Genomic DNA, 142693 nt, shown 5'->3' on the forward strand with positions numbered 1-142693 from the left:
AATGAGCTATGCCCCAGAAGTCCTAAGAAAATTCACGGACGAGTAAAGCAACGCTAAAGACCCAACCTGAACAAAGCTTTGGCACATGGCTCTGACACTGGGTGACACGTGCCAGTTGCTGGTATTTACACTTTAATCAAAATACAACCGAAAAACAAGGGAAAAGTCCAAATTCTGGAGGATGGCAAAACTACTGGTTTACGGGCATCTCAGTAACAGATCCCTTTGCTTGGTATATTCCCCCTTATCTGTCAACAACTGATGCTTTGCTCTTCAGTCTGGAGCTAAGAAAAGCTACCAAAAAATACCTTCGTACAGTTTAGGGTCCATTCTGTCTCACTCACTATTTTTACCGGCCGCACTGAAGCCAGACCGCAAAGGGCAAATTTGTCAATGTGGGTGGGCTTTTTTAGTGCAAAAACCCAAGGGCTCATACAGACAGTAGCAAAGACCATCTGCATCCACGTCTGGAAGTTCAGGCTCTAATTTAAAGCTGCTTCAAATATAGAAATTCCAGCAAAGTTAATTGTAGCTGCATTATGGAGAGGTGACAGCAGCGAGTCCTTAGAAAGCTGGGGAAGGTTTAAATCTGCCTTGGCTCAGTTCCCTTTAGAGTTAGGGAAAGCCACTGGGAGCAGAGTCAGGCTAATACTGGGTATAAATCCTACTGGGAAATCCTGCAGGTGAGACACCACCACACAGCAAGGGGATTTCTTGAAAATAAGGATAAAGCTCTTTAGCAAAACCACTGTGTTCTCCACATGTTAAGACCCGTGCAACACCGCCATGCTGTATTAATTGGTCTGTGCTTTTAAAAGCTTCCTAATTCTGCTCACAGCCGAGAACTCCGCTTACCGTTATATTAAGAAACCGCTTCATAGTGTGGGTTGCTTATTACTGGGAAGCACTTAATTACAATAAAACGCGTAGTTAAAGTGACGATTTATTTACTCAAGGTTATGAATATAAATTGTTTTTTTCTTACCCAGGCATTTCGAAAAGGGAAGGTTAGAGGCTGGGATGCCGGGGGTTTCTGTAGGATGAGCGGTTTCCTACGGGCAGCTTTAGGAACCGACGTGGGAACTGCAGCCTGTGAACCGGTTTGCCGTCTCGGGGCCGCAGCACACACACATTTCTCACCTGTTGCAAGTGATGCAAGTTTTGCCGAAGACGACTGGAAACGGGTCCCTTTAACTGCCCCAGAGCTCTGTAACCTGCAACGAACCAACGCCGCGCTGAAAAATAAATCCCCGTTAGTGAATACTTGAAGAGATAAAGGAAACATTGGGTCCCCTTCCCCCAGTATTTTCCATGGTTTATAACACCTCTGTCGGCATAAATTTCCATTCACTGAAGAAATTACATTTCACGAGAGCTACAATAGGATTTTAAGATAAATGACACGCGAGCACTGCAGTTTTGTACAGGCTTAAGCGATCCAAGTATCTTTATCACGTGCGGGGTATCAAAATACATGAATTTGACTTGTTACAACAGTCACACGGGAAAGATTGAGTGTCATATGAGGCTGCAAAGCATAAAACCATCTCAGCTAAAATTTATTTTAGCGCGGGAGGGTTTTTTTTAACTGCTGAGTATAATTATTTAAAAATGGTCTGAGCTGTGCAGCTCTAATGATAACTGGAAACAGAAAAAAAAAAAAAAAAAAAAAGCTCTTGAAAACCCCGCTTGTAAGGGCACTTCTTGCAAGCACCGCCTGCTCGTAACACTTGCTACCTTCGTTCATCGCTATTTCCAAAATTCTTGGCGGCTGACGAAGTTTTTCAGTGTCATCTTGCTGCGGCTGTAACATTATCTCCAGTGACAATACTCACTCCCGGGCTTTTATGTTGCAAGCAGAGAAAACATTTTAGCTTTCCAGGAGGGGTAAACATCTCCCCGTGAAACAATGTAAGCAAGACGGATGGCGATTTAATAAAGGAATATTTAGGGTATCGTTTTATCCCTGGGCAAAAATCGCCCCTGGGGGGCCGGCTCTCTGTAGGCATCGCCGGTGCCACACGGCAGCACGGTGTCCAAGCGCAAAAGGCCACCCTACACCCCTCTCGTTGGGTGGCTTTAGGACAACATCCCCAGCGCCCCGGGCCCGTTTCCTCAAAAGCCGTGACAGCTGCCTGATGGACGCGCTCCCAGGTCTCTGCCCGTAAAGCACAAATTCAGGTACCGTGAAACGGGGCTTTTCATAGCGCAGCGATTAAAAATAGGAGCCAGGGAGCGTTTCAGCCTAAGCAGGGACGCAGCCCAAGCCCGCGCTGCCTGCTCCTGAGGGCTACTATTTTCTTGGTATGAACTAAATACCTCATTTTAGCTAATCAAGGGGATGCGGGTGGATTGAGACACTGGGTCATATTTTATCACCCCACACGGTTCTTCCACACTTCGGTCACTCAGTAGCTTTTTAAGAACTTACTCCTTGGATGAAATGAGCAGAAATATTAGCTTTATCCATTATTAGCCTTGGAATGAAATAAGCAGCCTTACAGGAAATATTGACCCATTACTTGGACTCTTGAGGGTCCAAATGCAGCCCGAGGCCAGGACATTTACTTCTCCTTTGACCACTGTCTTGCTGTCCCTTTTACACCCTGAGTGGCCTTCAAGGCCAGGCTGGATGGGGCTTTGAGCAACCTGGTCTAGTGGGAGGTGGCCCTGCCCATGGCAGGGGGGTTGGAACTCAATGATCTTTAAGGTCCCTTCCAACCCAAACCCGTTCTATGATTCTCAGTGATTTGCTCCACAAGCATCAAGTGGCAAAATCAGTCCTCGATGATTAAAGGATAAAATTCTCCAGATTAAAAACCCAACCCGGGTTTGTGAGTGCTTGTTTCTGAATAAATAGGGATCATCCCTGATCCATCCCTTTGACAGACATGTCTCCTTGTGTTCTGTTCGTGGTTTGACTAGCTGGGTGACATGACCCACCTTGCTTTCTCTGCGCCACAGACCTGCCCAGCGCTAGCTCTTCACAGGCTGCTTTTTGCTGCTTTTTTCTCCAAAAATTATTTTCTTGAGCATTTTTTAGAGCTTCACCAATTGCATTGCCTGTTGGTGCACATATTAGCTGTCACTTTGCCCCAAGAGTATTATTTTTAAAGTCGCAACCACCATGTTCCTGCCTCTTTACTTATAGCAAACATATGAATGAGGTATGATACCATGAATGATGCTATTAATCAATTTATTGCAACTCCACCTAGGAATCCCATTCACAGTTAAGACCTTATTGTGCAAGTGTTATATATATATAAAAACGTCTCCAGCTTCAAAGAGGTTACAAGCCCTCATAAAAGCCTCCTCAAGTTTCCTGTGAGCTTCTTACTGTTAAAAAAATATACATATTTCTTCTTGGAACGAAACGCTTCTCCAGCTTTGAAAAGAGTGATTCATATTTACTCTTATCTCCCTCCAGAGTAAAAAGCAAGTGGTTTTAGAAACATTTGCAGCTTTACTCCCCATCGGACAAATTAGAGGATTCAGGACCGTGCACAGGAGCTCTGCCGGCACGCAGCGTCCGTGCCACGGCCCATTATCCCGATGAATCCGTGGACCTGGCAGAGCCAAAGTCTTGGGAATGACCCAACTTCAGCATCTTCCCTTCTTCTTCCTTCCCCTTAAGATTCCTTTGCTGCTCCCTAATGCCGTATTATTTAGTTATAATTAAAATAAATTGCGGAGAGAGTTCAATTCCTGTAACCCTGGCAATAGAGAAAACCTTATTAACCCTGAAATGGCCTGAAAATTGATGCTGCTGAAGTGCCCCTTCAGCCCCGGACACTATCCCTGCAAGATCTTGGGGACAAGGGACACTTTTGGGCGCAGGGGGCTCCGGGGCAGGCGGGACACCAGCAGGGAAAACACATTCCACCAGCCTGGAAGAGGAGGAACGGTTTTCTTCTTTCTGCAGGGACCCAGGTCATTCCTGCCCCGGGGGGCGGGGGGGGAGGAGGCGAGCTGCCCTCTCCCCAGGGACAGGCAGCGGGAGGGGGCTTCCCGGCGGCCACCCCCTTTCCCCGAAAGGCCGCGGTGGCTTCCCCCGGCTCCCCTCCATTCTCATCCCCATCCCCATCCTCATCCTCATCCTCATCCTCATCCTCATCCTCCTCCTCGCCCCCCCAGGCAGTTCGGTGCGGGGCGCGGCCGTGACGGGCAGCGCCGCTCCCCACTCAGCGCCCGCGGAGCCCCCGCGCCGCTCCGCCCCCCGCCAGCCTCTTTGTATCAAACATCCGGGTTTCCCCCGCTGGCTCCGCTTCGGCTTCTCCCTTTTTTTAGAAGCCATTTTGGACTCGGTTCAGGTTTTTTTTTTTTTTTAATTATTAAAAAAAAAAAATAAATTACCCCCCCCGAAACCTCCCCTCCCCCCCCTACTTTTTTTTTTCCGCCTTTTTTAGTGTTTTTTTTTTTCTTTTCCCCCTCCCCTCCCCTGTACATGGCAACTCCCGACCCAGCCTCCGCTCCCACCGCCCCCTCGCTCCGCGCCCCGCGCAGCCCGCGATGCCGCCAGCCCCCCGCCGCCGCTCCGCGCCCGTTCCGCGCCTCCTCCGCGGGCTCTTGCCTGCCGCTCCGCAGCCGCCCTGGATGCGGGGTGGGTAACCTTGCAAAGTTTCGCTGTTGCCGGGAACGCCTGTGCCTTGCAGGGGGAGCGTGAGTGTGTGTGAGTGCGCGTGTGTATGTTGCACGCCTTGCGCACGGCTGCGCGTGTATTGCGCGGGGAGGGGAGGGGAAAAGGAGGGGGGTGGCGGGGGGGGGGGGGGGGGCTGCGCGCAGGCGGGCGTGTGCGCTCGCCCCTGCTGCTGGGGGAGCCGGAGGGGCTGGGTTGGGAGGAGGGGGAGGAGAAGGAGGAGGAGGAGGAGGAGGAGGGGGAGTCGGTGTGTGGTGCACGCCGCGCTCCCAGCACAAAAGCCCAGGGAAAGAAACTCTTGGAAAGCTCGGAGCAAACGCCGGGGCCAGGCAGGAGCAGGTCGAACCGTCCGGGGCTGTTCCTCTCCACTGGATACATTTTGCAACTGCGAAGGAATTAAATCCGATTTTCTTCCTTTTTTCCTTTCTATTATTTTTTTTTTTTTCCAGGATTTTTGTTGTCTTTTTTCTTTTTAAGAGAGAGAGAGGGCAGAGCCTCGCTTCTCCCCCCTTCTTTCACTCTCTCTCGAGCTTTTTATTTTTATTTTTGTTTCCCTTGGGGATAGAAGGGCACGCGAGGAAAAAAAAAAAAAAAAAAAAAAAGAAGTAAAGGAATATGATTGCTTCGTGGCTGACTTTCGCCTTGCTTTGTGGAACTTTCTGTGCAGGTAAGTGCATTTCTGCCTGTTTACCTCCCGCTCGGGCTTACGGTCGCTTCTCCAAACGCAGAATTGAATGGGCCGTGCAATTACTTGCAGCCACCCTCCAAAACAGCAGAGCAACCGGGGAGCCTGCAAACTGGGGGGGGGGGGGGTAACCCCACCGCTGCCATCTGCTTCATTTTCTTTATTATTATTATTTTTATTATTTTTAATTTTTTCCCGCTTTTCACCCCCTTATCCCCCCCCCCCCCCTCCCGTTTTCTCCCTGTTCGCAGGACGAGCCTTCCCGTGCTGCTTTTTGTTCCCTTCAGGCAGCCTGTGGGAATTAATGGCAATGTAAACACGGCGCGATATCGAGGAAACTTTACAAAAATGGGCATTTACTTCTGGGGCGGGTGCCTCCGGAGTGTGTGTGTGTGTGTGTGTGTGGTGTGGTGTGGTAGGGGGGGAAGCCGGGGAGGTTGCGGGGATGGTGGTGGTGGTGGTGGGGAGAAGTTGGGAGGGGACCTGGGGGTCGCTCCGAAGTGGTGCGGAGCCGCTCAGGTAGCGGCCATGTGTGCGACCCGCTCCTGCCGGGCTGCGCTTGTGTGGCCCGAGGGGGTGTGGGTGTGTGTGTGTGTGTGTGTGTGTAGGGGACCCACCCCCCCCTCCTCCGCCCTTAGGGGGGACCCCACCATCCCGATCCCCCCCACCCCTTTAGCCCCCCCCGGGACGCCGCGGTCCCGGCGGGGTTTTGCCTCTTAACACGAAACGAGCGGTTCGGGGCTGGCTGGCGCTGCAGGGAGAAAGTTGGGGGAAAAAAAGGGGTGTGCGGGGCGCAGGAAGGGGGTTTATGTGCCTGGGGGAGCATCTCCCGGGAGGAGGTTTTTATGGCGGGGGGTTGTTGTTGTTGTTGGTGGTGGTGGTGGTGTTTATTTTGTGTGTTGCTCATGCCATTTATTTTATGGAACTGGGCTGGCCCCCGAACTCGCAAGCTGCGGGGTGCGCGTTGTGCCGAGGGGCGCGGGGTGGAAGTTAACCGACACCCCGAGGGGGGGGGCAGGAGGGGGCAGCCGTGCAGCGCTCCGCGGAGCGGGGTGGGGGACGAACGGTCAGGGGGTGCCACCATCCTGTAGCCATCGGAGGGCGGGAGGGGTCAGCCCCCCTGTGCCCTCCCCCAGCACTGAAAACGCGGGCACGCTTGAAATCCCCACGCTCCCCGCTTTCCCTCCTCGTTTTATTTATTTATTTATTTTTTTTAATTAGTAGTAGCATTATTTTTCCCCATTCCCTTTTATTATTGCTGCATGTTCTCCAGGAGAAACCGGGGCGGCAGCAATTTTGCCCCCCCCCTTGCTTGGTTACCACGATTCCCCCCCACCCCAAGAAGGGGCTGAGCCTGCCGCCCCCCGCCCCGCCATCGGGCAGTAACTTGTTCCCTCACCCCCATTCCCCAGCCTGGGGGGGAGCGCGGGAGTGCCGAGGGAGGGGGCTGTTTGTGGGCGGGGGGGGGGGGGGGGCAGGATGGGGGGGGGGGCGGGCAGCGATGCTGCAGCCGTGCCCTTTCCCCGCTCCTCGATGGGCAGCGGGGAAGTTCCCGGTTTTGCCATCATTGTATTGCAAAGCGGGTGGGAGCGTGGGTGAGGGGGGGGTTCCCCGCGTGTCCCCCCCCACCTACACCCCCCCCCCCCCCCCCCCCCCCCCCCCCCTCCCGGGAAGGGGCGGCCCGGCGGGGCCGGGGCACGGGGGGGAGCGGGCGGCGGAGCCGGCCCCGGGGCGCTCCTGCAGCCGGGCTTCCTTTGTTCCGAGTGCCCATTAAATATGCACTGCCACCGCCTGCCTTTGGCATTATAAACAGTGCCATCGCTTAATTATTGTATTTATTTTATTTTTTTTTTTTTTTCCTGAAGTCACACCGAAAGCGTGAGGAGGGAGGGGGGAAGGCAATAAAAAGGGAGCGGGCAATAAAAAAAAAAAAAAATAATAAAAAAAAAAATATTCATTTGATGGGGAGGAAAGCCAGCTTGGGCTTTTTTATCTCGTCGCTGGGACACTTGTACGCAGCTTTGTTTCCATGTGTTCGGAAGGGGGTTGTGCGGGGTGTATTTACATAGCAGTGCTGAGGGAGAGCAGGTATTTTGGAAGAAGAGAGGGGGGGGCGTGTGTGTGTGTGTGTGTGTGTGTGCCATCAGTATTCGTGGGGCTCGGCGTTGCTATCATCACAACAGCTCTCTTGGCTGGAAAATTCTATTATGTGCATAAAGGAGATTTATGGTCAATGTATTTTCTTTCCATATATCTTGGAATCCTTTTATCTCGGGTGATTCAATAAAAGAGATGGCTTCCGGGTTGGGGTTTGTTGTTTTTTTTTTTTGTTGTTTGTTTGTTTGGTTTGTTTTGTTTTTGTTTTGGGTATGGGGTTGGGTTTTTGTTTGTTTTTTCTTAACCTGCTCCTATGGCTGTGTGCATATAGTGGTAGAAATCTTAAGTTGGGGGGGGGGGGGGGGGGGGAGAAGCAGTTGCTTTAAAAAAAATGAACCCTGAAAGCTTCTTAAATGTATCGTGATATGAAAAGGATAATCTGAGAGGGCATACCTACGCTGACTTCTTCTCCCTCCTGAAAATGCGATAAAGAAACCCCAGAAAATGAATATAATTCTGTTTATTTGGAAAGGTCCTCTCAGATCATTAAATCAGTGCATTCGGAATTCTGTCAATCCCTCCTTCTCTGTTAAAGCCTTTTCTGCCTTTCTTGTGTTATTTATGAGTATTTATCAACGTGATCCTCATTGTCCAGTTTTTCCTAAAGCTGTTCAGTTACAAAAAAAATAATAGGGAAAAGCAACTTTGGGTATTCAGGGTTGAATGTGTTGCTGGGATTCACAGCACTGGGCTTTGCCTGAAGTATGTCTTTTGTGTGTGTACATGTTAGGACTGTGCGAAAGTGGTGGGCTTTTCGAAAATCGCTTGACCTCCATTGTTGATGCTTCTCATCGCTACCTTGGCTGGCTGTAACAAAGCGAGCACGGGCTGCTATTCTTTTTAAAAAAAAAAAAATAATAAAAAAATAAAAAATCTGTTATGCTTAATTTTTGGAATACTGAAGATTCATTGAGGAAAACATTATGTTCATTTTTAGCCCTTTGTTTGCAAATTTTCTGCAGCCCAAATGTTCAGAAATCATGTTTTAATCTATGAGCTTTAGAAAATACAGAAGGTGTAAAAGGATTTGTCTTGCAGAATGCTTTGCTCTCGTGTTTTCCCGAGCCATTACATTAGTTTTATTTGGGTGCAAGTTTAAGTAATGCCATGCAGCAATGAACTGTGCTGCAAATGGATCTGGTCTCCTCTTTCACTGTCTTGTATTTATCCTCTTGTGCTTGAGAAAGGGAATAAAACTGGCTTCATTAGCTTGCTAATTAAACACAATGAAGTGCATGGCCCAAGGTTAATGGCAATGGCCTTTAAAAACACAAAACTCTTGAACAGGTGTTTGGGATATATATATTTTTTTAATCTGTCATCAAATCTAGATAATTATACCACCGAGATAACTATTGTCACAGCTCCGTGGAGAAGAAAATGCTATGTTAGAGAGGCGAGGGCGCAGTGTATTCTTTTTCGTGGCATTATTTATAAACACCTCGCCAGGTCCTGCTCAGCCTGTGATTTAGTTCCTCCCCCATGCTGCCCTCCCCTCTCCACCCCCCAATTCAGAGCATCTTCTGCACCTCCCCTTTGGTGTAGGGTTTGGTGGATCAGGCAGGGTTGCAAATTCAGCATCCCTGGACGGGAGTGAGAGGCTCACCCGAGCCTGGGTAGTTACCTAAAGTATTTACACGCTGAAATTTCTGCCATTTCTTGTGGCTTTGAGCAGCCCGTCCGGGCTGTGAGGCTCCTGCTCGCTTGATGAGATAGTACGAAACAGCCAATTAAAGCGGAGGTCTCTTAGTCCCCGCATTCGAGCTGTCACCAGCCTCCTGTCCACTCTGGTCTCCATCAGTTAAAACACGCTTGTCAGGTTTTTTTTTTGTGCTTTATGTGACGCAACAGTTGTAGACCTCCCCTGCTGCCACTGAATAGATGGTAGAGAAGAAAGAAACAGGCCGGCCCCACTTTTTTCCTTCCTTTTTTTTTTTTTTTGGGTTGTTTTTGTTCTCTTCTCTCCCTCCCACCATTTTCTCCCCTTCCCCACCACGCATGCACTCCTTGCTTTGCAGATCAACCTGGAGGGGTTTCCTGGCTTCCCAGCTCTGGGAAGCAGGTTCAGATGGAAGAGGAGCAGCTTTTGGAGCCATTAGGACCAGCCCAGGAATCTCACTGCTGTGATTTGCGTCGAGTTTGGCCACGGGGTGGGTTCCTCTGCAGGCGTAAAAGGAACGAAGGGATGTTTATCTTCATTTCTCGGGAGCGAAGGGGGTAGATGGAAGAGATGGTTGGAGGCTGGTCACCCAGTAAATGTGTACTTGTGTGCTCTCTCCATATGGTGCCTGTTCCTAGAAAGCCAGGGTACCTTTAAAACAAAATAAGGAGAAGTCAAACTTACTCTGGTCTTGGGCCTTGTAGTGGAAGGTGTCTTGGCTGTCATGTTTCAGGGCCTACTTCTAGAAGTATTCCTAAAATTTAACGTTAATAGTAGTTGACCAGGTGGAGCTGCGCTAGAAGAGCCAGAATTAAATGGGATTTTAGTAGCACTGCATCTTTCAGGCCCTGTAAAATATAACACCTTTCCACCAAACACTCCCAGGACAGTTATTTTGAGCTTAACCTAGTAGCTATAGCCTAAATGTTGCAGAAGCGACGGATAACCCCCCGGCTTCTGGCTGTGCGTGGCCAAGGCAAGGTCACTTGCTGGTTGCCCCTTCTCCAGGGAGCAATGCACTCAGCACTGGGGACACGGCTTCTCCTGATGGCCCATCCCTCGATTGGAAATCCACATATCTGACCCCATCAACTGGTGCTGGAGAAGCGTTGCTGCAATTTGGAGTGGGTGGAAGCAATGGAGAGAACCTTGGGTTGAAGAACCCAAGTGAAAGCCTTGGTGGGGTCTTGCTCTCATGGGCAGCTTTGATGACTGAAGAACTGCTTAGGTGCTGAGAAAAGTCTTGCGAAGGCAACTCTTAGGAAGTCAGGGTTGGTCAGTACCTGCTTCATAGATGGGTTTCTCTTGCTGTTGGGCTGAAGGAGCGGGGTCAGAAAGGTGTCAGGGTTTTCCAGGTTCCTTGGTGGGTGGCGGTCAGCGTGGTGCCATGCCCTGGCACTACGGCAGTGCCCCAGCTCTCGCGCTCTGGCCAGAACAAAACATTGTGGGAAGCTGGGAAATGGGAACTGCCGAGCGTAATCTCTGCTTTAAAGAGGTGTTGTCTTTCCCTTTTATCCCTCCTTGGCCTTTGATTTTAAAATTAGCAGGGGGGTGTGATTTTCTTGCCTGGCCAATAGCGCTGCCTGGATCTGAATTATTCAGTGTAGCACTTGGCATTCTGCGCCCTGTTCCCACTTAAGCTCTTTTTCGCCTGTTCCTTCATGTGGAGATTTTCACATCAGTGAAATTGGATGTGTTTAAGAGAGGTGTTTGTGGCCGCAGCATTCACTAGTATAAGCTCTCCTCTCCCCTGCCTTTCCCCTCCATTAACCATTGAGGATCAACTAATGTCTAATCCCTTCTCTTCATTATTACTTCATTCTGAAATAATTTTGTATCTCTTTAGTCCTTTGTTCCTTTAAGGTATATTAAAAAAATATACATGATTCTACCCCTCCTTAAATCTTCCTTGTAAGTTTTCTTGGAGCCGCTGAAGTCAAAGGGGCAGAGAAGTAAATTAAAGATGAAATGCTGCCTGTGTTCTGCAGACCCAGCACATTTTATGCTTAAATTTGAATATAACCATTGGTCTTTTTCACCAATTCCATGTTCTTTTCTCTCTGTCATCTTCCTCCTTTACTACGGTATAGCTTCAATTCAACCCAAAAGTTAAGAGCAGCAATTGTCAGTGTATGCCGTACAATAATAATATGCTTCCCTCCAGCACACAAGTGCCTCTTATTTTGCCAGTATTCAAGTCTTGTTGCTCTGATTCTGTTATTGCATGTGGCATCGGTCCATCGTGCTACTTAAGAAAAAAATATGTTACTGATGTCTAGGTGCCTTGGAAAAATATGGCTCCTCTTCTGCAAAGTGCTGTTTGTGTAGAGAGAAGGTCCCTGCCCCAAAAACGATGAGAGGAGCGGGCCAAGCACGGGAAAATTCTACTGTCTGCAAGTGCTCCCTCCTGCATCGTGAAGCAGCTCACCTAAGGTCACACCAAATATCTTGTACCTATACTAAAAAAATAAGCTGCGTGAGGAAGTCTTTCTGTATCGGGTAAAATCATGTTTTAACCTGGTAGTGTGCTCTGGTCACCTTCTGTGGCTTTTTTTTTTTTTTTTTTTTTTTCCTTCTCTTTTGGTGACTTTGTTGGAGGTTGTTGGTGTGTTTTTGCCTGTAGAGAAGATCCTTCCCTTTTGGGTTGGGCTGCCTGCAAGCAGGGGCTGGCTCATGCATACAGGTTCGTAAATTTAAATAGAAAAGAAACACAGCGGAAGGAGGGAGCCTGTTTGTGCTTGGCTGGAGGAAGATGCCAATTACTCATTTCTCATTAATAATTCTGCAGTTTCCAGCTCGGTGTGGCATTTCGTGGCAGGTTCGGTTTCGGGTCTTCGGGGAGCTCTGGGGGCAGGAGGATGCTCGGAGGATGCGGGGCTGAGTGCCGGCAGGACAGCCTTGCAGGCACTGGGAAGGAGGCCGCCCATTTTTGGGAGGGGAAACCCCATTTTTTGGCTCAGTGATGGGTTTTGGAAGCAGGGGAGTGTTAAGGAACAGACACGAGCATGTTAAAATGTTCGCACAGGAGCGGTTAGAAGTAAAACTTGTATCCATGGTTGTTTGCATCCTATTCCTATAGTGCATAATTTATGGGACGTAACAAAAATTTATGAGGTATCCCCCTCTACTCCACTCTGGTGAGACCCCATCTGCAGTACTGTGTCCAGCTCTGGAGCCCCCAAGGTAAGAAGGACATGGACCTGTTGGAGCGGGTCCAGAGGAGGGCCACAAAGATGCTCAGAGGGCTGGAGCACCTCTGCTGTGAGGACAGGCTGAGAGAGTTGGGGGTTGTTCAGCCTGGAGAAGAGAAGGCTCTAGGGAGACCTTATAGCAGCTTCCAGTATCTGAAGGGGGCCTACAGGAAAGCTGGAAAGGGACTTTTTACAAGGGCATGTGGTCATAGGATGAGGGGTAATGGCTTCAATCTGGAAGAGGATAGATTTAGATTAGATATTAGGAAGAAAGTTTTCACTATGAGGGTGGTGAGACAGTGGAAGAGGTTGCCCGGAGAAGTTCTGGTTTTAGCACATCCCTGGAGGTGTTCAAGGCCAGGCTGGATGGGGCTTTGAGCAACCTGGTCTAGTGGGAGGTGTCCCTGCCCATGGCAGGGGGTTTGGAACTAGATGATCTTTAAGGTGCTTTCCAACCTAAAACCGTTCTATGATTCCTACCTCTTCTGTGGTGGGAGTGACTCCTCTGAGATCTTGGGAGTCAGTGGCAGGGCAAGAGTGTTGCTCCCCATACTCTTGGATCCGAGGCTGGTGCTCTGTCCACCCTATTATCCTTTTTTGTCCACCTGGAATTAAATTTGTTGAGAGAAGTGGAGTGTTCTGTTAATTTTCTGAAACCAGAGATATCGTTTTGTTTTCTTTCTCCTGTCTCGGTCTCACACTAATAGATCCATATATGAGTTCCTCTGCTTTATTTAAAAAGAATAAAGCCCGTTCATGAAAAGATGCAGTGCTTTGCTGTCTGAGCTACATTAATTTTCCATCTAAGTGGATACTCGTGCAAATTAAGACATGGATTTTGAACTCGACTCTTCATGTCTAATATCTACCCTTGTGTGACGATGGAAGAAGAAAAAGGGGCTCACGGGAGCAGAGGGAGTGCGTTAATCCTCCTCCAGTAAAGCTGGAAATGGAATGTATTGCTGTTGCTTTTATAGAGAAAGAAACAAAAACTAGGAGAGATGAGCATTTCTCTGGCACTTTCCAGACCAGTACAAAGTCCCAGGCCTGTGCTAAATGATCCCCAAACCACAGCGGCGAAGGTGGTAATTTTAAAAAGCCCACGGTAGCTGAGTCTGCCCTGTAGTGAGTGCCCTGGGTGCTGTGACTGTCTCTACCTTTTTCTTCTTTCAAGCTTTTCCCATTATAGAACTTGTTTTCTGACTGGTAGCAGAAGTTTAAATTTTCTGTGTGGTGCCTGTAGTGCTAATGTAATGCTGCTTCCTAATTTATTGCTCCAAGGTGTGAGATTATAAGCCTTTGAGTGGATGAGAGGGATAAAGTTAGCTCCATTTGTGCCTGATCTATCAAATGGTCTATCTAGGCAGCTAACCCTTCTTTCCTCCAACATTCTCTATTTAAAACGCTTTGTGTAATGTGTGTAACTCTTAAAATTTGGCTTTTAGGAATATTTTGCTTATACATAATTTACCTCTGCAGGCAGTTTTGAATTTCTGGGGAGGGAGGAAGGCAGCCGTGGATCTGAAGTGAAGAAATACTCAGTCAAGCTCCGTCTCCTTTTATTGTGACTTTTTAAAAGCATTTCATAAAATGTGAGGGTATCTTAGGCTTTTTTAAGCCCTTTTAGTGCTATTCCCGTGTTTTGCTGGCTTCTGCGGGCTGGTGGCTGTTGCTGCAGATTGGCTGAGCTGGCTGCAGACCCCTCTCTCCAGTGGCACCATTTGCCATCGATACTTGATTTTTTTGGAAAATGAGGGCATTTAAGCTTTGTACAGTTGAGGTCCAGGCTTTTCTCTGAGGCAATAAGCTGAGGTTTTACACTATTAAAGTTGTAAGGAGAGTATGATACCCGTCTTGGAAGAGCCTGGGAGCTTTGTAGGCGCTCAAAAGCGAGGAGGCATTTGCTTCGTTTGAGATGGGTGCCCTGCCGCCTGGATTTGTAGAAGTCCCTGGGCTCAGCAGAAGGAAACTACGGTTGACTTGACATGTGGGAGCTCAGCAAAGTGCAGCTTTGCGGTTGTTTTGGTGGTAGCCTTGGCCTGGCAAGTTCACTCTTGGGACAACTGAGATATGGCAGTGCGACCTGTGGGCGCGCGCGGCTGGCTTGTTTCTCCAGGTCTTTGTTATTCTTTCCCCAGTATGACAACAGAAACACAGCGAGGCTTTTGTATTCCTGCTTTAGTTCCCGAGAGTAATTAATGGGTTAAGAATGCTAATTCCCTTCTATATGTGTGCAGGCTGAGAAATTCAGTTGTCCTTGGGCTTTCGTGGTGGGAGTATCCAGTTACGGCTGGGCGGCTATTGGGTGGCTCTGGGGTGCACGACAGTTTGAACTCGGAATCCCGTGCTTTCACACGCACCCGCAACTTAATCAGGCGCTTTTACTTTTATAGGAAAGTCTCTGCTAAAGCACATTCGAACGCCTGGGGCAAGACTTTTTTTTTTTTTTTTTTTTTTTTCTTCAAATTCCCGTTCCAGTTGCGCTGGAGAACACCTGCTTGGCTCCTAAAAAGCGAGTTTGGGGTGGTGACAGTGGGCACCAGGGTACCTGGAGCAGTTCTGTGCCATCAAATTCCTGCCTAAGTAAGGTGCCCGGGACACACGTGAAATAAAGCTTAGCACAACCCGAAGGAGAAGAGGAGAATGCTGCATTTGATGCCTCGCCGGGCTGTCAGCTCTGCGGGGATGCCGGCAGGCATAGGGTGGTGGTGGTAGTGCCCGGTGCCTGGGATGGTACCGCAGCCCCAGCATCTCTGCCTGAAATGCTGCAGGTGGGGATACTCCCTTTGCTTCCTTTGGAATATTCCAAAGACACATACTTTTTTTTTTTTTTTAAACAAACAAACAAAAAAACCCCAAACAAACGTAATGGAGACGAACATTTGTATCTGCTCGCTGTTGTTTTACTGCCTCGCTGTTACAACAGACCACAGTCCCTTCCTCGGGCTCCTGGAGCATCTTTTTAAAGTGAAAGCGTGAAGCAGGGGCCTGCAGAAAGGGCAGGCTCGGCACGCTTAGTTATAGCAAGAAATTACCGTGTAGATTTTAATCACCTTTTAGTGTCTTGGAAGCAACACGGTGGCCCTTCGTTCGCGATTTCCAGGCTTCTTTGCGCAGGCGATAAGGAAAAACAGAGCCTGATGGAGCATTTCTGATGAGCACGCTCGCTGTTGCTGGGCAGTTCCCCTCCTGGGTGGTGGCATCCTGAATTTTGAAGGTGACGGATGCAAAAAAAATAAAAAATAAAAAAATAAAATAAAAAAACAAAAACCCCACAACCACCCAACCCACTGAACGTAGTGTCCCTGCAAGTGTGTGTCCCCGCGGCTGTTGCCTGGCTGAAGCTCTGGCACGGTGCCTGTTTGCATCGGCAAGGAGTTTGGCCCGATGCATCCGTTCCTGAGGGGGTATTTTAACATTTATATTGTACCTGAGATAACTGGGGAAGTCTTTTGCAGATAATTTTTATGGCTATAGATAATTTTCTGCAGATAGCTGCTGCTATTGTCTAATGGGACGGAGTTAGTGCTGCTAAAAGCAAACATGAGAAACCTTTTTTTTTTTTTTTTTTATTGGTAATAGAATTTCCTTTCCCATGCAATCCTGTGCAGACTGGCTATTTATTATGTAAATAACAGCTAGAAGAAGCCCTTCCAAGGTAACTGTAAGCCCCAAAGGTAAATGAGATGGCTCCTACCCTGTTAGATAAGTGAGATGCAAGTGTATCTGGCTGTGTAACTGTGTCTATAGGCTCCTTCACAATGAATTGCTGATGAAAGAAGAAACCCCGAGCCAGGGACGCGCCGTTCTCGCAGCCTGCGCTCGAGAGTTGCCCCGCTCCTGTCCCCGAAGCTTTTTTGTGCATGGAAATGGGATTTCGAAACAGCTAACGTGCAAAACTTTTTTTTTTTTTTTTTTCTTTTTGAAGCGCGGAGCGACGAGATAAAGTCGGCTAAAAATAGGTCTGAATATGAAAGCCGGGCGAAAACTCGGAGCGGGGGGAGCCGAGGGTCGCTTTACAGGCATTGTTGATAGAGTTTCAGGGTCCCGAGAAGGGAAGATGAATGTCTTTCTGTTAGAGTAACAGCTGCTCTCTGTCCATCGGGATCTAGTGTTTGCCCATCCAACTCATAATAATTAAACAAAAGAGTTATTTCATAGCAGCCTCGGTGGAGGATTTGTGTTGGAATTTTATCTTTCTCCATTTAGACTTTCCTTCGTCTATATTAAAGAAAAATACAAAGTTAACCTCTCACCTGGACCGGGTCTGGCCTCGTGTCAGATCCAGCTAATTACTGCTGGGAGGAAGCTGGCTGTTCCCTGGGCATTCAGAGTTATATTAAAAAAAAAAAAAAAAACAAACCAAACCTCCACGTTTCCCTAATGCACTTGTCCTTAAAGAGCTCTCTCTTTAGGGTTTTTGTTTCCCGCACCTCTGAGCGGTTGGTGACTCTGCAGGGTTGTTAGTAGCTCCCTAGTATGGCCATGCCACTCGACGGGCAGATTTCTTTTCTTTTTTTCCCCTTAGTTTTTAGGGAATTTTTTTTTTTTTGCCTCCCCCGTTTTGAGAGCTAGCAGCTAGAGTGAACAAGCAAACAGCCCCAAAGGAAACCCAGATGCAAAGTGTAGCGGCATTTTGGGAATGGATCTACATCGTGGGACTTTATTCCGATGAAGTTAACTTTGCAGACCGCCCCCCCCTCGCCCCCGTGCAGGTCAGTCTTGGAGGAGGCACAGAGCAAAGCAAAGCTTAGTCACTTGGTCCCTTCTCCTGTGTTCAGCCACAGCTTTTAAGGCAATTTGGGGGTTACATCTGTACTCCAGAATAAAGCGGTCCCTGGCCAGCATGGCACGGCATGGCACGACTGGTGCCGTGTGCTTCCATTCTCCTCCCACCCGGGCAGGATGGGCACGTTGGAGACCTGTCCCTGTCCTGTCCCATCCCCTGGGCGTGGGCTGGCAGAGGCACCAGCCAGAGCTGTGTCACTTGTTCCTCCTCTTTGCAAATCTCTCCTGTCATTTTCTGTATCTGCTTCTGTCCCTGCAGAGGGTTTCCAGAAGATTGCACCTAGAAATAGCTGGTTTGTAACTTTTTTTTCCCATCGCAATGGTACAGCTTTTCTTAAAATACACTGAAGCTACCGTTCCTTGAAGATCACAGGCTTGAATTTATCTGGTGCTGAAGCACCACGAGAAGCTACCTGCAGCCCAGGGCTCCCATCGCAGGATCCTGTCCCAGGTCTTAATGGGATACATGCCTCCGGGTAGCTGCCTTTTGAACCCTGTCTGTTAATTTAATACCATTTACCCTTCTCTGAAGGAGAATAGGCCCAGTTGGATGGTAAGGTTAAAACCTGAGCTGCGCTATGTTTATATTAATAATTTCCACTGGTGAAATATGGATCTGAGACTTTCCTCATTCATTTAAACTTCATAGTTAATAGGCAATAGTGGAAATGTACCATGTACATGATTATTGCAGTGACCTGATTTCACATGCATTTCTGATCTAACTTCTGTTTCAAAAAAAAAAAAAAAAAAAAAGAATTATATATAAAATTGATTTTGGGAGCCCTGGGAAAGAGAAGGAAACCATTTATTTCAACCCCCAAATTCCTTTGAGCTGTAGAAACATTGTCAAAGTAATTGTAGCCTTTTCAATTTTTCTGTGTAGATTTCTTTCTGTGTAGTCTCAGAAAAACTGTGCTCTGTTGATGGATGTCACTGTTTTTTTACTTGTGACAAATATCTCCCAAGGTATTGTTTGAATGATTTAAAATTGGTTCATGTGTAAAATTCGAGCTTTTCATGAATACTTTATCCTGGATACGTGTATGCCAACTTCTTCTGATTTAAGGTGTTATAACTTTAGTGGTTTGCTGCAGGATATCGTCTTAATCATTTTTGCTGTAATTTAATCATCTTAATTAAAACTGCATTGAATTGAGCAAAGTAATTTGGGTCTGGAGAGCAGTGGGTTTTGTATTTGTATTTTTTTTTTTTTTTTTTTTTTGGTTTTGTTAGAAGATGGTAATGGTCTTGGCAAGATTCTGCTAAAAATTAGCACAGTGTACAAAAACGCATGTTGCCAAGTTAGTACAGTATTTCTCCAGCTAATTGTGGCCTTGAAGGGTATAATATAAAAGGTCATCTTTGTTAGTGAACCGCAGGCTTCTCCTGTGAGACAGAAATCCATGTCCTTATCAAGGATAAAATCTTGGCTCCTTGGTTACACAATTGAGCTTTGCTATAATTTGGACATCATTAGGCTCTTTATTAAAGCAGCGGAACACTCTAATCAATCTTGGTGCTTTGCTTTCTTAAATGCACTTCTGTATGTGAATTTGTGTTACGGCTTCCTTTTCTTTTCCTGCTCCACGAACCCCATGAAGGGGAAGATCTGAAGATGAGGTAGAATGAAAAGTTTCTGGTTTCCCCTTTTCAGCATGTTCTTTGGCCAGAAGGTTCCCATTTGTGACAGTGGTTTTGAGAGCTGGGACGTTCGACCTCCTCTTCTTGTGTTGAGAAGAACCAGGAGGAGGAGACCATTCTGGGAAGAGCAGCCATTTGTTTTGGTTTGTGCTGTTAAACTTTAAAAAAAAAAAAAAGGCACAAAACTTCATGAAACCAAAATTTGATTTTAAAAGTGGTTGGTGTTACTCTTTTTTTTCCCCCTTTTTTTTTTTTTAAACCCAAACAAAAGGGTTTAACTTTTTGAGGGGTAACCAACCCAAAGCAGCTCTATTTCTGTGACATAGGGTCATAGGGCAGAATTTTAGGGAGGAAGAAAGGGGTTTTTTGTGCTTTTGCCCCTTTTTTGTGTTCTGGTTCTTGTTTTCATTAGGGTGTTGGCACTCCCGGGGCTATACTTTTGCGGCTCTGACTTGTGCATTGTAAAACATAGCTGGTGCTTACCATCTCTTTGATTGCTGTTTCTTTAACCGGCAGATATTTTGGGTAGGTAGGAAAATGGATCTTTCCCACTTACTTGACAGTTACATCAGATTTTGCACAGCTCTAACAGTTAAGACTTGTGCTTTGGCAGAGCTTCATTTGCAAGGTTTTGGAGACTCTGTATCTTGGTTCCTTCCATCACCTATATTTGGTTGCATGATGTGCTGGAAGTGCCCGTGTCCTTGAGACACTCACCAGCATTGGAACCGCTTGCAGAGGCAGGAACAGCGGTGTTGGATCATCTCTCTAAAGGATTGTCTTCTGCAATATATGTGCCAACTTCACTTTCATTCATCTTGAAGATGATAATCCGAGAGTACCACTCCAGCGGGAAATGGAAGTGCTGTTATTTGCATGCACAAATGAGGACCGAAGCAGAGAGACCTGCTCTATGGGAGCGATGCTCGGATCCGTGGTGATGTTTGGGCAAGTTGAAGTCTGTCGTCCCTGATCCCCAAAGACAGGGGTTTGTACGGGGACCTCTAGATCATCACACTGTTCCCATCTCCTGTTAGTCCAGGTGAAGTGCTTGGAGGCAGGTACCTACAGGTATTATTTTAATAATTTTACCATATAGATGGCTTCACCTCAAGCACAGATGCTGTGACAAATGCCTAGTTTTGCAGTTTATTGGTGTACGTGCTGTGACTTTTCTCAGAGTAACACGTTACGCCCTTAAAAATAATTAAAAACTGGATAAGAGGCTGTGTTGTGCTTGCAGATGAAGAAAGCTCTGTCCGGAGACTTTTGGCATCCGGCAACTTCTTTTCAGGAATCCTGCTTTTCCTTGAATCCGCTCCCGACCTCACGCTGGTACCAGCGTTAGTGGCTCCTTGCTGCGTGGATGCACGCCAAAGTGCTTGGTGGCATTTGAAATGGGTTGTGCACCACCTCCTTTACAACCCCCCAGGTGGTACTTGCCCGGTTTCTGTCTAACAGATACATGGGCTCTTCAGGAGCTCTCCCCAGGTTTCGCTGGTTCGTGCAAAAATTTGCTTTTTGAGCAATTACAAGAACTGAACGTTTCTGCTCTGAAGGGGTGAGCTTTCTTGGGCTGCAAGTTTTTAATGAAAGCTTTAGGTTATGAATGTGTCATCATCTCATTACTGTTCCTTACCGCTTGGCGTCCTGTTGGTCTAAGCTAGTTTAACTGTCTCCAGCCTAAATTGAGTGCTGCTTTCAGTATTTATAAACTCTACAACCATTAAAACAAACCAAGCCTCTAGTTGCAGGAATGGCAGCAGGGTTGAAGACAAGGAGTTGTCTCTGAGGAATATAGTCTGTTATAAGTCGGGTATAAATCAACCTCTGACTTGTGGGTGTTGGGAGGAAAATTTCCTTGGGGACTTGTGATCCAGAATCGGCCTCCTATAAATCTGCTTGGGTCTTCTCCTGAAGCACGTGGCGGTATTGGAGAGCTGATTATGGATGTAGAGCGTGGACCTGGGGGGTGTGTGAAATACTACTGCTCCTTCCCTTCCATCACCACGCTGGACAGATGGGTCTGAGGAGCAGATTATTTTCAGTATGTTAGAGGTGATGAGTTCATTGTCCTGTTCTCTCCCTCCTTCCCAGTAAAACCTGCAGACTTTGGCTTGAGATACTGGGAACTGAAAGCAAACAACAGCAAGTATAACTGGGTTGGTTTTATTTGCTTTCTGGGGTTTCAGGTGCGAGAACGCATATTGGTTGCATTTTTGTGTGTTTTCTATTTCTTTTCCTGTTCTTTGAGGGCTGGAATTTTTTTTTTTTTTTTTTTAAATAGATGGTGATGTTTTACATTTTGTAAGTGTCCCTGAGGGATGAATTTGTAGCAGACAAAAATCCAGCTCTTCACTGGGTGTAGCGAGAAATCTTGGAAGGGAGAACTGGGCAGGAGCAGATGCCTCCATATCTGCAGGGACAGGTTGGCTCTTGCCAGCTGGACATGACGGTGTGTGAAGTTTCTCATTGTATGTTTTCTTCAAAGAAAGTTGGTTAGGTTATTTTTTGGTCTTTTTGTGGTGTCTCCCAGTTGCTAGCAGCTCTCTTGGTGCTGCAGATTAAGGTACTGGTTGAAGGATGGGTTATGTGAGCAACTGTGGTCCTTTGAGAGCTTTCCACGAACAGCAGAATACGGTTGATGTTCCTGAGCTCTTTGTAGTTGATGAAATTTTCCCCAGAAATGTCAGCCACTCTTACGGCAGCTCTAAAATGTCATCCCTACCCTGTGCTAGAAGAACACCAACGATTAGGGCAGCTTTATTCTCTTCAGTTGCCTGGTGGGTTCATCGGCTTCCAGATTACAGAGGCTGCAGGATCAGGCACCTCCTACAAGACATAGCACTTGTCCGTACCTCGTGTTGGTCACCTTCTCTTCATCCCTGCATCCATCCTGGTTTGCGTACTGCTCAGATGTGGTGTTTACAGGAGCTTTCTCCTAATGGGAAACATGGCCAGTAGCAAGTGATATATGGGCTTGGTTTGTGGTTTTTTTATTAACCTTTTTGTTTTATGCAACTTGCCTACTTTTCTTCTTGCCTTTTTTTTTTTTTTTTTTTGTCTGGTTGTGCTCTCTCCACCTTTCTCTCTCTTTAGAAGAAATTGTCTGTTCCGACTTCAGTAAATGTTTTCTCACTTGTCAAGAACAAAAGCAGCTGAGCTCGGTGGGTTTTGGTGGGGGGGTGGGGGCAACGTGTCAGGGTTTTCTTTTTTTTTGTTACGGGCACTGCTGCCGAGCTTGTCAGCAGCGGCGGGGCCAGGAGAGCCAGGCTTCTTTATAGATTACATATCTTTACAGATTTTTATCTCCGGTTTGCAGGGAAGGGTAGCCTGAAGTCAGTCTTGACAGTTCAGTAGAGGAGAAGGCTTTAACCACCGCTCAGGCAGTGCCTTTGCCAACTGGCTTGTCCTCCCTGCTGGGAGAAGAGAAGGGCGGTGGGTGCTGTGGACACAGACCCTCTTGCAGCATCTCCGTCCCTGGAGAGGTCATCCTGAGGTGCTGCTCGTATCGATCCTTCTGCGTTTGCAATGAACTCTACTCCTTTCACCTCCCCGCATGCTTGTTGCTCCCCACAGCTGGAGGAGCCTAGCTGGAAATGGAGAAACCTGTCTCTGCCTTTCCCCATCCAGGGGGAAGTCCCTTCCGACTCGCTCTTTGGAGTCCCAGTGACAAATGATTTGTCAGGAGTCCTTAAAACTGTGCCTGATAAAGGCTTTTTTATTTATCTTTCTCCCAAGTGGCTGTTTGGGGGTGGATGCTTGTAATTCTTTATGCATATTTCTTCTCTGCTCCTTACGTTCAAAGGGCCCTGGAAGGGGCCCGTTCAGAGAAGGGCAACGAAGCTGGTGAGGGGTCTGAGGAACAAGTCTGATGAGGAGCAGCTGAGGGAGCTGGGGTTGTTCAGCCTGGAGAAAGGGAGGCTGAGGGGAGACCTTGTCGCTCTCTACGACTACCTGAAAGGAGGGTGTAGAGAGGTGGAGGTCGATCTCTTCTCTCACATAACAGGCGACAGGACAAGAGGAAATGGCCTCAATTTGCACCAGGGGAGGCTTAGATTGGATAGTAAGAGAAATGTCTTCACTGAAAGGGTTGTCAAACATTGGAACAGGCTGCCCAGGGAAGTGGTGGACTTGCCACCCCTGGAGGTATTTGAAAGACAGGTAGACATGCTGCTTAGAGATGTGGTTTAGTGGTGCACTTGGCAGTGCTAGGTTAATGGTTGGACTTGATGATCTTAAAGGTTTCTCCCAACCGAAACAATTCTATGGAAAGGAGCCGAATCAAAGCCTCTGGGCTGGAGCATCTCCCGAAACGAGGTGAGCTCCTGTTCCAGGCATGACCACGCTTGTCCCGGTTCTTTGCACAGTCTGGGCAGTGCCCGTTGTGATCCGATGCATTCTGGCTGCAATTTAAAGATGTTACAGAGTCCTCTTGTGTGTATGATCATTGACCCCCATCCCTCTTCCTCGATGGTGTCTGGGAAGCCATTTCCTACAGCAGGTCTGTTGGCTGGTGGAGGATGTGCTGTCAGGAGTTAAATCCAAACCGGCAGCAGGTAACTGGACTGAATTAAACGGGTAATGCCCTACTAAACCCCTTCTCCCTCCCCTCAAGGTCTTTGGAAATGCTATTTATCTGGACTGTAAATTAAATTATTGTTGTTGATGTCACTTCAAAGAAGGTGCAAGAATGAGTCAATGGGAGCTCCTGAGAGAGGTGTCCCAAGAAAGGCTCCTCTTAGTAAAATGTTAAGGCATCTTTTTTCCTCTGTTCTATTCTAACTTTGGAAAATTGGGGAAATGATAATTCTGTCTTTTCCACTTCAAATTTCATGATACATTTAAAAAGAAAAAAAAAAAAGCCCTATAAATATCTGAAGTATTGTCTTTTCTTGCAAGAGTCATCGTAAAAATATTTATTGAGGACTCACTGGCTGAAAGTGTTGTGGTCAGCATCATGAAAGTAATGGTTTTGTTTGTTTGTTTGTTTGTTTGTTTTTCTTTTAACGATACTTAAAAGAAAGCCCTCATAGCCTGGAAATACTTGTTTCCCTGGCGCTTTGGTATTTCTTTACCAGGTATGAACCTGAAAAGGAGCAATTCCTTTCCATTGTCAAAGCTGAGCTAGTGGTGGAAAATAAATGTTTAAAATAATGCTACAGTTTAGTAGTATACAAAGGTTCTTTAAAAAAAGGCAAGGTGTAAAAGGTATACTATTTTTTTTTCCCTGTGGGTTGTTTTTTTGTTGTGTTTGGTGTGTGTGTGTTGGTTTGTTTTTGTTTGTGGATTTTTTTGTTTGTTTTGTTTAATTATCCTGGTTTTGGAGCTCTGGAGGGCCCAGTTCCCAGGGAAGAGAAGGAAGGGGAACATGGACCATTAAGAGGATTTTGGAGGGGAAGGAGTGGGGTGATGGGAAGGTTTGCAGGGAGAGAGCCAAGGTGACCTGGCAGTGCTGCCTTCCGCCATTTCCTCGACTATTCCTTTTCCTGCCTCCGCATCTCGGCATCACGCGACTTAATGCTTTTGATATCTGCATCTCCTACGCATCTGTTTGGCCCTTTGCTAACCTTCTTCTGTTGAAAGCAGGTTGGCTTTCGTCCCTCAGGGCTGGCTGAGTGACACCGGGGTTGTGGGGTGGTGCAAGAAGGTGGTGGGACCTGCCGGGTGCCAGCATACCTGGGGGGTCCTGGCTTTTACAGGTGTGATTGGGATGTGAATTAGTGATGATAAAGTAATGGGGAGGTGTTCTGAGCTTTCTCAGCACTGATGCCCCAGTTGAATTTCTCATGGAGAAATGAACATTTATTGTCAGACGTGTAGTTGGAAACATAAACTGGCTGCGGGGCACCTGTGGGTCTGAGAGCACCACTTGGAAATCACTGGTGTCAGGAAAATACAGAGGAAAAAATAGCTTGGAACGTATTTAAGAGTCTCAGGCTGGTATCTTATTATGAGCTGTAGCTAGTGAAATTTTTCTTACTGTTTCCATCTCCCTAAAGACATAGGGCTCACCCCTGTCATGAGCTGTGGTGGCATTTAGACAGGGCTGGAAGCTGGGGCTGATGCTGACGGTAACCGAGACCAGATTTTTTTGCAAGAGATGGACTTTCTGGAAGCGACTGATGAACTAGTTCCTTGCATTTGTCGGTGAAAGTACAAACTTTGGAAATCCTGCCCCCAAGCCATCCAAGAAAAGACAAAAACCAGTTGGGGAGAGTTTCTGTAACGGGGATATCGCTCCAAAACCCAGCAGTGGTTTCTTGTTTCTTGCCTGCCAGAGCACACTGCAATCTCTCCTCCTCCAGCGGTCATGGTGGCTGACACAAACCCTGTTTTTCAAGTAAGAAATCATCTTTTCCGCAAAACACAAAGGTCGACGTGTATGTGCAAACCTTCCATCTGTGAAGGGAATAACGTAACCTCTGTCCTTTCGGGCTTCACCTCAGTTGATCTGTACCACATGTCCTTCAAGGTAAGCTGGGTAAGTGGCTAGCAGTCAAGGCAGGGAAAGAGAAATCCCATTTGAGGCTGACCTGATGCCATCTGACATTTTGCTTATTTGAAAAGAGGGAGGTTTGGTGTGGAAATGGCGGAGCTAGTTCTGAGTTGCTGCAGCCCCTTATGACGTATTCATCTCGAAGGTGAATTAAAGCTTTATAAAACAAGATTTCTACTCGGCGGTAAAGACTTTTCTTCCACTGACCACCTAAGTCTGCTTGGATCCTTGATGTGCTTGCGTGCCTCACTTGAAGCATGTTGAGAAGCTGTTGTATACCTAGTTAAACATGTACATTAATTCTGTGAAGTTAAAGCCTCCTTAATTATCCCCCTACTTAGGTTTTATGGATGACGTGCTGCACGTTCCCTACTTGTAAGTGGAGCCAATATATTCTTGCTCTCTCTTTAGCCCTCCTTCTTGGAGAAGTTGAAAGTTTGCAGCATGCTTTGCAGATGGAGTTACCACTGCAGCCTCTCTGCTCTCCGGCAGATGCAATCCCTTCCCTTAGGAAGCATTCAGCTAGAGGTTACTATAAATAAAGCACCTCTCAGTACTGTAATATTTTTGTTTTAAATGGTGTCTACAATTTATAAACTTGGGTAGGAAATACGGGCTGCTGCTCCACTTGTTTTTTTGTGAAGCGGCATTAGCTTTGAGGCATCTTGATGCTTTTTGTTGAGCTTGTGCCAGGGTGAGGGTTTCTAGAGCCTGCCATCCAGCTTTCTATGACCATAGGGTTTGGAGTGTGCCATCAGCATACAGCAGATACGAGTGGTCCCACCTTGGCATGGGAGCCCTTATGTGCCCTACCCTTATTCCAGCTTGTGGGACTCAGACCTGTAGAATAGGTGGAGCTGCTGCAGAGAAGTTTAAGGCAGTGCCAAGTCTCTCATTGGGAACAGAAGTTACCGAAAGTTTCTGTTTTTCTCACTTTTAAGAATGTATGATGTCTCCAGGAGGAAAGGCAACATCTTTTCTGTTTGCTCACTCTCTCCCAGCATCCAGCAGCTGGCTGATGAGGTGGCTGCTCACCCTTCCCATCCATGTCCTGCTTGGTGCACCAGCATGCCAGGCTGGGGCTGCATTTGTCATCGTGCTGTCCTCTGGGTGCAACCAAAGAGTGGGAAGAGCCAGAAGAAAGATCTGACAGTCCCTGTCCCACAAGGACATAAGGAGAGGAGCGTTGCAGCCGTGAGCAAGCCGGGCGCTCTGCTGTTACGCTTTCTGCCCACGTCCCCTTCTACAGTTGCATCTTGTCCAACATTCCTGATTTTCCTTGGCCCAGCACTCGACTCCGTGATACCCCGCTGGGTGCTCTTTAAAATGTACTGTAATCCAGACATTGGCTCCGTGTGGTCTATGGGCCACAGGCCAGGCTGTGGGATGGGAGTCGCTCTCCGAGGCGAGGTCCAGCCCGTCCGCCATGGGAGCAGGTGGGCCACAGCCATGGCCTTGGGGACGTCCACACGGCCATCCCGCCCCAGATGGATGTCAGCATGGGCCAAGGGCTGATGAGGACGTGCAGTTGGTGGGATGGGGGGTGCAGCAGAATGGTGGAAGGACATCTGGGGATCCTTAGCGGAGCCATCCCAGGAGAGCAAGGGTCAGTAGCTTAGACACAGTTGGAGGGTGCACATGGTGGTTCTCCCAGACCCCACATTTCCAGGCAGTAGCATGTATTTCAGAGTGTTTTTTGGGATTTTCCTTCTTAGAAGGAATTGCATTGGGTGAAAATCCCTGCACGGAAAAGCTGCTGTTGTCCCGGTGGGATCCCATTTGAGAGTGCGCTCTAATTCAAAATCACAGCTGAAACAAGAGTTGCATCTATTTTTTTTTTGTTTTGTTTTGTTTTGTTTGCATTCCTAAAAATCATCCAGACTTTTTCTCCTCTTTAAAAGCAGCAGTGCTGCAAACCTCTCCAGCTGCCGTTACGAAATGAGTGAGTTATTCTAGCTAAATTGAGTAGATTGGACTGGAAACACTTCTGGAAATACTGTGCAGGTTGTGGACCAGCTGTTGGCAAAACCAGCCAGGGTTTCATACACACTGGGCCCCCAAAAAAGTGGTATTTTGCTGTGGTGATTTCCCCCCCTCCCCCCCCTTTATTCTGCTACAAGCACAATCCTGCACTTTTTAATTAAAATTTGAGCTCTCTCAGCACTGAGAGAGGGCTGTAAGTCAGTGGCATGAAAGGGCAGTCATTTCCTTCATGGTAGCTGGTTTTCTCTGCCTCCATCGAGTGGTTGGTGACCTGAGACAACAGCACGTGTGAGGGGATGGGGTGGAGGGAGCTTTTTTTTTTTTTTTTCTTTCCCCTCTGCTAGCAGAGATTTCCCTGCCTTTCCAACCCCCCTTCATGAGCTGACTCTTCCTCTGCTGTGCTTACCGGGTGGCCCAGCAGCAGAAGGAGCAAAGGAAAAGTTTGCAATAATTGAGATACCTCAGCAGAGCATCCAGTGGGGAGCAGGAGGGGTCCGTTGGGGACAGGTAGACCCGCACTGATCTTAATCCAGGCTGGCACTTGTGAACATCTCTGTTTCCTCTAGTGGTCTCTCCACGTCTGCCTCAGTCAAATGCTCTCGGGCCCAATCCAAGTTTCTCAGAAATTTTCTGTCTTCCCCAGAGTATATCCTAACTCTTTTAATTTAGCGCTGTGGTCGTGCATGAAGGCTCGTGAGCCTCCTTCCCTGCCCGAGCAGCTGGGGCAGGCGCAGGGGGCTGGATGGGGACCGAGCAGCCCAAGTGGCTTTTGAGTTATTTTTTGTTTGGATGCATAGTCAAAAACTCTCCCAGCAGCATCTCCCCTCTTTCACGGGAATATTATCATCAAGCGAGATGGAAAGAGCAGAATTCTTCAGCCTGCTGCTACTCTTCTTGTTTGTGAAGTATGAGTCTTTTTTGATTCCCTTCTTAAATGTTGCCCCTTTCCAGTTTGGGCCACCTCTTAATCCATCAGGTTTTCAGTCAGGGGCACACAGATAGGAGTTTTCTTCTTATTTTCTTGTGGGACTTGCTCACTGTCCACTGTTACCATTAGTTTCTGAATAAGTCTGGCTTTAATGCCTCTCTGTTGGGGATATTCGAACATAAGAGGGACTCATTCCTCAACTGTCCAAAGGAAAAAACCCTAAACGCTTAAAAGTGGTGTATTCAAGAGTCTGCAACTTTCCCCAACCGGTTGACCAAGAGGTTGACAGGACTGGTGAGATGCTGCTGGTTATGTCCCATCTGCCACTGAGAGGAAATTTTGACTCCCTTAGAACAACTTGAATTAGTCGTTGAAGATTTAGATGTCCCTGCTGTGCACTGAATGTAGCATTTAAAAACAAAAGAGGTGGATGCTAGCCCCTCTGTCACTCTTTCTACAGAAAATCTTGGAAGTGTTGCAGGAGGAACCGCTTCCTCCAGTTCCTTGCAGTCTGCCTTGACAAAAGACTTGCTTCCTTTTTGATGCATTTGAGCAAAAGCATGATATTTGGAGCGCTGGCAATTCATTTCTTGTTGCAGAGTAGTGGCTGTACCGTGTAAAGTCCAGCAGATAACTTTGCAGCGCCAAACTAAGGTTTAGAAGTGTTGCTTGTGGTCCAACAACACGTGGCTTCAAACAATGGCTTTAAATTAGGCCATGCTCTGATTTTGGGGAAGACAAGGCAATGGGGAGCTATGACTCTGGCTGAGTAGGCGTGATGTAGGGGGGAGATAAGCTACTGCAGCGTCCCTCCTCTCCTCCTGTACCTTTTACTGGAGATGAGACAGAAGTAGTGTTCATGGTGGCATGGTTAGGTGACCTCGCTTAACTGTGGGTGAGAACTTCCCTGCTTTGCCTTTGTGGCAATTTTAGGGTGGTCTAATCGTCAATGCAATTGTTACCCTATGGTAAAAAAACAATTTTGGGGGGAATTTTACTCTTCAGCTGCTTTGTCTTAACTTGCATTGTAGCTTGAATGAGAAAACCCATTTCATCCTGCTCTACGTGGGGTCAGAGACCCTGCATACTTTGTCTGAAACCCAAAAGCACTCAGTGAACTCCATAGATAGCTTTACTAGGTGTACTTGAGCTTGTGGTACGCTGATACACTGCTTCAGAATGCCACGTGAGCTATTTGGCTGGGACTTTTGGTTGTGGACTCCACGTGCTTTGAAAAAGCACTGTTCTCTAGGCAGGAAAAAGGAGGATCTGAGGGGGCTCAAGTTGCCACGAGCAGCCTCGGAAATCCTCTGCTGGACTGTGCTGAGTGAGACCCTCGTTCCTGGCATCGGTGGGGAGGGATATCACCCCTTGGAAGCGTTTCAGTAGCGTGAAATGCCGTCCCTCCCAGCCTGCCCACCCCGCAAGGCTGGGTTCTTCCCCTGCCCCCTCTCACCGGTGTAATTTTTATATGTGCAAAAACTTTGCCTTGAATTGTTCAAACTTGCGTTATCAGCACAAATTACTTTCCCGTCTCTCTTAAGTGTAAAAAAACCCATTTTGAATGGCCGATCTGCTTTCCGAGGAGTTATTTAAGCGCAGTAGGTCATCAATGTATTGCACATATTACGGCCATGCCTTGGCATTTGTTTTGCGTTTGTAATCCAACACCCAGCTGCTTCAGCCTCCAACTCCAGGCAGCTATTTAGTGGCTCAGTTAGTGTGGAGGAATGCATTGTGGTGCTGTTTACTTCGTTATGTGCAAGGCTTATATGGAGTACAGTCAGTGAGGTTCAATTAAAAAAAAAAAAAAAAGAAAAGAAAAGAAACCCCAAAAGCTGAAAACCCAGGCTAGGAAATGAAAGCTTAAGATAGTTGTTCACCGAAGTCAGGGTAGAGGGACCCAATAGAGAAAATTTGGGTTATGTTCTGCAGTCATTGCAAGCATTCTTGATGATGAGAGCAGAGATTACTTACAGTGTGATGGGGAACTGGACCAAGAAAAAAAAAAAAAAGCATCCATCTACTCCTCTGCTGCAGCTGTTCTGTTGCTTCTCCATCTCTGGCTCAGTAAAAAGCACTTGAAAAACCCCACCCAGAGCAGTAAATGGGGCTTTCCTCTGGGTACGCTCAGTTTTTGCTGGTCCTGATCTAGGTTCAAGTTTCGGTTTTAGACTTAGCGGATGGTTCCACCCAGCGTTTCCACATCCCTGAACTCTCTAGTTTTACTGAGGTGCTATGGGGCGAGGTGCCCCGTGTCTTAATTTATACCTAGTGTGGTAGTGAAAGTGCGTGAAGTCAAGGCGAATTGAATTCATTACGTTTAGCTGGGTAATTAGGATGCTGCTAGCTGGTTACGTAAAGCGTGGTAGTAAGCAAAGCTCTTGATCAGCTGATGAGGATTTTGCACGTATTCCTGCTGAGGCTCTCTAAGTCTCCTGGGGGGTGAGGAGCCTCTTAAGAGGATATAAGGTACTGAAATCTTGCAGCTCTGGGAGAAGGGGGAGAGGGCAGAGCTCTTCCCGCTCCTTAGCAGGTGGAGACTGTCATGACGGTGTCTTCTCAGTCGCCTAATAGCTTCTCATGACAGACAAGTATGTTGTCTCCAAAATGAGGAGTGATTAATGGAGGGCTATTCCCGTCCCCGTGCTGCAACAGCTGGGGTTGAAGGAGGGAGCTGAGGATAGGGAAAAATTCAGGGAGCTCAGCCCTTGTCCCAGACCGTCACTGTAATGGATGAGGTTGGTGGGGTCAGGGTGAGGGTGGTTAACTGGACTCCCGGTTTGGGCTGACCGCAGCAGGGAACACGGACTCGGTGTTGCCAAAAAGAAGTGAAAAATATGCTTTTCTGAACTGGAAGTGCAGTCTCTTGGAAGAGTCACTGCACTGCGGTGGTACCTGCAAATGCTCCAGCAAACAGGACATGAATCTCAGTCACAGGGCTTTGCTGGTCCAAAGTGTTAGTACCCGGCCAGGTCACTTCATGGGTTTGCTGGAAGAAGAGTGTGATAACATTCTCCTCCCGCTTTATAAAGCATGGGCCTGTTGACCTCTGATTTCTTTAAAAAAAATAATGTATGGCCTGAAAAGAATAAAGGTGGGATTAGGATATAAATCTCAAGGCAGCTTGGCTCTGTGACCCGGGCACGCTGCACAGCAGGGTTTTTTATTTAAATATTGGGCTAGAGAGCAGTCATTCGGTTTTTTAGGCTTAGGGTGTTTTTTTTTTCTTTTTTGTTTTACCCACTTGTCATTGGGCTTTCTAAAGATGATATCATCCTTTTTAGCTTCTCACTCTTCTTATGTGGAAGAAACATGTGACGTTCCCTGTCATGATACAAGAATACATCCAGGTAGGCAGTCTGGAGTGCTGGATGGACACAGCTATCCAGCACAGCAGTTTTAAAATGTATTTGGTATTATTTGGGCAAAAAGCCCCTTGCCATATGTAGCTGCATCTGACTTGGCATTTATTTTTTGGGTTTAGAGATCTGCCTTAAAGCTCGTGTTATCACCGACATGTTTTTTGGGGGATGCCGTTATATCCAGCAAGCAAACTCTGCTGGGCTGTAGGAAGGTTTTAACGAGTAAAGGTTGGAGCACTGACCTTTTCCGCCTGTATTGTTTCGGGTGTGATCCTGCCGTAGAGCCTGGTGTCTGACTGCCCTGCGTTTGTGGCTGGAGTCAGGGCTTTATCAGCCTAACTCAGCATTGCTTATCAAATCCTGGGACAGGAGTTCGGTTTCAGTGCCAAATGGAGAAACTCCTTTTTTTTTCTTTTTTCTTTCTTTTTTTTTTATTTTTTTTTTCCCTTTTCCCCCAGAGGAATGTAACTTGAGGGCAACGAGGGAGACTGTGGTCCTCTCCCGCTCCCCTTCCCAAGGTGTTGAAGTGATGGAGGCTGGGGAGTGAGGTGGGACTCCTCCCCATGGGTCTCCTAAAAACGGGTCCAGAGGCAGCATCCTTTAGAAACAGATCTCTACGCTATGGTCCTGTGTTGAAAAGAAAGGGGGAGGAAAAATAATCTAAGCCTATTTGTAACAAAGCAAATAAGAGCTAGTATTTTATTGAGAAGGGACTGAGACATCCCTTAATTCCAATAAGCTCTTTGTCCTTTACAGCCGCAGTAAAGAAGGATCTTCCTGCCTCAAAGCTGATGCTTCCAGAAGGGTTTCCTCTGTGTGCAGCAGCAGTCCTTAAATTCAGAGAGGTGTTGGATCCTGTAAATGTCTTCAGCTGCGAAATGGTTATTATCCAGCTATTTTTGTAGCAGAGGGCATGTAAAAGTGGCTGTGTGGATTTCATTTGCCTGTTTTCCCTGTCAGCGTAGGTTAGGTATCTTGTCATACTCCGCGGTGGCTTTCATTAAAGTGGTTTCCAAGCAATAGCACTTCATTGGGTTTGTTTTCTTTCTTTCTTTCTTTTTTTCTTTCTTTCTTTCTCTCCCTACTTTTCTGTTGGCATGTTTCAGGTTTGAGAAGTGTCGAAGGAAGCCAGGCAGGTTTTCGGTGCTTTCTCACTTACCCTGCAAATCCTCCTCTACAACCTGGGACCAACTCCTACCTGTGCCCCATTTCTTCAGGCTCCCAAACCTTTGCGGTATCAGGCTTAAAAAAAAAAAAACAACCCTTAACCGATGCTTTCTTCTATGTTATGGGATAGTCTAAAAATAGCGTGCTGCCCTTTTTAACAGAAGCATGTATTATTAAAGAAAGACTGAATAGGCGATAGAACGGGAATAAAATCCCCCTTCTTCTCGCTGCAGATGAGCTTTAAAAACCTCTAAGCCAAAATATTTGATCCTTTGGAAAATGGGAGCTCCTGCTCGGGAACTGCGGTGTAAACTTTGAATTTCTCAGCAAGTGGTGAGGTGGTTGTTTGCCTTTGCAAATTTAGTTCCCAGGTGATGGGTGGGTTGTTTTTTGTCCTTTTTTTTTTTTTTAGCTCCAAGAGGAGCAGCAGCAAGGATGGAGCTGGAACCAGCATTTTCCAAACAACTCTATGCCCTTGCGTCTCTGCCAGGCGCTCGTAGGTGGTTTATATATAGTGATAATGGGGCTGATTGTATTTATCTTGCCTGGGACGTGGCGGTATAAAATCCTCCTAAATTGGGCTGGTAGCATCTGACACTGCACAGTCATTCACGCGGGTGCTGCGGTGTGTAAAACGATCCCGTGCTGCTGTGGTAGCATCTTATATTCGCTGCTGGCGCAAATGAAGCGAACAAGATGCCCTGTGTCTTTTCTTGTCTGAATGACCGGTTGGGACAAATTATTGAAGGGTGTTTTATAAGCAGCAGGCTCTTCTCTTTGGCTCAGTTTTCTGTGTGTTGCTGGTTGAATAACAGTGTGTATAATAAGCAATTAATGTCTATACATTTAGTTTTAAAGGACACTGTAAATAACAGGTTTTACTTCCCTCCCTCCCCCAACTGTTGCATTGAATTTCATTCCCTTTAATTATACTAACAAATGTGGAAAAAATTATAAATATTTATAGTGGACTGGGTGGCTTCATTCCATGAGTGTGTGAATGTCCCAAGGTTGATTATAAGCTTCCATTCAATCACAAATCAAAAGTATCTATTATACAACTTCAAGAATGGAACTCCAAACTTCTGCCAAAGGCAGAATGAGACAACATCAGATGTCGGGAATGTTGTCAGTACGAAGCACGGTGGGGCTGCCCAATACGTTTTTGTTATCCCTATTTCTGAGCAGCTAAAAAGTGAATTATATGGCTGTAATTCTGATGTGACAGTGCATTTTAGATGCTGCCAGTAACTAATTTTTGGAAAACAAATGTCAAGCATTGTGCTTTGACGTTGACTTCATTCCATGGTTTTTTTTTTTTTTTTTTGAGTTTTAATTTGTTAAAGCATGTTTAGCCAGGCACATGAAATGGTGGGTACACAAGTATTTTTCATACATTTTATTACATTTAGTGTAAAACCTCTACTTCCAATATTGCATTTATATCCCACATTTCTGTCTGACGGTTGAGTTTCTTCCCACGTCTTTTCCATGTGTGCTGCTCACAGGAGAAGCCATTCTCCTGGCAGACCAGGGTGTTACTGGGAATGCTGTATATCCATTCATCTTGAAGAGTATTAACAGCATAACCCTTCGTATGTCCTCAAAAATTTTTTTTTACCTATTTTCTGCTTTTTTTCCTCACTTGAGAAGTGCTGTGCCATAACAGAGATGGGTCTTCTCTTGCTGCAATAACAATATATAGTTTCAAGTGGAGCTGTGGAAAGGTTGAGTATGGATCGATTGGTGAGAAATAAGAGCTAAAAGTCTGATATTGTTTAAAACTGGTTAGTTTGCATCAGCACATGCCTGCTTTCGCTTTATGACTGCATGGCTGAGAAGAAAGGAAAAAAAAATACATCTCAGCTTTCACCACTGAACATTTGATTGTCGCTTTAGTGTTAGTGCTGTGAGCAGCTCTTGGTGGATGAATTCCTCAGTCCCTGTGCTTCATCTCTGCTAAACTGCTGGGACTGCTTCTGTGGGCTCTGGTTGTGTATCTACACCAAGCTGCTCCAAAAAGGACATATCTGAGCTTTTTACAAATGAGAGGAAAAAAAAATGTATAAAAAAATATATATGTATATATAAAAATAATATATATACAAAAAGCATTGCAGCTATAGCCACTGAGTAATGGTCGGTTTGATTAAAATTTTCTTTAAAAGAAAATAGAGAGAAGACTTTCAAGCCTTCTTTCAGTTCTTTATTAGCTATTCCTTTTTGTATCATTCAACTGCTGTAAGCCAGCCAGTTAGACTTTTAATGGTATGGATTGTATTTCATAAAGAGTCCAGCATAATAGAGTCCTAACTGGAGCCCATAATAGAGCAGTGATCATTATTGGCAATAAAAACTGGCAAATTTGCTGAAAGTGTCTTATGATTTTATAACTTCAGATGTCTATCTTACGTTATGCTTAAATAAACGGGTCTCAAATTAGGAATTTAAGGCTTGAATTAGATTAATATTCCCACAAGTTTCATGATTTTTGTTTTGACTTTGAAGAGCTGAAATAAAATCACTTTGGTTTATTGCTCATCCCCCTCCCTTTTTATTATGGAAGGGGGCTGAAGTGACAGTATTTTAAATGTGGTCAGATGAAATGTTGGTCATGTAACTTTTTAATAGGTGCTTTCAACTGCAAATAGGAGGTTTGAGTTGAGCCTTGAATAGAAGACACATCAGACATAGATTCCTGTCCTTTTTGTTGTTTTTTAATTTTTAGTTTTTAAAGTAAGCTGCAGTGATGGGCAAATGTTATGTACTCTCCCATGTCTAGATTTCTGGCATTTGTTCCTTTGGCCTCTCCTCTCCAGCCACCAACCCTCCAGCCATCCCCACTGCATGACCCTCTGTGAACATCATAAAATCACCTAGGTTGGAAGGGATCTTTAAGATCATCGAGTCCAACCATCAACCTAACATTGCCAAAACCACCACTAAACTATGTCCCTCAGCACTACATCTACCTGTCTTTTAAATACCTCCAGGAATGGTGATTCTGCCACTGCCCTGGGCAGCCTGCTCCCCTGGCTTTCCCCCTTTCAATGTTCCCTCCATCCCCAGTATCACATGATTTTTTTTTTTTTTAAGCTCCTTTTCCTCATCTTTAAAGATTCTTCGCGGCTCCATCTCTGGTCGCTTAGGTGATGTGGTGCTTTGCCGTGTCACTTGGACGATGCCAGCCTTAATCATCCATTTGTCTGGCTCTCCTGCGGGTGTCCTCGGCTGCTCTTTCACGTGCTCCTTTCCTTAAACGGGTCCATAAAGATGCTTCTTTTTCCTCCAAATTGTTCTTTAATACTCTAGGGATTCTACAGAGAGTTGGTATTCATGCATGCTAGGAGAAAGGCCCTTTTGATTTCTTCAGATAGATAATTCAGGGAGTCCTGGATATACAGCTCCATAGGAGGCTGAGGGTTTTAACTTTCCAAACCCCATGAATTTTAGATGGTGCCTGTGTAAAATCACATTATCTGTGTGTCTTGTTGTGGATTTCTGCTTTTATCTCTGTTGCTCTCCCTTGTCATTGTTTCAGATGACGGGGTGGCAGCACAGAGAGGGAGGAAGGGCAGGAACCTTTCCTTCTGTGCTTGAATGGTTCCTACCACAGTGAGAGCTTGGTCCTGTTTCATACCTTTCAGTACTACTTTAACGTAGACCTTTTCATTGAGTGACATGCATAATTACCCAACAGCACTATCCATTGCCACCGTTCGGGGGCTAGCTTGTCCTCTCTGTGTGGACAGGCAGCTTTCACATATCTCTTATATAGACCACAGTGACCTTGAGATACTCAACAATAACCCGTTTTATTTTCTTCTGGCCCCTTCCTAAAGTTGGAGTAAATGACTTATGTTGTGTGGTTGCCGGTAAGGCTCCTGCTAGTCCAGCTCCATAAGTCAAATGAAATTGGTTGTGAAATGCTTCCCCTGTATTTTAAGCTCAAGTCGTGCCATGCTGGGTCTCGATGGCCATGCGGTGGGAAAGAGGACTTGGGCTCACCACACTGGCAAGACTCGGTGTGCTTGGCTGAGGTCATTTGCTGTGTAGCTTTTGTCGTGTGTAATAAAAGTCATATTTACGGATCGGTAGCACACACTGTCCTGCTCCTGAACAGGGCTGATTTGTACTTCACAGCCCAGGAGGCACCCAAGTGTGCGCCGAGGGTGAGAGTGGTCAGAGCTAACTGGGAGCCAAGCGCAAGAAGGAGGGGGAGAAAGCAAGGTCCTAATTTTTCTAAAGGAAAGCATGGCTGAACACCTGCTGTTCCCCAACAGAATAATATGAATTTGCATCAAAAAGGGGTCCCAATCAGTTGTGCTGGCTGCTTTTGAGGAGAGCAGTTGTGTCTGGAGGCATTCTGTTGGGGGGAGATGTCTTCCAGTGAAAGCATTTTCCACACAACGGCCATGGGGCCCACCCCGTGGCTGGCATTTAGAGAGGGGTAGAAATGCTATTTAAATTTCAAATGGACTCAAGTTTTCACAGTTGCCATGTCAATAGATCAAGTTCCTTGAAATACATTTTAAGCGGAGTTTACACAGAGCCGCAGGAGCCCGCATTGACTCCGAGGCCTGCCTTTATTGTGCCTCCAGCAGCGGTAAGTCAATATGGCATATTGAAAGCAGCTCCGCTCCGCCGCTGAGTGAAAGTTAGCAAATTCCCCCGTCTCCTTCCAGCTCTTTTCTTGGGTTTAACTAACTGAAATGGTCTCTTTTTTTTTTTTTTTTTTTTTTTTTTTTTCCTCCTTCTTTGTTCTTCTTTTTGACTTGTTTTAGGAAGGCGGTAATTAGATCAGGCTATCAAACTCATCACACCTGCCAAAACGCCTGTGCAGGCAAGGCTGAGAAACCAATGTGATACAAGGGAAGGTAACAGGAAAACAAGTGGGACCAGGGCGGTGCTGATAAGGGCCGACAGTTGCTTAGTCCAGAACAATAGAAAATAAAACTCGGAAAACAAGACTGGCCAGAAGAGTGGTCGTATTTCATTGCGGGAACTGATAAAGGTTGCAAACTGTAACTCCAGCGGTTCCAGAAACAACATCCTCTGGGAGTTACCCGATCTGACCCTCCCTCCAACTGCTACCCTTGACTAATTGTGGTTCTTACTCGTTTATCTTCGTTCCTTACCCAAAATACTTTCAAACCTCATACATGTGGGCAGAGACTGCTGGAGATGGGGTTGTCTCCAAATAGAGGTGGGATGGCATCTCCCAGTGTGGCTGGAGGTGGCTGCTCCTGGGGAAGGCTCTGGACCTTGTCATTAATTTCCCCAGCTGATCCATTAGGGCACGAATGTATCTGACATAAGTGTCATGGGTTAAAAACACTTTAGTTTTGGGGGTTTTCCCCCTTTTTTTCCTGGGGGAATGGTACGTGGAGCAACGTGTTGTGCTTCTGCGTGCTGTTGTTCGTGGCTGATGCCGGAATCAAATGTTGTCTCTGGTCTTCTGGCATGTGTCTGCATTTGGTGTGTGGGTGCATGCAGCGAGTCTGCAGCGCTGGAAACTGTCGTCTTTGATTTCTACAAGATATGTTTAAAATGCTTCTGGAGATGATGTGTACGCTTCCTTCTCCATCAGCTGCTCATGCATGAAATATAGTCATATCTTCTTGGTGTGACTACCATAAAGGCTATCCCTGTTAAAGATGGTCATTAACTATTTCGTGCTGGGCTTTCCCAATGGATACATGAATCCGAACGTCCCCATCCATGGTGAGTGGATACCAGCAGGTACTTTATTTTGAGTTTGACCTGCTTTGGTATTTGAAGATGTGGCACGTGGCTCTCTATCTGCTGTCCTCCTCTTTGCGCTGGTGTAGCGTGTGAGGAAGCTGGAGCAGTACGCAAGCTGGAGTCTAGACTTTGAATTTGAAATGCTCTGGTATGAGTTATTTTGTTTCTGTTTGGATTGCGCCTACGACTTTTATACCCTAGTGCTACCCTGCCAGGATAAATCACTCTTGAGGTGACCACGCATTTCCTGAGACATACTGTTAATTTAAGCAAGCAAACGAATGACCTGGCAAATCGCTGTGTGATGTTGGGCACCGATGATGGAGCCTTTGATTCTGCAACTCAGGGAATGTTCCACTTGTTTTCCAGGGTTCTGGTAAAGCTCTGTGATCGTGGTACCCAAAAAAGGATGGCTAGATTTATATTATACCAGAAATAGAAGGTGGCATTGGAGAAACATACGCCTCGATTCCTAAATGGGGAAAAAGAAAATATTTAGGAAGGAAAGACAGTTCTGTGACTAATTATTTTTAATTGTTTTCTTTATAAAAAAAGATCAAGATTGTTAGAGTGCTACTTCCCCTCCAAAACATCTACAAGTGATCAGGCTACCAAACAGACTAATTAGATGTCAAATAGACTTCAGTTCTTAAATTGGTTTAGTTACACAATGCAAAACATCACATTGGGAAGCAGATGGCGTGTCATTTTTAATATGTCTTGTAACTTGCCTGAAACCACTTCAAAGTTTCCTTAAAGAAAATGTTGCTACTACTGACCAAAAGGGATGCCACTGAATAACTCAGCGTAACAGCAAGCTGTTGGGCCAGTGCCTTGAAGTATTGCTGGTGTCTTCAGGGGCTTAGAAATAGAGGCATCTTTTTAAACGGGTTCATGTTCAGTGCATAAAGAGCTGACGCTCTCTTAGGAAACTGGGACCATTTAAGGTTGGGCAAATTGGGCACCTAAAAGAAAGATAGTCGAGGCTATAATATAATTAGTTCTGAAAAATCTCTGTGCGCAGACTATATATTAATTCAATTGGCAAGCCTTTTGGGCTACGTCTTCCCTAGAAATGCCTGTGTTGCACCGGAATCTAAAAGACACATTGAATAGGAATATGGAGAACTAGAATCTCCACAGCAGTCAGGGGAACTCTTAGCCTTGTTTGCATAAACATGAAAACGGCTCAGTATTTTGTAATTCAAGTCATTACGGCATTAATAAAAACAGCATTAAGTGTTGCCAGGCTGTTCCGTTGCAACCTTAATTACTGAAAGAGTAGGAAAGGAGTGTTTGGGTGAAAAACAGGTTTAGGATTGTGATGGAGATTAAGTGGAGGGAGAGCTCAGCTCGAGTGATCAAAACTAGGAAATAACCTCAGTTATGTTTCAGATCTCTACCCAAATATGCTTCAGTGGCTTTGGAGGGTGTATTTGTTGTACAGGTGGAAAAGACCACGAGATGCTGACAACAACAATGAAAACAAAGTTGGTAGTAGGTGAAGAGACGAGATTTTTTTGATAGGCTCTGTTAGATATAAAAAGTCAGTTTAAGTATCCTCAGATGATTTAATGCTTGAAAAAACAGATCTTCCCATTATAGGCTTCATTAAGTATTATTAGAACAATATTGGTTTGGGTTGGGGTGAAAATCAGAAAATACATCAGTATAGGGAAAATAAGGTGGAAGGTTTAATTTCTCTCTAATATTCTTTGTTCATACACAGCATTCATTTTGTTACTTAAAATTCATATTTCTAAAGGAAAATGATAAATGTGAAGGATTAGTTCCAAATTACTGTTTTAACCTGTTGTGCAAACTTTCTAAATATCTTCTTTTTTTATCACTAAATAATATGAAATAGTGGAGTCTCCTCCCTCCCTTCCATCCTTCCCTTCCCTTCCCGAGCTCATAAGCGTCAGGAGGAGCAGGGTAAGCTTTGCCACGGGGCATCCTCTTGTCAAAGATGCTTAATTGCCTCCGAGTCTACTAATCTAATATATGAACAAATACCGAAGCAATTAATTGTGTTGATTTAAAAGCCATTTCCCCTCTTTTCTTTCTGCTTCCCCCTCACCAAATCTCTTTCCATATTCATCCTGTTGGCAACAGGCCATGGGTTGTGAATTTGGGTGATGTATTGACCTTTTTGGGTCAGAAAGCTGTGACTTGCAGGGTGAACGTTATTTTAGGAGGGAAGGAGGAGACAGAGGAGTTGGTTTGGATGGGGTGGTGGTGGTGGAATGCTTTCTGCTGGGATGAGGTACGATCCAAAACTTGCCGTTGGGTGTGGGACCTTTGGTCATCCCCATGCGGAGAGAGGAACACCAGGTTGGATGACACCTTCCCTGGGCAGGGAAGAGGGGAGCTGGCCCTTTTGAGTTGTTTTCGCACCCTTTAGTCCCCCTGCTGGTAACAGAGTTTATAATTAACCTCATTAATACGGTATACAGGGCCTCAATCAATCCCTGGGCGATTGCTCGCAAGGATATCTTGCTAAAGGACTATACGATAAGCGCGTTTGGCACCAGAACGTGCTGAAGATCTTTGGCCGTGGCGCTAATTGCTTGTGTCATCCTTCTTCCCGCTGCCAGCTACACACGGTTCTGGAGATTTTCCTCAATGGCGAAGAGTTTTCTTGGAAAGAGAACAACCTTGCCTGTATTTTTGATCCTTTTATATGTCAGCGGTTGTTTTTTGGTGCTGCTCAGGGGGAATTGAGGAGGCGGAGGCAGTTTGGAGGGGGACTCCCCGTGAACCTGTTGGAGAGCTGGGTGGTTTTGAAAGGTCCTTCTCACCTTTGGGTGCTTTAGAAAAATCTGGTTTTAAAGGGAAAAAAAAAAAAACAACCCCAAACTGAAGGTGTGAAACAAAATAAGCAAGAAGCAGGATCTCTTGCCCTTATTTTTTTCCTTGCTTCCCCAAAATGGGAGTGCATGGTAGCACAGAGCCGCATCGAGGTCATGAAGTTTGCAGAACAGCAGCCAGGTGAAGGAGAAAGGAAAAGTGAACACGCACACAAACTAAAATGGGATTACTTTGGGGTTTTGGGAGAAAGTGGTTGTCTGGAGTGTTTCTGTGGGAGGCTGCTTTCTGTTGAGCGCAAATTGGGTCATCTCTTTTTATTTGGCTCTTGGCATGACTTTGTTTTTTGGTACCTGGTGGGTTTCATCCTACATGGCTTTGCGGACCCTTCCACGTTTTTACTAAGGATTTACAGATCTCGAGCACCTTTTAATAATATTGGCAATAGAGTTGCTTTTATGTGCTGCTTTCCTTGACTCTTCAGAAGTAGTCCTGGGATTCTTAAGGGTCTTTGCATCAGTAGCTTAAAACTCCTAATCCTTGGAATTACAGCATTGCTTCAGCTGAAGGACTGGGACCTGTTCAACTCTTTTCTTTTCTTTTTTTTTTTTTTTTTTTTACCTGAAAGGCAGAGCAAGACTGGAAACTTTATTTTGTTGCAAAGGAGTTATGGAACTTTCAGCACGACCACACTTTTTATCTCGCAGTGGGAACTAAGATGCCAGAGCATTTAAGAGAAATCTGGGGGGGGGGGGGGGACACGACACAGTTGGATTCTGGGGTGCCTCTGCTGATGGGCAGTTGTGGGTGTTTGCTCACCTTCTCTGTGGGGCTGAATTACTGGCTTCATGTGATCCTGGCGTGGGAAAAGGTGTTGGAGTGAGGAGCAGCTCTATTGCCCATCTCACACATTGAATCCTGCCTTGCTCGTTATTTTAATATTACAAATATTTTATTTATCCCTTTGTTTGCATGGGGGCTGGACTCTAGCAGTACCCCCTTGACTGTACACTCAAATGAACAAGAATGACCCAACAAATCTGACTTTCATTACCAAAGCTATTTTCAGTAACTGTAGTTTTTGTTTGTGATACATCTATAAAAAAACCCCAACCCTTTTAGCAGCTTCCACTGGTGCAGGGCTGCAGGAGGATGGGAAGGCCCTGTAACCATTTCCCCCATTTTATTTTCCATAAAGTGCAAGCATTTTAAACAGAAAACCTGACAAGTCATTTCCTATCATGCATTGTAATTATCTATTATAATATGGAATAAAGGATTAATTAGTTTTCAAGCTGCAGATATGATTTAATTAGTTTTCAAGCTGTATCTGAAGCACCTGTCTCAGCAAAATGAAAGCGCTTTCATTTAGGGAGAAAAAATAGGGAGAGAACTATTCCCCAAAATCTAAGACATTTTGAGTGTCCTCTGTAGGATGCTTGTGCTGACCCCAGGAAGGTCAAGGCAGAGACAAAAAGACCCAAAACCACTGTTGTTTGGTGGTTTTTGTTTTTTGTTTGTTTTTTTTTTTTTTTTAAAAAAAAAACCTCAGCTCCACTCACTTTGCTGGGGGAGGGCAAAGCGGTGGCTCTGGTCATCGATTTGGGGACAGTTCAGTGCTGAGTGGTCAATTTAGGTGAAATGATGTTTTTGCTGTATGTGAGTGGCAGCTGAACTCTCTGTCACGGGCGGCATCATCTTTCCATTGGGATTAAATGTGGTTTGGGAGGAAAAGGGGTGTAAACCAAGAGGATCAAGGGTGGGTTTTACCATGGCATCACTGCTAGCACCTGGGATGGTGTGGGAAGATGAACCTCCCTGGCTGCGGCGTTGCCTGGGGGCCAGCTCTGCCCCTGAGTGAAACTGCAGCCTCACTATTATATTTTCCAATAATAATAATAATAATGATGATGATAATAATAATAATGCTCTGCAAGAAACTAATCTGCTTCTTCCTCTCCCCCAAAATCATATTTCAGGGTCACTCCCTGAGAAGAGTTTTCCAAAGAAATGAGAGCTTTACTTTTTGGAGGTGGGAAAAACGGATGATTCCTGAACTGTCCCCCCTTCCCTCCCCCCCCCCCCTTTTTTTTTTTTTCCCCCTTGGTATCTAAAGATTTTCTTGGCACGTATTTTTTTTTTTTTTTCCCTTCCATCTCCCTTTCTCCCCACCACTTTTATTTTGAATTCCGGCTCCCAAAGCAGCACTACCTACCCAGGCAGGCGCAGGGTGCAGCGTGCTTTCTTCCTGTAGTAGTAGTAAAGGTCACGCTTCCCTGCGGTGGCTTTTTTGGCTGGGTTATTTTTAACTCCGAACAACCCATCCCCGCTTCTCCTCTCCTCTTGCAACCGCGGTCTCGCGCGACGGGGTCTGCGGGAGCAGAGCAACAAACTGCTTGCGCTTGAGTTTATTTTGTCGTTGTTATTATTTTGTTGGGTCTTTTTTTATTATTATTATTATTTATTTTTTTATTATTATTGTGGTTTTTTTTTTTTTTTTTTGGAACCGCTGGGGCTCTGCGGTTGGGTTGCGCCTGGTTGCTCGCCAGCGGCTATAAATAGCGTTGTGTACAAGCAAAGAAGTGCCTGAATGAGGTTGAGCGGCAGGAAAGGAAAAGCCCCTTTTGGCTTCCAGCTGGCTGCCGGCCAAGCAGCGCATTGCTTCAGCAGATGAGTGTTTTGAGGTAGCGTGGGAAGGAGAGAGCAGTGAGTAAGATGGTCTTTCTCCGGTTAGAGGTGTGTGTGGATGTCTGCCTGTGTGTCTTTTGTTGGGTTTTTTTTTTTTTAGATTTTATGAATGGCTGCCTGCGGGCAGGGCGGGGATGCTGCGGCTGCCGGTGGTTTCCTACCGAGGTTTGATCCCTCAGAGGTGTTAATGAGCGAGCCTTGGGATGGACGTAGCGGTGAGGATGCTCTGGAGGATCCCTGGTGAGGTGGGGCTGGGTTGGGAATCGGGTAGGTTTTGGTTGTGATTTTGCTGATGCGTTGAATGTCGGTTAAGTTTCTTCTCTCTTTTTTTTTTCTGGCCTGGAATCGTGCCATCACATTCAAACTGGGGTGTTGCACGAGTTTAGGGATGTCCCATTTCCAGAGCTTCTCATGGCAGGTTGTGATCCTGGTGGGTTTTGGACTTCCAGGCTCAGAAAGCGGGAATGGTCCTTCTGCAATGGGAGGGATGGGACCCTTGTGCATTGCTCCCTTTGTCCTCATCATAACCCCAAACCCCCTTCCTTGCACCCATAACCCCAAACCCCCTTCCTTCCACCCAGGCTCTTCTTTCCTGTAGGGTGGTGATGGTTTCTTGCATTACCCTAGCGTTGGGTGGACCCCGGTGCAATTGGGGCTGTGCAAATTGGCTAGAAGGAAACACTCAAAATCGACCCTTGATATATATATTTTTTTCCCTTCAATGTGTGGATAACTTAATTTTAATCAAGGACTTTGCCTGGGAAGTCTTTTGTCTATACATATATTAAAAAAAATAAAAGTGCCTTTAAGTGCTATCTATAGAAGCATGGATTAAATGGCGTTGTTACTATTGAATTAAATGAGTTTTTATCAGAACACTTAGAGACACTTTTTCAATAAAACCTGAATTGGACTGGAGAAAACCTGACTTTTCTCTGTCCAGTTATTTCAGCTCCACTGAAAGGCTTTCTAGGAAGAGCCGCGGCTCAGCCTTGAGCGCCTGCCAGGGCTGTGGGAAGGAACAGGGAGGATGAGGGGAGAGTTTGCTGTCTTTGGCTTTCAGTTTTAAAAAGAAAAACGATAAAAAAAACACTGCACCAAATTTCCTTTTTGAGTATAGATTAAATTTGCTAAATTTTAGTCTGAAACTTGAGTATTTCAACGAGTTTATGACATACTGAAAACAGGGGCAAGAAGTAGAAATACTTAGGGAATTTATTCACTCTTCCCTCTGCCTGTTATAATTTGTTTGCAAACTCAGTGAGAAACATGTATGCTAAAAAATATATTCTTTAAGAAGTATAATTAGTGATTTACTTAAGTGGATAAGATTTCTTAAAACTCCAAAACTGAGGAATTAGCACTACAAAAAAAGTAAGCAGGACAGTAGGGATCGGCTGATATGCTGATGAGGGCAGCATTAGTTTTTAATAGCGAGGGTAATGAGTTAATGATTGCTTATATGCCAGAACAATATATTCAATGTTTATGATTGTCTATGCTGTGTGGTGGTGCTATGAGTTAGCAGTTACTGTAACCATCGCTGCCCAGAATAACCTCAGACCTGCACAGTCAGCTTCAGAAAAGCTATATGCTCTGGGCTTTGTTCTCTTAAACGTTTGGAAGACTTTCCCTTTTATTGAAGCATCCTGCTAATCGTGTTGCTCATCCTGCAATACAGATAATGCAGCATTAATTTAATAAATAAATAAATCTCCCTCTTTTTTGTTTCATAGTTACTCAAATGTTATAGCTACATTATATTGCTGGATATTTTTTTTTTTTTCCTTCTGTAATTGAATAGCCTCAAAATGCAGAAATGGCACTCTATTTATTTGAGCTGTTTAGAGGAAAATTAATTGGGCTATTCTGATGATTGGTCTTTCGTGTCAAGGTCTTATTTTTCACTATCTGATTTATGTAGCTAGAGTAAAAGGACCAGAAAAATGATATGCCTCATTTGAATTGCTGATATTTCTTTTATAGAGTTTTTAGGTTGGGGTTTTGTGATTTCTGCTTTTGGAGCAGGAGACGGAACTCGTGCAGGAGAACCCGAAATTTCTTTTGCACTGTCAGAATATCGGGGCTGCTTTGATCTCCCATGGCGAAATGTAAGATGCTGCAGAACGAAGGGTTGCTCGAGAGACCGAGGGGGGCTTTTTCCCCCCTTAAATTCTTCAAGCGGCTGGATCAGAGTGGGACCCTCTGGAGGACGTGGGACGGGGTGGGGGACACAGCCTGGAAATGCCATTAGGGGAATTTAAGCGCCGAAGGTCGGCAGGGCCCGCCCTTAAACCCAAGTGAAGGTTGTGACCCCCAAGTCCTGGTGGGGCACTGTCCCCTTGGAGTCTGTGGGATCGTTCTCAGATGAAAACGAGCCGTGGAGGGCTGGCTTTTCCTTTTTTAAACTAAACAATTTGTTCTGCATGGTGGTGTTTGCTAAGCCAGGTCAGAGATTGGATGCCAGGCTGAGCTGGGAGGTTGCAAGCGATAGTTTGGGAAGTCTGTAAAGTGGACATGGGAGCACCACCTTCCATACCAGATTTGAAGCCTTCTCCTGAGCTGTGCTTTCTCCTTGGTGCTGGCCCTGTGCGTGGATGTAGGAGGTTTCTAGAGGTGCAAACCCAAATTTAGGGGAGGGTGTTTGGTAGCTGGCAATTAGTGGCTGCCCGGCCATGCATGTGTCCCTGATGACTTGTAACACCAAGAAGACAAGGTGGCTTGGAGCCCTGGAAGGAGACACAGGGCTGATGTCTCTGCCTAAGGTGTGGGCGATTCCTCAAACCCAGACCTTGCCTGGCTGCGCCCGGGTTATCTTCTCATCCCCCTTTTATTTTGACTTAGCAGAGGAGTTAAAGCATGAAGTCTCATACTTTGTTTTGCCCGTAGTGAGCAGCTCTGGTTTGATATAATCCATTTAAAATGTTGAAAGTGTCCTTCCCCCCCCCCCCCCCCGCCTTGAAGCAGATAATTATCAGCAACTCGTGATTCTGTCCCTTTCCTTGTGCGAAGGTCTGTAAGGACTTGAGCTGGGGAGCAAAGGGACTGTCCACCCCTCCAGCTGCTCCCCGCTATCGCCACGATGCTGAGCTGCATCATCACTGGAGGAGCCTTTTCTGGCAGCAAGACCTTGCTATCCAGGGAAACGCCGTTATCTGTGCGATAAAATGCTGTTTGTTGTTTTTGGCAAATAGCCTTCTCCTCTTACAGTCACAGCTCCTGGAGGAGTTAAATCGTCCTGCACGGGATGGATGCTTTGAGGAGACTGAGCCCAACGAGGTGCTTGGTCCCTGTGAACTCCCTCTCCTTAGTGGCCCTTGCCCATTTGTCGCAGGGAAGGTTGTTGATAGGGAATTGTTGTCCTCTAATAAATGAGAGATAGCGGATAAGGACGCGTTAATGGTGGAAGGTGCTGCATGAGAAACGAACACCAAAAGCGCTTTGGGGGCCCGTTGGCAGTGTTTCCCTTCCCATGCCAACTTTGGTGTGCTCCTGGGCTGCACAGTTTATGGACAGCACGAGGGCTGTTAGGAAGTTGCTGCTAGCTCTGAGGCTAAAATCTGCTTTGGCTAATTATTCTCCATTTTACACTGATTTTTTTTTTTTAAACTGTATTAAGTGTATTTTCTAGTTAAAATATCTCCTGGCATGATCTAGTGTTTTGTTCTCTAAGCACCTAATGCTCATAGTTAGTGAAGGGAGCCAGAAGACCTTCTGCTTGGGGTGATGCCACGTACCCAAGTTTCACTGCTCCAGAAGGGATTCACAGCTCCCGGTACAGCTGAGAAGGTCATGCATCAATGGAGAGAGACCGATCGAAACCATGCTGCTTGTTTGAACTGTGGGCAAAACAAAGTACAAGACTTCATGCTTTAACTCCTCTGCTAAGTCAGAAAAAAAGGGGGGTGAGAACATAAATGGTGTTTCCATTAAAAAGACTATAGCCATATTGGTATTACAGCCATTATATCCATAGTTGAGGGCCCCTCTGCTTCGCCCTGTTGATAAGAGGAAGGGTGAAGGAGTCATCAGAGCTCTGGGCACATGGGAAGAACATGGGTTAGAATCGTAGAACAGTTTGTGTTGGAAGGGACCTTTAAAGGTCTTCTGGTTCAACCCCCCTGCAATGAGCAGGGACATCTTCAACTAGGTCAGGTTGTTCAGAGCCCCATCCAACCTGACCTTCAGTGTTTTCAAGGATGGAGCATCTACCACCTCTTTGGGCAGCCTGTGCCACTCCAACCGTTAAAAGTTTAGTTTCTTCCTTCTATCTGGTCTAGATCTACCCTCTTTTAGTTGAAAACCATTTCCCCTTGTCCTATCGTAACAGGCCCAGCTCTCTTGCAGGCTTTTCCCTGTGGTCCTTAGTAAGTCTCTTTGTCTTGCAGTGTCCCAGCCCCGAGTGTGAACACCGAAAATGCTGGGAGGCTAGAAATAACATATCAGGGTTTGTAGGGTACTCAGACTATCAAGTGGAGGTTATGTGTACACCCAGCATGTGAATGCTAAAATTGTCTCCTGGTTATGTGTACAAGAAATTGCCATTGTGATAAACCCACGTGTGTATAAGGTACTCATTGTCCTAGATGATATCAGTTGGGTTGAAGGACTACCAGGTCATGACAAGTGCGTTCAGTATGTGAAGAACAAGATGCGTCATCTCCAGCCAGCAAATCTCTTCTTTGTTGCTACTGTTATGTATTTCTTGTGTTTACTTATACATATGTGCACTAAAATTATGGAGAGGGTTTTGCCAGATCCATTTCAGGAGCAAAACACCGTGAGTGATCTGGATGCTTCTAGTCACTGGAGAGAGTGGGTTGCAAGCATTGCTAGATTTTCCTTCTCTATTTGAAACTTTGGAGTATGAGATTGTACAGAGTTGTGTTTTTGAGGCATGCAAAGAAGTATATTTGAGTGTACAGTGTAATTAGCAGTGTAATTAGCCTTCTAATTAACGAAAGCCTTGATTTTGACATCCAAAATAGCGTCCTGGTGGTTGAGAATACGTATTGGTGTGATGGGGTTGCATGGTGTCCCTAGTGACCGTGCGGAGAACTGCTGGTCCAGGGCACTCCAGGAGAGCTGCTGTAGGGATCCCAATGAAATATGTAGGGCAGGGCTGTGTGCTATTAGGAGAATGATGTAGGCACACTGCCATGAAGACAGAGGTTAAATCACTGTGGCCTAATGCAGATTGGCACTAAACCTTGCCAAATTAAATGTTCAACCTTTCCTCTGTCAGAGGTTGCATTAACCAATGGTGTAATTAAGAAAAAAAACAGTAATTTTACTCCGAGGGAGAGTTGAGAGGGGTCTTGTACCTTGAGTTGCGAGAGTGAATAATGCAGATGTCTCTTGAATTCAAGTGTTCATACTAACAAGTTTTTACCAAAAATGAGTCAGTAGGGAGAATTAATTCTAGTGCCAAGCAGAAGTTCCTGCTGCAAAATACCTAGGCCTAAAGAAGTGGAGAAGATGGAGTACGGTTAAAAGAAAAGGTAAAAACGCTCTTTTTGTTGGTGAGGTGTCGATGATTATTGGCTGTTCAGTGGTTGCTTTAGCTATATCAAATGGGCATAGGGTCAGACTATACTTTCTTGTTACTTGTTTTTATAAACTGTAACAGAAGTTAAGCAGTTGAGCCATTTAAACTATATTTTGGTTTCGCTTTTTTCTTTGGCCCCGCATCATTCATTCATACCAGTGAAATCTGCTGGTCTGGAGAGGGCACAAGCTCCACAGGAGCAATCGTGCTGGTGTGGTGGTCCAGACCTTCACTGGATTTTACGTTCCTCCTGAGGATCCTGTTTTTATTTTTTTGAAAGCTCCTTTCTGCTGTAGCAGTACTGTGTCATCTCAGCAAACTGTGAAAAGCTGGGTACCTTGGTTGCAGTGACTTGGCAGTTCTGGAAGGAAACGGTTTGGTTTTTGCGTTGGGAATGATGCACTTCAAGACTTTGGGACAACAGGATGACCTGTTGGGTACCTGATTGTTCCTCTGCCTGGTGAGAAAACAGAGCCATTCCATTGCAACTGAAACTTTCCATGGTGGAAATAGCACAAGTGCATGCATGGGGATACGGAGGAGGAAAACACCCATTTTCTTGGGCTGGAGGAGCAGTGTGAGGACAAGAGAACCTTTTTTTTTCTTTGGCTAGAGGAGCAGTGTAGACTCAGTGTAAGTGGTATTCTGCTAGTGGGGTTACAATCACCCGCTCTGCAAGAAATCACAGAGTGGTAGGAATTGGAAGGGACCTTTGGAGGACATCTAGTCCAACCCCCTGCCAAAGCAGGGTCACCCAGAGCAGGTTGGACAGGAATGCATCCCGGTGGGTTTTGAATATCTCCAGAGAAGGAGACTCCACGACCTCCCGGGGCAGCCTGTTCCACGGCTCTGCCACTCTCAAAGTAAAGAAGTTTTTCCTCCTGTTGAGATGGAATTTCCCGTGTTCCAGTTCGTGTGCTTTGCCCCTTGTCCTGTCCCGGGGCACCACTGGAAAGAGTCTGATCCCATCCTCTGGAAACCCACCCTTTAGATATTGATAAGCGTTGATGAGGTCCCCTCTCAGTCTTCTCTTCTCCAGGCTAAAGAGACCCAGGTCTCTCAGCCTTTCCTCATACGAGAGGTGCTCCGTTCCCTTGATCATCTTCATACCCCTTCACTGGACTCTTTCCAGTAGTTCCCTGTCCTTCTTGAACTGGGGACCCCAGAACTGGACACAGTAGTCCAGCTGTGGCCTCACCAGGGCAGAGTACAGGGGGAGAGGGACCGAGAGGTGATCGTCCCCCTGTACTCGGCACTGGTGAGACCCCACCTCGAGTACTGTGTCCAGTTTTGGGCCCCCTACCACAAGAGGGACATTGAGGTGCTGGAGCGGGTCCAGAGAAGGGCAACGAAGCTGGTGAGGGGTCTGGAGCACAAGTCTTACGAGGAGAGGCTGAGGGAGCTGGGGTTGTTCAGTCTGGGGAAGAGGAGACTGAGGGGAGACCTTATTGTTCTGTACAAGTACCTGAAAGGAGGCTGTAGAGAGACGGGGGTCGGTCTCTTCTCCCAAGTTACAGATGATAGGACAAGGGGTAATGGCTTCAAGTTGCGCCAGGGGAAGTTCAGGTTGGATATTAGGAAACATTTCTTTACTGAAAGGGTTATCAGGCATTGGAATGGGCTGCTCAGGGAGGTGGTGGAGTCACCATCCCTGGAGGTATTTAAGAAACGTGTAGACATGGTTCTTCAGGGCATGCTCTAGTGTCCAAGATTACTGGTTTGCAGTGGGGTGCTGTGTGGGTGGGTGATGGTTTTTGGTTTGGTTGTTGTTGTTGTGTGTTCAGGTGGTGGGTGGTGGTTTTGTTTGTGGTGGTTTTTTTTGTTTGTTTTTTTTTTTTTTTTTTTTTTTTTTTTTTACTGTTGGTTGGACTCGATGATCTCTGAGGTCCCTTCCAACCACTACGATTCTGATTCTGAGACTGACCTCCCTCGACCTGCTGGCCACGCTCTTTTTAATGCACCCCAGGAGACCATTGGCCTTCTTGGCCACAAGGGCACATTGCTGGCTTCGTGGTAAACTTGTTCAAGTTGACCAAATCTTTAAGTGGAGTGAGGCTTCCAGGAGCCACGCAGTTACTGATCATCAAGCCCAGGCTCCGTGAAGCTGTGCTGATCCTCTCATGTTTCCAAGATGACCTGAGTGCTGTTCTTCAGGTATCAGGAAAAATCCCCGGTTTAATGGCATGGCCCTGATGGCTGCAGCATCAACCCCAGCTCTGCCAGGAGCAGCCCCTGTGGGTGTTGTTTGACTTGACGGATTGAAGGTGCTCATTCAATTAATGCTGCATCATGGTTCGCTTTTCAGTAACGCGGGAGGTGTCAGCAGTTTTGTTTACGAGCCTCTGTGCTCTCCCGGTTTAAGTCATTCCTGACAAAAGGAAGTTGAAACGCTTGCATTGATTCCTGGCTCCGCACTGCAAAATATCTGCACGTGGCAAAGACGCGGAGATTTTTCAAAGCAGCCTAAAGGATTTAAAGTGCTTTTAACATCTCAGGCACTGAGCTCCCAGGCCTTGGACCACTGCTTTTAAGCATCCGTAAGTCACAAACAGATTTAAAAGATAAAATGCTGGAGGCTATTAGTTCTCTCAGTGCATACTTTAGTTATTATTTCTTTTGAGTAAAGCACGCTTACTAAATTTACCCCTTATAATGTTTAGAGATTGATATTCACAGATTTGGCCTTTCTAAAATGCATGTTGGATTTTCTAGAGAACGTTATGGCTTAGAAGCAAGACTGGAGACTTTCTGGAGACTTTTTTTAATCAGTCTCCTCCCTGTCACTGAATAAACTACCCAAAAATGTAGTCCTTAACAATTTAATATGTGATACATGTAAGAAACTAAGATGCTTTCTAGTTTTCAAGTAAAATCTTGAAAATAGTGTGTCAGGGTGTGGTTTTGGTTTGTGTTTTTTAGGTTTTGGTGTGTTTTTTTGTTTGGTTGGTTTTTTTTAGCAAACCCAGGTTTTTAACAAAAGTAATTAATTTTTTCCGCTTTTTTATGGACTTAAAATGTTCCATACTTGAATGCTTCCTTTGGCATTTTTTTTTGAAAAAGCTAATTCCGTGTTTGCTAAAAAATTTAGAATCTCATATATTAACAAGTCCCAGTATTTGGGGAAAAATGTGGAAGGAAAAAAAAAAAGGAAGAATTTCAGTTTGAAGCTTTTTACATGTCAGATATATTGTAGTTAATTGGCTTTTGTATCATGTTCATCTGCAGTGGATCTACCAAAATAGCCTAGATGATTGCTCTGCTCCATCTGGTTATTATCTTGCTTCTTGTAATATCCTTGTGCCATGCTGTTGTGGCCGGCCGTGGCTGAGAAAAAGCTTGCTGGAGATGCCTGAAGATCTGCTCTGTTATACATTACCAACTTGTCAGGGAGTCATTTGACAAATTGAAAATTAGCCAAATGCTTTTCCAAGCCAAAAGTAGCCTGAGATGATGTCTATGCATCATACCAAAGAGCTCTTTTTAGTTCCTTAAGGTGACTGACTCCAAATACTCCTCAGATTATTAATAGTGCCCTAATAAACCTGGAGAGCGATCCTATAAATTTCTGCATGTTCGGGGGTCAGGCAGTGAAGTCAATATTAATTAATAGTCAAATGCAGTGTTTTATTTCATGTAATCAGCCTCCTGACAGTCTGAGCAGTCTTGGAGGTTAGTTACGCTCGAAGAGTGGGAGCGATGCCAGAGCATCCCGTGTTCCGTTGTTATAAAATAGCAAATAATCTCGAGCTGTTGCATGTAATAGCTGCAGATTTAATACATCGCCTGAAACCACAGAATCATAGAATGGTTTGAGTTGGAAGGGACCTTAAAGATCATCTTGTTCCAGCCGCCCTGCCAAATGCTCCGTGCCCTTTCATAAGAGGCGGTAGGAGTGATGTTCTGGTGGACTCGCAGCGATTCCTCCTTGCCCTCCCCACCAGCTCTCAGTGCGGAAGCACTGCAAAGCAACGAAGCAAAACAATGGGAAAAGTTGGCTTTATCATGAGGGCAGGAGAGGGATACCAAAGACCCAGGTGTTTGGGTGACCCAGGGTGGCTGGTAGCTTCAGTGGCTTCACGGTGGCAGCTCCAAGGCAGAAGGTTGCAGGGAGAAAGGAAGGACACATGAAGAAGCCCCACACTTGTAGCACAGATGGAAAAGGAGAGGTGCTCCAGGGAGAGGGAAGAGGATGCCCATGATTTCAGCTCTAGTATAAACTAAATCACTTCAGAATTGTTTAATGTGTACTACTGGGGAATATTTGAAGGATTAAAATTCTTTTTTGAGGGAGGGTCATGTTTGTGTACTGTCAGGTTGCTGTGCTCAAAAGCAAATCTGTTTATTTGAAGGAGTGATTTATAGGTTATTCTGCCTTTCAATAACTGACCTGCAGCTCCTGGAAATTCCTCATAAACTCTTCTCCTTTGCCTGGCCAGCAGTTGGCATCTCACCTGGATCCGACTGTGGTTTAGAGACACCCTTGGTGGACAAGGGTGGGCAATACCTAAAACTCATCACAGGTCATTTGATAATAGAAAGCCCATCTTGTCCAGAAGTTCTGCCTTCACTCATTTTTACGCTAGTTTGAAACTGTAACGTGCCCCAAACACCACCCTTCACCCCCCGAAAAGGGCTGAGGTGGAAGAAAGAAAAAAAAAAAAAAGACTATTTTCCAGGCAGATACACAGATTCCTCTTTGCTGAGGATATTTGACAGCGCAAAGATGGATGCTTCAGCCAGCTATTTGTATTTTCTCTGCAATCCATTCTTAGAGTGAATTAGGATACCTTTTGGCTACCATCTCTTCTCCAAGTGGCAGGCTTCTCATAAGTTATTTATGTGGGATATGACACCTTATTAATTATATTCCTATATAACCTTACGGGGCTGATGCAAAAGCATTCTCCAGTGTGAGGAGGATTCACGTGTGATGGAGCTGGGCTGGATCCACGGCGCTCATCTCTGAACCTGTGCCATACTTCATTCTTAGGGAAGAAAAGTAAAAAATTTTGCAGAGATTTGTGGCCAGTTGACCCAGGCAATACTTCATTTTTGTGGAAGAAAGAAAAAAAAAAAAAAAAAAGATTTGTGGCCAGTGAAAGGTTTACTGTTGAATTTTTAAAATATCATGTATATACATGTGCACGCATAAATACAATGTGTGAATATAAAATAAACATATATAAGCCAGTGCTACTGGTGGTACATTAGTGTTTTACTTCGATTTAAATACATTTCCGCTGCCATCCCGTTGGAGCAGGATTTGCAGTCTCCAGATTGCAGTGTCCTCGGTGAAGTCCCTCAGCAAAGGGCAGCAGGTGGTGGTCCTGCAGGGTAGAGCCGAGAACGTTCATGTTTCCAAAGCAAAACTTCTCTCTCTTTTCATTTTTTTCCACTGTTGAAGCTGATCAATTCACTCAAAGAACATGAAATTTTGATGGAAGTCTTCCTGTGGCCCAGTTTTGGCTCCTGTTCAGTGGAGCACATCTTGTGATTCTAGTTTAGACCCATCGTATATTTATAGATATTGTCCTAACGTCATGGTTGAGGCTGTCGCTGAAAGGTATGGACTAAAGCATGTTGTCTGAATGCTCTCTGAATCGAGGCTTTTAATAACAGTAGCCAGATGTTAGGAAGTCTGTTTTTGAGGGGACATATGTAGACGGTGGGTAGGAGTGGCAGCTCTTTCTATCAAGCTCTGCTTTTCTAACACTTAAGGACACAGTTGTTCATCATCCACATTTCTATATCCAGCTGCAGATGAAAATAAATGTTCCTGGGTTTAACTGTTTTTCAACAAAATTATTTAAATTCTTTCTCAAAACTTGGGCTTTCCTCCCGTGAACTTTCCAAGTACTTTCTAAAGGAGATGTTAGTCTGCCCACTCTGCTCCTGCTCAGCCTTTTGATGTTGGTGTCACCTCCGTGGATGAAGTTTTCAAAGCTGTCGTGTGTTTCTGCACCCATCCCAAGGAGAGGCTGCTGGATCGAGGAAGTTGTGCTTCTGCTATCTTCTTGGCCAGGTGTTTTCTCCCATCTGGACTGTTCGGGGTTTTGGGGTGCTGCAGATGGAGCTGCAGGAGGGATAGTCCCCATGGGTCAACCATCCGGTGATTGCTTTAGCAAACCTCCGGCTGATGGGGCATCCCAGTGCTGGCGCAACCCTGCATATTTGCACAGTCGCTGCCTTTTTCCACTTTTTTTTTTTTTTGTTTTAAATAGTGTTTTGACTTCATCTCTGGCTGTAATGGATTTTGTGCAGTTGAGGAGATAAACTGAGGTGCTCCACTCAGAGGTACCTCGTTGATGGCCTCTCCTCTGCCGCAGGAGTGCTTTCTCTTCCTGGATCATGGGTGGTTTTTAGCTGTAGCGGCCAAGTTTCGAGTGCGTATTGTCAAGCATGTTTGTAAGGCTTTTCGGTTGGTAAAGCGCGTGTGCACGCAGCATCGAATCACCCAGCCTTACAACGGGTTTTCATTTAATGCCAGCTGCCTCAAAACAATTAGGCTGGATCCCCTCTTTCTACATTGGTGCAAAAGCAAAATAAATAACCGGAGATTGATTAATTTGGAAGACAGGCTTTTTGGGGGAGTTTTTTTTCCTTTTAATCCATGGGACCAAAAAATTGGTCTTGGCTTCAGTGGGGATGAAGTTGCGTTCCTGCGGTGTGGATTTAGATTTAGCTGCAATCTGGTATGTCTTCTCCTAATGAGAAAGCTGGCTGCCACCTCTCCCCCGTAGCGTTTCTTGCTCTGTTTCTTGTCTTTTTTTTTGTTTAAGTGTGTGCCTTCCACAAAGCCCAGCAGCTCGAGCATCTTCTAGTCTCAATTTAAGCACGTGCTTATGTGCTGCCTTGGGTAGGGGAGGATTTAAGTCCTGAACTGCCACTTTGCCTGAGAATCTGTCTAAAAAATCAACACAAACCTCCAGCTTTTTTCAGCTATGCCTGTGATGTGAGTAAATAAACAGCTCAGTGTTTTCCTAAAGGACCAAATATATTCCATAACTATACCCGATAACTCTCATTGTGCAGATAGTGGTATTTTGGGTGAGACCATCCATCCAGTTGGTATTTTTTTTTTTACTGATATCACTGTGCTTAAAATTGAACTTTTGTTGCTGTAGCTACGTCAGCCAGGGATGGGACAGCTTCAGTGCAGGGGAAGTGCCACATCAGATGTTTAAATAGCTGCTTTTTTGCACGAATTCTTCTGTCATGGGATAGGTCTGAATGGATGGAGGCTGATTAATGCCCCCCATTGAGTTTGGGCGTTTGTACCTGAACTCCAAGTGTCGTTTTTACAATGAGGGTAGCAAAAAAGCAGTGGCAGGAGCTGGTTTAACTGGTGAAGTGTTGGTGTTGTGTGGGAGTAAGAGGCATGGTGTTGTGTGGGACCACGGGGCATGGTGGCCAGGAGACCAGGGTGCCCACCTTGGCTGTGTTTTGTTCTCCAGGATGGGAAAGATGTTGTAGACTGCAGCCATGAAAAAAAAAAATCATACTTAAGCACCTCAGTATCTTGGCAGGTCTGAGCCTTAGAGCTGATTTTCCAAAGGGTGTTGAATCTCTTGTGTGATTATTGGGTTTAGATGATACCTGCCCAGGTAACTCCACGTTTGCAAGTTGGTGGTGGAGTTTGATCCTCTGTCTTCGTGCTTGTTTTCTTACCAAGTGCTAAGAGGCTTTGGGTGGGATGCTGAGACACCCTTTCTCCAGATGGCTCCCTCCTGTTTAGATTGGATGTTAGGGTTGTCAAGCATTGGAACAGGCTGCCCAGGGAAGTGGTGGAATCGCCATCCCTGGAGGTATTTAAAAGATGGGTAGATGTGATGCTGAGGGACATGGTTTAGTGGTGTTTTTGGAAGTGTTAGGTTGATGGTTGACTCTGATCTTAAAGGACCCTTCCAACCTAGAGGATTCTGTGATTCTATTTGCAGGGCAACTTGAGTGCACGTGCAGAGACAGGATTTAATGCGAGTGCATCCTCCATCAAAATCTGTATTAAATGGAAATAGCGCTTGTTGGACTCCCCTAATCTCTGGTTTGTGTGGCTGAGCAATGGAGGGAGTCTTGGCCTACTTTGAAGCGAGAGGAAGGGAATGTGTAAGGGGAAGCAGGAGCTGGAGTTGCTAGGGAAACACGAGCGGGGATGCTTGCATGGCTCTCACCTGATCCCTGCCGCAGCAGCACCGCAGCACAGGTTTCCTTTCATACAAGTGTCATGTAGCCTCCTGGGTGAACGCACAGTCACAAAAATCTGCTTAAATTGACCCATTTGGGAGCATTTCTCCCCCAAGGCTCGAGGGGAAGCAGCAGCGCCCAGCAGGACCCCAAGGAGATGGGGGACAGGCGGTCAGCCCCTGGGCTGCTCTGGGGACACGCTGCCCATCGGCATCATGGCCAGTCCCCAAGGGTTGTGCTGGGGAATGAGGCAAATAGGGATTTTCTCCTTCTGGGATCACTTTTGGGGAATCGCCAGCTCTCCCTACCTGGGAAGAAATGCAGCAGATTTCATGGTTTCTCCGCTCATGCCCATATCGTGGAACGTGGGGACACTGCTGGACTCATCTGGGTTGTCCTGTTTTCATGGCCCTTACAATTGTCATTCCCATTTGTCCCTCTGGACTACGAGTCCCAGAGTACTTTGCTATTTGAATAATTTGTGCCAGACTGTATGCCTAGTGCTTAGCACACTCCGTACCAGGAAAGATGGCTTTCATCGAATTTATGATTATGCAGGTATTTTCTTTCATGCAAATGTTTTATTTATTCCAATGGTTATTGATAGCTGCACTTACCAATTCTGTTGAGGCAAAACAACCTTCTATTACAACTGCTTTTTTTTTTTTTTTTTTAATTTGGTGCATGTGATAAAAATCAATCCTGGCAAAAATTTGAATATCTGGATTCCTCTTGGCTTCCCCGCCTTGTAAGATTTAATAATATCTTGTAAGTGTTTTCATCAGCTGCTCCCGTGTTCTTTAATTGAGCGCAGATGAATCTTGAATGAATGGGTTTTGTATGACTGGTTGTTTTTTTTCCTGTTTAAGCAGCGATCTGTTCAGTTTAAGCGGTGGGCACTTTTGGGGGACGGATGCAGGACTGTTTGTAGTGTGATTATTTTCTTAAGTTTAGAATTAAACAGTTGAGGAGGAAAGCAATTGAAACTTTCCTGTGCCGGCTGGTTCCTTGGGAAGCAGCCTGTACCAAGCAGGAATTGGAAGCAGCTGGCTTTGCTTTATAATTAATCAAGGGAGCGATTATCTTGTGATAATCTTGCCCCCTTCATCTCCTGTTGCATAAGTAAACACAACTTCAGCTTGTATAAATTGAATTTTGGCCTTCCACCTTTTGCTACCAGAGGTGAAAATTCAGGCGTGCCGTGATGAGCTGCCCCTCCGGCTCCTCGTCCCTCTCACCCCCGGGGCTGAGCCGGGCTGGCTCTGCCAGCAGCAGCGATGGAGCCCGGTGCCAGCTCACGCTGGTGGGCTGTCCCCAGCTCGGGTAAGTGGGGACCACGTTTCACAGCCAAACAGTCACATGAGGAAAAGATATACATGGGTGCTGTGGGGCTCTGGCTGCGCTCTGGTAACTGTTTTTGGTTTTTTGTTTTTTTTTTTATTATTATTTTTTAAAATGAAACATTTTTGGCCAGGGGCTGCTGCTTTGAGCTTTGAACAGAAGAAAGGGACTGATTAAAAAATGAAAGGCAGCTGCTTGAGGGGTGACCGTGGGGCTGGTGCTGCAGTGCCACGGAGTCAGCATCTCGAGTTCAGTAGGGTGGCGCTGGGTGAGACGAGCTCGGATTAGCTGAACTCCTGTCCTTAAGAACCTTGGTTACATCCAAGGTAACTCGCGATGGACTTGAGAGGCGGTTGGCACGCACACGGCCGGCTTTGGGGCAAAGCCTCAAATCCCTTTTGGCCATCTCGCCCAAGAGCTACCGGGGGGTCAGCAGTGCCACTTCTGCAGATCCCTGCACCCCAGGTTAGGACCTTGGCTTCCCAGGCCGCTTTCGGATCAGATTTAAAAGGAAGGAGAAGGCACATCTGAATAGCAGACTCTGCATTCATCTCTGATTTTATTCCTTACCATTCCCCTGCAGTATCTTCCTGCCGGGAAGGTGAAACCATGAGCTGGAAGCTTGGTTGCTTGTCAGTGGCGCCGGCGTGGCCGGTTTGCTCGCCCAGAGGCGGGGGATGCTCAGTGCCAGCTCCTGGTCAAAATACATTTGGTTTCTAAATTAAGACGGGGATTCTGCAGAAACACTTGGCATAGGTGAGTTGGAAAAAGGTTTTAAGGGTAAGCAGGTTATTTATACTCTGCCTTGCGTGTCCAGCCTCTGTTTGTGCTGCTAAGTCGTTTATGTTTATTTTATAGAGGAAGACCTCTGCCATAAATACTCCTCTAACCATCAGTCAGCAGCAAGCACAGGGTGGCCGTAGGGTGCAGTGTCCAGCTTGGATGGAGTCTGGCTGGGGAGGAGGACTTAAATAGGATAAAACATCTCCCCAAGGACCCTATCCTGTGTCATATGGCAACTAGGAGGGAGCTGGTGGTGTGAAGACGAGTGGTCCTGGGTTAGAGGTTGGGGCATCCATGTGCACATGTGTACGGGTGTCCCCAGCCTCCCTCCTCTATCTCTGGGCAGCTCAATTTTAAACACTGGAAAGATTTTCAGGCTCACAGGCTCTTGCATATGATAATTTTTTAGCAGGGATTGGTGTGTTTATATGAGCCCTGCAATGATCCCACATGTAAAGTCCCTGGAAAGTACTGTTTAATACACATTTTTCTCCTCTGGAAATAAGTATGAACTGACCATTGGGCACTCAGACTAGTAAAAGGGGTTTGGAGGTGCCTCTTTGTTCAGGAATGGAGGAAAAGGGTTTGACAGGACCTGAAACGTGGGGTATTAAAAAAAAAATATCACTGTCTTCCCATAAAATGTCTGCAGGGACATTTATCTTCACATTTGTCTCACGGACTCTAGAAGGAAAGAGTTAAATGTCTACTCACATGTGTTCATCGCCACAGCCTTGAGGAGGTTTCTCCTCTTCAAGAAATAAATGTAGCACGTGTTCAGCTAAAAATATTGCAGGAGGAATCCTGCCTTGGCCACAGCCCCGATACAGCAGAGCAGCTGTGAGTCGCGGGGATTTTGTTTGTTTTTAAACTTTATCTGTCTTCAAAGTGATGCTGTGGCAGTTGTGGGGCATTAGAGGAGCTGAAGTCCCCATTGACCTTCTTTTCCACCTGAGAGTGGATGTGGACGAGGACTTCTTGGTAGCTATTTGCAACGTGAGTTGGAGGAGGGTGTTGGTTTTGTTTGCAGTTACCTGTAATAGCTGTCGAACTGGGGGTTACTGGGATGAATTGTGCTTAGATGGCTGCAGGATGGAGCGTCTTTGGGGTCGCTCATCAGCTTGACCATCTGCTGCTGCACAGAGGTGGAGGGCAAGGAGAGGTGTCTCAGCCTAACTTTTGGCAGGAGTCAGTCTGTGGCACCGAACCTTCCTCATCGAGCAAGGCACCCGGTTTGCTGTGTTAACGGGTAAAATGGATATTGACCCCGCAAATCGACTGTCTTCCTCTAACCGCGCGTGCCTTTGATCAGTTCACTGCTTTTAAAAAATCAAACCTCTCCCGTGCGTCTCAGTGGGGTGGGATTTCTTGTGTTTGGCTTAACCTTCTACTTTAGGGCCTTTTACCCCTGCAGGTAATTTCAGTTTAGCGTTTCCCATCTTAAACCCAGCGTGTGGGGTTCTTGCTGCCTGGAGAGATTGGTGGTGTGGGATGGGGCTTCCTCGCTGTCAGTACTGACACCGCAGGTGGGTGCTGCTGCTCATCATCACGAAGGTGCTGGGAAGCTGCACTCCAGGGCTGGCATGCCCTGTGTTAGCTGCTCCCACTCCCGGACAGATCACTTTAAATTGTGCCTTACTTTGCATTGTAAAAGTAACCCTTCCCTTCTTTTTTTTTTTCTTTTTTCTTTTTTCCTTCTTTTTTTTTTTTGCATTGCTGGCCAGTCATTCGCCCACCACCCCAAATCCCAATTGAGGCCCGATGCTGAGGGGCAGATGAGGCAGCGAATGTATTCAGCCCGATGATTTCCACATGAGCAGGGCTCTGTGCCGGTGAAAGACGTGAACTCATTGCAGAAACCTCCCAAGAACAAAGCTTTGGAGAAAGGATCAACCTTATTAGCACATTTAAGAAGAAAGGGGGTTTGTCACTGTATCAGTTTATGCTTCAGCACATTAGCGTTGTAAATCTCTTTGTGGAAGGACTGATTAAAAAACTATATTTACTCTGCCCCCCTAAAAACCCAGAAAGAAAAAATTAAATCTCCAGCACGCTAGTTTGCTGTAAATCTTTTAAACAAAGTTTATGGGGTTTGAAGCCTCCTGCAAGTTAAAATGATTTTTTTCAAGCAATCTTTTGGTTTCCCAAGTATTCTTCTGGCCTTTTCACTTGAAAAGGAAAGGCAAACTTTCATGAATTGAGCAGGGGCACTCTTTGAATGAAGTGAGGGTCAGTGCTTCTCCAGGCTTTTCTTCCCATTGTTTGAAGAATACACTGAGGATGGTAGGAGCAGATGTGCTGTTTCTATCCAGGCTTATTCTGCCCCCAGTATGGATATGAGCTGCCTTTGCATTAATTCCTATAATGGTTAATGCAATTTAGTCTATAGTACCTGATGTATTGGGGCTGTTGGTAAGCATAGGATGAGGCTTTTCTGATAAAGAGTCGGTGCTTTACGTTGACACCATCCCGTTGAAAAACAACAAGGTGGAAAATAGCAGTAGAAGGAAAAATCGGCAGAAACCTTTGGGTTCTGTGATTGATGTTGCAGGATGTATACCCTGCACTTGTGGCCCCCTCGTAGAAATGTATCTGCCATACAGATCGCTGCCGCAGCTGGGATTGGCAAACTTAGCCAGCTGTGTTAGCGATGGAGGGTGAACTGATGCAGCGCCCAGCCATCGATTGCTGAGTATGAAATGTTGTTTGTAATAGGACCTGCTGCTGGGATTTAATTCCAGAAAAAAAAAATAATAAAAAAAAAATAGTGGAAGGTGAAGGAGATTGCATTTAAAATAAATGTATGTGAGTGATTTATCTGTATTTCATAATACCCAGAAAGATTAGCCGTGCTTTGAGCACTAGACTACTAATGGCTTTTGTTTGGCCAGTGGCTCTCAATGCAACCATGCTGTAAATGAAATGGAGAATGGACGCTCGTGGTCATGAATGTTTTAATGTTAATTAAAAAAAAAAAAAAAGTATGTTTTTTTATTAGGGTAGAGGTTAAGCAGCCTGGCTTTGGAGCAGAGATGCTGCATTAATTAAAGGCAGCCAGAAATCTGGCAGGTTTTTTGCTTCTGGGGGGAAATCCTGCAAACAGGGGCTCGCTTCTGACTATTCTAATTGATGTGGCATCCTTGGTTGGGCTCTGTCCCGTCATGGGAATCCTGTTATGTCACTGCATGTTACTAGCTGGGTTCCCGCTGTTACGGTATCATTTAAGGTAGGTTTTGTCTCATGGGCACACATCATTGCAGCTACTGCCTCAAGGACAGTATCTTTTCATGAGGACCGTATCTCTTTCACCTTCTGAATCTCTCATCCTCTTGAAACAGAGCGATTGTTCAGTGGAGAATGTAAAGTACGTCCTCATCCCTACCCACGGCTAATGATGGAGGCGGTTTGTTTTGGTTGGAGGAAAAATAAAATAAAATACATATAATTACTCCTCTAGTCATCTCCCTGTCTGCCCCATTCTCTTACCTTGCTCAATGCACACATGTGGGATGCGGTTTGCCCAGGGGAGAGGGCAGAGCTGGGCTCAGGTCTGTGCAGCACGAGGCAGATGTGGGAAATCCCGTTTGCATGAGCGATGGCTCCAAAGAAGCATCTCATGGTTCGCTTATCCCCTTCTACTGGGCAAGGAACAATCTTTACCCTATGAAATGCCTATGTGGAAAATCTGTGACGTGTCCCTCTTCCCCAGAGGGGGATGTACTGGGAAGAAATTCCCATCTGCTCCAGCTGAGCTGCCTTTGCCACAGCCCCCTCCTAATTCAGGCTCATGTTAAGGAAATTACTGGTTTGCACCTGATTCATTATCAAAAAATACCCACTTGTGATGAGGCTGGATTAACCGTGACATTTTACAAGGCCAGCTGGGAAAAATGCTTCATGATTAACTGAAGATAGTTTCCACCCGAGCCATGGGTGGAAACTCTCCATTACTCTCCAAAATGTCTCATTTTTGGAGGGCAGGATGCGCATTTCTCACTTTCTTTCTGACAAGTAAATTTTAAAAACAGGGCTAAACTGCAACAAGTCAAACTTACTCCATCCCCTGGTCAAACAGAGTAGGAGAGATGCTATCTTCAGCAGGATTTATGATGCGTTTGTGTGCTTGGAAGATGCTGTGTGATACCCAGCCATAGGTTGCCCATTCAGGGAAGCGGTCAGATGTCAAAAGAAGTCACCCAGCTGAAGCTTAGTGCAATGGGCTTGTGATCTTATAGACATTAAGGTTGTTGAAGAGGACTGTGATGCACTAATTTAACCTTTTATGTAGCACGGGCAGAGGGACTTTATCTTCCGATACCCACGGCCTGTCTTTTTTCTCCTGGGTACTCTTCAGGCTTAAAATCCGTTCCAAGATAAGAGTCTACTTAATAAGCCTCTAAGATTGCTTAGCACTCAGTAGACCTGGAAACAGCACGGTCGTCTGAGGAGCAAAATGGTACTGGGTATATCAGTTCCAAATCCTGTGGGAATACCCATCATGCGGCAGAGGCTGTTGCTACCGACGGAGAACTCTGCCGAAGGAATGGGACCAAGAAATCTGACTGTAACGAAACCTGATATCCATGCTGGTGTTTGAGTTGAAAACCATCCACTTGAGCTCTCCTGCTAGTCCAGCATGAGAAGTCTGTGTGCTTCCAGGAGGAACTGTGGAGAAGTTGTGCCCTTCATCTGTAGTGGAAGATGGAAATAAGAATTAGGAGATAGAAATCTTCTATCTTAGGATAACGAGATAAGAGAATACAGCATCGGGATAAAATACCTGGAAGCCGCATTTGGCTGATGCAGATGACTCCTCTGGAAAAAAAAAGGACAATCCTTAATCTCCTATTGAGGATCCCCTGAGTTTGGGATTCCTGTTGTGCCCCAGAAAATATCTTGTGGATTCATTGGGCTTCCCTGTGCATTGAAATGCATGAGAAGAGTCGCTTGCTTTCCAGCGCTGCTGCGGCATGCTCAGTTCTCGCCATCCCTTAGGCAAACAGTTTGCAAGGAGGGATTTCCCAAAAGCACTTGCTGTTGACTCAGCCCTACTTCCAGAAGCCAAGGGAAATATCTGCTGAGGCACTTGGAAGCCCCTCGTGGAGTTGCTCAGGTCTGTGGGGACTTCCACATGTGCTTTGATCTTGCTGCCTGCTGCTCTTTGAAACAGATACTGTGGAGAGCAGAGAGTGTTCCTGAAGACTTTTAAACTTCTGTTCTGCAGCAGCTGTTGGTACATCTTGCCTTTACGGTGACGATCCTCCATCCAAGACAACTTTGACGCTGTCTTTGGTGTACACTGAGAAGACACGGAGGGCAGTCCTGGAGCTGTGAGTGGGGTTTTCAGTATGGACAAACTCAGGGCAGCGGCTTTCTGGTTTGCAAACTCTCCTACTTGATGAGCAAGAGGACATTCTGCAGAAGGGGAAGAGACAGGAATTTGGGGGAAGCTGGATGCAGCCAGCAAGTCTTGGTACCAAAACACTAGGTGCGGTGGGGAAGATGTCCTTGTCTGAGTGCTGTGCTCTTCCAGTCCTCTGCGGGGAAGGTGCGTTGCTCTGTCCTTCACCAGTGAAATCGCATCCACGTGAGGCTTTTCTCCAGTGGCACTAACCTGCCTGGCGCTGCTGCCAACAGCTCCTTGGATGGTGTGTTGGGAAGAGCTCTTTGGACTGCTGTTGTAATGCTCTCACTCAACATACCCTGTGTTTGCCTACCCGGTTTAAAGTGTTACTAGTTCCCAAAGACAGAAACTGTTTGCAGGAACTCATTATCTTCCCTGCACTACAGCTTTTAAGAAGTGGTTGCTAAAGATGTGGTCAGATACGCTACTGAAATTAATACACCATATGAATTTAATGTGAAATAGCTGCTCCTAAATGGCTGCATGCATATTGATATTCCTAATCTGGAGCAGAGATTACTTTTTAATCTGTTGTATTTGATTGCAATATATCCACGAGGCTAAATTGAAACAAAACAATATTATTCCAGGATAAACACGCTCGCCTGTGGGTACTGGGGAGGAACGGGAGCCCGAGCAGCTGTGCTGGAACAGCTCGGTGTGTGCACAAGCCACAAACCGATTGCAGGCAGCAATCGTCTGCTGCGATTTTAAGAGGGAACCCATGATGTGGAAAATCCTTTGCAGCTGATATGTCAGTCATACCTGAAGAGCAGCCAGGAGGGAGGGATAACAGCACGTTTGCTTCCCGGTCGAGGGCACGCAGCTTGCAAAAAAAACCTCAAAGCTGGAAATGAGGTGCTGGGAAAGAGTGGGGGAATTGCAGTGCGGTGTATGAGCAGGTATAATGTTGGAGAATAAAAAGGAAAAAAAAAAAAAAAGAGCTGGTGCTTCTCATCTTGACCAGTGTTTAAAAAGCAGTTAAGATTGATCAAAATTCCCTGCAAACCACTGTTTTCTGGGGTGTTTGCACGAGGCTGGCTCTGCAGGAGATGTCTCTGCGAGTGCTGGTCGCACCAAGGGTCATGCAAGGGGATGGGGGAACATGCCTGAGGTGGGCTCTTCCACCCCTCCATCACCCTCTCCTTTCTCCATGCTCTCCTGCGTGCGTAGCTCTGGATGTCCAAAATCAGAAACGCTCCTCTCACCCCTTTGGCCAGATTTCAGGGCAGGGAGAGAAGTTCCTGGCTTGCAGGGGTTGAGATGTGTTCAGGATGCCTGTAGAGGTTTCCATGCCGGGCTGTCTCCTCATCCTCCCCCTGGCTGTGCCGGTGGTCCCAAGTGGGTTTGGTGGCTCCCAGTCCCGGTGTCCCCACACCCAGCACAATTGTTGCTGGGCAGGGCGGAGGGATGGCAGGTGCTGGGGGCACCCAGGCTGTACGGCCACAGGGGCTCCCCCGGCCACTGTGCTCCCCCAGATCTGCCAGTTGGAAGCAGTTCAGGATGCCACATTTTCCTTGATAGAGTTAAACAATGCTTTTTTTTTTTCCTTTTTTTCTCTTTTCTTTTTTTTTAATTTCCTTTTTATAGAAGATTGTGATGCTTTTCTGCTTCAGCTATATATACATCCTGGCTGCTAATGCCAGTCCCTATTTTAGCACAGCCCAGCTCCTTTGAGGTTGCCTTCACCTGGTTTATTTTGTGATAAAACGAGCCTGTCTTCACCCTGGCTTTACCTTCAGGTCTGTGAGTTATCAGAGTTAAGAACTATGGGTTTTTTCCCCTCTTAGTCGTGGTGCTAAACAGCATCAATCCAAGGACCGGCTGCCCGGTGTCATGGGTGCCTGTGGGAATTCAGTGAAACATCTCTTGGCTTTTTGGGCTTTTATATAAATTGGTTTTTCCCAATTTACTTCCCTGTAAACTTCTTACTTGCACTCTCTTACTTACTTACTTCCCTGTTTTGTTGCTTAAAAACCCACAATCCTGTTGCTTCAGAAGGGTGAAGAGGATGGGTACGGGGCTGCAGCTGAGATTGCGGATGGTGGTAGTGGAATGCTGTGGGGTCCTGGTCTGTCGAGTGTGGTCACATACCCCTATGGCATCTTCTTGCTGTAGGGAACCACTTGATTTCACCTTAGAAAAACCTGCCGTGTGGTTTGTGCTGGGATGGGGGTGGTGGCACATCGGGTATATTCCTTGTATTTGATACTGTGCTGTTCCACCTCTGATAGAAATTGGATGCTTTTCATCCAGCCCCAGCATCAGCTGTGCTAAAATGGTTGGTGATTAATGTGATTTTTCCCCTAAATTCAGGGAAATCTCGGCAGAAGGTTGGAGCAGAGCGGGAATTGGCAGCAAACGCCTTCTGTCCCTCATGGGGAAAGATCCTCCTCCTTCCCTTTTAAAAAATTAACAACAATGAAATAATTCCTTTATAATCATAACTGGTCAGAAATAACTTGCCCATCTCAGGAGTCTCCTTCTGCGTTTGCTGAAAATCTTTTTTCAGGATGTAGGGCTTACTTTTTTCTAGTTCAAGAAAATTGCATCCTTGCTGGGAACGATGCTGTAATAGCGTGTTGATGGGAAAGCAATCCAGGCACTTCACTCTTCTCTCGTATTAAACGTTCCAGCAGGTTTTTACCTGCTGGAATCGAGAGGATTTGAAATGAAAGCAGAGACGTTCAAACGAAGGTAGCGCGCTGAGACTGATGGTGATGGGAAACGGTTGTAAAACATTAGGGATGGTAGCCTGAAATCTCCAGCAGGCAGAAGGCAACAGAAAAGTAAAGATAAAAAGTTCCTCTGGGGTGTTTTCTTAAAAAAAAATAAAATAAAAAAGATAATCTCGTGGAAGCAGTTTGGTGCTAATGCACACCCAAAAGATTTGGCAATTCAAAGAAAGAAAATGCTTTAAAAAAAAGAAATTAAAATTCCTTATATTGTTTGACAGGCAAGAGACTGCTGCTTTAGAAGACGCGCCATTGGCATGTGTGGTATGTTCTGAAATTGCTTGGGAGAGAATATTGAACTGAGGGGGGGGTAATGGAGGGAGAGACTAATTATATATAATCTTAAAATGAATTAGGTGATATAAATGTAATGAAAGCAAATCCTGTTCCTGGAGAGACTTTTCAGTTTGCATTTTGATATCCTAGGGCAATGGCATGTTGCTCTCTGACAGACAACCATTTGATTTGGAAATATGTGAATAATTGGGAAGTGGAACCTCTTTGAATTTGTTACTTTCCCCTCTAGCGTTTGAAGGACTAATTATAGGAAGAGCTGCAGAATGCCCTTTGCGGGCACGCATGCAGCCAATTTTCTACTGTGCCGGTTGCATGAGTCACTGCACTGCATCCTGTGCTCTTTGATATGTGTCCTTGCTTAAAAAAAAAAAAAAAAGTTATATATTTATTTTATAGATGGAGAGATAAGCGTGTTATACTCTGTGTGGCTGAGCCCTTGCTAAAGATACCTATGGCAAAAAAATGCGCAGCCGCTCTACGGCGGAGGCTGGGGATGGGCTGGGACGTGCGGGCGGTTGGGTAGGAATAAACACACAGGCAGGCGATGGGAAAAGTGAGCGGCTGAAAGCTTAAGCATCTTGGCAAGGCTTGTGCTGCCCGCTCAATTGAGAGGCATCGCCCTATTTTAAGATGATTTTAAAATGGGCCTGAGGATCCTCCTGTCTGCAGTTCTCTGAGTACCAGCACTGGCAGGAGGGACCATCTCGTGGCCCAGTGTGACCGCTGCCAATCCCCTGGATGGCACGGGCAAAATTGATGTGACCAACCCAAGCTCTCCAAGGAAGAGAGGGGGTTAATCAGCTGCATGGCTTCTCCGAGGCATTTGGTCTCATTTATCATCTCTGATTGTGCCCAGCCCCAGAATGGTGGGTTTGAAGGGGGGGGATATAGGGCCAGCATCGGGGTGGGAAACACCGAGAGTGTGAATAAAAATACTTCTCAGTCTGGAAAAAACAGTAGTTTGTTACTTGGAATAGCTCACAAATCCTAAATAGTAATACTGTATAAACGTATGAATATCTTAGCAATGTATCAAGTCCTTCTCTCCCACTGAAGGGACTAGATGATCTCCAGAGGTCCCTTCCAACCCCATATCATTCTGTGATTCATGATGGGAGCAAAACCACTGCTGGGCTTGGCTGTGCCGGGGGAGGAGAGAGGGGCAGTTACGGTGGGGAGATGGATGTAAAGCCACGGGCCTGCGTGCGAGGTCTGCTGTTCCCAAGCTGTGCTTAGCAGACCCGTTATAATGTCTTACGTTAAGCTTTTGTTGTTTAGCTAACACGGAAAGTTGGGTATCTTCTGACGTTGATGAGTCGAATATTCCTAGTGGCTTGTTCCAGACCTGACGTATAACCTTGGGCTTGGAGCTGTGCCTCCTCCTCCGGCTCTCCCCACCTGTGATAACTGGGATAATGACATTCGCTGCTGTTTGTAGAGCGAGCCCTGGCATGGAGAGCTGCAAAGTGAACCGGGATGCTTTGCTGGGAAGTGGGAGGCTCCGCTCGTGGTTTCCGCCAAGAGCCGATGCGTGAGGTTGCTCGAGACTCGGCGCATCCTTTGTCTCAACTTCTTTAGGCAGTATCCTCTTTGGGAAGAGAGTAGCGCAGTGGGGACCAGATGTATGTTAAGCCCTTGGGGCCATATTGAAATGCAAATGGAAATGAAATAGCATATTACTTCCAAGAGCAGTAGTGGTGATATAAAGATGAAAACGCCACGTTAGTAGACTGTGCATCAAAAGGGGATAGCTGGGTGTCAGCCCTGACAATGCCTTATCCTGTTGGGAAACCTGCATGCAATGCAATGTTGTATTTGGGGTTTTGAGGTCATTGTTACACAGATTATTTAAGCCTGGATGCATTTTTAGCTGGACTTTGTCTAAAAAATAAACATAGCCAGGGCTGTTTTCCAGTCATCAGCTAAACAGCCAGATCGAGGGCTTGAGTCAGCGATCCTTGCAAAACGTTACTGGCTCTCTTCAAAAAAATTTCCTAACACTTTTTGCTTTTCAAAATGTAATCGTGCATAAAGTGATGCGTGTTATTTTTACTTCACGAGCGATTCTGATGCCTGGACCTTGTGCGTGTGTGTGCCTTGGCTCTGCTTCTCACTTGTGTGTATGGTGCTCTGCTTCCTGCATGCACCCATGTGTGCCTGAGAGGGCAACGTAAGATGGGACTAGTCCTCTTCCAAGAACAAGAGAGCTTAATTATCTCCCAAAAAAACAGTGGCACAAAGACAAGAGATGAAATAGCTAATCCCCATTAGTTACCCCATGCTAGAAACGTACCTTTTATGGCAAGGAAGACAATATGCTAATTCATTGCTATGCAGAGATCAAAGGTGGCTGTGAGACAACAGCTTGGACTGAGCACTATGGTGACTTCTCCTCTCTGCTTAGATTTTTTTTCAAAGCTGTGTAGTGGCAAGTTGAGGCATTTTAAACATTTTTTTGTCCTCTCAAGATTTGGGCACATTTTCAAGATAGCTTAGGCTGCCTACCCTGCATGAAAATCTTTAGTCCCTTTGAAACTCTTGGCCCACATCTTCCAGAATACAGCTGGACAGGCACGGCTGCTTCCTCTGCTTCAGTGTAAAGGTCACTTATGATGTGTTGTTAATGAATAATTACTACTGCACGCTTCCTTCTTTAAATGGCAGGGGCATCCTTGCTACATAAAACATTAAAAACTTGTTAAGATGGGAAATACCAATGAATAGATGAAAAGCTCGTGCAGAATCTCTGCCCCTTGGGAACTGGTTGCAAGCGTTGATCCGAAGGGGAGCGGGTATGGGTTCTGGCAGGGAGGAGCTTGTGGAGGCGTTGTGTCCTTCTCCAAGCAGCTGTTGGCTCCAAATGGCACTTCTGGGCTCAGGGCAGTTGTTCGAAGGGATTGGGTTCCTTGAATCCCAACATGAAAAGAAATGCAGACTGCCTGGATAGGTCAAAAGAAAATCAAGAGCAAAGTCACAGTCAATAACATACTGTGTTTGGTTTACCAGTAGCTGCTTGGGTCTTGCAATATTTGAAGTATTTTTAAATGATGGTTTTTAGTTTGAAGACATTTCGTATAGGAAGTGGACAATGGCCAGACTGGGCCAGAAGAAAAGCCCACCCAGCCTGGTGGCCTGACCCCATCTATTGCCAAAAGATGCCTGGGGAAGAATGGCAGAACAAGCAAGCCCACATGGTTCTTCTTAAAACTTTATGGGGCATCTTCTGAGAAGGGGTTCCCCACATCATCTGCCCTTTTTATGAGAAACCGCCTTCTCCAGGTTTGTTTTGAACCTGAATCCCACCAGCTGTGATTTTTTTACTCTTCTTTAGTGGTTGTTCATCACTTGTTTCACTCTTCATCAGTTGTCTTACCCTTGCAAAGTAGGGGCCATCGTAAAGATGGAGCAGATTGATCAGCAATATTACTCTTCGGTCTTAATTCAGCATAAAGAAGAGTACATCTCTTAGTGCTCACCAGAGGTCCCAGGACAGCTAGAATGATAGGTTGTGTTTTACTGCGGTTATTGTATTAAAGAAAGTGAATCCCGTACCAGAGTATTTCTATTGAAAAGCTTGAACTGTGATGCAATACCCGGGGGAAATGTGTACATGTAGTGGTGGGCTAAACCCTCCTATAGTCTTATATTTGCTCCGATCTTAAAAATAAAGATATAACACATGGAGAGTTTCCCGGCCTTGTTTCTGCCTAGCCTGGGCCAGGTGTGTTCACCTGCTTGTCGGTGTGAAGGCAGATGGAACGGTCCTGAGGTCTCCAAAAAGTTATCAAAAGCTTTGTTTGCTCTTCTCGAATAGCTGCAACACCTTACCAAAGTTCAGGGAAATTGGCTGAAGAGCACTGAGACCCGTGTGTTCAAACCTAGTGGGTAGCTTAGTGGTTTTATTGCTCAACCCGCTGCTGTCACAGTGAAACTTTTCGTGTTGCCTTGGAATTTTTTATTATTTTATTTAGAGAAAAATGGAATTTATTGGTGGTATGTCTTCCAGTTTTGTTCCTGCTGATTAACAGGAGTGTATGGTAATGTTTCCTATGGTACTTTTTTATTAGAGAGGTGGAAGTACTTTGCACGCCTGTGTCCCTGAGTATATCTGAGCAGGGGGAGGCAGTGAGAAGATGTGTTCAGGGTTGCAGTTTGCTCATCTCTGTGTAGCTGCCAGACCTCTGTGTGTATGTTCCTGCAGGCACCTCTCTCATCTTACAACTCATGAGCATGGAGGTAAACAAGTGATTACTGCATCTTGCTGATGAAGCTCTTGAGGAGAAAGGAAAGGGTTTGACTGCAGCCTAAAATGATCATGTTGCAGGTTATGGAAGGAGTATTTGAAAGATTTTTTGCAAGGTGGTTTAAACAGGTATGAATTAATCCTTGGTTGCCTTCTTACTGAAATCTGGAGGAAAGAGAAAGAAATTTAAAGTATCTTCAGGTTTTGAAATGGTTTGCTCTGTCAAAGTCAAGGTCTGACCTATTCTCTGACACCAGGAAAGGTCTCTCCACTGAGTGTTCAGGTTAGTAGAGGGAGGATTTATATAAAATGATTGCTTAGAAAATGAGGTAGATCTTACATAGTGCTTCAGACATGGATGCCTGTTGATAGTCCTTTCTACCTACAGGGAAACCAAGGCATGGCAACTCAGGGGGTGACTTGGGGCAGTTAGTGGCCTTGTGGTGGAATCGGGATGGTGACTTTGGCAGCAGAGCAGTACTGTGTGCTCTGGGTCACAGCTGGTAACACTCAACATGATGAGAATCGCCTGGGATCAAACGTCCTCTTGTCACCACAACAGTTGAACAGTTGTGTAACTGAGGCTGGCAACCATATACTGTTGTTTCTCTTTCAGATACCCAACTGTCTCCATTGTAGAATCACAGAATGGTTTGGGATTGGAAGGGACCTTCAAAGATCATCTAGTCAACCCCCCTGCTGTGGGCAGGGACATCTTTCACTAGATCAGGTTGCTCAAATCCTCATCCAACCTGACCTTGAACATTTGCGATGATGTGGCATCCACAATTTCTCAGGGCAACCTCTTCCAGTGTCTCACCACCCTCATCGTAAAAAATCTCTTCCTGATGTCCAATCTAAACCTACCCTCTTTTCATTTAAAACTGTGGTTCCTTGTCCTGTCACTACAGGCCTTGGTAAAAAGCCTCTCTCCGTCTTTCTTGTAAGTCTCCCTTATACGTTGAAAGGGTACAATAAGGTCTTCCCATAGTCTTCTCTTCTCTTGGGTACTCACTGCATTTCCAGTGATAAATCCCCCTAAATACTTGTAGTATCCCTGAAAGTGCCCAGACAAGGGCACCTCCATCTCCTTATTCTTGTACATCAGCGTCTGAATATGTAGGAGCAGCATGAGAGAGGGGGCTTGTGGAGATTCCCACCTATCTGAGATTAGGAAATGGCCTAGGAGTACAGTATTGAATCTTAGAATATTATTTTATGTTGTTTTACGTAGCATTGGAGCCTGGTCACCACGGGAACAGGTGTCTAAATAGAAAGTTGAACTGGAAGGGAATGTACCCAGTTTCTAGGGTGGAGCTGTTGAGCTCATGTCATCCAGAAAGCTCGGACACGGATGGAAGGTAAGTGCTTCTCCTTCCATGCCATGTGCACACTGTGGTCCAAAGTGTTACAGTTTTCCTTATGGCTTGAGAAAACTACAAAACATTGGGAAGGAGAAGACCTGTCCAAGAGCATGCAATTATTTTATTGCCTTCTGCCTGTCAAACAGGTAGAGTTTCAACTTTCTAGGACAATCTGCTCAGAGACATTTTTATTTCGAAGTGGAATCCGGACACTGGAGAGTGCACGTAATCAAGATGAAAGCTAATAGATGACTTTATTCTCCCCCCTCCCCCCCCTCCCCCCCCCCCCCTTTACATAATATCTCTACAGCATCTCCTTTATAACTTGTCTTTAGCGAATCACTGCAGTTATCCAGCCTTTTCTTCTGTGCCTTTCATTATTGTAACAGAAACAATCACTGGAAATTGCATGATGGTATTGGATTGTGCTACATTCCTTCCTCAGGTCATTTGACGGGAGCTTTTTTCAATAGACCCAAAGGAGAAAGGTACATTTCTGTAAACATGAGACAAGTCCTAGATGTGCTGTAGCCACTTGGGAGAAAACTCTATTGTAAAAGAGGCTTTTAAAATTGCTCATGTGGGATTTGCTATTAAGAGCGTAAAGACGGGAGAAATGGACTTCTGATTCGGCTGACAACTTGCTTCTCATCCTCCGAAGAATTTTAGGAATGTCTTTACTTCCTTTTGGAGGGCTTAAGGCTAGTGTGTGATTGCAAGGGCTAGAGACTTGCTTTTCTTCCTGCCTCCCTTCTCTTTGCTGGGTTCAGCTGCCTTAGTGTGCTTTGAGTGAAGCTTGTTAACTCTTGAAATACCAGTGCAGGCTGGGAAAGAAGCTTCTAAAAGTCAGTGGTTCCTTTTGCAATGCTTGAATGATCGGAAGATCTAGGATGTAATGTAAAAGATCTCACTTGCTTCGAGGAGTTATCAAGTATTTTCATACGTACTGCTGTGGGCTGAACTGAGGAAGCTTTGATTGGGATGTGGTAGCACATGCTTGTCTTTCATCAGTGTAATACTGGCTATAAATTGTGCCAGTGCTTGTTTGTGCCCTGTGCTTCTATCATATTCTTACCCTTTGAGCTAAAATGCCCCAGGGTGTGAGAGCATCAGTGATTGCTCACGTGCTGGAGAATGCAGGTCGGACTGGCGGCTAAAATTTGCATGTTTTATTCTCTAGAGCATGGAGAAATATGGGAGTTTTGTCATACTGTTTTTTGTATAATATGCAAATGGTCTTTGCCCAAAAAAGGCTTAATTACCCATCAGTGCAGTGAACCCTGGAGCATTCTGTAGGGAGCCATGGGCTTTGCTGCGACTCAGGGCTCTACGTAAAGACCTGGGTAAGCATCCCCTACATGGTCCTGCAGTGTTTCTTCTTGCTGAAGCCCTTGGTAGGAAGCAGAAGTTTGGTTTCCTTAGGTGAATAAAGTAGAAACCCCAGTTGGGAATAGCCAATAAACGTCTGTCATCATACTGGAGCTGTGGTTTGAACTCATATCTCTGGTAAGATTTTCTCTCTGCCTCTGCCTCCCCTTCTGCTGCCTGGCAAGGAGAAGCTCAGTGCCTGTAAAGCTACGGAGTAGCAGCAAGGTAATCTTAGAAACCTGATTTCTAGACAGAGAGAATCATCTTCTGCTGACAGAGTTATCAAATTAATTCTTCCCTGAGTTTCCCACTTGCTCATGTAATCTGCTGATTAAGTGAGTCATCTCTATAGTGTATTTGAATTTTGGTCAACGATGGAGTTTAAAACAGTGATTTTGAACCCTGTCCCACAGTTTAAGTGATTTTGCTTTTTTTATTTCCTTTCTTTCTTCCACCCTGCTGAGAAAACTGCCCAACTCTGAGCTTTGATTATTCAAGTAGAAGAGGGTGACAAGAAGACAAACAAACATCATTTAGTTCTTGGGGGCACGCTTTCCTGATGCTTGACCTTTTGGACTTCCAACATCTTCTTGTCCATTTACATGCATTAGAGTTTTTCCAATTACCAGTGAATTAAATTTGGAATTGTGGTATTTGGAAATGTCAAGCAGAATCAATAGAAAAGCACTTGGGGCCCAATCTTAGTAGACTCAGCACATTTTAAAGCATATTTGAAATGTCCCTGCTGATAAATCTCAGAGGACCATGTGTAGATTATGAATTAAGGTGCTGCCGTTTGGGTACCGAAGCTCTCTGTGTCTTGCCAGGTGGGCTGTGGTGTGTTAGGCACACATCGGTCTCTCCCTGGAGAAGACCTTAGAAATTGGGAGCTCTGAAAAGCATTTCTGCTAGTGGCAGCGGCATGGGAGGATGAGGGTGGTGGGATGGAGCAGGCACACGTGAAAGAGCTGGGAAAGATATTGCCATGTGGTAATTGCTGTTCCTTAAATCTCTGCTCTCCACAAGGAGATGCTCCCGTATCCTCATCCCTTTGCCTAGAAGGAAGTTTCTTTTGTAGGATCGCTTTGAAAGCTTTTCAAAACTTCACTCTGTGTGTGAAAAATGTTTATGAACATACGTGATTTCACTTCCTCCTCCCATGCTCTTTGGAGACCTCATGCTGGCTGCTGAGGAGAACAGGAGAGAACAAATGATTATGTTTGAAATGTCATTTCAGAATTTGCTGCATATTTTACTTAGTGATTTGTGATATCTGGTCAAAATCTGCCCTCTATTCGATTTTTAGGAGTGTAATTGGAAATATCTTAATCTTGTCATTAAACTCTAATATTTTCCATCACTGAGGCTGCAAAGTTTGGGGGCTGAGACAACTTTCTCGGTAGCTTATTTGCACAGTGCTTTAGCCCACGAGGGTCCATTTTTCATGCCAGAGAGTAGTCATTGCCGTTACAAGCCAAATAAATGGTCTGCTTAATGCTTTTATAAATGCATACCTCAAATTTAAGAAAAAAAATAATCCAAATAAGTATATGCTTATTTGAAAACTCATGGTCTTGAGGGGAAAACACAACAATCCTGTATGGAGCAAGGCATTTTCTTGGTGTAGTGGTGCAAAGGCAGCCAGGAGGTGTCTCCTAATGAGCAGAGGGGATGGAGAAGCAGTTGACATTCTCCTGCTACGCTTGTGGCCGAGGTCCTGCACGAGGTGGCAGCCTTGGGGATGGTCACAGACAGAGGAGAGCCAGCAGCTCAGCATCTCGGGAGGTTTGGCCAGGCGGTCTGCAGCTTCCTGCGTACTCCCCCCTTTTGGATGTGTAACTTTCTGTTCATCAAGGCTGACTTGATTTTGTTTTTATCCTCTTGGGTGTAGTGGAGGAGTGTGTATCTGTATGTTTTAAAAAAAAAAAAAAAAAAAAAGAAGAATAAATTGGGCCTTTTTTGTGTGTTATTACTAATCCGGTTTGAGCTCTGCTGTCCAAATTGCCTCGTTTGTGACCCAAAGTGCATTTAAACATGAACTGCAGAAGCACCACCGCATTAAATGCTTTTGATTGATCTCCCTGATGGTTTTATTAAAGAACTAAAACCTTTTTTTGGAGAGACAGATACAGTTAGCGATGCGAAGGGAGAAATCTAATTACATTTTGGCTTTGTCCTTAACTGAAATGCTACAAAATAGGATTTTTCTAATGGATAACTAAAATGATCTCTTCTTTAAATAAAATATAGAAGTGACCAGCTGAGTTCAAGTCAAAAATGCACTGCTTCCAAAAATTGATTAAATTGCTGGCAGCGTTGCTGTCCTGCCGCACACCAGTCCAGCTGGTGACCTGGCCAAACCTCCTTGGATCGCTCTGCCTGGCCAGAGGAATGATTTACTAAACCTTTTCCTGAGTGGTCCTCCCCTTTGGGCCAAGAGATTAATCTCATCAGCTCTGTGTGTGTGTGCGTGTGTGTGTGTGTGTGTACACTCAGTATCTCACTAAATCGAATAACACTGTCATCTCAGTCAGTTCCGTCTTCCCTAAGCAGGGATCTGCCTGGTTTTGTGGACTTGTAAGGAGCTGGGATGCTGCATGTCCTTCTCTGGATCCTTCTTCTGTCTGCCCTATTCCACTTAAAATACCAGGGAAATTATTCAAAAGAATTAAATCTTTATTGCGTCCTTTCCCCAAGCTGGTAGTAATGACTCTTAAAACACGCTCCCTATATTTTACAAAACAGATTTTACTAGCGGTTTGGGGGGAAATTCTAATAAAGATCTAATTCTTTTGAATAATTTCCTTGTTATCTTTTACTGACTTAAGCCCAAGTTAAAAAAGAGATATATGGGGGGGGGGGGTTGCTACACAGATGTCCGTGGAAGCTGTGAAGCATGAGTCATGGTGTGAATATAGAAGCCCTGAGTTGTCATCCCTGGTGAGCAGGGAGGATGTATTTCTTAATATTAAAGTTCCTTTTTTAATTTTAAAAGAAAATGACTTAAAGCCTCCTGTCCTTTGGAGACTGGTTGTCAATGGCATCATTGCAGGTTACCATGGCAATATATGCTGAGATAATAGATTAACAGCCATTGATTGACTAGAAAACTTAGAGCTCTTTTATCGTGGGATATGCCAAATGTATTGACAGAAAACAGAATTCCAAGTAATATCCTCCCTTGGCGTTACACCATTGCTGTTCTCAGTGCTGCACGGGCTTGGTTTTACCTGATCTGGCTTAAGAACCAAAACATTTTGTGATAGTTGATGCTTTACTATTTGTTGGGTTTTTTTTGTTGTGTTTTTTTTTTTTTTTTTTTTAATTAGCCAGGGCACTGCTCATCCCTGCACACGGCCAGCTGGAAGGGGCAAGCCCTGGGTATCTGATGGCTCCGTGCCTGGGTGTATGCTGGCCACTGGGGGTCCCCAAAGGCGGGGTGAAGTTTTGGGTCATCACTGTCATGTGGGGCTCTGCTGTTTCAAGGCTTTTGTGAAAGAACGGGGGAGACAAGCCAGGAGTCTTTAAATCCTCATATACAGTTACGTACTCAACCACAGATGTCATCGCTAGTTTGATGTTTTGCCTAAAAACGTATTTAGACTCTATTATTTAAGTACAGCAGGAATGAAATCACCCTGCTTGGGGAATAAGTGCTGGAGTAATGCTTACTAATTGCAGATTCATTATCGGCTCTGTAGAGATGCAACTGGGTGGTCTCTCCAGAGCAACATTTTCCAAACTTTCACAGTTGCAGGCCTTCCCTCTGGCTTGGTTTTGGGATCTGAAATGCTAGCAACTATTTAATTTCCTTTGATTTGCCAGTTCTGCACATAACTTCTGGGCAGGTGTCTGGGAGAGGGGGAGCTAGGGAGCAGCAGCCCTTTTTCCCCGATTTCCCTCCTCCCCAGTGCTTCCCAGTGTGCTCTATGCACGCTTTGGGTCCTGGTCCCCCCATTGAAGGATGTGCCAAAATGCAGCCCTGGGTTCGGAGAGGTCTGGTTTAGCATCCCTGCAGGCGCTGAGCAGTGGGAAGGGGCGGGTGTGAGCCGGCGCTGAAGATGCTGGGCTGCAAGGTGAGCGCCCAGCAGCCTCCTGTTTCCCAGCTCTGCTCAACCATGCCGTGGTTTGAGGGATAGCTCTTGAAAACAAACCCAAACCTCAAACAAAGGGCCCGACTTTCATAATCACACATGCAAGAATGCATCCGCAGTTGCTTAATTGCTACATGCAATTACCCTCCAAATTAGAGGGCAATTACCCCAATTCAGTGTACAATCTCTGTCATTTTATATTATAAAATTACATGTACAAATAGCTATATAGGGACATAACTAAGTGTTTGCAAATAACTTCAGTTGCATACACAGTTTCATGTATAAAGCCCGGTGGTTTTGACAGTTAGGCAAACAGACTGTCTGGTAAATCACTCAGTGTTTATGCAGACTATTTTGACACATCCCATCTTTTCGTATAGACTTTCATTTTAGGTTTTAAAAAGGGGACAGGCAGAGATAAAGAGCTGAGATTTATAGCAGCCTTCAGCCTTGGGGAAGATATTCCCTATGTATCTAATTATGAGTTAGGAGCCCAGCAACTGCTAACACCTAGACCCGGAGTTGCTACACGGGATCTTGGCTATAATTTAGCAGCTGGTGGATAATGACACAGCCTCAGTGATCTGTCGGCAGCTCCAAATTAGGAGAGCAGAGTTTAGCTTCAGATCAGCAGCAAGGCCCCATGCCTCAGCAGGCTGAAGTCCTTCAGTTCACAAGGACCCTTTTTAATGAGCTCCCTCTGTGCCTTGCAACTCCCAAGTAAAGGAGAGAGGTCTTCCTGTGTTGCACGGTGTTTCCACTGCTCTTCCCATCATTATGTGCCCCAGATAGGTGCTGGGGGTCTTGCTCAGCAAAAACCTGGTGATGCTTCAGTCTTTTGGAGCAGAAAATTGACCCAAGGGAGTTGGCGTAATGATGGTTTCTCAGGGCTGAGGTCAAAAAGTTGACTTCCACCCCAAACATGGGTGGTGGTGGGTAGATTCCCTCTGCCTTCATGATGTGTTGGGAGGTATTTGGGCTCGGTGGTGTTTTGCGTAAAGGTATTTGCGTGCAGCTTTTGTTCGAGGAAGGTGTTGGGAGAAGCCACTCTGCGTCACCTCCAAAGTGCTGGGTGGATGCAGTGGGGTGCCAGAAACCCATCTGCTCCTTTAAAGCCTGTTTCTGCCTTAGACTTCGATTTCAAACAGCACTTCAGGCTTTATTCCTTCAATGACTACTTGTGGATCGTGGTATGAAATTGTTGATGGGTTTTGCCTGGCTGCTGACATAAGGCTCTTTTCCATGGAGAGAACTGGGGCTGCGCTGCTGGAGATGCCACGCTCCTGCCTGCCCTGTGTGCTCCTGCTTTGCTTGCTCAGCGTTTTCTGCAAAGCACCGCCTGTGCAGCGAGGCGGGTCCGCCTGCGGTACTTTCTGCAGTCATGGTTGAAACATCTCCCCTGCAAAATGCATCCATGTGGCAGGGGCCAGCAGGTCCCACCAGCGTTTGTACCTCTTGCCTGTACCTAATGGGAGTCCCTGCCGGGTAGGAAACAGCCTTTTTTCCCGACTTTTGCTTTGTGGCTGGTGGAGTTGGGTTAGGTGGGAGGAGAACAGGGGCACCATGAATTAAACCAAGTTCTGACAGTGATCTTCAAACACTTGCTTAGCAAATGGTTTGTATCTTGTTCCACCCAAGTCCAGTTCCCTGGTATGTTTATTTTCTACCCCACATGAGCAGGGTGTCCTCTCCAGGCAATACCAGCAAATGAAGGAGGTCAGGAGCTTTCCTACCACGTACCAATGCTGTCATGAGGGAGACAGCAAGAACATCATGGGGAGGGAAGAGCAGGACCGGGGGGACAGCCCCTTTAGTCCATCTCGGGCTGTGGTTAGTCACTAGACCCAAAGGCTTTTGTTTCAGGAAAGCCTTTTTGTGGCCAAAATTAATCCTGTCCGTCTCTCAGCTGCTCAGGTTTGGTTCAACACCTCCCTTGAGCCAGGTTGCACTGCTGGGTATCGAGGGAAGCCCACTCAAGTCCAGCCCAACCCTTCTCGCGCTTCAGCATCAGCTGTGGCCAGTGGAAGAAGACAGGTGCTTCCTGCCCCCATTATGGGGCAATACCCTCTGATTTTTGTTGCAACTTAAAATGAGAAGCAAGACATGGTTGATCTATGCCTCCTTCACCTGTGTTGCTCTGCAGAAGTGTCCAGCTTGGTCTTTCTTGCAGACCTCCAGTGGCCTTGGGGGAATGGGGACTTCCGTACCCATTGCCCAAGGGGGGGAAGAGGAGGCAGGAGAACCCATACGACTTTCTGGAGATGCAGGAGCAGAGCTCAGATTTCTTCCTCTTAGTCACCAGCACCCCAGCATTCTCCCTCAAAGGGACAAAACCCTGTTTTGATTCCCCCTCCCTCCATTCAGTTGAGGGTTTGGACGCAGGGAGCGCAGATAAGTCAGTGAGCTACAACCTTTGGGCTCCGCGTGATCCATTACAGAGCAAGGTGTGAGTGTTTCTTCATGAGCGAAAGCAGCAGGTAAATTAATACCCAGTCCTGGAGCCATGCCCCTTCCTGCTGAGACCATCTTGGGCACAAACAAAAGGGTTTCTTGGAGTCCCGAGCACCCAGCTGGATGAGGAACCTTACCAAATGGCTTTTAAAAAAGGTTTGAAAGCAGGTAGCAAACAGGCAGGTTTTTAAAGTGTCTCCTTAATGCAAGCATCCTTAGGAGGAATTTTAAGGAAAACATAAATATATTTAGTCATCCAAAACTTTCTACATGCTTTTATTCAACTCAACTAAACTTTGACAGCGGGGGAAAAAACACTGTGAAAGGCCTTTTTCCTGGCGCGGTTGCTGTTTGCAGAGTTGGGTTTGTGTGTTTGCAAGCAGATCTTAGTCTTCAGCTGAAACTTGTTCCAGAAAAGACAACTGTCTTGGGGGAAGGGAGCCTGGGCGCAGCACAGGATTTAGCAGCCTCGGTTTGCTGATCCCACAGCCGATAAATCTCCTGCTTCACATCTTTTTAACATTCTTTTTTTTTCAAAGCACAGTGGAAACGTCATATCTCACCGCAGCTCCGTGCGTTGCATTGGCCTTCATTGCAGGTGGAGAAAACAGAGGCCACCCGGTATTGCTCGAGGTTAACGGAGGGAGGTGGCTGAGCCAAGATTAGATTTTGGGGCTGCTTCCCAGGAAAATGGTTCATCAAACCTTTCTGTTTTCTGGGAGATGGGGTTAGGGAGGGAGAGGAAATTCCCATCTAGAGCAAAAGCATGATTTTGTTTGGGATGATGGAAATAATATCACAAAATGGATTTCAAGGACTGAACCAGAAGGTGATAGTGAGTATTAGCTATCAGATATCAGCTGGAAGCCATGTGAAGTATTACAGTGAAGCTAAGATATTTACTCGTTCCTTTATAAATAAAAAGATATCGCCCTTCCTGCACACAAGACAATGCTCCTTCGCTTTGCTGCTGCTGCTTTAACCAGTATTTAGCAAAAATGCTTAATCTGCCCTAACAAAGCATGGTGTAAGTATCAAGAGAACAAATATCAAGGCTTTAACGAGAAGTGTCAATATTGACACTGTTCTGTGTTGAGGGATATTGGTAGGTTGTTTTTATTATAGTAAGCAACTTGTCAGAAGAAAACTCAGATGGAGCTTTGCAAGTGCCGATAAAACCTGCAGGTGCTATTGAAATTGAGCGCTTGTTGGTGTGTGCTTTGAATATAATTTCCAGTTTCAGAAGTCAGCTTTATGACTTTCTCATAGCCCTCTTCCCTTTCAGTCTCTCCCACGATGCAGATTAAACATTCTTCCCCAAAAAGCTATTGAAGGATTGAACACCACTTCAGCTTGCAAAGAGATCCTCCTAGTCTGATGAGTTTATTCCGTACCATAAAAATTAACCCATCACTGAGTCCAGGTGTCAGTATCAGGAGCAGGTTGGACACATCACCCCTAGCTTGTGCAGAAACCATGGTTTCTCCTGCTACCTTCTTGCAGTTCCACTTCTGCTCCATCCCAGGTCATCTACACTCCTTACATGACTGTTGTGGTTTGAAAATTAAAATTATGGAAAATGAAATTGGTTCTGTTTTACCTCAAACCAGGACGATGACGCCTGTTGGCAGCAGAAGGCTGATTCCCTAGAGCAGATCAGGCTACATTTAATAGCTTGAATGCAATCTTTAGCTCAAGCACCATCTCTAAAGTGCTCTCCACACGGTGCAAACTTGGAGGTGAATCCTGCCACCAGGTAGCAGCTTGGAGGCTTGGCAACTTGAGCAGTTGCAGGCTGTGGAAGGGCAGGTCAGGCTCCCCCCAGTATCCTGCTTATGTGGAACAAGTTGTTTAATCTTGGCGTGTTGGATCTTCAGTTGGAAGTAATACCCCCTTCTCTGGCTGGATGTTGTGAGGGTACTTACATCAGTAGTGGATGGGTGTTCAGGTGTGGAAACGATGAGGCTACAGAAGGTATCCGGGGCCTGGAGCTGGTGTCTGTGCCCCAGCTGGGTGTTTTTACTGCCGGCTGTAAGCCACTCACTTCTCAGTGTCTTATGAAGGCTGAATTGCATCACCTTGTAGAGACCTTTCAGAAGTGGCTGGGTTGCCATGTTGAGTGGGAATCACAGGCTGGGTTGCATTTAGGTCATCCAGACGTGGCCCTGACTGCCTTAATCTCAACATTAAAGGTTGCATGGCCTTTGGAGAAGATAGAGTCATGAAAGCACTGCAAAATTTTTCAGCCAGAAACTTAGTTCTGCACTTTGCAAAGATCTGGCTATTCCGGGAGCTCAGCACTTTCATTTCACCATCCTGTGGGACCCATTTATTTTTTCTACCCAGTTGTCAACACATTTTATTGGGATACCTACGTTTTCCATGATTGCAATCCATCAAAATAATGTCCAGCTCTGGCCTTGCCTTAGGTTGGGTAATCCCAAAGAGAGATGGCTGCGGGGCATCTCAGGATTTACAAAATCACAAGTTCTGTGGTACCTTTATCTGGGTGTCTGCTTATATGTTGCGTATAAACTAATCCCCAAAGTGCCATGAAGCAGAATATTTCCAAATGAAGAGAGGATTTCTAAGGCTTGGGACAAAACAGGTCACCTGCAGGTATCAGCATTCCTTTACTGGACTCTGTTTTTAATGGATGTGTCTGTAACCGTGTTCCAGCTCTGTGCCATGGTGGCCATGGGGGAATTGTTTTAGTGGGAGCAGTAAGAACTCCTCTGTCCTTTGGTACAAGGCTCTAATGGGGGAAAGACTCAGAGGGGTTAGGTTTGGGGTGGCCAAACGCGTTTGGGGTGGCCAGAGCTGTTTGGGATGGCCAGAGTCGCTTTCTGCTGAAGGTCTTGCTTGGGTGGAGAGGCAGCATGAGCTGTCAACTGCAGCTAAAAGCATGGCATTTATTGTATGAAGCCTTATCCAAATAAGCCCGGAGTGGGATCTAAGTGAGGAATAGGCACTGGTCTCGCCCTCCTGTGCAGGATGAATATTATCTATTCTCAGTCACATCCTACCAACGTAAGAAACCACTTCTTTTTAGGTGGTGTTTCCTGAAACAGTGGTGGAGAGGGAGGGTCACTCATGTTGTGTGACATCCCAGCAAGTGACAAGTAGCACCCTGAGAGGTTGTCTTTCCTAAACAGGGTTTCTGTGGTTAGAAGGTAGAACTTGATATGGGTTGTACATCCCCCTCTTTGGGTTCTGTGGTTGAAGCACTGGCTGGAAGAGACCTGGCAGGGGTCTCAGCTGGGCTCTTGCCCTCCCTATGAGCTCCTGTTATGAGCTTAGGCAAACCTGACCTCCCTGTTCCCCACCTCACACCAGCAAAGGAGAATAACCCTCCATACCACGCTGAAGCTCACAGCGATGAGCTCCTTAGCTCCCAGGGAGACAAATGTATGCATCACCTAAAGCGCGGTCACGTGGAGATGTGTTTGCTGGTATCTCTTTCTGATTTTTCTTAAACGTACTTGGGTTTGTATTTTGCTTCAGGACCAGGCCATGGGGAGGCTGAGACAAGGGAATGCATTTACTACAACGCCAACTGGGAGCTGGAGAAGACCAACCAGAGCGGCGTGGAGCGCTGCGAGGGGGAGAAGGACAAGCGGCTCCACTGCTATGCCTCCTGGAGAAACAACTCGGGCTCCATTGAGCTGGTGAAGAAAGGCTGCTGGTTAGATGACTTCAACTGTTACGACAGGTAATAGCCTAACTGTTTTTTTCTGAATACAGGTTTAATTGTTCCTCTAAGTGCAAAGGCTCATGATTTTTACATCGAGGAAAAGAAAGCAAGTCCAAGTCGATTGGCCCATTCATCCCCTGTAATTACTTCTGTTGCTAATGCAGCTCTCAGAATTGTCACTTCTCTGTCTTGACTTTCTAAATAGAAGCTGCAAAAGGCATTTTTAGGTTTTTTTTTTTTTGTTGTGGTTTTTTTTTTTCCTTAGCAAAGCTTTGATAATTCTGGCATGCATTGAAAAACGTGTCCTGTACCATCAAATGAAGAGCAATATGTTCTTCCAAGAGCATTTGGCGATACAAAGGAAAACTTGGAATCATTTGAAGCTCTCTAGAAAAGCACAGATATCTGGGGGTGTTTAGAGGTTGAGATACTCTGGCGTTTGTGATGTTGCAAAAAGTTTTCATTGTTGTTTGGTTAAGAGATGGGCCAGGAGAAAGAGTGAGGCAGCAAAAGCAATACATGTGTTTGTGTGTCACTGCCTGTAACGAGCTGAAAAGGAGCGAGGTTACGTAGTATGAAGGCTCCAGCCTCATTTAATATCTAGGAAAATAAACTAGTCTTTTCTCATTTCCCTTGATGCAATTCTATAGAAAGGAAAAGAATTACAGCTGAAGAAAATGGGTTTCACAGTTTAAAGGACAATGTTCAGTAGCTCGAGACTCAATGCTTCTGTTAAAACAAAACCACAACGACTGACCAACTCACCCAAACTCAGTCCTTTCAATAAAGATTAACAGAACATAAGCTTCGAGGATTTTCCTTGATATAACACCAGTGTAGGTTGATCTCACCTTTGTGCAACTCCCAACTGCGCATCTGTGTAGCTCCTCATTCCAAAAGTTTTAGGACATCGGGTCTGAAGCTGTTGTGGGCTTAAGCTGGGACTAGATTTGTCCCATGGCTGGAGAGTTTTCTCCCTTCGGCGCTGTACGCTGTCCCTGCTTTTGTGCCTGTTGTCTTAGCGTATTCCGACTGCGAGTCTTTCCTCATCTTCCTTCTATTATTAGCACCGGGGTTACTTTCCCACCACACCTATTCCCTCGGCAGTTGCGTAGCCAAGCTCTATATATAGTTAAATTTTTATTCTCTCCCGATAAATCAATCCTCCTTGGCCCATTAGTCATCTTAATGCCGATCCTTCTGAGAACAGGAGGTCACTCTAGTTTCCTACTTCCAAGCAGAAGTGTTTACTGTAAACAGATTTCTCCTTTCAGTGCCTGCTCTTGTATACAGTGACACTTGTATTGTCACTGAGTGTCTCTGTGCAGGGATGTAGTGGTTCTTAAACTTTGTCATAATGTGTTGCTCTGTTACAACAGTAAAAAGTTTCCAGGGCTCCTCACAAGCCTTTTTGCAGCCCTGGGGTTGAGCATCCATTATCCTGCAGCCTGATTCTTCAAAGCTGCAGTTCCAGGGCAAAGCTAAAAGATCTTCTGAGAATTAACAAACAGCACAAGCGTTGAAAGCAACATTTGAAATAAAGGTTAGCTTTAATTAAATAAAGGATGTTTAAATGGAATCTTTTTTTTTTTTTTCCTCCTTCCCTTGAGTGCCCTCAGCAGTCTTTCATGCAGGTAGTGCTGCACCCTGAGATGGCAAAAATGCCTAAAAAGATGATTTTTTGATCGATGGTGCTGTGCTGATGTCCTTTCTGTCTCTGTCTTCAGCACCTTCGGATTCTGAGCTCCTGGGTGCAGCCTCCGGAGATGCACCTGTACCTGTACCTGCAAGTGTCCCCTGTGAGCAGGGTATGGTCCTACTCTGCCAGGCTGCAGCTCTGCTCGGAGCAGGGGCAGATGCTCCCTGCCAAGCACCACCTCCTTGTCACTGGAAGGTGGAAAATCCAGGAGTGCAAGGGTTGGGATGCTGAGGGTGATGGCTCCTTACTCTGTTCTTTATCTTAAGGAAACAAGAACGCGGCATATGTACATTTAAGGCCATAGGAAAAAGGTAGTGTTTAAAAATTGGCTTGTGTGCTCTTCCTTTATTTACACAGCACCACCAGAGAGGTCGTGGTCACGTTCCCTGGAAAAGCACGTGAACCGCTACGGAACGTGCCCTCACTGCTGTAGAAAAATGTGTCATTCTCTCCCACTGTCTCATTTGTAATATTTGCTAAGTATAACATGTCATATGTACCTGGATGGCTGCCCTGAGAGCACACCAACTCAAAGACAGGGGATAATGAATTGCAGATGTGGAGCAGGCTGTTTTTGCTCATTAGCTTGATTTCTTAACCAACAGATTTAGCAAAGGATGTGTTTTCTATTGAAGACTCCAATACTGATGCCGTTAAATCCAAACGGCTTGTTATCTGATTTCACGGAAAAGCATCTGGAAACATTGCTTAACTTGTTGAAACATCTCTGTTCATTTGAATAAGTCAAATAGCTGCTTTTTTTTCTTTGAAGTTTGAAAAAATAAAAGCCTGAAAAACAAACCAAGTGCTTCCCAGCTTGAGACCTTGCAGGAGACATTTCGGCTATAGCTGCTGTTTTTTTTCCCCAAAAGGAATAAAGCACCGAAAACTGCCCTGCGTTATGATTGAAGAGAGCCCTTTCCGTTCTTCTCGTGGCAGTATGTCAGTGATACCAGGGAACGGGAGGCTTGGCATGGGTTCATAAATGAGTAATAATGTCAAACACATATGATTGTTTTGCTACTTCCTCCGAGTGGTTGAAGGAAGGAAGTTATGCATATAATTTCGCTGGGCTTCAGGAAATAGTTTGATACAGTTCTCTGCGGAGAGCAGCTCTGCAACCCTAATAGCTAAAAGCAGAGGGTATCGTAGCAAAAGGTGGCAGGGAAGGGAAGCAGGCATTTAAGAAAGAGAAAGAAATGACTGGCGGAGCACTGCAAAAATCACTGCGCGTCTCTTTTGGCATTGATCTGCGGGAGAGGGAGGATGTGTGGAAGTGGGGTCGGTCTGATCCGTGGAAGTCCCCTAACGCCTGGCACAGTGTGGAAGGAAACCTCGGTGCTGAGAAGGCTGTAGCGCTACCTGGATAACAGGCAGATACGAAAAATGGGAGCTGCAGCCTGATTTTCACAAAGGCTTTTGTGCAGGAATAAGTTTTTTAAAGGAGAAGGAGATGGCATGTGAAAATTAAACTTTTAAAAACAACCAAAACCTGCAGCCTCCCTCCTGCCTGCAGCAGGGCTGTTGTCGCTGCTAGTGTCTGCTGCCCTTCTAGTGCGTATAGTGATGCTCAAGGCTGGGAGAGCGGTCTTAGCTCAGCCCTCATCATACGTGCTTTATGGCACAGTCTTTAATTGCATGATCAAATACTCCTCTCCCCTGACAGCATACATACGGGCTGCAGGAAAGACACTGTTTGGGGAATAAGGCATCTCTCCATCCATTTTTTTTTTCTACGTTTCAGTTAGCGGCAGCAGCTATTATTTATTACTCACTGGTACATATGGAAACATTTGTTTCCTTTACGGTCTTTTCAAGGGTCTTTGCTGTCCACTGGGGTATTGGAGTGCCAAGTTGTTTTCTGTAAGTGGAGACTGCTGATCTATGCAGCGCAGCAGCAAGAGAAGGGACATGGAGAAGATGATTCGGGGCAGGTCGGCTCCCAAAGGCAAGAGGCAGGAGTTGGCTGATGTTGTTTTTTCTCTTCCTTTCGTCACCGTGTCTGTCCCTCCCTGACACAGGCAGGAGTGCGTAGCCACAGAAGAAAACCCTCAAGTGTTTTTCTGCTGCTGCGAGGGCAACTATTGCAATGAGAAGTTTACCCATTTGCCTGAAGTCACCGGCCCAGAAGGTGAGTGACTGGTTGGATGGGAAGTTGGGGTCTCTTTCTCCAGACCCAGTTTGTGATGACTTTGAGTTGTTGCATGTTGAGCAAGAAAATACATCAGGCAGGATGCAAAGTACCATTTTGGTTACAAAGTCCAGAAATCTTCTGCTGGGATTCTTGAGTTTTTAATGTTGTTTCATTCTGTGGGTAAATTGTGTTGTACCAACACCTTGTATACCATCCTTAAGGATTAGATTTTCTTTATGGTGGATGTTCACGGTGGGCTCTTAGAAAACAAAATTCCACACAAGGGGGAGAAGACAATGTGATTTATATAACATAGATCAACTCAAACGCTTAAAAAGGTATTTGACACCTTCTTCATTAATTTTTCATAGGTTATAGGTCTCCAAATATCTTGGGCATCAAGGATTTTTACACTTGATTGGTCTTTTCTTGGTCTGGGGATTGAAAGGGAGTGGGTATGCGTGTAAGCTTTCAGGGTTTGTGGATATACTTCAAGGAAGAAAAGTAATAGCAGGTCCTTCTTCAGAGGCTAATAGAAAAATGATGATTCTTTTAGCTGTAAGCTTGCTAACGCATGATTCAATAAAAATTATTAAAGCAGGTGGATCTTCTCCTTAGGATGGTTTATTTTGCCATCAACTACCTGCATTTACTGAGATGTTCCAGTAGACCATTATCAGATTTTCCTGGGCTTTCCTGTTAGGTTTTTAATTGTTTACATGGGTTTTATTATCTCCTGTTATTAATGTACCCGTAGCAACCTAGTAGCAAATATTCTTTCTCTCACAGTTTTTTGTTTAATTTGGCAAGTCTTGCTATTTTTTCCCTCCCTGTCTCCAACATAGCAACATGGCTCCATTTAGTATTCCCATTGTTTGTGTCTCAACTGCACTGATGTAATTTGGAACAAGAACTACTGTGGGAATAGTGCATTTGATTGTGGCTCCGGCAGCATTTTACTAAAAACTGACATCTTGTCAATCACTGTAAAAGGCAAAGCAACGCTGCAAGGGATTTCATGCTCACTTAATACATTCAGAAGGGTTAAGAGGAGGAAATTTTCTGCTTTTACATATCCCAGCAAGAAATACCCATCTTAAATAAAGGTCAGATGGAGGCTCAGCTTGCAAAGTGTGGTTTGGACCATTGTAACTCCCATTAATATTAGCCATATGGAAAAGGGTAAACTGCAGAGCCTGATGAATACTGTTGGATGTGATGGGACATGCCACTAAGCATTGTTAGCTTCGGAGCAGAAGGAAGGATGGGATTTGGTTGCATCTGACCGTTCAGCTGACAGTACTGTTGCATGCCTGAAGGGTCCTTTCCCTCGTTTACCCTGCTCTTTTCTCACAGTCATATATGAGCCGCCTCCACCAACACCCTCCCTGCTCAACATCCTGGTGTACTCGCTGCTCCCCATCGCTGTCCTCTCCATGGCCATACTCTTGGCCTTCTGGATGTACCGTCACCGAAAGCCTCCCTACGGGCACGTTGACATTAACGAGGTGAGTTAGAAACTGTGAGCTTTTCCAAGTTGCTCTCCTGTATTTGGGGCTTACAAAATGATCATAGAATCATAGAATGGTTTAGGTTGGAAGGGACCTTAAAGATCACCTAGTTCCAACTCCCCTGCCATGGGCAGGGACACCTCCCACTAGACCAGGTTGCTCAAAGCCCCATCCAGCCTGGCCTTGAACACCTCCAGGGAAGGGGCATCCACAGCTTCTCTGGGCAACCTGGGCCAGTGTCTCACCACCCTCAGAGTGAAAAATTTCTTCCCGATCTAAAGATATTCCCGATATTCTTCCCGATCTAAATCTACCCTTTTTGAGTTTGAAGCCATTACCCCTCGTCTTATCGCTACATGCCCGTGTAAAAAATCCCTCTCCAGCTTTTTTGTAGTCACTCTTCAGATACTGTAAGGTCTCCCCAGGGCCTTCTCTTCTCCATATGTTCACATCCACTTCTGCTTCACTCTTTTCAGGTGGCCTGACTTCTCTTTTCTGTCTTTTTGAAGTTGGCCTCCGTGGCAGCTTTAGCATCCCCTGTGAGGCTGGTGGGTTTAGATGGGATTATCACCATGTCTGAGATCCCTAAGGGATGGAGTTGCACAGCCCTGCTTGGTGGCTACCCTTCCTCCCAAACACTCAAACCCCCTGCCTGATTTCAGCCAGCTTTGCAAAGGAGCAGAGATTGCAGAGATGATAAAGTTCCTACCTATGGGGTGCAGGGAGATGCTTTCCCTCTTGAAGTGCAGTTTTTACAGGCCATCAGAGAATGCATGCAGGAGGTCACCCTCATGGCCCAAAGCTATCGGGAACTGGTCCTTGCTGGCTTTGCTGTGCCCTGAGCCTTCTGGTTTCATCTGAAGGGCTGAGCAGCCACCTCTCCCTCCCTCCTCTGCCCATTACAGCCCATACTGTGAGCCTTTCCCATCTGAAAGCAGCTAGGACAGACCTCCAGCCCCAGTGCGTCCTGCGGGGTTGCGTTGTTCTCCTGGACAAATGCAGAGTTTAAACAGATACAATCTTTATGATGCTGACAGACCTGTTTACTGCCCATTGCTAGGGTTATGTGAAACACGCCTAATGAAGTGCAAAGCAGTGGGAGGTTTTAGGTGTAGTTGGCTGTTGGGTCACAAAGATCAAAAAGTTCCTACTTTTGACAGGAGGTGGCCTTGAGGTCATCGGTGTTTTACAGCCCAAAATAGCTCTTGCTTTGAAAACCTAAGAGAATACAGGTTTTGCAGAGGATGGCAGGCAGTGGTTTGACACACAAAGTGACACTTGGAGGCATAGATTGTTCTATATGTTCTATACAAATACCCTGCAAAGCAAGATGGGGAATTTTGGGCTGCTCTTGCTGCAAACGGTAAATCTAAATGATTTGTATTAATTAAAATGTCACTTCTTTACACCTCTTTTCCCTCACACAGTTTCTCCATCCATCCCCTCCCTCTGTTTTACAGTCCAGCTTCAGCTTGTGACTGTGTTTTTTCTCTTGTGCAGGACCCCGGCCCGCCACCCCCGTCTCCTCTGGTTGGCCTAAAGCCTCTGCAGCTCTTGGAGATCAAGGCGAGGGGACGCTTTGGCTGCGTGTGGAAGGCTCAGCTGATGAATGACTACGTAGCAGTGAAAATCTTCCCTATTCAGGTGAGAAGGGCATTGCATTAAGTTCTCACTCGTCGGGCTTCCTCACCGGTGCTGAGATGCTCTAAGTGCCTATGGAGGTGTTTTTAAGACCATAAAAAGATGTATTTGGACTCTTCATCTGGGGGAAAAGTTCAAGGAACCCTCCCTTCCTACACTTTTCTCTGTGTTGTCTCATTACCAATTGCTTCCTGCAGTAGTTTTTGTTGCAAGAAGGGCAAAAACAAGTCCATTCTGAAATCTACGGGGTATTTTAACTGCACTGCAAATGTCCATGTTGTTAAAGTCCAGCAAGGCAGCGTGCAGCTGTGATGCCCAAAGTGCACACAAAGGACCAAAGCCCTGGCTTTGTGCGTCCTGCCTGGGTAGACCGTAAATCCAGACCCAAAGCGAGCGAAGAGTTTGCAGCTTACAAAGGCTCAGCCCCGGCGCTGTGAAAGCTAATTGCAGTGCAGCGTTTCTGTCAGCTCACATCTTCTGCTCTAGGAAACCTTTGAACGCTGCTGAGTTGACTCTCTAGGAATTGCAGATGGAAAGAGTAAAGCAATCAGAAGTCAAATGAAAGAAGAATGACTGAAACATCTTCGTGCTCCTCTGCTATCTCCTTCTTCGTTAATTTTTTGCCCCGTATTTGTTGTCATAGCGTTGCTAAAGGAGATGTGCACATCTTCTGTCCAAGCCAGCTGTGACCTCCTAGTAAATATTCAATAGAGCCTAGATTAGGTTTTGCAATCGTAACAATTACAGCTACAATGCAGATCTGGCTGCTGTATGCACAGGCTTTATTCTTGGAAGCATCCTTAGGAAATCTTCACAAATCTTATTTCTCAGTGAGGCTGGGTTTGGATTCCTCCCCCCTCCCCATACAAGTGCTTTAGGAATAGCTGGGGATAATTTTGGAGAAGAGAGACTGGGAACAGTAACTTCCAGTCTTTCTCTAGCATCTGCCCTTTAGGAAAAATTTTGAAGGGATACATCACATCCAAACGCCGGAGGATGATATTAAGAGGAACGTGAGCAGCTCTGACTGAGCTGAAGGAGCTGTTTTCTTTAAAGGGAAGTGTGATCTTTGATGGTGCATTTCTCCCCGCTTTAGGATAAGCAATCTTGGCAGAGCGAGAGGGAGATTTTCAATACTCCTGGCATGAAGCATGAAAACCTTTTGCAATTTATCGCAGCAGAGAAAAGAGGGACAAACCTAGAGACAGAGCTCTGGCTGATCACAGCTTTCCACGACAAGGTAATGTATCATTGCACATACAGTTTGGGAAGACAGAGAGGCAATGGTTGTGAAGTAGCAGGATTCGGTGTCTAGTATTCCCCTAGAAGCTCCCCTGTAATCTCTTCAGGCTCTCCCTGGTGAGCCATGGCTCAGTGGTAGAAGAACTGCTCTTGCTCCCCTTGTTCAAAGGCTCTTCCTTTAGCTTTCAAGGCTTTCCTACACAAACAAAAGATTAATAAAAGTGGGACCTGAGGAGAGGGAGAGACACAAAAGGCCAGAGCTCACGTATGTGGTGGTCACCATCTCTTACCATGTGTAGATGACCGTGTGGGAGCTGGGGGTCCAAGACCCAGCTCGCCCCCTGCAGATGGGCTCCGTGTTTACTTTTGAAGCTCGGGGCATATCTCCCATTTCATGGATTGCTTTAGTTATCAAACATGACTAACACTTAAAACAAAACAAACACGCACAAATCCGGGGTTGAGCCAGCAGTGTTATCCCTCTGTTTAATCCAAGGTCTACTCAGTCAATCATTGCCACGACCAGCTGATACGAAGCATCACCTTCTTGCACGGAAGGTTTTCCCCTTCCTTAGGTTAGATGAATTGCTCTGTTTTGAGATGATTTTGTCCCTTCCTTATCTCCCTCTCCTTCCTTGGCAGATTACTAGACTCCTTTTGGACATCCAGATACTTTCTGTGCTTTCAAAGGCTGAGGGCTCATGAACACTTCTGGGTTTTATTTCTTCTTTTTTGCTTTCACCAGTGATTTCCCCCCCCCCCCCGCCCTGTTAAATCAAGGTTCAGATTTCTCAAGCACTCATTAAAACCTTTTTCTAAACTGATGAGTTGGCACATCTGTCACATAGCAGGGTCTGCGATTAAGAACATACGATGTCCTGTTCCACAGGGCTCTCTGACGGATTACCTGAAGGGCAATATTATCAGCTGGAACGAGCTCTGCCATGTTGCAGAAACAATGGCCCGTGGCTTGTCCTACCTTCATGAAGATGTCCCTTGGTGCAAAGGTGAAGGACACAAACCCGCTATAGCACACAGGTACGGCCTCTTTCAAGTGCTGTGTTTAAATATTCGCGACCTGTTTGAAATGATGCTGTCGAATGGAGGAGGAGATTGCGCTTTTAGGAAGCAAATGCCTTTTAACCCAACAAATCCCATGCTAAGACAAGAATTTTTTTCACTCCTATATGAAATGGCAAAGGGCAAGTAAGCGTCTTCTCCGTGAAACAGTCGGTGTGGTTGGTAGTGGTTTATGGCAAATGTCTGAAGGGCAGGTGCTTCCTTCTTCCATCAGCTTTTCTTTTGACATGTAGTAGGAAGGGAAATCTGGTTGCTGCAGATCTGCTCTTTGAAAGGACTGAGCTTGATAAATCACATGATAATCTGTGTATTTCTATGGCTGTACCAAGATTTGAACCCTATTTTTCCCCAAAGTTTTTTAGACCGATAACTCCACTCCATGTCTTCCCACAGAGCTTTTGTTCATTAGGTAAGAAATGGAGAAATTGTGAAAATGCAGAAAATGGCTGCTATTTATTCTTCACAGTGGTTTTAAAGTGCCCGTTATCATGTCAGGATGAGGGATACCAGAGGAGACTCCAGGGTGCCTCTGAGACCTCGTCGCATTTACTTCAACCCACCTGGGTGGCAGCACTGTGGGGACAGCGGGAATCTAGAAAGAAGTGGGTTAAACCATCCTTATTAACACCAATACTTGTCGTAGCCCTTTTCCGCAGTCCCACATTGCTTGCTCTGGACTAAAGCATCGCTACCGAGCAGTTTGCTAGTGGAAAGGCAGGAGGGGGGAGTTTTCCAGAAAGGATTTACGTGGGCTACATGCCGTAATCCGTGGTCGTGCTCCCCCACCACATTTCATCTAGGAGGGGCTTAAACCCCAAGTCCAGCTGCAGCAATTTGTACCCGATCTAGTGGGGCGGTCTTCGTGTACGGCAAGATAATCCCTGGTTTTGCAAGGTTTGTCCCTGCCCCCAAAACATCTCCCCCTCCCCAAACCCAAAGGTTTTTGAGAGCTGGAGGCTGTTGAAAGGGCCTGCAGCTGCCTTTGTGCTGCTCCTGGAGCTGACCCCCGTGTCCCTGACATTTGTCCCTGTGGAATAAAGGCAGTAGTTTAGACATGAAAATTCCTGAGGGTGGGGAACAGAGAACAGCTATAGAAAGGCTTTAAAGCAACAGATCGTGCTCATTAGTGTCCCCATCCATTTAGCAAACGATAAAAGATGGAGAATGCACCATTTGTGTGAATTTAGCGCCTAGGTACCTATGGAACAGGGATTTCAGAGGGATTTCAGGACACAGAGGATTTCCCTTGGATTAGCCCCCCACTCCTTTTAGTTTTATTTTTGCTTTAAAAGAAAACACCAAATACATTTTAAATGGCGGGGGAGGAGGGGGCTATTTTTTGAATGGGTTCACACAACGCATATGAAGGTGGGAACCCCCAAGTCAGTGCTGACCAGGGGTTCAGCTAACTCCTTACTGGTCCCGGCACTACAAGGAGGATTAAGGTTATGGCATCGCTTGTTGGTGCGAAAGTGCCCCCGCGTGGAAGCTGAAAATAAAATCTCCGGTGTCTGAATCGAGTTAACGCACCCGTGGTTCATAGTCCGCTCACTCTCTTATTCCCTAGTTTGAAGCATAACACGGAAAAAGATATTTTCTTCTTTTCAGGCCACATTTCTTTATCAGTGACCGTTTTAGAATGGTCTAATGCATGTGGTGTTAGTCGGAATTCTACCTGGCATGGCTTGGATTGAGTCTTTCCCCCTGTCCTGGCTATATTTGCCTTGCAGCTCACATTTGCCAGTTCAAGGAGGTTTGTGGAAGGAAAGCATGGGAAAATGGGGAAATACATGGAAACGGGGAGGAAAAAAGGAAGGGCAAAGGGAAATCCCTACGTCACATATCAAGATGTTGTAGTTAACTGTTGCATGCCCAAAGGGCAGTGTGGGTGAACAACAGCAGCAAACACACATACAATAATACTAGTTTATATCTCGCTTCACTTTGGAAACATGTCGTTCAGGCAGACTGTGTAATAATTTCTGTGTGGTCCTCATTGAGCCACTGTTTTGCAAAAATCTCGTGCACAATCTGTACCATCCTGGAGGGCATAATCCCTTAATGCTGACCGAGCAAAGGAGTTTATCTCTGTCATTAGATGATGGCTGTTTTCTAAGCCTGTGGGGGAACTGCTATAGCACGGAAGCAGTCAGTCTCTAAGATGACAAGTATTAGGAAAATGATGTTTTTCTGTGTAACGGAAGGGTAGAAATGTTTTGCAGGCTCTCCAAAACTGTGCTGTGTCCCTAGAACCCCCATGGGTCCCCTTGAGGTGATGGAGGCTGGATTTTGCTGAGGTTCCCTGGCTCTGTGATGCTCTCCAACTTCACACCCACTTCCACTTCCCCATCTTAATCCTTAAGCCAGAAATGCCCATCACGCTGTGTTTAGCTTAGAAAGGAAAAATCCTTTCTTCTGTTTTTTTTGGTTTGGTTTTTTTTTTAAGCTCCCAATCAGGGGCTGGGTGGTGCAGGAGGATTTTTGCTTGTGGTGCTTTGAGCTGGTGCTCTGGCATCCGAGGCTGCAGCGAGCAGTCCTTCTCTATGGTCCAGCAGTTTCTCTCTTCCCAAAGAATTTTGACAGGCCTCTCTAGTGCGGAACAATTGTATCTGCCCTCATTAATTATTTTGTGCAGGCCTGCAATGTCCTGCAATCAGCAGGGTCACCGAGTGAATTGATGATAGGGAAATTATAATGCTGAGCATACAGGACAATTGCCATCTGCTGTCTAAGGTCTGTAATTTAATTACATTGCCAAACATTCCTTTTCAGATGAAAATGCAGGAAGCCCAGGGAACAGGGCTCCACTAGTTAGGCATCTCGACCCTCCTCCGCCCTGCTTTCCAGCCCCTGCAGATTTACCTGAACTGCCCTCAAACGATCCCGCTGCAGCACAGGACTGACCCATATGTCCCCTTAAAGCCACCTTCAAGCACTGACCCACCGTCTCTACTGCAGATGCTCCCTCCCGCCCATCAGCTGCCCGGTCCCATCCCAACAGCTCGTCTGAGTGTGGGCTCACCCCCTCCCCTGTTTGCCTGCCATCCCTCTGAATTCTCCAGGGAAGATTGGTCCAGCAATTAAAACATAAGTGTGATAGAAGACTATGGCAAAAGTCTGTTGAAGTGCGTAGTCAGGGTGAACAGAGTCCCACCCACCAGCATCTGCTAATTTCCAGGAAAATATAATTTTGTAGGTACGACCAAACATCCTTACCAGGATAAAGAGTAAATTCACCCCCGTAACCTGTCCTGTGTTTGTTGTTGGGAGCGAGAAATATAAGAAGGGCCCAGAAGTGGGGTTCTGTAGCTGGTGCTCAGAACAAGACACGGTGCCTTACAGTGCCTGCTCTAATTAAAACACCCCCTTCATATCACTCCTTGCTTTTATTTTGAGGTTAATTCACTGTACAGAGGTTAATTTGCTGTACAGCCGGGCAGCACAGGGCTGCTTGATTGTGTTTGAGGGACACGAGGAGCAGCCGGATTTGCCAGCGCTGGCCGTGCTGGGCAGCCGGGGAAGGAAAAAAAGGGAGCTGATTTACTGGGGGCTTCTGAGCCTATAGACTTACAACGTGTTGCAATTTGATTTAGCCGCGTGCCGTAATAAACCCTTCCCAAACTTCTCGTCCGTAGGGACTTCAAGAGTAAAAATGTCTTGCTGAAGAACGACTTGACGGCAGTGCTAGCCGATTTCGGACTAGCTGTACGGTTTGAACCTGGAAAACCTCCAGGGGACACTCATGGACAGGTAATCATTATCTTTAACAATAACGTTTTAAAAAGCTGGGCTTGCCATAGCTCCTCGGGAGTGGGGAGGGTAGTTCGTATAGATGCATTTAATTCTCTGCAAGATATATGTTTTCCATAAAAGCTTGTGCGCGGACATAAATTCCAGGAGCCGCTTTGATCTGGGTGAGCAGGGAGAGTGCTCGGACCCTCCCGACGGGCTCCCCTGTCCCCAGGGACAGGTGACTTCTTCCTTCAAACACGGGATTTGCTGACTCTTTATTGTCTGAATATTAAATATTAATATTCCTAAAATTATTCATTTATTTTTAAGAATTCAGCCAGGCTGGCTGCTTGAGTGACCTTTAGCAACAGCAGATCTCGTGAGCTGGCTGAGCGCTGCGTAAACAATTTACTACGTTTTTATGGGTTCTTAATTTTCTGCCTCTGCGTTGCGGTGAGCGGCCCCTCGTTCTGCTCTCGTGCCGGGACACGTGCCATCCCCATTATGTGTCTCCGGGTTTTTTTGAGCCAATGCAGGCTCCCTTTTTACCTTTATACCAGAAGGAGTGAAGACTTTTCTGGGTTAGCTCTCTCCAGCTTTCCTCATTTTTGCCCTCTTTTTTCAGACTTTTCCAGTGTTTTCCATGCCTTTTCACATCCTGGCTTCCCCCTGTCCCCACTGTCTCAGGTAACAGCAAGTGCAGATGAGAATTTCCTAAAGGAAAATATTAAAGGCGTTTCAATTCCCATGTTAAAAAGGTGCTTTTTCCTATGTTCTCCTCTCCGCTCTCCTACACTATGGGCTGTAATTCTGCCACATATATTGCCACAACTATAGGAGGAGCTCAGTACAGCTCTGCCTGGACTAAACACAACAAGATCAGCTCTATAATGGGGACTGAATCCCCTCAAAGCGAGCAGGGATCTTTTCCAAACCAGATCATGGCAAGCCAGGGCCGGGGTAGACTTTGCAGAGTTCATGCTTTACTACTCCTGTGGATGCAGGAGAGTTGTTTTATCCAGGGCTGTCAAACCAATGTTTTTTCCTACCATTTCAGCATATATCAAATTTATTCTTCTCCTTTTTTTTAAAAATTTTTTTTTTTTTTTGGTGAAAGGTGATTGAACTTCCAGTGACTATGATAACCGAGTCTGACTTGACCTCAGGGTGTTTTGCGTGTCTCCAAAGAGCTTGCTCTTACGCAGCATGGATGCAAGATACAGTGGGATGCAGGGAAAGCGGGATTTCGTCCATCCTCACTGTGCCGCGCTGCGTTTAAATTAGGCCCGTAGCGTGCGCTGACTGGATATCACACACGTAGCCATGCGCTTTGGCTTTTTCCTTCAGGTAGCCTATCTAGACTGGAGTGATCTTAATGAGAATCGGTGTCCAAAAAACCAGTCCCTTTTTTCCTTGTTTTCTGAGTGAGGTGTAACTGTAGCAGAAGTAGCCTTAAGGCTAATGAAACCAGCTGTCACTCATCTCCAACCGGCGGAGGCCCAACTGGAATGTAACTTGAGTTGTTTCTTTCTCTGTAGGTGGGAACAAGGAGATATATGGCTCCCGAAGTGTTAGAGGGAGCAATCAACTTCCAACGAGACGCCTTCCTGAGAATAGACATGTATGCAATGGGACTGGTGTTGTGGGAGCTAGTCTCCAGATGTAGAGCAGTTGATGGTAAGAATAAAGATCGTCTCTTCCCTGGGGAGGGCTCTGTTTCAGCATGGTTTAGTGGTCCAGAACCACTTTGTTTAAAAAAGGTTTTGTTTAAAAAAAATAAATAATCAATGGCATATTTTTATTAAGCAGCTAACCTGTTTTTCACTTGCTTGTTTTTTGACATAAGCCGTTATTCTCTGTAGATAATAATCTTTATAAAAGTGTTCAAGTCTCAAAGTGCTTTAAATTCTGCCATTGCAAATTGGCTGAGAACACAGAGGGTGCAGGAGTAGGTGATTCCTCCATCAGTGGTGAGTGTCCTTTAGTTCTGAGCCTGCTCCGTGCTGCTCTCTGTGGCACTTTGTGTTCCTGGCTGTGACCAAGGCAGGCTTTGAGCTCCAGAGAGAGCCGCGGTCAGCTCAGGCTTGACTGTCCCACCTCACTTCTGCAGGGCAGTGTGGTAGCCTGAATGGAAAGCCTAGAATCATAGAATGGTTTGGGTCGGAAGGAACCTTTAAAGGTCATCCAGTCCAACCTCCCCTGCAATGAGCAGGGATATCTTCAACGAGATCAGGTTGCTCAGGGCCCCTTCCAGCCTGACCTTGAATGTTTCCAGGGATGGGACATCTACCATCTCTCCGGGCAATGTGTCCACCATTTCCCCTCCCTCATTGTAAAAAATTTCTTCCTTAAATCTAGTCTAAATCTACCCTCTTTTAGTTTAAAGCCATTGCCTCTTGTCCTGTCACAACAGGCCCTGCTAAAAGAATTGAAGCACCTTGGTGAAACAGCAGGAACGCAGTGCTGGAAGAATCTTCTTGGGTTGGCAAGCCCATTTCCCTACTATCATAAGTTGTTAGGTATTAATCTTTGACGTTTGCTGATCAAGCCCTCTCTCAGCAGTGGGCTGACTTTGTTGTTCCATCTACAACTTTTGAGGATCTCACTTTCTCTTGGGTGATCCAAAAGAATGAACTTTCATGGTGTCTTCTTTCTTAGAGTTTTAATCCTAAAATGATGCTGCAAAGTGGGGCAGCACATCTGCTTTTTGGTGACATCCTTGCCATTTGCAGGACCTTGCCTCTGGTCGGGGAAGCAATCATGTCCTTGTAGTAGCTCTGAGGCTGCTTGCTTGAACTTCTTTCTTCTTGTGTAGGTAGGGGTGCTCTGGACTGAATATCAAGTTTATAAATTAATACTGCCTCACCTGGACTTCAAATTTTAGTGTTACAGTAGGACCGAGGAGCTTGATTATAAGTAGGATGTCTGTGTCGGTGTGTGGTGATAGAAGGTCTGTTCTTCAAAAATATACTATCTAACCAGATAAAATGTTGGAGGAGCAGGGAGGTAGGAGCACAGTGGGGTGAAACAGCGCCCAGGGAAGGGCACTGGAAGAGGAAAGGAAGGGGTACCCAAATTTCTCATGTAGGAATAACCTTTCTCTGTGAGGGCCCCTGAATTTCCACTTGGATTTTTGCCTGTCATGTTTGTGATCTCTTTCCAACTCTTCTCAGGCAGCAGCTGGCCAAGATAATCCAGGTGCCATACACAGCACCATAAAATCTGAAGGAAGGCTTCCTTTGGGGAAGGGGAGTTAAGCTGAACCTCATCTGCACTTCTAGCTTGGAAGTGATGTTGTGTAAACAGCAGATTTGGCTTGGGAATCACCAGTGAAGCTCTTCATAGCCCTGATCCCTCTTGGAGGAAGATGAAAGGAAGGTCATGAGCTTTACTGTGCCATCTGTTGGAACAAGTGTTTCAGTTTGGTTTAGTGACTGGCATTGTGTCAACAAGAATAATGATAAGCTGTTTTAGTGATAGCATTTTTTTTAAGAGTACCTAAACATCATGGTTTTGGTGTCACAGTTCATGACCAGCTAAAGTGGCCAGCTCTTTTATTTTAGTCTGGAAAGGGCCTATTGAAACGTATCCACTCTTGAAAGAGGTCACCCTTTGCAACTGAGAATCCATAAGTGATGCCGTGGAGCACCCTGAGAAAGCCCATCAGTTAAGCTGGGCTGCCGTTTGTCAGAGAGCATCTACGCATTGCCAAAGGCCAAATGACGTTTCAATAAGCAGAAGTTATTGCTGCCATCCAGGGTCTGCACCGATACTCATAACAGTCATCTCATTCCAATGGCCCAGGGCAGTTCACAGCCGTCACTGGTATAACTAAAGCATTCAGAAATCATTTTGCACTTAGGAACTGGTACTTGGGACAAGTGCATCTGACTCCAGTGTGTCAGGGCTGACTCAAATCTATGAACAAGCCACGTCACAAAGCGAGAAATTACAAGTGTTGTATAGGCTTGACCTTGCTAGTTGGTGCCTAAAATGAAATTATGCTCATGCTGTAACCTTTCTGTAGGCTATTGCGTGTTGAATTGCTATGCTAAAATGTGAGGAGGATGGGCTGATTTGCTCTTTCTGTTAAAATAAATCACGGACTACCTGTCAAGCCTCCTCAAGGAAAGCGGTGAGATTGGGAGGCCTGGCTGAGGGTCCAGATTCGTAACTCGACGAGGTGGAAACGTGTGGCCAGGCAGGCAGCAGGGACAGCAAAGTCCATTGTGTGAAGGAGTGTAAATCACATTTGTCTGCAGTGGCGTGTGAACTTCAGGCTTTGCTGCGGTGGGTTGAGGTTGCTCTGGAGCCGCAGCTCACTCATGCGTGGGGAGGACGTGGCTCTGCAGAGGACATTTCTGTACTAACCCGGCTCTCCATGTGCATCCTAGGTCCAGTGGATGAATACATGCTGCCTTTCGAAGAAGAAATAGGTCAGCACCCATCCCTTGAGGACCTGCAAGAAGTGGTGGTTCACAAGAAGATGCGCCCTGTGTTCAAGGATCACTGGTTGAAACACCCCGTATGTCCCTCCCGGTTAACGGTGGAAAATGTTTTCCTATGTGATGGGAACGAGGGATGCGGTTACGCATCGCTCATTAGCTTCAAAGGGAAGCTAACCAGTCCAACCCAGCGCATGGACCCGCTCCCCAGTGCTAGAGAGACCCTGGGGAACGAGGGTTTGCTCAACATGCTCCCCTTTCCATTTTTCCCTTGTATATTAGAGAGAAAAACAGTTGGTTAAAGTCAGCCGGTGCCAAATGTGGAGCGTGTGGTGGTTTAGTAGGACTCATTTAATATGATGAAAGAATGGAAAATGAAGTCCCTTTCATTAAGAAAAAGCAAATGATCCACACCATCAGAGACGCGTTCCTCACAAGCTAGATAGCATGCAAGACTTGAGCAGTTTCTTGAGGAAAAATTAATTAGATGTGAAGGCAAGCAGACAATGAAGTAAAATGCAGCGTGGGTTTCCCAGAGGTAGATCATTTCAGGCTCGTGTATTTAATAAAAGAGGTGATTTTTTTTCAGGCTGGGAAACTGAGCAGATGATGAAATCTCACAGGGCTTCAGTAAGAAGCTAAATACTTCCATTTTGACCAAACTGCCATGGTTTTGGCTAAACTCAGGTGTACTAACTGGTTGCCTAGAAGTCAAGGAGAGCTGTGGGCTGTAGATAAAGATGAGTGTTCCGGTTCAAATGAGGGTTCAAATGAGAGCTATGCTCTTTCAGCAGTGTTGAGTTCGGTTATTTTGGGGGTATCTAGAGAAATGATTTCAAATAAAGCAGCAGCCTTGTAGTAACTGATGTGGTGCTGCCAGCTCTCATGGTTGTATCATGGGAATCGTAATACTTGATATCTTGTCTTTTAAAGCTTGAACTGCTGAATCTTGTGATGTACTTTGATATTAAAAAAGTAATTTTGAGGCGATGAAAAAAGCTGAATGAAACCAAACCCTACAGCCTTAGAAAGCAGAAGCTTAAAAAACCTGAAAACAAAAGTAATTTTTAAATTAATTAATTTTAAAGTAAAAAAGTAATTTTTAAAGCCAATCTCATGATAATTTGGATGCCGTGGAGAAAATATTCTTAGTTTTTCTTTACAGCACTAAGCTGTGCTAAATGTACCTCTGCAAGGATGGTCCCTGGAGCAGATGTTGTTGCTGAAGGTGCTTTCTCCCCCTTGTTGTCCGCAGGGCTTGGCGCAGCTCTGCGTGACCATCGAAGAGTGCTGGGACCACGATGCGGAGGCTCGGCTCTCGGCGGGCTGTGTCGAGGAGCGCATTGCGCAGATCCGCAAATCCGTAAATGGCACTACCTCGGACTGCCTCGTCTCCATCGTGACGTCCGTCACCAACGTGGACTTGCCGCCCAAAGAGTCTAGTATCTAAGTCCTGGTTCACTTTTGTCTTTCCAGACTCAGTGGATTTAGAAAAAAAGAAAAAAAAAAAAAACCACACAAAAAAAACAAAAACACAAAAATCCAACAAACACATGAATGCAGCTGCTATTTTATCTTGACTTTTTATTATTATTGTTATTATTATTATTATTATTTTTTTGGATTGGATCAATTTTACCAGCACATTGCTCTACTGTATTAAAAAAAAATGGACATTTCAGCAAGCATTCAGGTGCCGACTAATGAATGCAGAAAAGGTGCAGGTACCTCAGAACCTCAACAAACTCACTTCAGTTGTTTTTGGTTTATTCAGTTTTCTGGGTTTCTCTTTATTGGTCTGTCTTCTGAGCGGAGCATCTGTGACATAAAGGAAAACCACCTACCATCTTAGAAAACGCAATGCTGCAAACTGTGGAGGAAACTTAAGACTGTTATATAAAGAATTCACCTTCCTCGATAAGGATTTTTTCCCCATTTGGTTTTGGTTTTGGGTTCAGTTTCTTTTGTTTTTATTTTTTTTTTGGAAGTGAGCTTCAAAAAAAAAAAACAGCAGATGTGTCTTTTACGGATCTAACGGGTGTCATTGTAACATGGAAAAAAAAAAAGTAACTGGGCGGAGAATGTTAATTCTTGATGGTAGAATCGAAGGGGGGAGCGTAGAATAGGGGTGGGGAGAGTGACGTTGGACTTGGCAGCATTTGGGGAAACATCATTTGCTATGGAGCTACTTCTCAGGTAACCATTAGAGGAGGGGAAGGACATTTCTGGGCAGAGTATTAACGGCTGCAGAGTATGGAGAAAGCCGAGTCAAAGAGCCAGCGGTTGGAAGCAAGGCGCTAGTTCTTTTTCCTCCAGTATCTCGGGCTTGGGGGGGTAGAAGAACAAAGCAGAAGTGGAATTACTTTTTATTTTTCGACTCCAGATAGTAACAGGAAGGAGGCTCTTAAGCAGTGAAATTGGAAGAAGTGAGAAAGTGCATTCTCAAAGCATTTTGGTAAAATACTGGAAGATGGGAAAATTTTTGCATCTCACTTTAAGTGCAAGTCAGTTCAGGAAATTTGGCCTTAGGGTTGATTATCTGTCAGCCCGAGCTACCGGTGCAGATGGTGGAAAGAGCAAAAGTGTGAAAACTGGCTCTATAATTTATTTTTTTTTTTGGTCCTTATTAATTTGGGGTTGGGAGGGGGGTGGAAATACCTGAACCGGTAGCAGATGGCTCCTGTAGCATCCCAGACGCTGATAAATTGCCCAGTTGCAGGATGCAGGGGCGGCTGAGCAGCAGCAGCGATTATCGCAGCATCTCTCCGACTGGTTTCTTTGAGGCTGCTTTCTCCTTACTCTGTAACGAAACTCTTTTGTCTTAAAGTGGTGCATATTCTAAAATACCGTTACTCTTATTACGCCATAAACTCGCTCTAGTCAGTGAATGTTCCTAATGCTGCTGATTCAACAGTGAAATATTTTTTTAATTTGCAAAACATGCAATGTTTAAAAAAAAAAAACTAAAAAAAAAAAAATCAAACCACAAAACACACACACACACACACGTTACGTGGCTTCCGAGGTTTAAACTGAAAAAAAAAAATTAAAAACTTCATGACCACAGACCACCTCAAACCAGAAATACCTCAGAATTTTCTACTTGTATGAGTTTTATTATATATTTTGTTAGTTGTGTTGTCTTGTAGTAAGTATATTTTAATGTAAGTTGGCTTTTATGACAAGGGAGTTTTAAAAAAAGAAAAAAAAGAAAAAAAGTTCCAAAATCTTTTAGGAAGTGCTACCATTTTTTTGTTTGTTTTATAAAGCACCATTGTAAATAACTGTATACAGTTGTAGAATAACTGCCTATATAAGGTACCTGGGCATTATTCACTCTTATTTGTGAAGGCTGTTTCCATTCTGTGTTATTTTTTTTTGGTCTGTTTTAGTGAAAGGACAGTACATCTTTTTTTTTCTTTTTTTCTTTTTTCTTTTTTTTTTTTTTAATTATTATTTTTATTTTTTTGACTTTGAATAGTACATGAATTCTGTGTCTTGCTAGACTGACAAAGTTATGTCCATTGGATGGCCAGAACTTCTAAATTTTATTTTGTGTTAAGCCAAAATGCAGTCCTGAACTAATCACCCTGTAATGAAAATGTAAAAAGTCTGTATTATATAAACGAATTGGACTTCTTGCCACTGCCAAATTGTCAGCGTGCACCCTTGCACAGATACAATTTATTAAGCAGGCAAAATCGCTAATTGGAGAAAATATAAAGAAAATTGAAATATATTTCTTGAAAAACATAGCTTTAAAACCTAGAGGTCACACATGAGGACACAGTCCTTTATCTTGAAGAGACATTAAGATAATTGCCTTAATTTGTCTATCTGAATAAAGTCTTAACCTATTCTTTCAAGTTACTGAATGTATATTGCATATTAGTATGTACACACATGTACCTGTATTTCCCTCTGTAGGTTTGGAAGTTTCTGTTTCTTAATGTGCTTCTGTTGAGAACACCTTGACAAAACCAGACAGAATGATACCATTTTGACCCAGCTGATGTCCCCGGTGGCGGTTGACATCTTTGGGCCTGATGCTGCCACCTACCTACGCTTAGCGTTAATTAAGCGTGTGGGTAGTTCTTCTGGTGTCATGACATTAGGCGCCCACTTTTATGTTAAGCGTAATTGTAAAGGTTTGCAGGATCAGCATTTTTTTTCATGTTTAATACATTTCTGCACTGAGATTTATATAAAAATGTGACGTATGTTTTAGAAGTGAAGTGATGTAAGGGTTGGGGTGGAGCGTAGAGCAGTAGAGCAGTTCAGATTGAGTGAATACTTGTCTGGAGGTGGGCTCGCCCCCATTTCCCCGGGAATGGGGGCCAGTTTGTATTGCTGCAGAAAGAAAAAAGCTGTACTGTCTTTTAACTGTTAATATCTGTTTGCTGTTCTGGATTTTTTTCCTTCAGCATTATGTATTATGGCTAAAACAGGCTTATTACAGCAGTTGCTTTTTTCTCCTGATTTCTTTAAAAAGCTTTAAAGTATTTATTGAAAGTGCCATATGATTTTAATAGCCTATTAGACAGTCTCTGAAATCTTCTCTTTTGAGAAGGCATAAACAAAAATTCTCACGTGTAGCTTATCTCACGGCGGGGAACTGCGCGGCCGTACGAACTTTGACCAAATGCTGATTGTAAAGTATTACATCTTCCCTGGTGTAATGGTTCCTTATAGATCATCTTGTCAACAGGATTCAGAAACTGATTTTACAAAGAATTTCCAAATTGCGTGTGTGCTCAGTTACAAATTTTAAATGTATGTAGGGGTGTGTGTGTCTTGCTATGGCAGCAGAGAAGGAAATCCTGAACTTTTGCATATTTACAAATTTGTACCAGTTTAGCTAAAGCTGTTGTTGTAAACTGGTATTTATTTATTTTATTCATGAAGACAAGCTCTGATTAACGTATTGGTCTTTCAGCACTTGAGCTGTGAAGCAAGTAGTTTCCCTCACCGTTAATGTAGCGTTTGAACTCTCATTGACAGCGTGGTTTTGGTTCTGCTCGGTGCTGCGGGGGCTTTTCCCAAGTCAGCGGTGGGGCACATCCATAGGTGTAGCTGTGATGAGCAAGTGCGGCTCTTTTCTTCTCAACACTCCCTTGAAAGCGATGGGTACGACGCCTCTTCTGCTGCTTCCCAAGCACTAAAATTCCACTTCCCATTCAGACTCAGAGGAAGTCGCTCTCCAGAACCTTTGCTGCAGAATTTTATTGTTGACCTTCCTCTCTCGTATGGCAGTTTTTAGGTAAATATGAACCTTGAATATCCTGGGTGAAAATTCTCCTTGACTTTAGGAACCAGGATTCCGCATCTCTCTGGTGTAACTCCCTTTATGAATTTATTGGACTGGCTGGGCTGGTTTCCTAGGTGGAGGAAGTGTGAGTTCGTATTTTGAAACTGGAAATACCACGGGAACTGAAATTGCTTGGTTTTTTTGAGGCGATAGAGCTGTGACTTATTAATGAAATTGCATTAGTACAGCAAGGCTGGAAATTGTATGTGGCTCATGTTGAAATATAGGTGTGTGTTATCAGAGATGGCTATAAACCAGTCTAACCATCAGTTAAGTAGTACCAGGCTTCTCCATTGTGATTGAGGATTTTAGCTAGTCCTGATCACCAAGTTTTCTCTTTTTAAGACAAAAGAAAACCACGTTTTATTCTGCCTCGTTGTTCAGCTGAAATTCTCTTACAGAATATACTATGCCAGATGAAGTTACACCTATGGGAATGACGAGATCTTTGTCTATGTTTGTTTCAAAGAGAAGGTCCGCGTGTGCCCCCCAGTAGCTCCACTGCGTTTTCCTTGGCTCTCCTGTCTCAGTGCTGGTTTCCACTGGGAAGTTGTTGGTTTCAGTAGAAGCAGCAGAAGCCTCGGGGTCAGCGCGACGTTGCTGGGGAGTATCGACAGGTTGGCTGGGTCAGGCTTCGCCATTAGGTATCCTGATCCCCCTTCATATCCCAGCACAGAAACCGGAGAACACGGGTTTTATTCCTCTTGTGCTCCTTTCAAGGCAGACTGTCAGAACGTGCCCGGTTTTGCAGGGGAAGGATCTGGTATCGCTTAGTCCGGAAGAAACTCTTGTTGCCGAGGGAGGTGCTGGTTGATAACGTTGTGACAGTGCTGTTGCTGCAGTCCTCTTTGAACCACACTCGGCTTGAGAAGTTGCTAAGCAGGAAGCGTCCCGCAAACTATTATCACTTTTACATACAGAATATTGTTTGGTAACATTGTAAATAAAATAGACTATATAATAGATGAAAATAAGGACATTTTGACTTTTTTACTTTTGGAAAAATATATATATATTTTAGTTACATATACAAACAAAAATTCTACATTGTGTGAGAATTCTTTTATACCACAAATTATTTTTGTAATGTCTAATATGTTTCTGCAGGGAAAAGGGAGAAAGGTCTGTGTACGCACAGCAAATAAATAAATAAATATATATATAATGTTTAAATTAAGTGTGCACTACATCAAAGTCTAGAGGATAGGACAAGTTTAGCCTGAAACCAGTTTGAGGAGCAAGTTTGGATGTACTTGGACATGCTTTGAGGACGGCACTGAGTATATGTTTAGGTTGTCTTGCGTGTCACATCCCTTCTGCTAAAGATGCTTATTGCTTTTCTATGACCATCTTCAGTTTAACCAGGGAGAGGTTTTTTTTCAAGTATTCATGCGAGTATCCGTTTGTGAGCAGTGTGTCTTTTGGCATATGCCGCGATGCTGCAGTGAGTTGTGAAGTCAGGGTGTTAAGAATTTACTTGAGACCAAATAGCCGGGCTGATCTCGCTCGCTGCCGTATCCGTTTATAGCAGCTGCGCCTGCTGCATTGACAACATGATCTGTAAGGAGCTGTTGCCAGTAAAGTCCTGATAAAACCAATTCCTAGAAGTTCCTTCTCTCCGAAGTAACACAACTAATCGGGCTTCGCCAGAACACGCAGATACGTGGCTCTGTGTTCCCAGCGTCAGATTTTACAGTCTGGGTCGGAGGCACTAGAGAAAAGGAGCACTGTCATGTCCAAAGTCCTGCTTAGAAAAAGAGCATTCCAAAATTGTCTTAACTAATCCAAGGGATTCTAGAAGTTTTAAAGAAAAAGCATGAAAATACATTCTTTTCACTGAAGCTAATTTTTCCCATTGGACCGAAAACTCACTCTGGTCTTTTTTGGTTTCCTTAACCTTGGCAACACGGTGTCAGTGGGGCAAGAGTTAACTGAAAAAAGCTTTAAACCAAACAATACATGGTGCTACCTTGATGCTGGTTTGACAGTGCGCCTTTTGAAATTAACACTTAAATGACTCCGAGCAAGCTCCTGCCACTGCTGAATCCTACTTCTGTGTTCTTGGTGAAGTCCTGGCCCCATGGAAGCCAGGGGGGAAGACTTGCCATCCAATTCCGTGGGACCACGAGTGTGTGCGCCTGTTCCTTCACGGAGCATTTCCTAAACGCACCTGGCCCCCCACGTGCATGGGACTTCTTTTTTAAAACTCTAGTTTTAGGGTGACGCTCGGTTCCCTGACTGAAGTAGTAACCTATGGAGTGAGCAGTAATCCTTTTTGTCGGGACACTTCCACAGAAAGAGATCATACTTGTGTTCTATCCATCCAGCTGTTCTGAAATGTAATGCTATTCTGTTGTGCCTTTATTTTTCCATGTAAAAGCAACTGCTGTAAGGTGTTTTCTTTTTTTTCCTTTTACTGTTGGTTTTTTTTTTTTTTCCTGTCTGAAAAAAAACCACTTTTCATTGCCCAGCTGTTATTTCTGGATGCAGTCTGTGATCCAGGTATTTCAAGAACCAATTACCTCAAACCTCATGTTAAACAGTGTTGCTATCTGGATTCTCCTTGATACTACAATATTGTAACATACACAAACAGGAACCTTGCTATACATGGGTGTTTATATATATGTATCATATACATATATACGCGTATATATATGATATATATATGTAAATGGAAAGTGATCCCCAAGGACTGAAGGAAAAAAGCAAAACCTTTTTGTTTTCCAACATTGAAACCAAAAGGGCTTCTCGGAAGCTCTATAATGGCATTGTGCTGGCTAGATATTGAGAAAGTGTTTTCTGAAAAGTGCTTCCTTTGTTCGCCTTTTATTTCAGTATTTTAATGGGGCAGATGATGTGATTAAAACACTCTTTCTGCATTTTTTTTAGCCAATTTTGAAGCAGAGGCCTCTTAATCTTTCCAGTTGTTATAAAACAAAAAAAGAACACCTCAGTGTACAACATTCCAGTAAGGTTAGTATTGCAAAACTAAAGCATATTCTGGGAAGACTTCATAGCTTCTGTTTTTGTGAAAAGGAAGGCATTGGCCATACTGTAGTCAACTGTTTTGAGGAACTGAAGTTTAACCAGTAACCATCCTAGTCAATTAAAATCCTAAATCGATAGTCACTGGCATCTCTGCATTGCCACCCCTGTTAAAAACAAAACACCTAGAAAAAAACGTAAAAAACACCCAAACCAAAAATCCAACCATGAGAGAGGAGAAGGAGGTTGGAGCATTTCATAGCTCCTCAAGGTCGACTTGGCACTGGAGTAAAACACGTGTTGGTGAGACCTAGAACTTATTTAGCCATTTCCTTTTTCCAGCTACCTTCTCCCAAGAACCTTCTCATAAAAGCAGACCTTCAACCACAGTGACTTCTCCTTAATGGTACTTTGCTGAAGAGAATTCTGTTCGGGATAGATTTTCTGGGGAAAAACAAAAAGTCAGACCATTCTTTTCATTAACATTTTACTGTACGTGTTCCCCTCCCAAATGCCTGTTTTTAAAAAATGTATCCATGTAGCTGATGCAACATTACAGTCTGTATTTTACTTGGACAAAATAGTAGGTTTCCAATCCAAATAGTAATGAATTTACTATTACTAGTAATCCATTTAATTAATTACTAGTAATTAATTTACTATGACTAAAGGAAGAAAAGGAGATGTTTCTCTTTCCCCATTTTTTCCTCGACTGTCTAATGTTTCTATGGCTATTGATGGTTTATGATTATCTTTGGTAAATCATTTACAAAAGTACTAAAATCTCCCAGAAGGAGGCATTTTGCAATGCTGACAGCCTTCCAATGGAATAACTATGATGCAAAAGTTGATCTGTTGGTGGATGAGAATTGAAGGAGGTGGTTACTGCAAACTAAGTAACATTCTTGACCTCAATTCTATGCCATAAGTCCGCACAATGCCATTGTCAATCTGCTCAAACTATCTGCTTATGAATTCTGCATGATCCTCATGATAGAGTTGAAAGCCTAATCTTTCACCTGTTAATATTTTCACATTCGTCCTTAAGTTTGACAAATTTTATAATGTAAAGTTGACCTAAGTACAGTTTGATGTCAATTCTTGTGGAAAGAGCTTTCTGCATGTAACATTAGACACATACAGTTAAACAACACAGCATAGTACAAAACTCACAAGAAAATGTTTTGGCACCAGCAGAAAGAAATCTCACCCTAACCATTTGTCATTTTAAACCATCTTATTGTAAGTTTTACCAGCTACTTCTAAATTTGTGCTTTATTTAAAGAAATAAAATAAAAATCCTAAGACTTGTCTAGCGTAGTGAAATATGTGTATATCAGTTTTAGGATAAATAGCTAAGTCTTATTACGCTGTGTTACTTAACTTGTATATATAGAGTATACATAAGAGTTTGCAGTAACCTGTTTCTCCAGGATTTCCAGTTTGAATGGGTTTAAACTCAAACTATGAGATTAAGTAAATGATTTAGAAGATTGCAGAATAAACTGAGTGTAAATTACAGGAAGCTCTATCAGATGGTGAAATAATTTTTAAGGAGTCTTTTGGTCCTTGGCTCAAATTCAATAAGTACTGTTTGTATACCAAGATATGTGAAATGTAAATGTTGTAGGTTATATTTCACTCTTGTAGCTATAAAAATGTAGAACAGAGATAGCTTGTACTACTGAGTTAACAAAAGTTATACTAAAGTATCCTGTTAAAGAAAAAAGTATACAGAGAGTTAAGCTCGTTGCTGTAACCCCTTTTGGATTGAAGTGTGCTGATTTTTTATATATGTATATTATATATATATTCTGCAAAAGTATATATATATAAAATGTATATATAAAATGGCCTAATGCAGACATCCATTGTATTGCAGTTATGAAATGAAGACATTTTGGCAAGAACATTGTATCATAGTTCATGAATTTGCAGTGGATCTTTGTTCCTTTTTACTGTGGTATTTTAGAAATGAGTCTCAAGTTTGAAATTAGATCTGCCAAGTTGGAGTTTTGCTGCTTCAGCTTTGCACTGGGTGTCCGAATAAACCAGTATGAATGTAGTATTTGCCCTGTGTGAAGCAGCTACACCCCAACAGATAGGAGGAAAAAAACTAGAAAGAACTATTTCAAGTTTATCTTTTTGTATATGAAAATAAACAGTAAATTACAAATAACTGCTTCTCTTGTTGGTGCGACGTTAAAAATCATTGGTATTTTATTGTCTTTGGCATCTAGCTGGAGTATTTCCTTTTTTATAGAAGAATGTTTTGCTGTTTTAATGGTATCTCTGCTGTCCAAAAGCCCTAACAACGTCCCTGCAGAGGCATCGCTGAAGCCTGTACTTCTACATATCATTTGCTGACTAACTCCTCTAAAGGCAAGAGGGAATTAGCTGGAATTGCTGCATCCTTTTAAGGGTGTTGCGAAGTTAACTTTGTTGTTAGCAAACACAGAGCGTGCACAAGTGCTGTGGGGCCTGTTCCCAGTCAGGGAAACAGCTTCAGCGTGAGGTACCGGCCGTCAGGGCGAGCATCTGGGCATATTTAGTTTGGAGAAGAGGAGGCTGAGGGGAGACCTCATTGCCCTCTACAACTATCTGAAAGGAAACTGTAGAGAGGCGGGGGTTGGCCTCTTCTCCCAAGGGAATAACGACAGGACCAGAGGAAATGCTATGAAGCTGCGGCAAGGGAGGTTTAGATTAGATATTAGGAAGAATTACTTTACTGAAAGAGTGGTCAAGCACTGGAGCAGCCTGCCCAGGGAGGTGGTGGAGTCACCATCCCTGGAGGTATTTAAGAAACGTGTAGACGTGGCTCTTCAGGGCATGCTCTAGTGCCTGGGATTGTTGGTTTGTGGTGGGGTGTTGTGTGTGGGGTTGTGGGTGTGGGGTTTAGTTGGTGGGTGCTTTTTTTTTCTTTTTTTGGGGGGGGGGGGGGGTTGTTGTTTGTTTGGTTTTGTGTGTTGTGTTTTTTTGTTTGTTGTGTTTTTTTTGGGGTTTTTTTTTTTTTTTTTAATGTGGTTGGACTCGATGATCTCAAAGGTCCCTTCCAACCACTAAGATTCTGTGAGGGACTGAGACGCAGCTTCCATACACCATGGGTTTGGGGTATTTCCCACCCCTCCCCCTGCTTCAGCTGAATACCAAACAAGAATCAGTGAGGTTAGGGAGGCTTGACCTGGAAAAAGATTAAAAAAAAAAAAAAAAATAGTAAAAAGCTTGAGCTCCTTGAACTCGTAGCAGCACGCTGGGCTCTGTAATCCCCACAACACGAGGGAAGAAGATGCCCTCAGCCAGCAACTGAAGCATGGCCGGGCCTCTCTGGGCAAGCTGCCCGCAGTGAAGTGATGGTGTGGCGACGAAGCCTTCATGCTTCGGTGTTTTCCATTGCTAAACTGGTCCCTTTTTTTTCAGCAAAAATACCTCTTGCTTGGTGCTGGGTTGGAAATGCTTACAGTGGACTCACATGAGGCCCATATGAACATGAACAGGCACCTGTGAAGTAAAAATAGTAATAACCAGGCTGGTGGTTTTCCTTATAAAGAGCCTGATGTCAAATGACCAAATGGGGTCTGAACCCAGAGCCATCCATCACCCACAGCCTCGCCGGCCGGGGGGCTACTCTAGCCACCCCTTTCCGGGCGGTCCCTGTAGTCCCTATGAGGCCAAGCCCCACGCCTTGGCTCTCCCCTTTTCAGAGCGCTCGGGTAAATCCCGCTCCGATCGTTCCTGGCGTGTCGGTTCCCCGGGGAAACGACAGCCGGGGCCGCCGCCCCGCTGAGGCGATGCCGCCATGGCAGCCCGGCGCCGCCGCGGTGGAGCGGGCGGGCCGGTAGGGGGCGCTGCGGTGCAGCGCGGCGCCGCTCCCCCCGCGGCGCCGCTCCCCCCGCTTCCTCCGCACGCCGCCATGGCGGCCTTTCGCCGCCACCGCCGCTTTCTGGGCGGCTTCGTCTGCGGGGCCGCGGCGGGCGCCGCCGCTTCGTGCTGGGCTGCGTGGTGGGTCCTCCGCAGCCAGAGACAGCCGGAGCCGGTCCCCGGGCGAGCCCTGCCGGAGGGTAAGAGGAGCGGAGCAGAGGGGAGGCCGGGCGCGGCGGCCCCCTTGTCTCCCCGGGGCGGGAGCGGCGGCTCCTCAGCGCGGCCCCGATCCCTACAGACACCCCCGCCTCTAAACCCGCTCCCTCTCCTCAGAGCAGGCTTCTCCCCGGTCCCTCCATCCCTCGGTGCTCGGAGCGGGGCGGGGAGTTCCCCGCGTTCCTGCGCCGGGCGGAGGGGGGAGGAGGTTGGTTGGGGATGCTGGGCTGTAACTTACTTCGTTAAAAACGCAGCTTCCCCTTGCTGCACCTGCTCACACCAAAATGGTAGTGACAGGCGAGGAAAGTGGTTTTCTGTGGCTACCACGATGGCTGCAAACCTCCCGTGTAGCGATGGGGAACGTTTACTTTGACCACACAGTTCAGGTCAGGACAGGAGGCCAGACAAGGCCACCAAGGAGTGGGGGCTGTTGGCTTGGGGGTATGAGGGCTTTGGGGGTGCAAGGTGTGGGGACAGGGCTGTGGGGGGGCTCCAGGGCCTGGTGGGAATGATCGGTTTTCACTGCAGCCTGAAGGCTTTAGAAGTTACTGGAGCATCAGAAAGCACAGGAAGAATGGCTGTAAAAGCCTGAGTTGCTGTCAAACAGATGGCTGGAGGACGAGGAAGTCAGTAAGACGGATGTAAATATTCCTCTGTGAGAGAAAAAATGTTACTTGAGAAAAAAAAAATCTCAAAAGTGAAACTTTCATTCATTTAACAGAGCGTAAGCGTTCCCAGTGAGGGCAGGACTGGTGCTTGTGCACAACCCGTACAACCCGCAGTTCGTGAGGAGGAGTGAGATTTCCAGTTCTGAAGGATGAAATGTGTGTGGTGATCTGTGCCTGTAACTCCTTGTTGCCTGAGTTGCCCCTAAATATGTAATAGCTTTTTTTTCTAAGGCCAGCCCGGAGTGATTCCTATGTAGATGTGTGAAGGCATTGGAGTGGATGAGTTAGTCCTAGAGCTGAGGTCCTCATGTGAGGACTCGAAGAGCACAACTTGGTAGAAGGAAGTTTCACTGGATAGCTCTCTAAATATTTTTTAGGTCATAATTGTGGCAGTAACCTCGAGTAGTTCCCTATACAGTATGTCTACATCCACTGAGATGCTTTTTTTACTGCCATATTTCTGATCACGTTTCACCTTTGGATGGCTTTCTGTTTATTTTTCTCCTTAGAACCAGTAGAAGAGTCTCTGCTGGAAAAATATGGATTCCCTGAAGCTGGAACAGAGACCAGACTTTACACAAATCATGCACTGTCTTATGACCAGGCAAAACGGGTGCCTAGATGGGTGATTGAACATATTTCAAAACAGAAGACACTGGGTATGTTGGTATTTATTTTCTTACATTTATGGCACCGGAGTGGGCTTTGCAGCTCACAGAAGGTGGGCCTAGGAGCAGGCAGGGTGAAAAATCCTAGAGTGATCTCTAGATACGGATATTTCCACCCATTCACAATGTGACTGGAGGCAGCTGGCCTCTGGGTGGGTGTCAGCTTCATGACAGCATTAAGGCTGATGTTGCCAGTGATTTAAAAGAAATCTGTCACTGCCAGTTGGCTGGCTTGTTCAGTATTCTTTCTCTTGTTGGGACCAGTCTGATACTGAACGTGCAACATCCTGAAGCCTGTAAGATAGAGTTGGCCCAAGGGCAGAGTATGAAAGGGAAGAATGAAGAAGAACTAGAACTACCCTCTGTGAGAAATTTCAGTTATGAATTGTTGAAACAGTCTGTTAGCACCAGATACTTATATATCTGTGTCGGTGTAAACACTGTAAGCCATGTTGGAGGAGGGAAGCTTAATTTACCTCTTTAAAACATGACTGTAGAGAAGATGAAAAACTGAAAATGAAACTTCTCTTACCTGATTCAGACCTGCAAAGTTCAGTGTTATTGCTCAGGCACTTAAAATTGCTCTTGCTTCCTTAGCTTGTGTAGTTAGTTCTGTGGGCCAATTTATGTCAGTTCAGTTACTGCCGCATATGTCTGAATGCTTGTGGATTCAGGTTCTTTAGCGGCCAGACTGCTTCATCTACAGAAACATCTTCATCTTAAAGAGATTTGTTCAGAATGAGAAGAACAGATGAATGTCCGTCTGTGATAGAAAAATGGAGCAAAGGGCATCAGCAGTTGTAATTGTTCAAAGCTAGATAGGGCATACCTACTCACTGCAGCCATTATTTACTTTGATGCAGTTCTGTTGTATTTTCTGATGTGCATTATCTAATACTCTCTCTCCCGTTCTTTATGCATGACAGAGGCTCAGTGCTTTTTTGCTGTCAGCAGTGAATGAAATATGACTGGTATACAGTCATTGTAAATTAAGTTTATAGCATTAGTTCAGTTTTTATAAGGCAAATTATTAGTAATGGAGGTAACTGTATAATTGTAAAGTGTTTTATGAATGCAGTAGCCCTCTAAATATATCTTAATCACTGTCTTCGAATTACCTTTCAAAATTAAAAGTGTGATCCTGAAAATATTTATAACCAACCCCTAAGTAACATCGTCGATTCCACTTCTTTCTGAGAAGAAAGCACTAATTCCAGGCTTACTTTCAAGTGGGCCTTAAGAGCTGAATTGTTAAAAAGTTTTCAAATGATCACATGCAACTAACTTGCAAGTTGAAATTAAGCATCTTGAGGCATTCGGCTCTGATTTATGTCTGATTGATAGCTATTCTAATTGAGATTTGAGGCAGAACTGTGTCGTTCAGGGAAGGTCACAAAAACCTTTCATGTACTGGAGTTTTGAAACCATGTGATGTAAAAAAGAAATAGTGATAAGTCAGAACTTAAATGTCTAAAAATATGGTGGGAAGAAATTAGCTTTACATGTAAATGAGATGTAAAAATCTGATCACAGAAGAAATTACCCATTTTTATCAAAGCAGTGAATAGAGAATACATGAGGATATATTTTCCATTTTTCAAGTTTAATTGGTAAATTTCCCTTTGTCTTAAATACAGAGATTAAATAAAATCTTAAAAGAAGTAAGAATTCTGAAAGATGGTGTCTTATTGGAGGTCGTCAGTGCCAAAATGATTCATTCAAGTCTCTTCTGGCCATCGCTTTTCCAAGGAAGCGGTCGCTTTTTGGGATGAAGTAGACTCAAAGTTGCAGCCTACTCAAATTAATTTCTTTTTTTAAGGAGATGACTGGGACTTTATACAGTGCAAGGACACAAATATAGGTATATGGGCTAAACATGAGAAGAAGTCACAAGCTCCCTAGAAAAGATAGCAGCTTAGAGTGGGCTGCCATCTCTGCAACAGTTAAGTTGGCTCCCCCCACAAGCCTTCCCCCCACCCCCCGAGTTTTTTATCTTCCAGAAATCTTAGGCCTTGTCATTTTTGTTCATGATTTCCAAATATCTGGAAAGGCAGAAGGAGAAGCCCAGAAGGGAACAGGAAAGCTCTACACTTACTTCTGTGCCCATGAAGGAAAAATGACTTAACACTTTTGCTTGAATGGGCTTGTTGTTTTAGCAAGTGTAACTTTATCAAGATGCACCCATTCTGCTTCCAGGCTAGACTTGGAAAAAATGCCACTTGTAGCGGCTCAAACATAAAAATGGAATTGCAGCTGGTGAAGATACACAGATCTTCATTGTCCTAAAAAGTGAATCTGTACTGGGAAGAGTTTTGAGCTGGAGCACTGATATTTAAGCAGAATTATTCTTTTTTATGGTTGAGGAGAAGAATACCCAGTTTAGATAGATGTGTAGAATCTTAAAGCATGGGTCATTCGGCAAGATGTGACAGAACCAGTTCTTTTTGTCTTGTTGTTATGATGGTTTAATGATAACTTAACAATTTAGTGTGTTATTCCTCAGGCAACGCAGACCGAAGGCACTGTAAATTCAGACCAGATCCTAACATCCCTCTAATGTTTAGTGCTGTCAACGAAGACTACCTTGGGAGCGGGTGGTCACGAGGACACATGGCACCAGCGGGAGACAACAAATTTTCAACAGTAGGATTTTTTTCTTTTTATTTATGTTTATGAGTTGGAAAGGGTCAAAAGACCCTTAGAAGTAATGTGTAACTTCCCTTTTGCAGTTTGTTTTGAGGTTGAACGTGGTCTCATTGTTGATGCACAGAGCTAGACTAGGAGTTACAAGGTCTGTTCCTCACTGAACACTGTAGGATGCTCTCACAGTCTGCTTCAGGCATCTAAATCAGGTGCAACCTTTGGTGACATACCTCTCTTCGTTAAATCACACCTATATTAACTGGTTTGGCAAAGATGGTGTGAGTATATCTGGTACTGTATAGTGTTCTCAACCTCTTGTATGTCACATTGTCAGCCTGTAAAATGCAGATGATAACCTTCACCAAACAAGCCTCCAAAGTGTGTTCTGAAGCTCTGTTAAAGGGAGACGGGGAACGATGACTTCATCCTGACCAACAGGTGCTGAGATGTTTGAGGCTAGATTGGGCCAAGCAAAGACACCGTTAAGTACTGTTCTGTATTGGCAAGGGGATTGCCTGGATGATTTAAAAGGCTTTTTCCTTTCTGGCAATGTGTATGAGGTAAATTAGAACCTTCTTTTGCCATAGTTCTTGCAGTCTATAAAATGTCTTCACCTGCCATTTATTTGAGCTGTAAGAAAAGCATGCTCTAATGCCTTGGCTGACTAACAAAGCAGCCTGGGATTTATTGGATCCTCTTGTGAAATGTGCCTAATGCAGTAATTTGTCAATTAAGAAGCAGTTTGAATTTGTATTTCTGCCAGGCAGAGTAGTATGCAGTGGGGCAGAGTGACAGCACAGTGGCATGTGGTGGATGAAAGAGCCAGTCATTTTATTTCTGTGTCTTTGTGGTTATTTATTTGTGAGGAGGTTTTTTCTGGTGAGCTACCTGTGCATAGAGTTCCTGGACCTGGGTTGAAATGCAGTGAGATAATACAATCTTTCAAATACAGGATTATAAAAATTTAATTTCACAGTTTAATTAGCGCAGGTAGTGTTTGCTCATTATCCTGAGGAGTTCTGTCAGCCCCTTCGCTTTGAAGAAGTAATATGTGAAAAATACTGCCAAATACAGGACCTCTGAAGATTCTGGGTTAAGATCTTGGAAATTTTTTCTCCTGTATTTCCCTGCATATGCGTAGTTTCTTAGCGCCAGATCCTTCACATCTGGAGATACGTGAGCTTCAGAGAGGATTATGACTCTTTTTAAAGATAAAATTAAGCAGATATGTAGATGTTTGACCATTATGGTCTCATAAATCATTTCATCATTTGCATGGTAAGATTTGCAAAATACTGGTTAATATTTTTAATAAAACTTTTTCTTGTAAAGGAAAGAAAAAAGTAGCCTTTAGGCAGTCAAATAAATGAAAAGCATGGGTGAAAGCACACTTCCCATTCAAAAGGAAGAGTATCTGCTTCCTTCCAAAGGCATTACAAAACTGATCCTGGGTAACAAAGTAATTCCTATGTGTCTCTAGAATTGGATGTTCTTGTGCTATGTTTCTGTAAAAAAAAAAAAAAAAAAATAGTTTGCAAGGTTTGCACCTTAGTTATGCACCTCTTAATCCAAACTAATTTTGTGGATACTCTGATTTAGGTTTTGTCTGACCATTTATGTTGATAATGTTAAGACTAAACTAGAAATGGATTCTCATTCAAAAACTTCTAAAATGTGTTTTCAGCTTGTAAATATTTCAGTGAAATTATATTATTTTCTTTCTGCATGCAGACAGCCATGGCTGAAACGTTTTATCTGTCTAACATCGTGCCTCAGAATTATGAAAATAATGCTGGATTTTGGAACAGGTGAGAAGTTACTTGTAAGTAAAATGAGTGAAAAGTGTCAGGCAGTGGCATAAATCAAAACTGCTATATTTTTAAAGCTTCTTCATATCCCAATATTCTAGAGCACTTTATAAACTATCTGTAGAGACGACAGCAACCTTCTCTGAAATGAAAGGCAGCTCAGTCCTCACAGTGCAAGAACAGTGTAACGGCTACGTTTGTTCTTTATTCAGTCAAACTGCAGAGGACATTTATTTAGAATAGAGAAAATTACTTCTGGCTGATGTGGGTAAATGTACCAGGCTTAACATCTCTGTCCTTAAGGAAAATTCAGTAGAAGCAAGGAAAGGATTTAGATCTTGCTTTAACATCTCTTCCTCAAAAAAGCGCTTCCAGTGCGAGAGTATTCACATCTCTGTATGTGGACACTGGTTCACTTTGAATTGGAGAACTGAGTGCTCCCCACTGAGTCATGACTACTTCAGGTCTTAGGGGTTTCTTCGAGTGCTGGCTTCCAAGTAGCAGCCAGGCAGGTTCTCTGTCACTTGGAAGCGCCAGCTGGATTGGCTTGGAGATGAAGTGAGCGATAAATTTAAACTTTCTTCATATAGCATTTTATTCTTTCCTTCCTCTTAGTAGAGGAAAACATTAATAAAAGTAGGATTCATCCAGTGCTTCTTGCATTGGACTTATAGAATGTTAAGATGCAGAAACAGGAGGGGAAAATGATGAATTTTGCAAGCTTTGCTCAAGGGAAGGTTAGCAAAATTATGTACAGTACTGTACTAAAAGTCTATAAAAAATGCACCATCATTCAACTACACATTGCTTTCCAGTTTTATAAGTATGTATATAAAATCATATGAGGGGTTCAGTAAGGTTATACTGTTTTACAGACAAATAAAATGCTGTAACATTTTAAGAGATTTTTTTTGCATTGTCTTAATACCTCAAGTATTTGAGCATAAACTTTCCTTATGCCAAAGCTAGGCATTTGAAGTTGGAAAACCTCTTTATTTCTCTTGAGTAGGATCTTTCCCTAATCAGGAAATTGTGGGGAGTGTTTGAAAATTTCCCCTTGCACTCTCAGCCCCACAGTTTAAGCAGCTATTACCACTTTTTTCCAACCCCAACACCTTATCCCTGCAGTTTAAATACATGAACAAGGTATTTGTACCACTTGTTTTGTCAGTCACTTGTTTTAATGATAAATAATTTAAGGACACCATGTTTCATGTTTGTTGTATCCCTTCCTGGCTTCAGTAGTCTCTTCCTGTCTCTTTTTTTAATTGCTTGCTTCTTGAATTGTCTTCTGAGGTGCAGGTAGGCAATACAGCTTAGTCAGTTTAACAATCTGCTGTTTTTTTAAAGTGGTGTTTGCCCTCTAGCCGTGTGCTTTTGCTGCTTTCCCAGTTCCAGCTCTGGTACCAGCCTGACTGCAGCGAGTCAATTCCATTTGCTAACCTAGTTAAACTGACTCGCATTTTGTTTTGCTTGGTTATGTTTCTGCCAGATTAGAAAATTGGATCAACTGGTGAGATGAGTGCCAGAGCCAACACGGAAGATGGAATAGGACTGCTCAGCTGGGGCAGACAAGGGGAGCGGTAGGAAAGGGGAGAGCAGGACTGCATCTTTCAGCCAGCTGTTAGATAGTAAGCTATTGGCTTGGTTCAGTGGTGTGGTCTAACTGCACCTTAGTATTTATTTCTCATTTTCTTCCCACCCACCAACATGCATGCTTCTTTCTTTCCTGATGTTTAACTGTTGTTTTCTGTCTTGTTCTGAGTGCGGTTTCATGGTCATTGTAATCTGATCTCTGTCCCTGCTGTCACTGAAAGCACTTTGCTCCCTAGCTGCATTTATTCCCATTCTTTCCTTGTGCCAGGTGATGTTTTATTGCCATGCTGGGAGACAGCCTGAGGAGCTGAGCTACTTGGAAGCAAAGCTCAGAACAGCAGGAAAAAAATCAGCTTGTGGTCAATGCTTTGGCATATCACATGGCAGCTATTACCAAAGAAGAAGGGGTTCATTCCTCCTAATTCTGATTTGTTGGGCTCATTCGTGCTAATTCTGATTTGTTGAGCTGATTTAACTCGCTAATCCAGCACAAGAAAAAGAGAATATTATCAGGGTTATTGACAGATGAAGAGTGCTAAAGGTGGCCCAAGGGAGAGAGATGAGGGATGAGACAGAGAAGGGGGTGAAACATCCACCTTACACAGGCAGTCAGATTATCTGCGCTCATCTGTCTCATGTTCTGGTCTGTTTGTCTATTTGAGGGCAGTGCAACCCTTACCTTTAGTAAAGGACCGATGGATGCTCACTGTGTGTGATTTCTGTAACACCTGGGGTGTTAGATCAAAAATAGGCTATAGTGTTTTGGATTTTGTAAAATAGACATGATCCAGAAACCTTCTTATTTGGGAAAAAATTTTACGCTGTAAACTGAATCAATTAGTTTAAAAAGCAAAAATAATGTTTCTGGAGATACTACTTTATTTTTAAGCAGCTTTATATAAAGAACCAGTAAGTAGACTTGTGGGAACGACACATAGAAAATTTCCTAAGTACTTTGAGCTATGGAAAGAGTTGTCTGTTGCTGGACATTGATTCCTTGGGGAGGAACATACAAATCCAGTAATATGCAAAGTAATAACACCACAACCTGCTGTTTAAAACAGGTCACTAATCCCAAGTGACCATCAACAGTATCCTTCTAGTGTCAAGCGTGGGAGTAAGTAGAGAATTCAGATTTTCAGGACAAGTGGTAAGGCCACAGAAATAATTTTCAAATGTGCATGATAACACATGCCTTTCTGTAACGAAGTGGACCTGGGACAAGCGGGAAGAAGTATGGTTTGGGCCTACATTTTACCTTGTTTGACTTGTGAGTCAGTCATATGGGTTTGGAAAAATGCTTCCAAACTGTCAGTAGTTTATCTTGCCCCTCACAGTATGTTTCATAGATTATTGTGTTAAGTTTTCCCAGCTGACTTCACCCTATCTGATAAATATGTTCCAGAATGGAAATGTATTGTCGGGAATTGACCGAGAGATTTGAGGACGTTTGGGTAGTTTCTGGACCTTTGACCTTGCCTCAAACAAGTGATGATGGAAAGAAGAGTGTTACTTATCAGGTATGTATATATGCTGCTGGGTTAACGGTGCACTGATAATAGTACTTTATTAATTTAAAATTAATATTGTAGCTTGATAAAACAAAATTAGACATCCTAGTACATGCAGAATGTGTGAAATGTCTAGTACTAGTTGGGACAAGTTCAGTAGAGATGTTATATCTTGCCTACACATGAAAAGGTATAATTTTAAAATAATTGGTTTTATTTACAAAGAGAGATCTATTAAATGTCTGCTCACAGTCTGCAGTAAAACAGTTTTCTGACTTCTATAATACATGACAGTATCTAAACAGAGAGTTAGTGGGTTTTGCTGATGTGTAGGCATCTATTGAGTCAGTTATTGATAAATCTTAGAAACAGTGCAATACAAAGGTAGTGTGGGTTTCTCAAACCTGTATAGGGTACCGGAATGCCTGTGCTCCATTAAATTCAAAAGCAGTTGTTTGGAGATATCCCGTGTACATCACTTAGATGAGGCCTTGCATCTGAGATTCTGATCATACGAAAGTCAATTGAAAGACTTTGTTCAAATTCAGTAGGTTTTAGGTGTATGCAATGTGATTGCTGGTCTATGGTACTGGAACCCCCCGGCTTCTTTTGGTCTCCCCTTTTTATTACCTGTTGAAAACACTCGGAAGATTTAGGATTGAAAATGCACAGTCTCTGGAAACCGCCACTGATAGACTGATAGGAAAGGCTATCAAGTTGAGAGGTCGATTTATTCTTGCTTATTCTGACTTACTCTTTGTAAGCATGTGTTTAGACATCTGTAGGATTTGAGCACAGTAAGGTATTCAAGGGAGGGAGTTTTACCTTCTGACCCTACTGTAATGAGATATTATTGCTGTTTTCAGTTTCTAGATGAAAGCTAGCATAATGCAAAATAATAAATGCTGTATTTTGCACCTCTTGAAAAAACACTTTTCCTTGAAAATAAGTACTCAGATCAACTGCAGCTTCAGCTCATGAGTGATGCAGCTGTCCAACTAGTTCTCTGAGGAGCAATGAATGAACTTGCTATAACAAGCCCCTGTTTCAGAGGGATATGAGAGACACAAAAGAGAGACATGTTCAGCTTTCAACACTGGCTTGTTTAGCAGTAAGATTTAGGGGCTATTTCTCCATTATAAATAGACAGCTGATTTCTATTTGATTTTACTTGGAACTCGGTCATGATAGAATGTAATTTTTCCTGTTTACTTTTACCTTTTTACTTCTTCAAAAACTGCCTGTTGAGTCCCCACTGGCACATATCTGTAACCTTGACTGTGATGAAATCACAGCTTCAGTTTTGGGTTTTTTTGTCATTTTTTTTCCCAGACAGTCATATGTTATGCATATGAAAATGCAGTAATGATAATTTGTCTTTTTCATGTTCAGCGGCAGTTCCAGACTTCAGCTCTCACCGCATCTTTGCGAGCAAGGTGACAACTGTGCTTATTTTCAAGTGGATAAATAAGTCATGGTTAAGGGATACGACCAATGCCACATGATAAATTAATGACAAAGACGTTTTAGACTGGCAATGGTTCCTTGCCACCCAAAGGGAGAGCGCCGACTTTGCTATTGCCTATTATACTTCCCAGTTCTTTCTCTTGTCTGCCAGTCCTGATGACTGTCAGATCCTCCCACAAGATGCTTAATGACCCAATGCAGTAGAAAACCATCCATACTGGACTCCTTATTTGCTTACTGGGCTTGTTTTCTACTGCTGTAGAAAGATAGAGCAGCACACAGAGGAGGCCAGCGCTTACTGGTGACAGCATGAGATATGTCCAAAAGCACGTGGCTGGGAGCAGGAGGGAGATGTTCCCTTTCAACAGTTTGGATCTGAGCGTTTGGCTTATTGTCACGCAGAATGGTACTGTGAGAGTTCTCCAGGCTTGCACTTCGCTTGCTGGAATTTGCCTCTCTGTAGCTGTCAGGATATGGCATTTATTTTTTATCCCTAAAAATATATATTTGTCTTGCATGGCAGAGAATTAAAAATCCTGAGCTGATTTGAACATTTCATAACTGAAAATGATTTTCCAGGAAGCAGTTGAATCATTCATCAACTGCTTCACTACAGTCTGGGTCATCTTTTTCTGGTTTTTCTCTAGAGAAGTTGTTTACTTAGAAAGATTACATTTTCTGAAAAATGATCTTGGCTCTCCATTTTGGTTTTGAAATGTAAATTTTAGTATTCCACAGGTAAAAATAAGAGAAGGCATTGCATCTTGCTGCTTTTATTCAAAGTAACTTGATAGCGGGATACGGTGATGGAATAATAGTGGCACAAAATGTCCATGCTGCTTTGATTATCATATCGTTCTTTTCTTGTCTGTTGCCAAGATGTCTTCATCATCTTTGGGTTTGATGACAACTCTGGTCTTTTATGAATGTTTTATCAGTTTTGGTCTTAATATAAACTATGAAGTGAAGTTCAGCATGAGATTGAAAGCGGTGGAATGATGGTATTCGGGTTTTTATTTCACCATTAGGCCACATTAATAAATCCTTTACTTAACTTCCTATGGTGTTATTCAGTATGTAAATTGATTTGTATTTAAGTTGTGTTTAAGTACAGATAATGCTGTCTACAGGTGGGAAAAGTAAACTGTTGATTTGGGGGATTTTGTTTTTGTTTTGTTTTAAATACTAAATTATTTGATTTGGGTCCTCTTTGGCTATGCTCCTAAGTGTAAATAAATACAGGCTGAGAATTTGTTATTTTGAAATCTCTTTATAGCATAAGTTCTTGTGTTTGCCATTGAAGTTGTCCTTTGGGGAAAGAAACTTCAGAAGAGAGTGGTGTGGGTTTTGTTTGGTTTGTTTTTCCCTTCGTACATCAACACATACACTTAGAAGAGGGAACACAACCTGTCAAAGCACCGGAGAGAAGTTCTTTTCAAACAGGTACCTTGGATGTAATTGCAGTCATTGCCATTGATTTCGATAGCCTGGGATTCTGCCCCTAAACCAAGCACACTAAGAGTTGGCAGCTGAACGGGAAGGGAAGGTACCTCTTAGCTGTCTTCCGGAGTGAACTCTGCTGGGTTCAAACAAGTGACTTAAAAATGAAAGGCTTTTAGTCCTTATTGTTTGGGCTTATGAAGTTGATGTGAGAAGGTGTCCTTTTTCTTTGTGTGTGCTGTTTAAGGAGAGGTGCTGTAGGATATACAGTAGTGCTGAAACTCACAACCTGTAATCTGGCAATGTGACTGTTAAGGTTGGGCTCTTTCTAAGGTTTTTCTTCTCTGAGACTAGAACTGTGGAAAAAAGAAAACATAACTACTACAGTGAATGTGTCTGCATTGATTTATTTCAGATCCTCTCTTCAATCTTAGTTTCCTTGGTTTTGGCTAAAGGAGCGGTGAAATATGTATCCATGGCTTTACAGGCTGGTGTTTTTCTCATCAGACATCCAAAAAGGTTATTTTTAGATCACTATAGAGGAAAAACAGAGCATCGGTCATGGCATTGTTCCCAGTTCCTGCTTGGACTCTGGTACCATTTGCTGTTTAATTCCAGAAAGGGAATTAACCTTGAACTCCTTAGATGCCAGCGTAGTTCTATCTATTGGCTGAACTTGCTGTATCCTCAGATATGTTCTGTCATTTCATCTGTCTCCAGCGGAGGCTTTTATTGCAAAGAGTAGATTGATGACCATGCTTGGTATCTGAAAAACATATTTTGAGAATATATGTAAAATAGAATGCCAACAGGAAAAATCTGTTCTGCGTCATTGGAGAGGCAGATGCAGGTTTTTTGGTTTTGTCCAGATCAAATCAAAATGACGTTGTCTTGTTTTATACATTACTGTTCTCCAGTGACTGTCACTTCAGTGATTTTCCTCTGTCAGCAGATTTGGAGCTTGAAATACAAATTTTGCAATAATTCTACTGCATCATGCTCAGTGCTCCACCCTTCTTATTCCCAGTGCCAGAGTAGTAAATACTAGTTTAAGAAAAATTGGCTATGGCTGGTGAACAAAAGTACAGTTTAGATAACATTTTGTTTGTTGAAGAAGACATTTTTATGTACTTTTTAGTGATATGCTAGGTTCATACTGGAATTGTGACTGCTGTTTAATTTTCAAAATTGAATAACTAGGCTGGGCCAGAGATGCACAGTGACTGTATCAGAAGATGTACTTACTTGTCATCCAGTTCTGTGGCAAGTAAGTCCCTGGGAAACTAATTGCACCTCTCAAATATAAGACGGTACTTCATGGTTTTCTTCAGTCAACTTTCAGAAGTAGTAGAGGTTTTCTCCTAGCCACGATACTGTAGGGGAAGGAGTCCTCATTAAAGGAGGAGATAAACTTCAGGACTATTACTATTTGTTGGCGTCTCCAAATGGGCTCAAGGCTACACAGGCAACTAATGGATCTAGGTCCATTATACATGTCCCATAAAACTTCTGTGCAAAGGGCTAGACCTTAGATCAGCTGGTGTAAACAACTAGAGCTCTGTCAGCCCTAAATTTAGACATGATGTACAAATGAAAATAATAGACACTGGGTTAAGAGTGGAGAAGAGACACCAAAGGTGCAGGATAGATTTATGGGGTTGCTTTTATTTAGCACTGTACCCATCCCGAAGGTTCTTTTATTATGGGAAGAGTGGTGATAGGGACTGTAGTGGATTCAGTGTTAAATAAACTAAATGGATTCTGTGGATGTAGTAGTCTGTCATCATGTAAATACAGTATCATAATGTGTATGCACACCCTCTTTATTTAAAAAAAAAAAAAGGGGGGAGGATTGGATTGGTGTGCCTGTCTTTTAATGCCATAGCTATGTATTTAGGCACAGCTTTTTTTTTTTACCATCTCTTTTTTTTATTATTATTATTTATTTTTTAGGATTGCCGAATGATTTGGCAATAGCAATCAGACCAGCCGTAATAAATTAAATTTTCCTGAAGTACATACATTTGCATTTTGTAGCGCTTGGCAATGCGGTGTTGTTGCAGATTGTTATTTTGATCTTTATCTCTAGTATTTTCTGTTTTCTGTATTGCTAGGTCTGCCTTCACACCCCTCAGCTCTTCTCAGTGCCATCTGACAGTTCTCCCAAATGTGGGGGGAAAAAACTATCAACAGATTCAGTGCTACCTAACACAAATCCAGAAGGAACTAGTGGAGGCAGTTAATGCTGTCACAATGATCGAGTAAATAAAATTATACTAGTAGCAAATGTAATTTTTTATACTAACAGAAAGTCTGTTTCTATACAGAATTGAGTACCAGATTGTAATATAACTCTGGCTTGTCAAACCCAGAGTTGTATCAGCAGGAATGATCTTATCTACAATAAAACATCTGATGGGCCTGGCCAGTATCATGCCTCAAGTTAGAGCTAAAAACAAATGCCTATTCAGAGAAAGCTACAGTCCTATTTTGGGTGGCACGAATGATGTCATTGAATTCTGTCCATCAAGAAATGTGACAGAAGTCTTAATTTTGTTACTGCCAGACATATATGGAGGAACTGTTACATAGAGAATTGTGTGTATGCTTCTTCTCAGGCAATTCTGATTTGCAGTATGGCTTTGTTCTAAAATCTAGTTATTATTCAGAGAAAGAGAGGAGAGAAACGGTTACTGGAGTACAGAAGGAATTTCTGGAGCTATCATTTTAATGTATTTGATGATGGTACTCTCTGAGGCAAGGACTCTTCAGTGTGTGCTGGCAGTTAAGGAATGATTGAATGTGATTTCTGTTTACCAGGTTCTAAGAGAATCTCAGATAATTGCCAATCCAGAGCTGGAGCCCTTGCTGATGAAAGGCTAGTCCCTTCTGCTAATTCTTTTCACAGTTGGTTTTCACTTTCTAGACACTAGGTGGCAAAATACTACTTTTAGATTCATGAGTCCTTTCTTTTAAAAATTATTCCTACCTTTTCAAAAGATGATAGGTTTCTTACCACTCTGGGAAGCTGTAACAAGTTCAGTATAAAATAAAAATATTACAACGTTTATGTATGTTTTAAAATTTCTAGAAAGAGTAACACTGTTTTCTTCTAATATAAAGTGTTCTGCCATTACAGTGTATATATTCCTTTTCTCCTGTTTATGTAAGAATCGAGTTTTCTTTCTCATAAATTCCAAACTGTTAATTTTTAGGGACTGCTTTGCCCTGTATTTATCTGACTGCCACCAGGAAGGTGACGTTAGTTAATGCCATATGCTTAAACTTACCCTAGGTGCTATTAGCAGATATCTTCGTTGTTTATTCTGATACTTCAGCACTCCACAAATATTATCACATTTTTCCTTCCTCCAATTTTAAAAGGTACAGTCAAGAACAGTTTAATGATTTGGCCAAAATCATGAGGAAAGCCAAGCTTAAGACAAATCCCCATCCAGGGCTATGAGACCGAATTTGTCAAAGCTCACTGAGTTCTCTCTTTTTTAAGAAATCGTGTTACTTCTGCCCTTATCTTTTATCTGTCCCTGTGAGCTCTTTAAGCTTGTAAGGCTGCTTACCGACACGTTTGTTATTTTAGCAATATGTAAACATCTCTTAATGTCAGGAATTGCACACATTTTAATGGCCGGCACTCATGACAGCTGTCCACCTTTAATTGGGCATTGAGGAGTAGAACATATTTATACGCATTTGTGGAATGTCAATAACAATGTTAATAATAATAATAAACAATAAACAATATGCTGAAAATGACATTATCATAATATTGCATTATTAGACAACATCAGTTCAGTCTTATGGCTTCAGCCAGCATGAGCTCACCAGAGAAAACAGAGCAAAGCAAAAGTGAAAGGAATGAGCAGCTGCCAAAACTTTAAGCAATGAACATTTTTATGTTGAACTGATACAGACAGCAAAGAGAAACTGTATCTGAAATTTTGCGTTGGTTTCCCAGCTGATTATGGGAAAGGAATATTATTAATGCTATAAAAAGAAGGCTTTTAGCTGGAGTCCTTTTTTTTTTTCCTGTTATGAGGCTGTTGAAATTTTGAAAGATTAAGGAAAATTTTATAGGAATAGCAAAAAGGAAATTTTCAAAGGATGACACAAAAAGTTACCTTGTGGCCTGTTATCAATATGGTGTGAATGCAGTGATTTTCAGCAGTTTTTTCTTGCATGTATTAGCGCAAGAAATTTTTTTTTGAATCACAGATATTATTAAAAACTTGTTCTTTTCCAGCTGGGACAGAGAGCTCTTTCAGGCATTGATTGCTGAAAGATCATCTGCTGCCTGTGGATAGACAAGCACAAATCAAAATCAACATCTGTGCATGGATAATCTTAACCCATTTTCTATCCTGTTACAATGGGAGCATATGCTATCTGCCTCTGGTAGGCATGCATTGAGATAAACGGGATGGTGCAGATCAGAACGGTGATTCAGGCTGCTGCAGTTAGGTAGGAAAATCCTCTAGATGGCAATAGGAAATGAATTGTTGAGTTTGTTTTTCCTGCCTATTGCCTGTTGCAAACTTCCACTTCTGCAGAATCACGCTTTACTTCTTTCTCCAGGCAGTTGAGCTGTGTGTGGGGGGCAAATCTACAGAAACATTGATCTGCAGCTTCTGTATCTACTCCCATAAAAAAGCAAATTGTGGTATATTACAGAGCATAATGATGGAAATATTATGGCGTGGTCCAGAACTGCATTTAACAGAAATCATTGGGTCGTGCTGACTGCATAAATTATTGGTGATGCATCCTGTTCACAGGAGCATTAAACTTCAGGAAAAAACATATATTCTTTGTCATGCATATTTACTCTGTTGGAGAAATCAGGCACCTTCCTTTGATGGTGTTCTCCTCCAGCAGAATGAGCTGGGGATAGAACTTTTATGCCCTGTTTTATGTAAGGAAAGGTCATTTGTGGACTCTGGCTGTTCGGTAGGCTGAAGTTTGTTTTAATCACTTTAACAGTATTAGAACTCAGTGAAGTAATTACAGAAGTAGTTTACTGCTATTCAGAGGACTAGTATAAAGCCCGAGTACTACTTAAATTTTTATTTAAATCCTCAAAAGAGAGCTTATGTGGAACTGAAGTGGTACATAAATTACATGTATGGCCGTTGCCTGTGTAGAGATGAGTTGCATTTGGAACTACATTTCTCAAAGGGCCAACCCTTCCTTAATTTTGAACAAGTCCTCTTTTTCCTTCTTTCCTTCCCTCCTTCATAAGGGCCTATACTAGCCACAAATGTGTATTATTTTGCATAGAATATATACATTTGCATATTATTACATAAGCACAGGGTCTGTTTTCCCTTAACACCCACTCCAGGCATTCAGCATTTCCATTTGATACCTAGCTATTCTGTGTGCGGCTCTATTCATCCCCCAGCCTTTCTATCCACCCACTCAGTCCTCAGACTCAATCCCCGGTTCCCTCTGCTTGCTCACTCCACGCGCATTCACCTGTTTGTTTTACATATGCCATCTACCCCCTAATTGGAGATACTTGTAGCATCTCCATCTGCGTGTTCACCCTTCCTCTAGTCTTTTATACAACAGACAGAGGATGCTGGTATGTGTATGTGCGTGGGAGGTGTTGAGAAGGGGAGGGAGCCGAGCTAAGGAGGACCAAGTACATATACATGTATTTATAGCGGGGAAAAAAGTATGTGAAGAGGCCTGGAAAAGGCAGTGCAGGCCATACTGCACAGGAATGCTGAAGGTCAGGAGATTGTTGGCCCAGGGAAAATCTGGTGAACAGGGTTTAGTGTTGCTACTGCCTTCTCTCAGGAGGCTATGGCAGCTTCAGGGCACAGTGCGGCTGTGGACAGCCTTGTCCTCCTCACCATGCCCTGGGAGCGGGCAGGAGGTGGGATCACAGTGCAGCCCCTGCAAGCTCCCTGCTCCAGGGAGAGAAAAGGAGCTCCAGCCTTTTGCCTTCAGCAGTGTCAGTCACAATCTTGGGTGACTACAGAAATGTGAACTCCCTCCTCTCCCCCTCAGGGCTTTCCATGCTTCTTGGCTCCCTCCCTCTCACCCCCGATACATTGCGTGTACTCCCTAGCTTGAGTGCCACCCGTCTCAAACAGGTTAAACTCCCAAGACCATCCATTTTTTAATTCGCCTTTAACCTACCAGATACAAGAGAGTGTTGACGCGTTTTTAGTATACTTTAAAATTACCTGTGCATCAGTCAGTTTTGATTATTTATGCAGTTGATCCCGAGGAGCTGTAACTCTAGTTTCACCCACACTGAATGCTAAATGCAAAGTGCTTTGACACTCAGGAGCTCTAATTTCCCTATCAAGACATCTGTCGTCATTGAAAGGGAAAGTAGATTTGGCCTGAGGCATTTATTTATTGCTTAACAGTTTCAATGACTGTTAGATGTCTAGGCAGAGCTTTATTTAGGAGAAGGTTGGTGGTATAAGCAAGATCGTTTTTGTAAAAAAGCACAACAAAAAAAGTTTAAACTACAGCAAAGCCATTAAATAGTCTAATTTAGGGAAGGGGGGGAAATATTCTGTAATAGAGTAAAGAAATCTAGGAGCGCGTGTCTGCCAGAGACAGTAGTAGTGTTATAAATATATTATTATTATACAAAACATGAAACAACTTTAATCATCAGAGGTTTCCCTTTCTCCTGAAGGTACTTTCTCTGGTTTTGGTCTAACCAGTAAGACTTAAAGACTGGTGATTTAAAAAACTGACAACAGAGGTAGAAGATACTACAAGCACTGAAAGAATTCATAACTGAAATGAGTTAAGTATTGGAACAGACTGATGTGAACCTTGGTTCAGTAGCCACGGGCGAAGTTTAGTTTTAAAAACATTTTCTTTTGCAGAAGTGCTGAATAGTCTCAGAATAAAGCGCACATAAGAAGTGTTTCGTTTGTGACTGAGTTATACTGAATATATGAATGGATAAATCATGTCTGAACTGATATATGGGATTAGTTGGTAAAATACTTTCAATTAATGTGATCGGTTGTGGCAGTGAAATAAATACCTGCTTTCTCTGAAACTGTATTTTAACTGTATCTAACAAAAGCTGTCAAAAATCAAAACAGTCTGCTTTTGCAGGTATTGCAAATATTGGAAATGATACCAGATTGCTGGATTTTATGTATAAAACGAGTTGCCTTTGTAGTTCTTGTAAGGCATCTGCATCTTTTTCTTCTGTTGCCATTAGAATAAAAGCACAAATTTTAGAAGGGTTGTTACGCGAAACTCAGATTTTTCCCACGTGAGCCTGTTGTACGTTGTTAACATGGCAGATTCAGTTCAGCAACATTGAAGGAAAAAAAAAGCCTAATACAGGCTGTCACTGTTTGAATACCGGAGATGTTACATTTATCACCACTAGGTATATTCCCTTGGACTTATTACTGACACAAGGTGATGTGTCTGCTGTATACATACATGTGTGAGCTTTTAACAGATTTCACTTGAATTTGGAGTCGTGATTGTCCCCTGCTGGTCCTTGAGTTAGATTCCTGGATCCTGGTCTGAGTGACGCAGCACGAAACCCAACATGTACAAGCTCTTGAGTTGAATCATAGTGAATTTATGTAAAAAATAGGTGCATTTTCTTTGGATAGACTTCTCTTCCAAGGTACTGAGTCATTGAATGTACTTCTTTATATCCAGATTCCTTCAAAAAAAAAGCTTAGTTGGGTAATGTAGCTTTTAAATACAGCCTGTTTATGGGTAATAGAGATACAAAAAATAACTGAGAGAAAGTGAGTTAATTTGAAATGCATATTAAAAACCACATAATTTGGAACTGTCAGGTCAGGAACTTAATATTGAGTCACTGTTGCTGAAAACAGCATTCCAAGCATTAACAGTGTGATGCGGTATGAGAAAGGAGCTCTAGCAGCCCTTCAAGTCAGCTACACTTACAGATCTGCACCAGGATTAGGGAGTCTTGGCTGACTCCCTCTTTCCCTGATGTGTTTTTCAGATTTGGTTCCAGTTCAGTTTGAGCTGTAACTGAAGTTGGATCTGCTCGGGGGATTTGAGTTCGTTCTTCTACCAGAGCTCCTTGTCACAGATCTTTACAAATATTTAGGCAATTACTGACTAACCTTTTGACCTTTTTTCTGCATCATCCTTCTTAACAGTATAATACAAAGTCAGTGGTGTTACAGGTGGAAAGCAGAGAACCTTCTGGGAAAGTCTCCTACCAACAGTGGCTAAAAGACCCTGCAGCGAAGTGTTCTTTGCTCTGCTTTTCTTCTTTGAGAGAGTTATTCTGGCATCAAATAACTAGCTCATTCCTAACCAACTATATAAGGAGGTGCAATGAAATGGTGCTTTCCACCTCAGCGTCTAGTCTGATAACATTATACGTGATTTTGATGTGTAGTTATGTGCTGGGTTTTTTTTCCCCTCAACTGATAAAATCTGTATCTGTAACAACTTTCCTTTTGACAGGTAATCGGGGAGGATGATGTAGCTGTGCCATCCCACCTCTACAAGGTGATCCTCGCCAGACGGAGCAGAACGTCTACAGAGCCCTTAGTACTGGGGGCTTTTGTGGTGCCGAACGATCCCATAGGCTTCAATCATCAGCTGACTGAGTTCCAAGTAAATGTTGAAGATCTGGAAAAAATGTCAGGCTTAGTTTTCTTCCCCCAGGTGAACAAAACCAAAGATGCTAAAAATATCTGCGAGGTGGATACCTGCAAACTGATAGGCTTCAAGGAATTCACGTTGTACATCACTGCTCGAAAAGTGCAGAGTGCCCGCACGTTGCACCGGTTGGAGAAAGCCATGTCGGAGTTACGGGAGGCAGGAATTGAGCCTGATGAGTATCTGCTAAAGCTTCACAAGAAGAAGGAAGAACAACTACTGCAGGAAAAACAAGTAGCAGCTAGAGAGGGGAAAGCTGGCTGAGTGCTTGTTCGGGAAGATATTTGGGATTTTGTACTTTGAAAGGGGACCTGAAGGCAAACACAAAGACAAGGGCTCTATGAATTATCCTTTTTTGAACTGTGAAAACAATAAAGAAACATTTGAAAGCTGATGGCTTCGGAGTAGCATTCATTCTTGTGTAACGTGATGCACACACGTGGTTTGTTGCAGTACTTAGATGTGGGAAATGAAAATGACCCCTTTCTGGCATGAATAGATTACTGGACCTCCAGAAAAGGCTTTGTGCTATTTTCCAAGCGAGACGTCAGACTTGGGGTTTGTATGGAATCCCTTCTAGGAATATTATAAAAATAGACAGTAGACACCTTGGGAGTATAACTGGAACATGTTTAAATGTAATTCCGCCTGCAAATGTCTTTCATTTTGATGCTGTAGAAGCAATGGTACTTTCTGGGATGTTTAAAAAAATAAATTAATTTAGAAATATTTCATTTAATGCTTTTGTTAGAGACCTGTAGGACATAATCTGAATCCCTTACAGTCTTTACTTAGTTGTGTTAACTAAACCGGATTGTCTCTTACCTCTCCTGACCTTGTGTGCCTCAGATACTTTAGCATGTCAGTAGCTGTCGGCTGTTGTCATTTGCAGCAGGCTTCTTCTATTCGTGTATAATACTGCATTTTAAAAAAAAAAAACAATAGAAACACACTTTACAGAAGTTGCTACCGGTGTAGATTTGGTCTTGGTAAAATAAATGTAAGCTTAATATTTCATTTTCACCACTAAGTTTGGATAGATGTGGTTTCTTGCACACTGTTTGATTGGAGAGGTGAGCACTGCTTGCTTTTTGTTTGTCTGTGGTAGGCACTCGCTGCCTTTCTGCCCTGTGTCAGCACAACAAAACTTCTACATGAAAGCAGAAGATTGACTAAAAATGCATTTCCAGTTCTGTTTCAGCAGCAACTGAAGTTACTCAGATTTGCATATGGTTTGGAGATTTAATGAGGTTTTTTTTTCATTAGTTTTGTACTTTATTTGTGTATACCTCTTGAATTTCAGACATATTTGTGTATACATCTTGAATTTCAGACATAAATTAGTGTGACTTATATTCTCTTGAGATTTTTCATCTAGAAAGAAAGAGTAAAAACAGGAAATTGATTCAGATGTGGGTTTTGTTAATTGTAAGAATCTGTATAAATTTGGAGTTGGACCATAAAAACACCTTCAGGATTTTTAACGTGAGAGTTTATAGTTTCTGAGAAGGGTCAGGTAGTGCCAGCCTGAATTGGGCTTTTTCATAAAGGATGCATCAGGAACATTATTTGGATGTTGTGATTCATCGTCTGGATGTTCTAAAAAATATGTGGTTTCCTTCATCTCAGTTCAATTGCAGTATCCAAAAGTAAATCACTTTATAAAGCAGTTATGGTTCCCATGACACTTTCGTGTTTGCCAGGAACATATTTACAAAATCCAGACATTTAAAAACAGAAATGTGACTAGCTAAAGACAGCATAAAAGCTTACTGCCCACATAAATTAGAGAAAAATTGGGTGAAATCCTGACAAAACGTTTGCTCATTTCAATTTTAGCCCAGAATCTTGGTTGTTAATCCTATCAAATGTAACAAAACCAGTAAATTGCAAAACAACAAGCCACCTCTCCCTTTGCAGAACGTGGGAGATGTCCGTGTGTGTTGCCTGGAAAAACAAAGTGCCAGATACTTCACGTGCCTCTTGATGGTCTTGTGTGCTTCCCTAGAGTGTCACTCTTTGGAAAAGGTACCCGGTCATTGCTCTTTGCATTGTCATTCTCTTTTTCCCCATTATTTGAATAATTTATGTTTTTTAATTCGGCCTTCCACCTTCCTTTTCCTCTTCATCCTTTCAGCTGAGAGGCGACAGATCTCTCCGGCAGCGTTCGCATGCACCTACGGACAGCTGAAACGAATCACCCTGTTACAGATACGTGTCCATCCGTAGCGAAAACCCTGGGCTGGGACAGCAGCAGCCGTATGCGAGGAACTCCAGGTATCTCCCCGTTCGGCTGACAGTTTGCCATTGCGACAGCAGCAGGAGTGCCGCTTGTCACTCTCCTTCAGAGGCTGCTCTGGAGACCACCTGCTCCCTAACTCAGTACATCCTCGGGCCTTATGTGCCCCCCCCCCCCCCCCTTGAATTCCTACAAGCCCCAATTATCATAATTTTCATGCCTCGTGGCTTACGGCATAGACTAAACTCCCTATATAGTTTTCAGTTCAGAGCGTGGTTGGTGTTCCTCAGCTCCTCTTGGAGGGCGACAGCAGGTGGTGAACGGTGAAACCATTTCCAGCGCTGGGCTGTGCCAAAGGGTACGTTCACCTGCCCATCTTCTGCTGGTTTCATCATGTGAAACTCTGGAGTCTGGCATATAGCAAAAATATGTACTTTCTTTACACTAGGAAATAGAAGACAAGTAATAGCGAGGGGGTAAGGTTTTACACACTTGTTTGAGCCACCTCCATAAGTAATTGCTTCAAGATCCGTCCTGAGAACTGGTGCTCCTGTCCGTGTCCATCTGTCATTCCTGTTGCACACTTAATCACTTCCCCGTGTCCATCTGTAGTGACAAGACAAACCTGTGTGATGCAGCTGAGCTGGAAATGGAAAAGTCTGTCCTGTGTTCTTCTGCTGTTTTAATACGTTTGTTTTTAAAGCTAAATAACCAAATTGTGAGGGAAGTTGACGACTGGGCTGTCCGCAGCCTGATACAGTGATTTTTGGGTGTTCCCTTGAGTGTCTACTTTTGATTGTCACTGCTGGTCTGGAGTCGGGGTGGAAGTGGTGGTCAGTAGGAGGGAGAGGGGAGGGGATGCAGGGCAGAGCTGCTGCTGTGCTCAAGGGCTTCGGGCTGCAGCCCACCGGCTCCACTCGGTGCACTTTTGGCATTTGGCCTTTTGAGGGCAGACTCTTTCCGCAGTGTGAGCCTCGGTGGCCAAAACTGATGGGGGATGTGAATCAAATGTCTCTGACCCATAGTAACTGTCTTTCTGCTTGTGATACCAAGGTACCCATTTAAAATGAATTGTTGTTTGGAGCGTTATATTGACAGCGGTGCAGTATGAAGTTAATGACTTTTCCTAGATAAGGCTTTTGACAATAATTTTTGAAAGTGCCTTTAGATTGACCAACCAAGTTGTGTGTCTGCTCAGAAGACAATTTTTACTCCAGCTTCTTCATGAATCTCATTCTGGGGTGGGGATTTAACCCTGCACTGATGTCTTGCAATGCTATTGCTTTGCGTCTGTAAACACAACTTATGGGAGGGGATTTAAAGGTCTGCTCTTCATTTTTGTGTGGTTAGTTCACTTCGGAGCACCGTTTTACAATTTTCAGTTTGTCCTGTAGTAGTAAAGATGTGTCTCATTAGCTGATCGTGTTAGTGCTGCACTAACCTGTGGAGAAACTGTCCCTGTCCTGAAAAAGTGACAAGTATTAGACATGGCAGGCAGCAACTGGAAGGGGAGAAGCTACACACCCAGAAATTTGAGGATTTCTTTCACCAAAGGGCTTCAGGTGTGCTGCAACACCCAACTTGGAGTGTCCTTTCCATCACGGGAATCATTTCCCTGACAGAGACACTCGGGTGTCCTATAAAATAAATGGAGGGAAGTAGGTAACAAACCCCAGAGCTTGCAGAAGCCGGCTAATCTGGCCGGCAGTGATTGCTGGAGGAGATGGGCACTGGGTTTCTAGCCAATTTTTTGAAATTGGCTAGACAAGCTAAGCCTTGGAAATGGAAGACCATTAAATAGAGGTTCTTCTGCCAGTGCACCACCTGGTTTAGCGAGATGTCCAAGCAGACATGCTTTCACAGCCTGCTCTGATACAGTTCATAGACTTGAAGCCACTGATCTTTCTAGTGGAACCTTCCAGTTTGTACGAACCCTACCAAACTGGCCAGCCAGGGCTATGCTGTCCCCAGGCTGCTCGCCAGAGAAGCAGCCACGTCAGCCCTGGAGGATTTGAAGAAGGTCTCCTGCCTACCTGGCACCCTCATCATCTGTGCCAGTGGGTGGAATGGGTTACTGAAGTAGGGCAGCCTTGCTTTGGCCATCCTTGGTGGGAGGTCTTCATGGTGAAGGAGCTCCAAAGATGCATCCCAAGTAGGGCCAGTCAGGTGGATAAACCACAGCTGCTTAAAGATGGGACAGCAGAGAAACAGGGAGGGATTTCTTTGGTGGCAGCTTGCAGAGAAGTGGGGACTTCTGGTACTGTAATGCCTGGTCTTTTTATGTGTTTAACCTGTGCCAGCTTGTGTGAAGAAAACCCCCAACTCTCCTGTGCCCAGCCTGGCCCCACGGGTTTGTTGCCCAGCAGTGAAGCTGTGGAGGAATTATAAATAAACCCCAAAGCGCTCTTGCTAGTAACCTGGCTCAGTGGGGAAGTGAGGAGCAATTTTGTTGTTATTTTTGAATTGTCTTCTGCAGTCACACAGGAAAAGCTTTTCTCACCATGCAGCAAAGGAAATGTAGGAAATGTTCCTTTTTCATTTTTTTTTGATTCAGGTCCATCTAATCAGCTCCACCTACACAGTGGCGGTATAGCCAGTTCTCGCACGCTTCCTAATAGCCATCTGCCTGTGCAATTAATGGCTTGTCTGCTTTTGCCATAGCTTGGAGGAAAAGACTGAACAAGAGCTTTGAGTATTTGCTTAAAATATCTGAAGTGTCCGTGTGGATGTTCCGGGATGGATACTCGGTGCTGGCTACAAACAACCCCTACTTTCCCACGTTGTAAAATATTACAGAGCAACTGGCCTTTTCCATCGTGCCCTTCCAACAGGGCAGGTTTCTCACCTGCCGTGTGAAAAACTAAGAGCTGTGGCAACATAATATTCCCAAAATACTCACTTCCAAGAGTTGAACACCAGGCTTTTGATGTTGGTTTGAGAGGTACGATGGCTGGCATCCCGGCTTCCCTGCCGGCACCATCGGTGGGTGGGGAGAGATGCAGAAAACAGTTCTGGAACGAAGTGCTTCCAACTCTGCTTAAGAAACAGAGTGGAGGTGTTTGGCACATTACAGAGGTCAATTTGGTTTGTGCCAAGAATAAATATTTCACAAGACAACAAATAAAGACCTGTGCAAGCTTTCCCTGGCAGCTCCCGGCAGCTGAGGGGACAGGGCTCAGCATCGAGGGAGGATGGAGCCACCACCCACCGAGCTGCTGGTGCTCAACAGCCTGAAGTTCTGTCCCATCTTTGTGTGGATGTGTCCATCTGGAGGAAGACCAGCCCGTCTCCCTGCCAGCCTCCTTCTACTCCCACAAATTGTGAAAAATATGCGTTCTTCCCCCTAAGCCTGTTTCGTGACCCGGCCAATGCTCTTGGGTGCTGCAGTGGCTCCAAAAGTGGGGTGGCCGTGCCTGAAGCACCTGGAAAGCCACAGTAGCACACCAAGCGTGGTGTAATGAAACCACAGTTGGATTAGACAGTCTGGCTGTAAAAATGGCCTTGAGCTTGGATTTGATTACCAGAAAGCTGACCAAACTGATGGCAATGCTAGAGAGGAGGATGCCAAATCATGTCCCTCAGCCAGCAGCAGGTCCCTTGGGTGTCGCGGGCTTGATTTCTGCTGTCACTAAATTGCTCAGAAGCTTTGGCTGTCATTGGGCCAACGGGGAAGGATGCAGTCCTCATGGCAGAGCTTATCGGTGGTGCGAGGTGCGAGTCTCTGCCCCCGCCGAGACTGTAAGTGCCTTGAAGAAGTGGGGAGACTGTGCAGGAGCGTCTTTGAGTGCTCCCACAGAGCAGCACCCCCAGGACTGCAAGCATGAATGGGAAATCCCATGGGATTTCCCATGGTGTCCTGAGTTAAAACCAGAGACACTCCCATTACATGGGATAAGACTTAAGGGACTTGAAGATTAAGCCAGGTGATATTTTTTTTTAATGCAAGATGTGCTAAGCACATAAAATATTGAGTCCAATGATTCCCACGCTCTTTTGCCTGCCAAACTGTTCCTGAGCATGACCTTCCTCGCCCCGTGGCCCTCCTCATACTCTTTCAAAGCAGCAACTTTGCTTTGTTCTCGCCCCTTTGTACTCCTCCGTCGGAAGCTGCCATCACCAAAGCGAGTGCGTTGCTCTTACTAATAGCAAAGTAATCAATTTGAGTCACTGTATACATTAGTAATGGCCATGTAATTCTAGTGCAAATTAGGTTTGGGCAGGCTGCGAAGCCCGAGACATCTCGTCTTCCAGAGCAGAGCTTGGATTTACTGTCCTCTGGGGAAGGCCACAGCAAAACGTCCCCCTACCCCCCTCGCAAATCCTCCCTTGATTGGATACAGTATGGGCGTCTGATTAAAATTGTGCAGCAGTTCAGAAAATGATTTTCAGCCAGTGCTTCACAGTAAATTACTTTTTTTTTTTTTTTTTTTTTTTTTCCCCAAGACAACAAATTTTTACCTCAAGTACAGCTGGACACTGAAACGAGAAGCTCAAGAAAAGCAAGATGCCAGCGAGGCAAAGACAGAGGGGGGGGTCAAGGCAGCACCCAGCAGAGGTGACACGCTACCACGGGCCATCCCTGGTGTGCAGACGTGCATCTCCCACGAGCCCAAAGCCTGGTACCCACTCCCACGGTGATGCTGCCCACTTAACACCCAGATCCCTTTTCCCACCGAGTC

The 142693-nt window shown here is 44.6% G+C and overlaps 2 protein-coding genes across 2 annotated transcripts; both read left to right on the forward strand.

The window, feature by feature from the left end:
• The first annotated feature begins 5213 nt into the window (after positions 1–5213).
• On the forward strand, positions 5214–104428 carry ACVR2B (activin A receptor type 2B). Its single transcript, XM_074157178.1, has 11 exons — positions 5214–5306; positions 85264–85471; positions 89174–89283; positions 90643–90794; positions 92298–92441; positions 93535–93678; positions 94570–94718; positions 98396–98510; positions 100031–100169; positions 102887–103017; positions 104193–104428. Exons 1-11 carry the CDS (start codon positions 5255–5257, stop codon positions 104385–104387), a joined length of 1539 nt encoding a protein of 512 aa, XP_074013279.1. The 5' UTR covers positions 5214–5254; the 3' UTR covers positions 104388–104428.
• A 10660-nt stretch (positions 104429–115088) lies between these two features.
• EXOG (exo/endonuclease G) lies at positions 115089–136168 on the forward strand. Its single transcript, XM_074157357.1, has 6 exons — positions 115089–115291; positions 116485–116634; positions 119147–119286; positions 121018–121094; positions 124096–124210; positions 135578–136168. The coding sequence occupies exons 1-6, from the start codon at positions 115144–115146 to the stop codon at positions 136037–136039; spliced, it is 1092 nt and encodes a 363-aa protein (XP_074013458.1). The 5' UTR covers positions 115089–115143; the 3' UTR covers positions 136040–136168.
• Positions 136169–142693: the final 6525 nt, after the last annotated feature.

The sequence above is a fragment of the Numenius arquata genome, chromosome 12, assembly GCF_964106895.1.
Source record: "Numenius arquata chromosome 12, bNumArq3.hap1.1, whole genome shotgun sequence".
NCBI classification, from domain to species: domain Eukaryota; kingdom Metazoa; phylum Chordata; class Aves; order Charadriiformes; family Scolopacidae; genus Numenius; species Numenius arquata.

Bases quoted from the DNA above. Each gene is read 5' to 3' on its own strand.
- EXOG (XM_074157357.1), top strand. From the start codon at position 115,144: ATGGCGGCCTTTCGCCGCCACCGCCGCTTTCTGGGCGGCTTCGTCTGC. The intron at 116,635-119,146 runs GTATGTTGGTAT...GTTATTCCTCAG, and splicing joins TTCAAAACAGAAGACACTGG to GCAACGCAGACCGAAGGCAC. The intron at 124,211-135,577 runs GTATGTATATAT...TCCTTTTGACAG, and splicing joins AGAAGAGTGTTACTTATCAG to GTAATCGGGGAGGATGATGT.
- ACVR2B (XM_074157178.1), top strand. From the start codon at position 5,255: ATGATTGCTTCGTGGCTGACTTTCGCCTTGCTTTGTGGAACTTTCTGT. The intron at 92,442-93,534 runs GTGAGAAGGGCA...TCCCCGCTTTAG, and splicing joins TGAAAATCTTCCCTATTCAG to GATAAGCAATCTTGGCAGAG. The intron at 98,511-100,030 runs GTAATCATTATC...CTTTCTCTGTAG, and splicing joins CAGGGGACACTCATGGACAG to GTGGGAACAAGGAGATATAT.